The sequence below is a fragment of the Cherax quadricarinatus genome, chromosome 53, assembly GCF_038502225.1.
Source record: "Cherax quadricarinatus isolate ZL_2023a chromosome 53, ASM3850222v1, whole genome shotgun sequence".
NCBI lineage: Eukaryota > Metazoa > Arthropoda > Malacostraca > Decapoda > Parastacidae > Cherax > Cherax quadricarinatus.
In genome coordinates this window covers 3,345,084-3,462,583 of record NC_091344.1, presented here as the reverse complement: position 1 = coordinate 3,462,583, position 117,500 = coordinate 3,345,084, and the positions used below count along the sequence as shown (strand labels likewise).

The window sequence follows — 117,500 nt, the reverse complement described above, 5'->3', positions numbered from 1 at the left end:
TCCTGATCACAAAACCCAGTGATGACACCTTGTCATCACTGGGGATAATTTTTTTAATTTGAGGAATTCGGAACAGATACCATAAATCAGAACTTTTTCTTTTAAAGATATGAATTATTCATGTATTGAAAACTTTCCATAAATTAGAAACATTTCAAAGAATTACAAATACAAACCCATAATAGCAACTTCAAGATACAATATTCATAATGAACTGGTACTAGTAATATTTGATGAAATCCCTTTGTTACATGTCACTATGTGACTATTTTAGAAAATCCTTAGTAATTTTGATAGTACAAAATTTCCAGGAGCATGATAACAAATGCATTGTTATAAACAAATATTTGGTAGTAAAACAAAAGTCTGATAACATTATGACGATGATCTCTGCAGTGACATGTTTCAAATTCAAAACAAATATATATATGATTGCTCATTTACTAGAGCCTAGTAAATGAGCAATATATCAACACTTGATATAATATGCCAAATAAGTTGTAAAAATAAAATTTAAATGAAACAGCCAGTTGTTATGTAACTCAGATTATTATTTGACAATTAATATTTTATGAATAGCGAGTCATCAGTCAAAAAATAGCTTTAATGTATAGAATGAAAGCGTAGTGGAGCACTGTTGTTCATTCATTGCAGTTAGTAACATCCGAGAATCATAAGCTATCGCAGATCTCGTCTGAGAATTATTCAGTCTACGCCCCAGGACAACCACAAACCACGTAGCAAAAGAGTCTGGCAGAGGAGTAGATTCACCATTTTGATTCTTGGACGACTGTATGCCCCAGCTTACGAGCCTGTATGGTGTTGCATTCAAATTTAGAGAGAAAAAATCCTACTAGAGAGGAAAAAGAGTTATTCTTGAAAATATCAGCAGGTTTTATGGTCTCGAACAACGTTGATGAAGAATATATGGAAATACTTAATCGTTTCGTTCCACTTTCTTGAGACGCCTAATGATTTTTATCTTGGTCAGAATTTGCACTATTCTGAGTGAAGTTCACTTAGTGAGGAGGATGGTCAACTCATAAGCTGACTGAGACAATTCTGGCAAGACACATTGGCATCGAGTTGTCTACCACAGCGTGTACTAGTCTATCCCCACTGAAAAGTCTCATCAGTTATTGACCTTGGAAGTACTCCTTGTGCTGCAGATGCTCTGAGCCTCAGAAAATCATACGATGATGAACTGTAAAGCTGTAAAATTTCTCAATAGTTGATTTGTCTCTACCTTCAAAGGAATACCTATCTGCAGCGTTGTTTGTCTGTAGTTGACTGATGAGATAATTATGTTTTGAAGTTTGACGATATCGTACTGAGTTGTTGAAGCAAAGTTGAACTGACACTAGGGGCTGCACTTCCAAATAAATCTTAGTTCTGTACACTGACTCTTAGGTTTAATTTCTTCTGATTCTCTTGCAATAAACTTCGTTACCTTTGCAACTGAGCATTCAATGACTCCATCATCAACAAAAAACAATTTCAGCTGTGATGACACTTTACCTCTGAAGATATCAAGGCTAACTATCCCATTTCCTGATAAAATCAGCAAGTCTCAGCCATAGTGCTTTGATAAATTTGTCATGCGTTGTTTCTGGCCAAGAGTTGCTTCACCTTCCTAATGATATACTTTATGGAACTCAACAGATTTCCACAGACGAAACCTGTCTTTGACAGTTTCATTGTTCAGCCTTGCCAATCCCTCGTCGACTGGTGCCACCTTGAATGTATATGTCTTGTTTCTCTTAATCCCGGCATGCAATCTTTGTTGTCCAGTCCATCGGCCAAAAGAAGATGGCTGATGGCTCCTTTCACTCTCACTGCAAGCTTACTTGTTTGACTCCATTCTTCATTCCATATTTTGCAGGTATTGAGAATATCGTCCTTAAATTTGTCTTGGTGTGTCCTCTGTCAGCAGAGCTCTCAGAACACTCATACTAGTGACACCTTGGTTGACTTAGCTCTTTAACAAGTGTCAACACTTTATGTGCTCCTCCACACATTTCATTTCAGGCCAGACTAAGTGTTTAGCGATTTTATTATAAATATACTTACATCAAGATAATCACTCATGGGACTGTCATGAGCACAATGTCATACCTGCTATCTGAGAATTTGTGGGAGTACAGTTCTATGACACAATGTTAGTAAAGCCGAGTTTACCTGGTGATTGGTACTTTTGTTCATTGGAATACCATCAGGCATATAAAAGTTATTCTGACTGGTAGAATCTGATTTACCCAGAGCTACCACTCTAGTATCAACACCGTGACATCTCCAGCTTGCTTGGTTATCAAATCCTGGTTGTTGTACAGTGTATAATCTCCCTCTGTGTAGAAGTCTCATGAGCTTGGTCTGACCTAGTCACTAAATAGTAACCCCAAACCTAAGTGATCAAAATCATGAATGAGTGATGGAGTTACCGCAGACTGAGACATTTTATTCATATCTCTTTTAATGGAGCGACAGAAACAAACCAGGAGATAAAAGGGTAAATTTCATAACTGTTCCCCAAGCCTGTTTGAAATGACAAAAAAGTTCGCCATAGATTTTCCCTTAAAATTTCTAACTTTTACAAAGAGTAATTTAGCCCCCTTCAAAAACTCCTGATGTAAGCAACAATCAGATCTCATGCAAAATTTTGCCTCTAAATAGTCTATGTAGAGATGCAAATCAGGATTTGGAAAGGGATCCCCCAAATTTCCATGTTAAAGGAACTTTATCGAGAAGGAAGGATTCCAACACTAGAAAATATAGACAGGAAGGTTTTCCCAAATCTGGGGGGTTATGGTTTTCCCCAAAGGTTAGTTTTAAATTTTTAGTATACTTTTCCCTTGGTCATTTAACCAAATTATCAAGAAGACAGAGAACCCAAAATATCTACAGCCCCCATTCCGGGGGAATTTGGGAAAATATTTATCAATTCCTTTTGTCCCATTTTTTATGGGCCCCAACTGGCATGCATTACCTGGCTTCCAATAGCCTCGAATATATCTGAAGTCATCTCAGGCCACAAGTAAAAGTCTATTACTTTTAATAGGGTCTTTCTATTAGAAAAATGTTGAGAGAGGAAAATCATGAGATATTTCAAGATCCGTCGTCCTACAATCTCTGATAAATTTGAAGGTATATTTAACCCGGCTTTAAGGAAGAAATTGATACCCTTTTTATTCACATCATTCAAAAATAAACCCTTACAGGAGAATTTTTCCCTTTTCACTTCCCCCCAGTTTTCCCCTCTTAAGAAAAAAATCGCCACGGAGAGGGTTAAATGGATATCGGCCCTTTTGGATCATTTATTTCAACCTCCTTACCATTCTTTTTATGAAATGAAATTTGGGAAAGTAGGTTAGAGTACAATACCATGGGAGAATTATAGTTTCTTTTCAAATTTACTTTTCTATTTTCTTTTAAATTTTACTTACCCAAGAAGAACTTTTTTTTCTAAAAGGTTTCAACATAAAAAACAAAGAAGAACATAAGAAAGGGGGTAACACTGCAACCCAAAAGGGCCAAACCGGGCAGGCCCTTTAAATTACCCCACTAACAAACATTTGACCTCCCCAAACCAATGCTACCCAAGAAATAAGCTCTGATGTGCAAGCCCCAAACCAAAATTAACCCATCCCACTCATGTATTTACCCAAAATTAAATTTCTGAAACTACCCAAAGCCCCACCCTCAATAACTCCAACTAGGTAGACTTTTCCCCCTCCCCCTTTTCCCTATTTCCAAACCAATACTTTCCTATGTCCTTCAAAAATTTTAAACTTATCAAATTTTAAAACCTTACTCGGGTTTCTTCTGGAGAGATATCCCGACCTTGTTAATATCCCCTTTATTAATTTTTCATCTTCCATTTTTATACATTTCTGTTTCAGGCCCCCCATTCTTCTTAAAAAGGGAATTTTAACTTAAGATTTTTTTAAATTTTTTTCTTTTGGAAGATTTCAAGATGTAAAAATTTATCATCCTAGGGGAATTTTTTAAAACAAATTTTAGGGTCCATTCTGTAAATGACGCCCGAATTGAGCTGCCCCCAGGGGGGGGCCTTTAATGAGGGGATAAAGTTGCAGAGGCCCTTTCACTTCTGTTTTTTTAAAATTTTATATAAACCTGGAATTTTTCCTTTGTTTTTATTATTTACGCTTGGGATTGCTGTTTTGGGTTTTAAATTCTCCATAAACCCTTTGTCCTTTTCTTAAACTGTATGGTTAAGTTTTTGGTTTTTTAATTTTAAAAGGGGTGGGTTTTGGGACCCCCTTGGGCTTCAAAACCCTTTGTATTTATCTACATTGAACTGCATCCCCACTTTTTTTGACCAAGAGAGATTTTCCCCCAAACCTTGAATTTCCCCAACATCTACGTTTGAACCCCAATTATCCTACCCATTCGGTTCCAGGGGAATTTTTCCAATCACTGGGAACCCTTCATCAAGACCCGTTTATATTTTAAAACAACAAGGGGCCCAAAACCCCATCCCCGTTGAACGCCACTTGAATGACCCTCCTGATTTAACCCAAGGACACTTTGCTTCCTGTCTGGACCCTTTGATTCGATCCAGAGAGCCCCCTTTTTCCCCAATCCCAAGACCCGCTTTTCTTTTCAACGGGCCTTTGGGGAACTAAAAAATGTTTTAATAAAATCTAAGTAAATAAAAAAATTCTTTCGTGGTCAACACCCCCAAAAAACCCTTTCCCAAAAAAGAAAATTGAGAAAGCCCGGCCTTTTTGTGAACCCATGAATCATTAATCGTTATGCACGAGATGGCTTCATAATCTCAGCAAATAATTGATTTTAGAAATTTTGGGCCCCCCAAGAGGTCAAAAAGGGAAATTTTGAAAAAAAGACTTGCCCCCTGTTTTAAAATAGGAATTACATTAAGATTTTCCCAAATATCGACATTAATTTGTTTGGGAAGAGAAAAATTAAAAAATTTTAGTTACTTAAAGATTTCCCATTTTGCATTCCAGAACCCTTTGGAAAAACCTCATTGGCCCCAAAGACTTTTTTGGTTCAGTCTGTCTATCTGTTTCAAACCATTTCACGGTGACTGTCATGTTACAAAATTTTTATCTTTTTCTGATCCACTAAAAAAATTTAAATTTAAAGGAAATTATTAGGGGCCTTCCTTTTAAAACCCGGGGAAAAAAATTTTTAAAATCGAGCACATTTCATTCTTTTTGTGGAAAGAAGATGCCCATTTTTTTTTAAGGGGACCATCTTATCCTGACTTTTCTTTTAGACCAAAAATCTTTGGGTTTTTTTAAAACCCCTTTGCAATTTTAATTTCATAGCCCCTTTTTTAGTTTTTTTCTTATCCCCCTTTTAATGCCCCTTTTTAATGTAAATTATACTGATTCATAAGATGACCTCGCCTTTTGGATACGCCTAAAAATTTCCCTTTCTTTTTTCCCCTAATATTTCAGCCTATTATTCATCCATTTTTTCATTTGATCTAATTTCCCCGGGGGAGAAACCCCCCGAGCAGCATGTGGTTTTTTGAAAACCGTCATATTGATAGCCCCTTTGTTACCCCCAGTCAACAGAATAAGTGTTTCTAAGCCCATCCTAATCTTTCTAAGGAAAATCAGGGGCTGTTACTGAGTTTTTCCCTACCATCATACCTATTCCCCCCTACAAATTGATTTGTTGCTAGCACCCCGTTCCTCTGAAACTTTTTAAATTTTTAACAAGGGTTTATTGTTTGCCAGAACCAAGTCGAAAGGTTTTACCCCTTGAGGTTCCCGGGCACAAACTGTTTAAAACAATCCTGAAAATACTTCTAAGAAATCGTAAGGGTTCTAAATTCCCAGTCAAGAAATTCCCAAACAATATGATCAAAGAAAATCTCCGAATTACTTTTCATTATCGTGCCTTGTGGCCCCCAACCCAAATTTTTTTCCCAATGTCTCCCTGGTCCCTATCTAAATTTGGGGACGGTTTTTCACACCTAAAAATTTTTCAATGTCCCCCTGAAAAATTTTATCCAAACAGACTCGTAAGGGATTTTAGACTTAATTTCCTGTTTTTATGCAAAAAGTTCGGATTCGACAAAAATAATGCCACCCCCCCCCCCTTCCCCAACTTCATCTATTTTGGAAAAAATTTAAAAAACCCCGTGTACCCCGCAGGCATGTCCTGACTTTTTGAATTAAACCACGTCTCAGTAAAGGAAAAACACTATGTTATTTTTACTAGCAACTAGTCTCAACCCTTTCCCTCTTATTCCCAGCACCGCCATTTTGGTAAAAAATTTAATGGCCCTCCTTCTTTTCCCCCTTTTTGGGCCCTTTTCTTTTTATTCCACTAAACTAATGTCACCAAAAGTGCCACTGGCTTCCCAAATCCCCCTCCCCCATTTTCCTAATAGTTCTCCTTTGTACCAATGTTACTACCCTGCGACTTAAATTTTCCTGCCCAAACCCATACCAATTTAATTTTTCCCAGTTTAAAAACCAATAGCCCCCACTGCGTTCCCGTGGTTTCCCCCCCCACTCAGACAAGTGGGAAACCCCATCCCCGGACATGTCATTTCTGGGCCCTAGAAGAGGTCCCAGTTGTCAATGAATGTTACCGCATTTTCCTTACAGTATTTTTTTCCAGCCCGCACTACCCCAATTTCTCTGGAAAAACCCTTCATTTCCCCAAATCCCCTCCCGGCAAAAAAGCCACATATGACAGGGTTTCCAAATTCCCTTTTTCCCAATTATCTTATTATTTACCTTTTACCCGTAATCAGGTCCTACCCTACGTTTTGCCCAAAATCGTTGCCTCCAATTTTTACAGATAATAGGATTGCCCCCCATTACTTCTATGATGTCATCCCCGAGGTTTAAAAATTCCTTTTCCCGCCCAGGAAAAAATACTCTCTGGGGCCCCCTACTCCTATCCTTCAAACAGAATGCCCTATCCAGTACCTAATTCCATCCCCCAAAAACAACAATGTTTTTTCCTTTTCCCTTTTTGGGCGTCCGTAGTGATGCCCGAGTAGTCGAATTTACATCTGGGTGTAGGGCCCACCATCCCGTAGAATTGGGGCATGACCCTTTCCCATGGTCTTTGTTAGTTTTTAGGATGCCCCACCACGTTGGGAAAAAGCTTCCTTTGGGCTCGTTGTGGCATTTTAGTATTAACATTCGTCAGGTAGCACCGGGAAAGATTTAAATTTCCATTTGGGAGCCTTTTTGGTTTCGTTGTTTTGGCCCCCCAAACCCCTTTCAACCCTTTAGGGTTTTCCATGCTGCCCGGGCCACTGACCGTCCTCCTAACCTGGGGATCACAACAGGGGATTACCCCGAATCCCCTTGTTCTCCTCCCCTTAATCGCCCCCGGGGGCCAGTTTAGCAACTTGAGTTCTTCTCTCAGCCGCTGGTAAAACTGTTTAAAGAGGGATCCGGTTCAGATTCACAGAGAGCCCCAAAAAAGGTCTTCAGAGCGGACACGTCAACCCCGGACTAATAACGTCACCCCCGGGCTACACACGTCAACCCCTGACCAAGCACAGAAAATGAAAAGGGAAACCCAAAGGGGATTTTAAAATACAAAAGAAAATCAGGGCCCCCTTTAAACTAATTTTCCGCTTTTTTACCGGGGAAAGGGGGCCATAGGATCAAGAGATTACCCACTATTTAACCGAGAAGGCAAAAGGACAACAGGAAAAACCCTCCCATTTTTAAAGGAATCAGTTAAATTTAGACAAAATTTTGAGGTATCTAGGTTTTTGGAAAAAAATTTTTCTGGGAAAAAACTACACATAAAAAAACCTTACCCTTTGGGGATACAGATACCTGGCCCCATTTTTTTTTTACAAAATTAGTATTTCAATATTAAAAAATCTGCCAACAGTTTCAGTTTTCCCCCCAGGGGACCTTTTTTTTTTTGACCCTCCCACGTTTAAAAAATTTTTTTATGAAAAAAAAGAATTTTTCAGATGTTTAAAAATTTAAGGGGGTTTCTTTATAAAAAATTTAGGTTTTTCCCTATCAAACTGCAGGGAGAATTTTTTTTTTTCGATAAAAAAATTAAAGGGGAAATAAAAAATTTTCACTCATAATGAAGGGCACAAATAAAACAAAGTCTGCACTCTGAATCCAAAATCTGATATAATAAAGATTAGGTAGAAATTTTTCAATAAAGAAACCCTATACCTGTAATAGTGTTCTTAAAAGCTTTTGCATTGTTCCCTTTCAACCGGAAATAATCTGAAATAACATTACTACGTAAAGCAGAATACAAATTAAGAGCAGTACTTAAGATCAAAGTTAAACTTTCATTCTAGGCAACAGGATTCCATTCACAAACTGTGCTGCATTCTTTCTGTCATCCTCCTGTATATGGGATATTATAGGTCCCTTAGGCCCACCCACAGGTTGACTCTCAAAATATCATCATCAACTTCCTTATTAACCAAACAATTTAATGCCTTTCTAAAGACAATTCTTATGTCTTGTGTTTAAAAAATTCTAATGTCTTGTGCTACAAGACATTAGAATTGTCGCTGCTCCAGCTCTTTTTCCTGCTTCTTCAGTTCAGTAAATCTTCTATGTGTTCCAGCTTTTAAACTCTAACATCATAAGAACATAAAAAAAGGAAACTGCAGCAGCCTACTGACCCATGCGGGCAGATCCATGTCGCCCTCCCCAGGATAGCCCAGTGACCCACCCAGTCTGGTCACTCCACTCAAGGAAGGCACGGCACCAGACCCAGCAGCAAAAAGCAGTCAGGGCCAACTCCACCTACCACACCCACTCATGTATTTATCAACAATTTTAAAACTACACAACGTTTTAGACTCAAAAACTGTACTCGGGGGTTTGTTCCACTCCCTCCACAACTCATTACCAAACCAGTGCTTTCCTATAACCCTGAATCTGAATTTTCCAACTTGAAACCATAGCTGAGTCCTGTCCTGGCGGGAAATTTTCAGCACACTATTACATCCCCTTTTTTTATTCCTGTTTTCCATTTATAACCTCGATCATATCCCCCAATTCTACGCCTTTCGAGAGGTGAAGATTCAGGCCCTCAGTCTATCCTCATAGGGGGAAAATTCGATAATGGGATCATCTTTTGTCATTCTCCCCCTTTTACGTTTTCCAGAGATTTATATCCATTCTGTAATACGGAAGAACTGAGCAGCATAGTCTAAATGAGGCTTAACCAAGGATATATAGAGTTGAAGAACAACCTGAGGACTTCTATTATGTATACTTCTAGAATGAAGCCAAGAATTCTGTTAGCTTTATTGAACACTAATGCACTGTTGTCTTGGTTTTAGATTACTGCTAACCAGAACACCAAATCCTTTTTGCAATCAGTAGTATTAAGATCTACTTTATTTAGTTTACATGTGGCATGGCTTTTTTTTCCTGTCCCAAAATTTAGAACCTGGTTTGTCTATATTAAACGCATCTGCCACTTCTCCGGCATCGGAAATGACCAGGCACCCCAAGGCCAACTCCAGTGTGCCTCACAGTGTGGCCTCACAGTGTGGCCTCACAGTGTGGCCTCACAGTGTAGCCTCACAGTGTGGCCTCACAGTGCGGCTCACAGTGCGGCTAACAGTGCGGCTCACAGTGTGTCTCACAGTGTGCCTCACAGTGTGGCCTCACCGTGTGCACCACAGTGTGGCCTCACAGTGTGCATCACAGTGTGACATCACAGTATGACATCATAGTGTGCCTCACATTGTGCTTCACAGTGTGGCCTCCCAGTGTGCCTCACAGTGTGGCCTCACAGTCTCACAGTATGCCTCACAGTGTGGCCTCACAGTGTGGCCTCACAGTGTGGCCTCACAGTGTGGCCTCAGTGTAGCCTCACAGTGTATCCTCAAGGTGTGGCCTCACAGTTTAGCCTCACTGTGTAGCCTCACTGTGTGCCAGCTCTGTCACTAGGTCGTAAACTAGTTAAGGCTTCACTAAACTCGTGAAAATTACAAAAAAAAAAAAAACTCCAGAAGTTTTACCACCCTCTAAATGCACATCAAAGGTACCACCCTGTATCTCAGCGCTGCTTCTCGATCCTATTTCTTGACGTCTGCAGTTTTCTAGAAGCTATTCGTAATGGATTTTGTACTTATATTTCCCTCTTTGTATCTGCTCGACCAGCTGAAAGAGACCATGAATAAAATGGGACGGAGGTTAGTATGGGCAGTATGAGTTTGAAGGATGGAGTGGTAGTCAAGGAGTTCAGAGAGAACAGTGAAAGAAAGTCACATGCAATGATGATCTCTGTAGATAGGGAGATAAACAGTCCAAAATCTTTACCAGGTGAGGACAGCGTGTGTGAGCAGATGAATTACATACGTTTCGTAGACCAGCTTCCACCGATGATTCCGACGCAGAACTGGAGCCACTACGCACCTTACATTCCCTCCAAGGTGTGTTCACCATGTTGAATTACAACTATGTAGAACAGTAGTTAATTTTATGAGGGTTTATATTAAGCTATATATTCGTAGGAGAATGTGGAATTTATTATGTGCATAATGTTATATGATGAGTATGTCACCCAGCTGAGTGTAAATAAATATGTAGTTGAAAGAGACACTTGGTGCTAAAGAGCATATGGAAAATTTCTTAAAATGTGGCAGTCGCCAACCAAAGCGAGACATGGAGTACGTATATTGTTTTATTGTGGTTGTAGAAGACTAGGGTCTCCTGATCACAAAACCCAGTGATGACACCTTGTCATCACTGGGGGATAATTTTTTTTAATTTGAGGAATTCGGAACAGATACCATAAATCAGAACTTTTTTTCTTTTAAAGATATGAATTATTCATGTATTGAAAACTTTCCATAAATTAGAAACATTTCAAAGAATTACAAATACAAACCCATAATAGCAACTTCAAGATACAATATTCATAATGAACTGGTACTAGTAATATTTGATGAAATCCCTTTGTTACATGTCACTATGTGACTATTTTAGAAAAATCCTTAGTAATTTTGATAGTACAAAATTTCCAGGAGCATGATAACAAATGCATTGTTATAAACAAATATTTGGTAGTAAAACAAAAGTCTGATAACATTATGACGATGATCTCTGCAGTGACATGTTTCCAAATTCAAAACAAATATATATATGATTGCTCATTTACTAGAGCCTAGTAAATGAGCAATATATCAGCACTTGATATAATATGCCAAATAAGTTGTAAAAATAAAATTTAAATGAAACAGCCAGTTGTTATGTAACTCAGATTATTATTTGACAATTAATATTTTATGAATAGCGAGTCATCAGTCAAAAAATAGCTTTAATGTGTATAGAATGAAAGCGTAGTGGAGCACTGTTGTTCATTCATTGCAGTTAGTAACATCCGGAGAATCATAAGCTATCGCAGATCTCGTCTGAGAATTATTCAGTCTACGCCCCAGGACAACCACAAACCACGTAGCAAAAGAGTCTGGCAGAGGAGTAGATTCACCATTTTGATTCTTGGACGGACTGTATGCCCCAGCTTACGAGCCTGTATGGTGTTGCATTCAAATTTAGAGAGAAAAAAAAATCCTACTAGAGAGGAAAAAGAGTTATTCTTGAAAATATCAGCAGGTTTTATGGTCTCGAACAACGTTGATGAAGAATATATGGAAATACTTAATCGTTTCGTTCCACTTTCTTGAGACGCCTAATGATTTTTATCTTGGTCAGAATTTGCACTATTCTGAGTGAAGTTCACTTAGTGAGGAGGATGGTCAACTCATAAGCTGACTGGAGACAATTCTGGCAAGACACATTGGCATCGAAGTTGTCTACCACAGCGTGTACTAGTCTATCCCCACTGAAAAAGTCTCATCAGTTATTGACCTTGGAAGTACTCCTTGTGCTGCAGATGCTCTGAGCCTCAGAAAATCATACGATGATGAACTGTAAAGCTGTAAAATTTCTCAATAGTTGATTTGTCTCTTACCTTCAAAGGAATACCTATCTGCAGCGTTGTTTGTCTGTAGTTGACTGATGAGATAATTATGTTTTGAAGTTTGACGATATCGTACTGAGTTGTTGAAGCAAAGTTGAACTGACACTAGGGGCTGCACTTCCAAATAAATCTTAGTTCTGTACACTGACTCCTTAGGTTTAATTTCTTCTGATTCTCTTGCAATAAACTTCGTTACCTTTGCAACTGAGCATTCAATGACTCCATCATCAACAAAAAACAATTTCAGCTGTGATGACACTTTACCTCTGAAGATATCAAGGCTAACTATCCCATTTCCTGATAAAATCAGCAAGTCTCAGCCATAGTGCTTTGATAAATTTGTCATGCGTTGTTTCTGGCCAAGAGTTGCTTCACCTTCCTAATGATATACTTTATGGAACTCAACAGATTTCCACAGACGAAACCTGTCTTTGACAGTTTCATTGTTCAGCCTTGCCAATGCCTCGTCGACTGGTGTGCCACCTTGAATGTATATGTCTTGTTTCTCTTAATCCCGGCATGCAATCTTTGTTGTCCAGTCCATCGGCCAAAAGAAGATGGCTGATGGCTCCTTTCACTCTCACTCGCAAGCTTACTTGTTTGACTCATTCTTCATTCCATATTTTGCAGGTATTGAGAATATCGTCCTTAAATTTGTCTTGGTGTGTCCTCTGTCAGCAGAGCTCTCAGAACACTCATACTAGGTACACCTTGGTTGACTCTAGCTCTTTAACAAGTGTCAACACTTTATGTGCTCCTCCACACATTTCATTTCAGGCCAGACTAAGTGTTTAGCGATTTTATTATAAATATACTTACATCAAGATAATCACTCATGGGACTGTCATGAGCACACTGTCATACCTGCTATCTGAGAATTTGTGGGAGTACAGTTCTATGACACAATGTTAGTAAAGCCGAGTTTACCCTGGTGATTGGTACTTTTGTTCATTGGAATACCATCAGGGGCATATAAAAGTTATTCTGACTGGTAGAATCTGATTTACCCAGAGCTACCACTCTAGTATCAACACCGTGACATCTCCAGCTTGCTTGGTTATCAAATCCTGGTTGTTGTACAGTGTTACAATCTCCCTCTGTGTAGAAGTCTCAAGTGAGCTTGGTCTGACCTAGTCACTAAATAGTAACCCCAAACCTAAGTGATCAAAATCATGAATGAGTGATGGAGTTACCGCAGACTGAGACATTTTATTCATATCTCTTTTAATGGAGCGACAGAAACAAACCAGGAGATAAAAGGGTAAATTTCATAACTGTTCCCCAAGCCTGTTTGAAATGACTAAAAGTTCGCCATAGATCTTCTCGAAATTCATATCATTACTAATGAGTAATTTAGCTCCCTTCACAGGAAACTCCTGATGTAAGCTAACAATCAGATCTCATGCATAATATTTGCTCTCTAAATAGTCTATGTAGAGATGCTAAGGTCATGTGATTCAGTAAGATCCTCTCAGTGTGTCCATGTTAAGACGAACTTTTATCGAGAAGTGAAGGATTCCAACACTAGAAAATATAGACAGGAAGGCTTCTACAACATCGGTGGAGGTTATGGATTTCAAAGGTTCAGCTTCAGGAAAGCTAGTGGCATACTCTTCTTGGTCATCTGTGGCCACAATATTATCAAGAAGACAGAGAACCCGCTATATCTACAGTCACCCATTCCAAGGGAATTGGAAAAATATCTTGATCATGGTATCTCCTCTTGTCCCACTTTTATATGGCGCTAACTGGCATGCATTACCTGGCTTCCAATAGCCTCGAATATATCTGAAGTCATCTCAGGCCACAAGTAAAAGTCTATTACTTTTAATAGGGTCTTTCTATTAGAAAAATGTTGAGAGAGGAAAATCATGAGATATTTCAAGATCCGTCGTCCTACAATCTCTTGATATAACTGAAGTATATATATTAACGCAAGTATGTTTAGAAGAAATTGATATCCCTTTGTATTCAATATCATTCTTAACAATGAACTTACAGGAGCAATGTTTCCTCTGCTTCACTTCACCAGTTTCACCTACTTCACGACAAAATCGTCACGCGAGATGTTAAATAGCTTTATATCAGGCACCTGTGATCACCTACCTTCTAACCTACCTTCACCATTCATTTTATGAACATGTAATTGTGAAAGTAGGTTAGAGTACAATACCATAGGAGTTAATATAGATTCATCATTGGTGTTACCATCTATCTTCGATGAAATTACCTCAGCCAAGAAGAACTTTCTTTTCTATAGGTTCATAACATAAGAACATAAGAAGAACATAAGAAAGGAGGAACACTGCAGCAGGCCTGTTGGCCCATACTAGGCAGGTCCTTTACAATTCATCCCACTAACAAACATTTGACCTACCCAATTTTCAATGCTACCCAAGAAATAAGCTCTGATGTGCAAGTCCCACTCAAATTCAACCCATCCCACTCATGTATTTATCCAACCTAAATTTGAAACTACCCAAAGTCCTAGCCTCAATAACCCAACTAGGTAGACTGTTCCACTCATCTACTACCCTATTTCCAAACCAATACTTTCCTATGTCCTTTCTAAATCTAAACTTATCTAATTTAAATCCATTACTGCGGGTTCTCTCTTGGAGAGATATCCTCAAGACCTTGTTAATATCCCCTTTATTAATACCTATCTTCCACTTATACACTTCGATCAGGTCTCCCCTCATTCTTCGTCTAACAAGTGAATGTAACTTAAGAGTCTTCAATCTTTCTTCATAAGGAAGATTTCTAATGCTATGTATTAATTTAGTCATCCTACGCTGAATGTTTTCTAACGAATTTATGTCCATTCTGTAATATGACGACCAGAATTGAGCTGCATAATCTAGGTGAGGCCTTACTAATGATGTATAAAGCTGCAGTATGACCTCTGGACTTCTGTTGCTTACACTTCTTGATATAAATCCCAGTAATCTATTTGCCTTATTACGTACGCTTAGGCATTGCTGTCTTGGTTTAAGGTTGCTGCTTACCATAACCCCCAAGTCCTTTTCGCAATCTGTATGGTTAAGTTCTACATTATTTAATTTATAAGTGCTAGGGTTATGGACACTCCCGAGCTTCAGAACCTTGCATTTATCTACATTGAACTGCATCTGCCACTTTTCTGACCAAGAGTAGAGTTTGTCTAAATCCTCCTGAAGTTCCCTAACATCTACGTTTGAATCAATTATCCTACCTATCTTCGTGTCATCGGCGAATTTGCTCATATCACTAGTAATTCCTTCATCAAGATCATTGATATATATTATAAACAACAACGGGCCCAAGACTGATCCCTGTTGAACGCCACTTGTTACTGATCCCCACTCGGATTTAACCCCATTTATGGACACTCTTTGCTTCCTGTCTGTGAGCCATGATTCGATCCACGAGAGCACCCTTCCCCCAATGCCATGAGCTGCTACTTTCTTCAACAGTCTTTGGTGCGGAACTCTATCAAATGCCTTACTAAAATCTAAGTAAATAATATCAAATTCTTTATCGTGGTCAACAGCCTCAAAAGCTTTACTGAAGAAAGTTAATAAATTAGTTAGACAAGACCGGCCTCTTGTGAATCCATGCTGAGTATCATTAATCAAGCTATGCTTATCGAGATGGCTTCTTATAATCTCAGCTATAATTGACTCTAGTAATTTGCCTGCAATTGAGGTCAGGCTTATTGGGCGGTAATTTGACGGTAACGACTTGTCCCCTGTTTTAAAAATAGGAATTACATTAGCCATCTTCCACATATCAGACACTGCACCTGTTTGAAGAGATAAATTAAAAATATTAGTTAATGGTTCACAGACTTCCATTTTGCATTCCTTTAGAACCCTTGAAAAAACCTCATCAGGACCCGGTGACTTATTTTGCTTCAGTCTGTCTATCTGCTTCACAACCATTTCACTAGTGACTGTCATGTTACATAATTTATCTTCTTCTGATCCACTATAAAAATTAATTACCGGAATATTATTAGTGTCTTCCTGTGTAAAAACCGAGAGAAAATAATTATTTAAAATCGAGCACATTTCATTCTCTTTGTCAGTAAGATGCCCATAGTTATTTTTAAGGGGACCTATCTTATCTCTGACTTTTGTTCTATAGACCTGGAAAAAACTTTTTGGGTTAGTTTTAGAATCCCTAGCAACTTTAATTTCATAGTCCCTTTTAGCTTTTCTTATCCCCTTTTTAATGTCCCTCTTAATGTCAATATACTGATTCATAAGATGACCCTCGCCTCTTTTGATACGCCTATAAATTCCTTTCTTATGCCCTAGTAGATATTTCAGCCTATTATTCATCCATTTTGGGTCATTTCTATTTGATCTAATTTCCTTATAAGGGATAAACGTTCTTTGAGCAGCATGTATTGTGTTCAGAAAACTGTCATATTGATAGCTCTCTTCGTTACCCCAGTCAACAGATGATAAGTGTTCTCTAAGCCCATCCTAATCTGCTAAGCGAAAATCAGGGACTGTTACTGAGTTATCCCTACTATCATACTTCCATTCAATTCTACATGTAATTGATTTGTGGTCGCTAGCACCCAGTTCCTCTGAAACTTCTAAATTATTAACAAGGGATTCATTGTTTGCCAGAACTAAGTCAAGCAGGTTATTACCCCTTGTAGGTTCTGTCACAAACTGCTTCAAAAAACAATCCTGAACTACTTCTAAGAAATCGTATGATTCTAAATTCCCAGTCAAGAAATTCCAATCAATATGACTAAAGTTAAAGTCTCCTAGAATTACTACATTATCGTGCCTTGTGGCCCTAACAATTTCCTCCCATAGTAGTCTCCCCTGGTCCCTATCTAAATTTGGGGGACGGTATATCACACCTAAAATTAATTTTTCATGTCCCTCTGAAAATTCTATCCAAACAGACTCTGTATGTGTTACTTCAGACTTAATACCCGTTTTTATGCAACAGTTCAAGCGATCTCGGACATACAATGCCACCCCACCCCCCTTCCCGATACTTCTATCTACTTGGAACAATTTAAAACCCTGAATGTGACATTCTGCAGGCATGTCCCGACTTTTTGAATTAAACCACGTCTCAGTAATGGCAAATACATCTATGTTACCTGCACTAGCAACTAGTCTCAACTCGTCCATCTTATTCCTAGCACTGCGACTATTTGTGTAATAAATATTTAATGGCCCTCCTATCTCTTTACCCTTTCTGCTCCTTTCTGTTATTCCACTAAACCTATTACTGTCATTGTCAATTAGTGCCACTGGCTTTCCAATATCCTCCTCATTTTGCCTATTACTAGTTCTCCTAGTACTCATGTTACTACCCTGCGACTTCACAGTTTTCCCGCCAAAACCCATACCACTAACTATTCCTAGTTTAAAGACCTAACAGCTCCCTCCACTGCGTTGGCCAGTGCTCCCACCCCACTCCTAGACAAGTGAACCCCATCCCTGGCATACATGTCATTTCTGCCATAGAAGAGGTCCCAGTTGTCAATGAATGTTACCGCATTTTCCTTACAGTATTTGTCCAGCCAGCAATTGACACCAATTGCTCTGGACAACCATTCATTTCCAACTCCTCTCCTTGGCAAAATGCCACATATGACAGGTTTCCCACCCTTCTTCCTAATTATCTCTATTGCTGACCTATACCTGCTAATCAGGTCCTCACTCCTACGTCTGCCAACATCGTTGCCTCCAGCACTGAGACAGATAATAGGATTGCTCCCATTACCTCTCATGATGTCATCCAGACGGCTAACAATATCCTTCATCCCAGCCCCAGGAAAACATACTCTCTGCCTCCTACTCCTATCCTTCAAACAGAATGCCCTATCCATGTACCTAATCTGGCTATCCCCAACAACAACAATGTTTTTACCTTCCTTTGCGTCGTCCGTAGTGATGCTCCGAGTAGTCGACTCACATTCGCCAGGTAGCATTACACCACTTGTAGAATTCGTCATGACGTTCTCGATGGTCTTCGTTGGGGTTTCTAGGGATGTCTCACTCACGTCTGCCAATGCTTCCTTGGTGCTCGTTGTGGCATTCCCAGTAGAACACTCACATTCGTCAGGTAGCACCGAGAATGAGTTGGAAGTTTCCACGGCAGTCTTCTGGTTTCTCGTTGTTTCTGCCTCTCCAACCGCTTTCTTAATCTTCAGCTTGGTTCCATGCTGCCCGACCACTGACCAAGCTCCCCTCCTAACCTGGGGACTCACAACAGGTGGACTACTACGAATCCTCTTGTTCTCCTCCGTTAATCGCCGTATGTCCAGTTTAGCAACTCTGAGTTCTTCTCTCAGCTGCTGGTAAAGCTGCTCAAGAGAGGGCATCCTGGTTCAGATTCACAGAGAGCACACAAACAGGTCTTCACAGAGCTAAGTACACGTCACCACTGACTAAGTACACGTCACCACTGACTAAGTACACGTCACCACTGACTAAGTACACGTCACCACTCAGAATTAGGAAATTCTCGAAAGAGATTTATAAAGTACAATAAGAAAATCAGACCCCTTAATCTATCCTGCTTTGACCGAGCATGGAGCTATAGGATCAAGACTGCATTAGCCCATTCATCGTTGAGATAGCAACGGACAACAGTGAAACTATCCTATCTGTCAAGGTAATCAGTTAAATTTGCAGACTTAAATTTAGAGGTATCTAGGTTAGGAAATAACTTATCTGAAACAACTACACATAAACAACCTGTATTCTTAAGAGTTACAGATACCTGCATGCTATTTATTGTTCTTTACTAAAAGGCGTAGTATTTCAATATTAGCAAAATATCTGCCAACAGTTTCAGTTTTCCCTCTAGGGCAATCTTTTTTTTTGTGACCTCTCTCACCACAAGTAAAACATTTTATTATGAAAACAGAATTCTTCCAGATGTTTAGGAAGTTTAAGGAGGTTCTGTTGTATAGTACAAATTTGCGCCTTTCGTCATATCAACCGCAGGGAGTAACTTTTTTCTTTCGATAAAAAAAACTTAGGGAATGATAACAGAAATTTCTCACTCATAATGAAGTCACAGAGTAAATCAAAGTCTGCACTCTGAATCCAATAATCTGATATAATAAAGATTAGGTAGAAATTCTTACATACCGAAACCCTATACCTGTAAGTAGTGTTCTTAAAAGCTTCAAGTATTGCTCCTTCTTTAACCGGAAATAATCTGAAATAACATTACTACGTAAAGCAGAATACAAATTAAGAGCAGTACTTAAGATCAATAAAGTTAAACTTTCATTCTAGGCAACAGGATTCCATTCACAAACTGTAGCTGCATTCTCTTCTGTCATCCTCCTCAGTATAATGGGATATTATAGGTACCTTAAGGCCCCCACCCACAGGTTGACTCTCAAGAATATCATCATCAACTTCCTTATTAACCAAGACAATTCTAATGCCTTTTGCTACAAGACAATTCTTATGTCTTGTGCTACAAAACAATTCTAATGTCTTGTGCTACAAGACATTAGAATTGTCGCTGCTCCAGCTCTTGTTCCTGCTTCTTCAGTTCAGTAAAGTCTTGCTATGTGTTCCAGCTTTGAAGCTCTAACATCATAAGAACATAAGAAAGAAGGAACACTGCAGCAGGCCTACTGACCCATGCGGAGCAGATCCATGTCGCCCTCCCCCAGGATAAGCCCAGTGACCCACCCAGTCTGGTCACCTCCACTCAAGGAAGGAGCACGGCACCAGACCCAGCAGCAAAAGCTAGTCAGGTCCAACTCACACCTACCCACACCCACTCATGTATTTATCTAACCAATTTTTAAAACTACACAACGTTTTAGACTCAAAAACTGTACTCGGGAGTTTGTTCCACTCATCCACAACTCTATTACCAAACCAGTGCTTTCCTATAACCTTCCTGAATCTGAATTTTTCCAACTTGAAACCATAGCTGCGAGTCCTGTCCTGGCGGGAAATTTTCAGCACACTATTTACATCCCCTTTATTTATTCCTGTTTTCCATTTATACACCTCGATCATATCCCCCCTAATTCTACGCCTTTCGAGAGAGTGAAGATTCAGGGCCCTCAGTCTATCCTCATAGGGGAAATTTCTGATACATGGGATCATCTTTGTCATTCTCCTCTGTACGTTTTCCAGAGCATTTATATCCATTCTGTAATACGGTGACCAGAACTGAGCAGCATAGTCTAAATGAGGCCTAACCAAGGATATATAGAGTTGAAGAACAACCTGAGGACTTCTATTATGTATACTTCTAGACATGAAGCCAAGAATTCTGTTAGCTTTATTGCGAACACTAATGCACTGTTGTCTTGGTTTTAGATTACTGCTAACCAGAACACCTAAATCCTTTTTGCAATCAGTAGTATTAAGATCTACTTTATTTAGTTTACATGTGGCATGGCTATTTTCCTGTCCAACATTTAGAACCTTGCGTTTGTCTATATTAAACTGCATCTGCCACTTCTCCGACCATTACACCAGTCTATTCAAATCATCCTGGAGTGCTCTAGTGTCCCCATTAGAACGAATTGGACGGCCTATTTTGGTACCATCAGCAAATTTGCTTATGTCGCTATTTATTCCCTCATCTATATCGTTTATGTAAATTGTGAATAACAAGGGGCCCAACACTGACCCCTGTGGAACACCGCTTGTGATGTGCCCCCATTCTGATTTCTCCCCATTTATGCAAACTCTCTGCTGCCTATTTGTCAGCCATGCCTCTACCCAGGAAAAAATTTCTCCTCCTATTCCGTGTGCCTTAAGTTTCCTCAATAGCCTCTGATGTGGAACTCTATCGAAAGCCTTACTGAAGTCCATATACACAATATCATATTCATTACCATGATCTACCTGCTCAAACACCTTAGTGAAAAAAGTTAGTAAATTCGTAAGACAGGAAAGCCCCTTTGTAAAACCGTGCTGAGATTCATTAATCAATCTGTGCCTATCAAGATGGCTACGAATTGCTTCGGCAATTATTGATTCCATAAATTTTCCCACTCTAGAGGTAAGGCTTATTGGTCTATAGTTCGAAGCCAAGGACCTGTCACCTGCCTTGTAAATAGGTATTACAATTGCCATTTTCCACTTAGGCACTATGCCAGTTTGTAGTGATATGTTAAAGAGATTAGCCAAAGGTATGCTAAGTTCCTTTTTACACTCCTTTAACACCCTCGCAAACAGTTCACCAGGGCCTGAGGATTTGTTAGGTTTTAGTTTCTCTATCTGTCTGTGGACCATGTCACTAGTTACCGCAATCGTGCATAGTTTATTATCGTCCTGTTCTACATAATCTATTATTTCAGGAATATTGCTAGTATTTTCCTAGGTGAAAACTAAGAGGAAGTAGGTATTGAGAATTTCACACATATCCTTATCACTGTCAGTGATCTGACCAGAGTTACTCTTAAGTGGGCCTGTCTTGTCCCCAATCTTACTTCTGTATACCTGAAAGAACCCTTTTGGCTTAGTCTTTGAATCCCTTGCGACCTTAGCCTCATAATCCCTTTTTGCTTTTCTTATTCCTTTCTTTATTTCTCTCTTTAATTGAATATATTGATTTCTTAACTGCCCATCCCCTCTTTTGATACGCCTATATATGCCTCTCTTTTGACCAATGAGATGTTTTAATCTATTGTTCATCCATTTGGGATCATTTTTGTTAGATCTAATTTCCCTACTCGGAGCAAAAGTTGTCTGGGCAGCTAAAATTATGCTCTGAAAAACGTCATATTGGCAACCAAGATCACCTACCTGACCCATAGTCAGGACATCCCAATTTAGCCAACCCAGGTAATTTTTGAGTCCCATGAAGTCAGCCAAGCGAAAATCTGGGACAGAGTTTTGAGTGCAGTTATCTGGGTAATTCCATGATATATTGAAACTAAGTGATTTGTGATCACTTTCCCTAAGCTCATCATTAACCTCAAGATTATTAATTAGGGACTCTTCGTTGGCAAGAACCAAGTCAAGCAGATTGTTTCCTATAGTTGGTTGTGTCACAACCTGTTCTAAAAAGCAATCCTGAACCGTATCAAGAAAGTCACTAGACTCAAGATTTCCTGTCATATTGTTCCAATCAATTTGTCTAAAGTTAAAATCTCTCATTATCACAACATTTTCATATCTAGATGCCTTATGAATTTCGTTCCATAACAGCTTACTGCACTCCCTATCAAGGTTTGGGGGCCTATAAACCACACCTAAAATTAATTTGTCACGACCCTCGAGAAACTGTAGCCAAACAGATTCTGTGTTCGACGTTTCTAATCTTATATCATGTCTAAGACAACAATTTAAATTTTCTCTGACATACATCGCCACTCCACCACCCTTCCTGTTGACCCTATCAGTGTGGAATAGTTTATAACCCTGTATGTTGCATTCAGAAGGCATTTCTCTATCCTTCATGTTGAACCAGGTCTCTGTTATACCAATAATATCTTTTTTTTCCTACACTTGCAAGTAATCTTAGCTCATCTATCTTATTTCTTAGACTCCTACTATTTGTATAGTAAACCTTAAGGGAGCTAGTCACTCGTTGCCCTCTACTTTCTCTCTTTGTTTGTTGATCAATTGATTTGCCATTACTAGCAACTTTATTTTGAATATTATCTTTTAAACATATCCCTGAGGTATTCCGGTAATAACTGCTGTTTTTAACCCAAATACTGCAGCCTGATTGTTTCCCACAAACACCCATACCTCTATAATCTATCAGTTTAAATTCCTAGACAAGTCATCAATTACTCTCTCAATCGAATTGGCTAATGCAACCACTCCATCCTCAGAGAGATGAACCCCATCCCTTGCATACATATCACGTTTGCCAAAGAATAGGTCCCAGTTATCAATGAATGGGATTGCAAGTTCCTTCCAGTACCTGTCTAGCCAGCAGGTACTGCAACAATTGCCCTAGACATCCATTCATTGCCCACTCCCTTTCTAGGCAAGATGCTACATATGACTGGGATCCCTCCCTTAGATCTAACTTCTATGGCTGACCTGTACTTATTCAGCAGCTCCTGTCTTCTGCCCTTCCCAATGTCATTACCCCCAGCACTAAGACAGATAATGGGCTTGTTCCCATAACCTGACATAATATTATCCAACCTGCTGACTATGTCACCAACACCAGCTCCAGGAAGGCACACCCTCTTTCTGACCTTTCTGTCTCTGTTACAAAAAGCACGGTCAATATATCTTACCTGAGAATCGCCTACTATTAAAATATTCTTACCTTGATTAGCAGGGGAATCAGTGGTACCTTCAACCTCACTAACCACTGAAGTACACTAGTCCTGGAGAACAGAGAATCAATTTCCTACCTTCGCATCTTCTCTGTTAACCCTCCTTATCTTCCTTCTTCCTGAACTGTGAACCACTTGCCACTTAAAGCGGCTGCCACTATCAGTGCTACTGATCATTTCCTCCTTACCATCTAAATCCTTCTCACACTCACTCCCAAACTCCCCAAGGACCCCAAAGGACCCCAATGGAAATAAGTCACTCTGTCTGACTTTTTTGGGTTATCCTAGGTTCTCTACACATATGCTGCTATGTATGATAATTCTATGTAACTGTATTTGTGTATACCTGAATAAACTTACTTAATCTAGGCGAAGCTTCAGCCTCCTATTTTCCTCCTGAAGAAGTAGTACCTCCTTCAACACTTGAACCTGAGATTCTAAAACACAACATCAAGCCATGGTGCTTGGTAACACCCCACGATAACTCCCAGAGAGCTCAGGACAGGTATGACCGCAGGTGACCACTGACCTCAGCGTACCTCTGTACCTCTAAATAATGCTCAGTAGGTCTAGCATCACGCTCTGCAGCTCTAGCATCACGCTCTGTAGCCCAAACATGAAGCTCTGTAGCTCTAACAACACGTTCTGCATCTCAGACGTTACAATCAAGTTGCTCCCCCCCCCCTCTCTCTCTCTCTCTCTCTTTATCAAAGTTTTCTTTTTTTTCCTTCTGTTGTTGATCTAACTTACAGATATAAAATTACTTCTATTACTACCTGAATTACCTAGTTCTTCACCCACATTCATCCAAATTACGCAGACGTTGAATATGGTTCCAGATAACTTAAGAGAACACATAAATTACTAAAATAAAGGGAATATAATATAAAGAGAGAAGAAAGAGAAAAGCAGCTGGGAACCATGAAACGTAACAAGTCAATGGGAATAACGTCTTCTAATTATTTCGACCCTATTGGACATTACGTATTCTTTTCATTTATTTATTTCCGTTTATATTTAGTATGTCTTTGTTTAATTAACATGTCTTCTTATTTTTTTTCCCATTTCGTTGTGCGAGATAAAACAATGACTTCTATTCATATAGGTACCGGAACCCGGCCTCTGTCCCTCTGGAAGTGTCTTCCTTCCCTACGACCATCCTGCATTCCTCAGGTACGACCCCACAGAGAGCCTCTTCACATGTTCCAACCACTCATGGATCCTTCAACAGTACGCACAGGGCAAGACAGGTAAGTATGAGCACTCATGCTCAACTAAAATGCAGACAGGAGTAAATATTAAGAAAATATTGACTACATTTGCGTTTTCATCGCGAAGTCACATTTGCCAAGCGACTAACATATATTAACATTAGAAAACTGAGATCACTTCTGTCCACTCAGTTCAAAATGTTCCATAATTATTACCACATTTGTTCTGCTAACCAATATCAGTAGCTACTACCATACCTGCCCTGACCAATCAACACCCACAGTTAATACTGCTACACCTCAACAATTAATAGCCTCAACCATAACCACACTTGGCCTAGCTATCAACACATATAGCTATTACTGCATCTGCCCTAAATATTAACACTCATATTCAATACAGCACCTAACCGTCAGTACCCATAGTTAATATAGCGTCTTGCCTCGAAAACACTTAATTCAACAAATGCTGAAACTTTTAGCAACACCCACAATTGCCATCAGCTATTATGCTTTTATAAATTTTCAAAGATTACAATTACCCTTACATCTGACTTACATGACCACTTATAGTTATCATGATCGTTCTTCCTACCACAGACACGTCATTTTAATCATATCTTCATATAAAGATTTAAAATGTAATATGTTTCCAGCTTTACAGACTCAGAAGTTATCCTAAATTATTATCATACCAGAGCATAAACAGAATTTCTCGATGAGTCTATCTCTTTATTCACAAAAGTTCCAGTTGATGGTTTATTAAGTTTCCTATCTGAAGAACTTTTGATTACGATTTACCATTGCCAGTGCCTACTATCAATGAGCTTATTAATCGTTGTATTGTTGATTCAAAGTTTGTGTTTAATGGGGAGTTTTACACTCAGAGTTTGGTATGGCAATGGGAAAGCCTCAGTCACCTGTCCTTAGTAATTGTACATATTTTGAAACAAAATTGCTTAAAATCCTCCCCAATAGAGCTAAGTGTTACAGATATGTTGATGATATTTAATGTCTAATGCCTAATAATATAGATGTAAACTATTTCCTTATTAAAGTAAACATTCTATCTCATTCCATAAATTTTGCTGTTGAGTTTGAACAAAATAACTCATTGCCTTTTCTAGAAGTTTTAATTATTAATAGGAACTATGATTTTAAATTCAGATATACAGAAAACCAACAAATAACTGTTCTTATGTATACTATTATTCTTCACATCATGACAGAGTTAAATTTTCTGTATTCTCATCAATGTTTTTGATAACTTTGCAAATTTGTAGCCCAGAGTTCATAGATGAAGAAATTTTTAAGATTTATAATCTAAAATACCCAAAACACTTAACTGATAAATCTTTTAAAATTGCTAGAAATGCTTTTTACAATTCAAAAAATGACAAAAAAAAACTTATTCAACTAAAAATATGTTGATTCTCATTTACCATGAAAACTTTCTTGATATCTTCTCTACTTAAGAATTTTAATATCAAAGTTGTATTTTAAAATCTTGATACAGTAAAAAAAAACTTTTGACGGGTATATCTACAAGATTCTTTGTAAAAAAATGTGATAAAGTTTATGGTCAAACCGGGAAAAGTCTTGAACTAAGATTACAACAACATAAATTTAGAATTAGAGCTGGACAAGATTCTAATGGTCTGTTCATTCATGTGAGAGATTTTAACCATCCAATTGATTTTCAAACGCCCGAGAAAGTTATATCGAGTAGGTCCAAGGTCGAGAGAAACATAATATAATCAAGTTTCACAAAAAAATAGTTTTGAAATTAATATGAATATTGCTTTAGGATAATACAAATCGGACTCATTTATAATTAATAAAATTTGGGAAGAATTTTAGATATATTGGACAAATATAAAATCTTAAAGCTTGGGTAGAATGTAAGCTGTGTTTGACAGGTCCTTGATTACCTACCTACATCATCATGAAAAGATCAGGTGTTTTAAGATGGCCGCGAGGTTCAATCTCGTCCTTATATGCCTTTCTTGTGATCTTTTATTTTTACAGTTCCTTGATAATGTGAGAATTCACTATTGTGCTTGGAAGTTCACTATTCTTTCACAGTGGTTGTTCTGCATATATAAATTATAATTTAGTTAATGTAATGCAAAAAGGCGTCCTACCAGCCATCAGTCCGAACTAAAATAAATCTATTTGATGAAACAAATATGTTAACATAATATATTAACATAATATATAGAATCCGCAATGATTCTGTACACCAAAAAGGGAATTTTTGCATGATTTTCCATTACCATGATTGACCTCTGTCTAGCATTTCTCGAATTACATTTACTCTTTCTTCTCCCACCTTCTTCAGGTTTCCTCTGAATCTCACCTTATACCTTCTCACAGACTGTCGCATGGTGTTGATGTACAGTAAAGAGTTCCTAGGTTATGACATTCCTGGCTATCCCGGCGGCCAACTAAATTTCACCACTTCCTTCATGATGTGTCCGCAGTACTCCTGCATCGGCATGGTCTGCACTAGCCTTGGTGAGTTGTTTTTGCACACTAATGTCTCTGCACAACTTCTGCAGCACTTAGGGTTAATAGAGGAAATAATTTATACAAGATGAAATTTTCCACATGCACTCCTGGCGGCAGTAGAAATAAAAATGGTTCGCTACCGCTCGACTGTAACAACCAATTTTTTATCACCCGTTTCCCCAGAGTGGGAGAAGGGTGATAAAAAAAACTTCCTCCAGAGTGGAGGGAGGGGTGATAAAAACCTGCAATATGTACCCTCCCCCCAGAGTGGAGGGAGGGGTGATAACCTACAGTATGTACCCTTCCCCCAGAATGGACGGAGGGGTGATAAAAACCTGCAGTATGTACCCTCCCCGCATAGTGGAGGGACGGGTGATAAAAACCTGCAGTATGTACCCTCCCCGCATAGTGGAGGGAGGGGTGATAAAAGCCTGCAGTATGTACCCTCCCCGCATAGTGGAGGGAGGGATGATAAAAACCTGCAGTATGTACCCTCCCCGCAGAGTGGAGGGAGGGGTGATAAAAACCTGCAGTATGTACCCTCCCCGCAGAGTGGAGGGACGGGTGATAAAAACCTGCAGTATGTACCCTCCCCGCATAGTGGAGGGAGGGGTGATAAAAACCTGCAGTATGTACCCTCCCCGCAGAGTGGAGGGAGGGGTGATAAAAACCTGCAGTATGTACCCTCCCCGCAGAGTGGAGGGACGGGTGATAAAAACCTGCAGTATGTACCCTCCCCGCAGAGTGGAGGGAGGGGTGATAAAAACCTGCAGTATGTACCCTCCCCGCAGAGTGGAGGGAGGGGTGATAAAAACCTGCAGTATGTACCCTCCCCGCAGAGTGGAGGGAGGGGTGATAAAAACCTGCAGTATGTACCCTCCCCACAGAGTGGAGGGAGGGGTGATAAAAACCTGCAGTATGTACCCTCCCCGCAGAGTGGAGGTAGGGGTGATAAAAACCTGCAGTATGTACCCTCCCCGCAGAGTGGAGGGACGGGTGATAAAAACCTGCAGTATGTACCCTCCCCGCAGAGTGGAGGGAGGGGTGATAAAAACCTGCAGTATGTACCCTCCCCGCAGAGTGGAGGGAGGGGTGATAAAAACCTGCAGTATGTACCCTCCCCGCAGAGTGGAGGGACGGGTGATAAAAACCTGCAGTATGTACCCTCCCCGCAGAGTGGAGGGAGGGGTGATAAAAACCTGCAGTATGTACCCTCCCCGCAGAGTGGAGGGAGGGGTGATAAAAACCTGCAGTATGTACCCTCCCCGCAGAGTGGAGGGACGCGTGATAAAAACCTGCAGTATGTACCCTCCCCGCTTAGTGGAGGGAGGGGTGATAAAAGCCTGCAGTATGTACCCTCCCCGCTTAGTGGAGGGAGGGGTGATAAAAACCTGCAGTATGTACCCTCCCCGCAGAGTGGAGGGAGGGGTGATAAAAACCTGCAGTATGTACCCTCCCCGCAGAGTGGAGGGACGGGTGATAAAAACCTGCAGTATGTACCCTCCCCGCTTAGTGGAGGGACGGGTGATAAAAACCTGCAGTATGTACCCTCCCCGCAGAGTGGAGGGAGGGGTGATAAAAACCTGCAGTATGTACTCTTCCCCCAGAATGGAGGGAGGGGTGATAAAAACCTGCAGTATGTACCCTCCCCGCAGAGTGGAGGGACGGGTGATAAAAACCTGCAGTATGTACCCTCCCCGCTTAGTGGAGGGACGGGTGATAAAAACCTGCAGTATGTACCCTCCCCGCAGAGTGGAGGGAGGGGTGATAAAAACCTGCAGTATGTACCCTCCCCGCAGAGTGGAGGGAGGGGTGATAAAAACCTGCAGTATGTACCCTCCCCGCAGAGTGGAGGGAGGGGTGATAAAAACCTGCAGTATGTACTCTTCCCCCAGAATGGAGGGAGGGGTGATAAAAACCTGCAGTATGTACTCTTCCCCCAGAATGGAGGGAGGGGTGATAAAAACCTGCAGTATGTACTCTTCCCCCAGAATGGAGGGAGGGGTGATAAAAACCTGCAGTATGTACTCTTCCCCCAGAATGGAGGGAGGGGTGATAAAAACCTGCAGTATGTACTCTTCCCCCAGAATGGAGGGAGGGGTGATAAAAACCTGCAGTATGTACTCTTCCCCCAGAATGGAGGGAGGGGTGATAAAAACCTGCAGTATGTACTCTTCCCCCAGAATGGAGGGAGGGGTGATAAAAACCTGCAGTATCTACTCTTCCCCCAGAATGGAGGGAGGGGTGATAAAAACCTGCAGTATGTACTCTTCCCCCAGAATGGAGGGAGGGGTGATAAAAACCTGCAGTATGTACTCTTCCCCCAGAATGGAGGGAGGGGTGATAAAAACCTGCAGTATGTACTCTTCCCCCAGAATGGAGGGAGGGGTGATAAAAACCTGCAGTATGTACTCTTCCCCCAGAATGGAGGGAGGGGTGATAAAAACCTGCAGTATGTACTCTTCCCCCAGAATGGAGGGAGGGGTGATAAAAACCTGCAGTATGTACTCTTCCCCCAGAATGGAGGGAGGGGTGATAAAAACCTGCAGTATGTACTCTTCCCCCAGAATGGAGGGAGGGGTGATAAAAACCTGCAGTATGTACTCTTCCCCCAGAATGGAGGGAGGGGTGATAAAAACCTGCAGTATGTACTCTTCCCCCAGAATGGAGGGAGGGGTGATAAAAACCTGCAGTATGTACTCTTCCCCCAGAATGGAGGGAGGGGTGATAAAAACCTGCAGTATGTACTCTTCCCCCAGAATGGAGGGAGGGGTGATAAAAACCTGCAGTATGTACTCTTCCCCCAGAATGGAGGGAGGGTACATGCTGCAGTTTTTTTCTTTCTTTCTTTTTTCATAAGTCTGATCGGATGTGGAGAGCCAGTTTGAGATTTTTGCTGCTCGCGGTCAGTTTTCTATTCAAACTTTACAAAATGGTAAGTTTTTAGTAAAAGTGCATAGAGATTAAATTATAGTCAAATTTTCTGTTGAGGAAAGTGAGATTCTCGTTTTTAAGATGTACTATTTTTTGATTCATTCATATATATATATATATATATATATATATATATATATATATATATATATATATATATATATATATATATATATGTTAGCTGAGTTCCACTCCACCCGTGAGGTACCGGTATTAGCATGTTTTATTTAATACAATGGGCCTTATCCATTCAGGAATTAGGTAAATTTGAATGTAGCATTTTTGTAAATTAAAGAACAGTCAAACTAGCATTTACATAACCACAGTTTTATTTTCAGCCGCATGAGATAACTTTCAAGATGTCTGACGGAGCTGTTGCCTCCGTTTTATTAACAGGTGACAGAGAATTTTAATTTTTGCCATCTTCTCAACTCAGGCTATCGTTTCCCTCGCCACGATTCAACTTAGTGATAAACACGATTAAGAAGTTGTCGAGCTGTTAAAGAAGTGAGAGGAAAAACCTGACAGGAACACAGCATGGTTTCAGCGGCTGAATAATCTGTTAAAAAGATACAGGTCTATAGTGACTGAGAACTTGTAGATTTTTTGCTTAATTTTGACCGAAGAAAAACCGTTCTTCAGCTGTTGTAACTATTTCATGACAGTTTATTACAAAACAATATCTTTGTTGAGGAGAATAACCATCTTGACTTTTCCAAGTACACTGAAAAGAGGTTGCGATATTATAGCCACTGAATTCATGAGCAAATAGAATTAACTTTTTGATGTTATTAAACATTGTGTGACACTGTTGGTCTCCAAAACTAAATACACTATGTTCTGGAGTAAGAACAATAAACTGGTTAAGAAGAACCACATCCTGTCCAACTACGACAACTGATTCGTGTTAGTTAAATTTTGTTTGCACTCTGAATAATTAGTGCATCAGAATCATCCGTGGCAACTTGAATCAATACCTTTATTGTTAAAAAAAATTCATTTGCATAAGTAGACGCTTCTTGCCTTTTAAATGTGCTCGGATTGCTCATTCCTAGGCATGATTTGAAAGCAAATGAGCTACAGACAAGGAAGCAAATACTGTAGGCCATAGTTCTGAAGTTCCACTGCTTCCCATGATATAACAAATTGATCCCTGATATCACATTAAACGATGAAATCCTTCCAATCTCGTAGCACTTGAAAGTTCACCTTCTTGACTGTTCGGGAATTAAGATCTTATATCCTCCGTTTTCATGTACAATGGTTGTTCAAATGTGACAAAACATGGTTAGATTTTTTTCTTTTTTTAGCAGCAAATTTTATTGCCGTTAAATTAATGTTTTGTTATATTCTGTTAATTGCAGATTTATGAAAGATAATGCTTGGACATTCGGTTCCTATTTTGACTTCCATTATCCCTTGACATGACGGGAAAAGATGGGGTTTGGAGAAAACTTTCTACATATCCACAAAAGTGCCTGTATTGAGGGTATTGTAACATATCTACGAACTTCATCTTTGTATTCAATTTGCAGTTTTAGAGAATTTAAAGTTTAAACCATCCTTTATCTTTCCTCGGAGAGTTTGTACTTCTGCATTATCAAAAGCGAATTGAAAGAAAGAATGACTGCCCACAGTTTCTTATTTTTTTTATTTTTCGGACTTATGGTCCTTTAGAACTGTACCCAATGAAACACACAGTATCTTAAGAGCAATATCCGCGACATCTTTCATAAAGTTTATATAATCTGGGACATCTGTAGTGTTATAAGCAGTTGTTCTAATATCTTTTCTTCCCATCTCCATGTGAGTTGAGTAATTTTGTTGTTCAGCTTTTTCTCAGTTATTTACGAGCCATATGGTAAAATTCTGTAAGATTACACCAAGCCACATAAAGAGAACTGGTATTCCTGAGTATCATCTATGAACTAGCACACCCTTTCAAATGAAGAAGTAATGTTATAATTCTGTGTTCGTTCTCGTATTAAAGTTAATGATTAGTTGCATACAAATTGTGAACAAAATATGCCATGATAAGGCGATACAACAACAAAACATATTACGCTCTACACTCATTCTCTCACCTTTTCATTTCTTTCCTTGGCTTCATCCAGTATTTTGTCTCAAATGATCAGAGTATGAACTTTTCTGCTGCAATATCAAATTTTTAACCACAAAACTAACACTTCTTGAAATCAAATCGGTTTTCTTGCCTAAAATTACATTCTTCCCGTTTTAAATCTTTTATCTTAAATCTTTGGAAATGTTCATCTCTGCAGACTGCATGTACTTTTTTCTTTAAAAACTCAGAATTACCGTCTTTTCAAAATTCACTCACACATCTCAAGTCGCGGATAACATCTTTAGCATTCGGCGTTTCACTCTCAATTAAGATCTTTTGTAACTGTAACAATTACTTTTTAATCTCATCTTCAAAAAAAAGAAAGTTTCTTCATCTCAAAATTTTCAGTGACATTTCTATGTATTTTCACTTAAAAACTTCTTATTTGTAAGATATAAATGGAAAACTAAGGGTGAGTACCAAGAATCTCATACTCAGCTTCAACTCGCCCTCCACATCTGGTCTGGCTTACGATAAAATTGTAGCATATACGATATGTATAGAAGCGATTTTCATGAGAATTTAATTTCCAGTTTTTCTCACGACATGAACTTTAATCATCATGCACACCGCTTTACAACTAACCGCTGAAAACAAATAAAATGTCCCTCACTGTGGCGAAAGACTGGGGAGAAAAAAGTGGGAGGCAGCAGTAGGATAAAGTGGAACTCTTTTGGTCTTTATTTCTCAAGCTTTCAAGAATGTGTGTGGAACATATAATCTTTCATAAATTATTTCCGCTATTTCGTGTTTTAAAGGCTAATTTGACTTGACTATATTATTAACCTCATGACAGAAACCATTGAGATTTACGAATGTCCACCAAATGGTTTTCCACAATGCATTCAAATAACTGAATTCATCTAATTATGTTTGGTTGAGTTGAGGTTCGGTACCTGCACCATGCGTGCAAGTACTAAACTCTGTTAAAAGCTAATATAACAATGAAGCATGGACACCGGGAACGTTATTATAAGGTGTGACCAAATGAACAGCTCCCAAGTAAGGAATCAGTTTGAACATTAAAAATTTTCTCGTTTTCACTGAACCGTTTAACACCACATACGAAATAGCGGAAGTGCTAAAAATTATAAATCAGAATTTTTTGTTGTTGTTGTTGTTGTATACAAAATGCCAAATGAAAATTCGCTTAGGTGTCAAGACCAATGAAAATTTAACACTTCATTGAAAATCTCACAAACCAGGTCCTAAACATCATCCTGTTTAGTGGTTTCAGTATGAGACAACTGAAATGGAGAATTGTAGACCAAGCTTTGAAAGCAGAGACTGTCTCAGAAAGCACTCCAGATGAAGAGCCACATACAATCAAATTTTCATGGTGAAATACATTTGCCTTAAGCCAGCAAATTATTGAACCACACTATCTGGACAAACTTTTTTTCTTATATACACGGTTTGGCACATAGGATATTGACATCGAACACATCAGTCGCTACCCACAACCTATGAATTTCAGCCCTGAATCTGCACGAGTCCAGAGCAGCAAATTACAAATCATCATAAGATTCTTTTCAATAAATATAATTTCCGAACAAAGCATATTTGTTAGAAAGAGATAACTCATGATCTAACTCACTATTAATCTACAAATTGTATATGAAACTTGGAGTTTCTGCTTTTCCTGGACCAGTTACAAGTCGATAGTAAGTGTAAAATGAGAGGAAAGCCAGAAGTCAGATTTGGTGAATATATGTTAAAACAGCCAATATGGGGTTAGAGGAGGTTAGGAAAAATCGGATCATCTTTCTTCTGACTATAGAGGAATCTGACAGAAATAATATTGAGAATAAGATTAGCGTTGGTGAAGTGTATACTTGTCTGTTAAGGTTAAAAGATGGATAGATATTTTTTGCAGTGCATAAATATGATCTCTCTTATGATAAAATTTAAAAGAGGTTTTAAGATGCTCTTAGCAACGTCGTAAGGCCCAGCTACATTTTCTTCGAGACGACTATGCTGAACAAATTTGCCCTCTTTCATTTTTCACTTCCTTTTATTAAATGCCTCGGTCTCTTGCTTTCCGGAACATGCAAGCCTCTTGTTCCAAAAACTCATACTTTTCACTAAATTCCCGTGTAAGCTTTTTTCTTATATTTCATGAAGTGTTCACTCTTCCGCTCTTTCCGGTGATCCTCATAACCTTACAACTTCCACGACCCTAGATACTGCTCAGTTAACATCAAACCTACATTATACTTACAGAGCGAACTACACATTCCTGTTGCGAATAGTAATTGGTTCAGCTTCTCATTCACAGCGTCAGTAATTTTTCTTCTGTACTTCTTAATATCAATTTGAATTTCTTGGTTTTGGTCTTTTCTACCTCACACGGTCTCTGTACTGGCACTGAGCTGATCACTTCCTTTGTGTGGAAGTTGTGTGGAAGACATATACATAGAACTTCACTGTGTATAAGTATCTTCTCTCTCTGGCCACTAAAAGAAACTACACTGTAGTTTATTTTTTTTCTTGTTACTCATCACAATCTTGGTCTATCAAGTTTAATGGTGAATGAAAATCTTGCTAACAAAGAAATCAATTAATTTAATGAAATCTTTGCAACTTTTATTTATATTCATGTATCATTTAATTCAGCTTATTCAGTGATTGTGAACTATCACTGAATAAATTGTTACTATAAGGAAAACAGCAGAGCACAGTTATAATAACTTTAATTAATATTTTGAAGAATTATGTGATAGTCGTGAATGAGTTTTTTTTTTTTCAGAAAGCTGCTGGCTGAAGTATGAAACGCACATCACAGTAAATACTTCACCTACTGACAAGGACTTCCTTTACTGGTACGCAGATTGTCAGTGATGCCAAGTCAACTCACTCCTTATGTCTACCTGTACTGGTTACAAGTTATCAGCGATACAAGAGACACGTCACTCCTACTGTATTCCTGTACTGGCTAAAATTTTCAGTATTGCCAAGCGCCTCATTCAAAACTGTCAAAACACACAGGGAATAATGGAATATTGATAGAAATTAAACCCAACTGTTGATATAGAATAATGAAAATGGAGTTAGACTGAATATATTGGTAATAAAATAAATAACATTCATATATTAATAAATACTGGTAACTGCTGCCATCTCACGGGTAAGTGATGAGGACCTTGACCTGGGTCCATGCCTCTAGAAGTGAAATGTAGAGTTAAAAGGGAACGTGCATAGTAAAATACTTGGAAGAAATACAGAGAAAGTCAAAGAAAGTTTTGAGACAGTACCTCTTTGTTTAGTAATCGCCTGGAATACGAGACACAGATGATCTCAAAAACAAAATCTCTCAAGAAAATACTTTTCACCCATGGGGGTTGTAAATTGATTCTCCATGCAAAGACCAGAAAATTTGGCACATTCAATAACAAAAGCAATTATCATAGATACAAATTAGTTACAAATTAAAATTGGAACATGTAACGGGGGTTCGAAATTGGGAAGTGAGGGTAGAAGAATTCAACTGTAGTGCTGTTATCAGAGGAGTTGTATTAAATACGCATGTCTGCCTGCCCCCTTTGTAAGAGGGGGTCACGTGATTCAAGGCTCGGCAAGAGCGCCTGCTTATAAATGGACTAGCACAATATATATATACTACACAAGTATTTCACTATTGACAGCTGTACGATATTAACGGATGGCATGCTCGAAGGAGCAAGATCATTAAGAGCGTCGTGAAATGGTTGGAGAAGACTAGAGCGATGAGGCCATAAAGCAAAGATGTCATATACATTGCGAAGCCAGAGAGAAGGGAGTAGACCAACAGTAGGAAGAACAGTTTCGAAGTATTCCGTATAAAGCTTAGCAAGAACAGGGGATAGAGGAGACCCCATAGCGACACAGTAAGTTTGAGAATGATATTTACCTTGTGCTCCCTTCCCACTGGCTCCGCTACGTAGATGACAAGTTTGCTCTTTGGCCTCATGACTCTAGCCTCTTCCAACCATTTCTCGATGCCCTTAATAATCTTGCTCCTTCCATCCAGTTTAAAGGTGATTGGTAATCAATGACATACATGTCCACCTCTCGGAAATGTACAGTAGCCGTATTACAGATCTTGGATCCAAGCTGGTAGCTGGCAGCTTGGTACAATCATGTTGTCAATTTGGGCATTCTATTGGAATGGAAATTAATCCGGTCTGCAACAAGAAAGGAAGCAGAATACTCTTTACCTTGGATGGAGAAGGTGAGTGAAGTCTGACCTCGGACAAGCAGGCTAGAACCAGCCACTCCAATAATGGTGGTTATATGAGATGGTCCTACAAGAAAGAAACGACGTAACTGCTTTCCCTTAAACATGCTAGAGCTGATAATGTTAACTCTTGCACACGAGAGTTCATGAACACACGAACTGGCTCATTGAGCAGGGATGCTTTGATTAATGAACCTATTGTTGCATTGGAGTGGTCCTGAAAACAAGATGGTGAGTCATCATTGGAAGTGTTTTCGATCGCATCCCCATAAAATTTCTTTGACGAAAACGTGTGAAGGAACGTGATCAACGAGCCACTCTTTGTCGAGACCGCATAGTGCGTCAAATGATGGAATACTCAGTATCACCTACTGTCACCACGAAATGATTTGATTCAAGCACTCAGATTTCCCTGAACCAGACGCATGAGGGTTTTGGTTGCTCTGGCCATTACGTCCTCTGACTTCTGTGGCTATGGTTGGAACGATCACGGAAAGATCTGTAATATGTACTCGCTTGACTGAAGGTGTATTCAGATGGGTGATGGTCATGTATCCTATAGAAAGTACAGTACTGTAGATCAGTTTGAGGGCTACCTGCAGTATGACGCTTTTTATTTTTAACCCTCGTACAGTTTATTCCACAATGTCACCTGTTTCCAAAACTGGAACACGTTCTAGTACTCTAGTTGCTTAAAGCACTTCTTGCACTACGAATAGAGCGACTACTCGCTACACTAGCCCTAGACAATGGTCGCGACTGAACATTTACAAAATCTTGTGTGGCCACGCAGACAACACGTTGTGCGGAAGGAGTTGCAGAACTGTTAAATATAGGGTTGACATATGGAAAAAATCCCCGAAGAGGAAACGGCTCGTACTTGCAACTGGATTGTTAGAGATTCCAACTCTACACTCAGAGGAGTAGTAGTGAAATAGGCATACACTAAAGAAAGCTGCATCTTGGTCTTAATGGCACCAAAGGCCACTAGTTTGCCAAATGAAGGGTACAGTCTTTACTGACGTCTTGAATGTAGTCAACAGCTTAGAGAGACAAGTTGAGAAATAACTTAATGCTTCTCATGTAATAGGCGTTGCATTCACTAATTAATGAAGTATAAAATATGGATCGAAAGTTGTTGCTGGGAAAAAAATAAGTACGGAGCATAACTTCATATTTTGACCAACTAATTATGAAAATCACTGTTTGTAATGAGCTTGCTGGCTTCTCTGGGCGACGGAGATCTGTAGAGACTGCTTTTCGCAAGTCTAATTATCCATTGCACTGCGAATTACAGTGACACAAGCTTCAAGACTGCTTGTGTTGCCATCAAAGGAAAGAACGTTGTCTAGAGGTTCACAAGAGTAAATGTATTGTCTATGGCCTGGTGGATGTCTCTCAGCTGGCACAAAACTGCTAAGATTTTGAGTCTTACGTTATTTACATGCGCATTAAGCACCGCTAAGCACAGGTGATTCAGAATTAAAATGAAATTGTTTAAAAATACAAAAAATGTGATTACTGGAACATGAATAAATGTCAGTACTGACAAAATTCAGTAAGAAACTTCTAGCAAATGAAATCAAGAATAAATGCGTGAGAGTTAATCAAGCTCATTCTTGACTAACTTCTCCACGATGCTGGTGTCCTGTCACATACTCACAGGAACTGTCATCGCTAAAACACACACAAGAATGTCATAAATTATAATATTGAGATCACAGCTGTGAGAAACAATAAATAAGTTATATGACAATAGATAAAAATAGTAAATTGTGCTACAGTAATACATACCTAAGAATAATTGTAATACAATATAAACACGTTATTTGTATAACTTGGTATGAAGATTTTCAGTAAAACCGTATAAGTACACAAATATAACAATTACGTATTTATCAGAGATTGCGTTCACATCATTTCATTTCTTCAGTAGAATGTGTTCATTTTTGAAAACAAGGCTTACTCATAAAAATGCTGTATCACAGTTTAGATGGAATATCAAAGATTTTGTAAAATTCCTTATTTAGGTACCCAGGACTAGATATTTTCAATGCCATTGGACGCGATGTCAAAATAAATGTTTATCCTTTCTTATGGTTTAAGTGAAGATGAATATAGGAGCATAAGTTTGAATTCTTGATATAGAAACTAAGCATAAATTTTTCATATATATAAATACATCCAGAAATGGTAATTTTGCGTCGGTTTCAAATTTAACCGGAAGTTTATTCGACGTAGCCAAATTATTTAATTTAGGAAAGACATCATCAGCGCCATGATCTTGGATTAATTGGGCGACATACTAATTGTTCTAATATACTATGTCTCAAATCGTCAAGCCAGAGCAATTTTGAGTATCAAATAGAAGGACTAAACGTCACAGTAATTTTTACTTATTTAATTTTTTTTCAGATTCATGGGATCATGTGATGGACATTTTATATTCCCAGCTAAATGCCTTGTAGGACGCCATTTTTGAAAAACATTCCTCCGTTTTTGGCAGATTCGAAGTATATGAGTTTTGGCCTTTAACTCATTAAGAGTTGATCCAGTAAGAATTTACCTATTATTAAATTTTTTTAAAATATAATTTTACATAGGATGAAGTATAGTTAATTACTTTTGAAGGTTGAGATATTGAAATATTTCAAGTATACAGAAAAAAAAACTTTTTTTTTCAGAATAATATAATTCATTATAATTTTACTAAGTGCACACAGTGACCGAAATGTCCCTCTTAATTAACTTATTATCAGATTTGTTGACAGTTTAAAACAATAAAATCTTTCAAAATAACCTACTGCAGTTTATTTTGGAACTATGTATAATGAATGTGCATTTGTTTCCCAAATTTTTCATGTTTTGATTTAGTGGTACTATTAAAATTACAAATAATGAACTGTAATATCGTTTTTATTTTCTTACATAATAACAGCATTACTTAAGTGGGTTACGGAACCCGTTTTCTTTTTATCTTCAGGGAGCTCCCAACTAGAATTAATACAAGATGTCAGAAGAAATTGAAGTGAGATCAAACGCCAGAAGACAGGATGTGGAATATGTATATGTTACAAACAGTTACCATTACGTAAGCTAACTAATCTTCATGATCTTATTTCTCGATAAATATTAAATGATACTGCAACTGTTCGAATTTTTCAAGCTTTCTCAAGTGTCCCAATACAATCCAACAACAAAACACCATTAGCATTGCTCAAGAAACAAGCTTCTCAGTCAAGTGATATCGACCCCAGACAGTCTTTAAGAAAATTAACTTCTGCTCATTCACGGGTCTATGGAAAATCTTTCTTTTTTTTTTCTAAGCGCAAGTCAAAATATATAAAAGGAACCAATGAGCGTAAATCCCTCACTCCAGCAAGAGTGATAACAAAAGAGTTCGCGAAATTACAATGCAACGTTCTGATATAGACATTTTAAAAACATTGTTGCAACAGAGGCACATTATCATGAGATTTGTTAAGGGGATTACACGAAAAAAAAAATAATATTGCAAACGATACTGATGTTAATTACCAAAAAATGCACAAGTCATCTTTCATTAGAATATGTGACTGTTATATGATGGATGCATTTTCATATTTACGAATTATTAATTTTGCTACCTAACTGCCCAAACTATATCCTTCATAAATGAAAATCGCATAGATAATAAATCTAACTCAACAAAGAAACATATATTTGATCTTAGTGCTGGAACTTTGGCTCGCTATTACCTCACAGTAGAGCATCGAGCAACAACATCGAAACAGCTATGTGAACAGATCTCCTTGCAGTAACATGGATTCAATTATCCAAACCCTGAAAAACTTTGTATCTAAAGATGACACCAATACTGTCTTTCTGGTTGATCTGCTAAAGAACAGGTAGACTAACCTATTTCAGCAAGACTCTACAGAGCTTACATTATAACTGGATTAGTTGCCCCATCTGATATTAATGATGATATACCGACAACTGAACAGAAGGGGACGAAGCTTACCAGAATTTCCAGGAACAAGAAATACAAACAGATGAAGATTTTCATAACAACATGAGAAAATTCAAATGACAAACGTTCAGTACAATGAAGAAAAAAACATTCAAAGATAGAAAGCAAGAAGGTTATTTTAAAGGCTGACAGAAAAGAGTCAAGAAATATATTACTCACTGCTCTGAACAGTGACTTAGACATGAGCGAGGTTTCTGTCATACACTTGAACTATTTCAACGGACGCTGATTACAGCAACTGATTTATTACACAAACTTTAGCACACCTCACATCCCTTCCTAACTTTGCCTTTGTTGTCCTGTCCACCCTTACTTATCCTTTGATCCTGCGTCAATTCCTGTCCTGCAGCGCTGTATGACCCTAGTAGGTTTAGCGCTTCTATTTTTATTATAATAATAATAATAGTTAACGTTGATAGAACAATAAAGAAAAATTACAGAGCTTATCTTGTAAAGCAACTGGACTATAACGAGTCACTACCTGAAGAGGCCCTTCATAACAATGTCAAGCTTCTAGATGCCATGACACTAATTCGAAAAGTTAAGGTCGAAAATCACACATTTAAAGAACTTACTGATTATGATTGTTCACAGATAAGTCATGCAGGCTGAGATAGCAACAGTACTGTTGTTTGTTAGCCATAACTCTACGGAAGGAATGATGTTCAGTCACAGAAAACGTGGAGAGAACATAAAGAACTGAAGATGATTCTTGGCATGTACAAAAAGTAAGAATAAACTGAAAAATTGTCTGGTTGATAGATGGAGAGGAAAAAAAGGAAGAGAACGCCTTGGGCCTAAGAATATGTTAGTTACATATAGTGAGAAATGCGTTGAACTTCCCCAAAAAAGTCATGAAATGGTCAGTGTTCTGAAAACTAGCCAAGAAAAGAAAATACTCGCAACCATTTTAACGTACCTCTTTATGCTAAATTCCATAAAGGTTATATAGCACCTGTAGAATGTGTGGTATACAGATTCGATCCAAGGAATAAGAGGATTTCCAGTTTTTTTTATCAAGAGCCCCTCATGATGAAGAATATTCAAATTATTTTTGGCAAAACATTTGTATAACATATCGAGATTAAAAGTGGCAAAATAGTACCTACAAACTTCATTAACAATACAATCCTTCGTCGAATATAAACGAGTGCATAAATTTTGGAGCCAGTCAGAAGGGGCTTTCTATAGTTATCGCATGCAAACCAATTTCTGGAATGATGTACATAAACTTCAGCATAGGATATCTGTTCTTGCCAATTATTCCACGACTGATCCTCAGGGTTGAAAATTTGAAAGCTATCTGGAGGAATGATAGGGATGTGTCAGTTCGGAGAATCATTGAACTGTGATATCTGTACACTTTTGACAAAATGACTATGATGATGAATGTTTTTTGGGGGGGACACCCTGCCATGGTGTGAGATGTCTGTTTTTTTTTTTAATGTAGCTAAGCTGGAAAAAATAAACTGACGACACAAAGAAGTTATTAAATTATTACTTTAGCTCACATGAACGTCGAGAAATAGCAAAGTTGCATTTGTCTCCATTTTGCTCAGATGTAAAATAAAGAGTATATGATGAGGTGATTAAGCAAATTAAAAGGCATTTGAGATAAACATCTAAATTCATTAAGACACGTATTAAACTTTTCTACTTAATAATGAGCGTAGAACATGGTAACAGTGAAAGCAACTTACTAAGCTGCAGTACATTTTTTTAAATATGATCAACATCATTTATACATGATCAATATATTTACTGAATGTTAGTAAACAGAGACATAATATTAAAACTAGTTAAAGTTCATTAATCAAACTTTATTTCACATTTTTTCAGCAAAAGTAATTGAATTTGCATATTTATTAGTAGTTACACTTGTTAACATAGGATAGTAAATGCATTGTTCCATAGTATGAAACAATATTGTTTCATACTATGGAACAATGCTCTTCTCCAGACTGAGGGACTGACCACCTCAAAACTTTAAGGGTGATGGACTGATTACATCGTCTTCAAGTATCTTCTGCTTCTATCAACTTTTCTGTACTTGACTGAAGAAGCCTACTGTGTAGGCGAAACGTTTCATAATAAAGATACCTAACTGTTGCATATGTGTCTTACCTAACAACCTGTCGGTATTTTATACCATTTTAATGTTCAATCTGTGAATCTTGCTGTGTAATGAAGTAAAGAAAAGACAGTTACACAAGCTTTACTTGTGACTGTCTAGCTGTATAGAACTTTAAGATAGTTCAGCACCGTAGTCTTTTCTTCATTTTTCTCGGTAATAAGCCTCTGTATGCAAAGTAGTTATACAGTATAATGGATATCAGATTATGAAAATATAATTGATGGAAACGGACAAGAAGGCTACATTTCCGAAAAAAAAGATATGGAAGAGTAAGAGCTGGGCCAATTAATTTAATGATAAACAAATCAGAACATGATCCACTTCCTTTATTAGCAATGCAAGGATGTCACTGAAAGATTCTTCCTGAAACAATGAGAAGCGGGAAGGAGGAAGGGGGCAAAGTACATAGACAACCCATAGAGGAAAAAAACAAATTTTCAATAAACATTTTTTGGAAGCTAAGACAAAGAAAAGGAGGGCATTAAAAATGCAGAATAAGAGAGATGAAAGCGAAAAAGGATAGGAGAGTGGTCCAATGCAAGAATCTAAAAAGCAGGAATAATTCACAAAAAATATGAAAATCACATAGTGACATACGCTGCAATCCTTCCCAACCTGCTTGCACAATATCACATGAAGAGAAAATGATCACTTAAGCAGACTGAAAATAATGGGGAAGAGCTCATGGAGGATTATAATAACAGTGTAACATATTCAATAAGGAATTCCAAGAAGTATTCATAAGAGAAACAGAAAAAGTACCAGAAACAAGAGAGGCAGGAACTTGTCACAGAATCCTAAACCACGTAGCTGTGACCGAAATATATATATATATATATATATATATTTTTTTTTTTTTTTATTATCACACCGGCCGATTCCCACCAAGGCAGGGTGGCCCGAAAAAGAAAAACTTTCACCATCATTCACTCCATCACTGTCTTGCCAGAAGGGTGCTTTACACTACAGTTTTTAAACTGCAACATTAACACCCCTCCTTCAGAGTGCAGGCACTGTACTTCCCATCTCCAGGACTCAAGTCCGGCCTGCCGGTTTCCCTGAATCCCTTCATAAATGTTACTTTGCTCACACTCCAACAGCACGTCAAGTATTAAAAACCATTTGTCTCCATTCACTCCTATCAAACACGCTCACGCATGCCTGCTGGAAGTCCAAGCCCCTCGCACACAAAACCTCCTTTACCCCCTCCCTCCAACCCTTCCTAGGCCGACCCCTACCCCGCCTTCCTTCCACTACAGACTGATACACTCTTGAAGTCATTCTGTTTCGCTATATATATATATATATATATATATATATATATATATATATATATATATATATATATATATATATATATGCAAAACAACCACTGTGAAAGAATAGAGAAATTCCAAGCGCTTTCGTGACTACTCACATTATCAAGGAACAATAAAAGTAATGCATCAAAGGAAGGCATATAAAAGGTCTAAACCACACCTCACTATCACATCCCACAACAAAGCAACACCTGATGCGCGACTCATAAGAAAGGGAACACTGCAGCAGGCCCGCTGGTCCAACCAGACAGGTCCTTCACACAACCCACGAACAAACTATTCTACCCAAGAATTAAGAATTTTAAAATTTATTATTTGTCCAATGTAAATTCTTCCAAATTCTATTAATTATAAATGGATCTAATTTATATAAACCAAAGGAAATATTCATATTATTGTCAAAACTGCTTTTTATGAAACAAGATTCAATTATATTCCTGTCGACCATGAACTTGCTTGATACAACTTTCTCAACTTTTTGAAAATCAATTGGATGTTTAAAATCTCTCACATGAATAAGTAGAGCATTGGAATCTTGTCCAGTTCTAATGCTATATTTATGTTATTTTAATCTTAGTTCGAGACTTTACCAGTTTGACCGTAATAAACTTTATCGCAAATTTTACAAGGAATCTTATAGACACACCCGTCAGCATTGTGAGGTGAATTCTTTATCAAAAGTTTTTTTACTGTATCAAGATTTTTAAATACAACTTTGATATTAAAAGTCTTAAGAAGAGAAGGCATATCAACCAAGTTTTCATGGTAAGGGAGAACCAACATATTTTTAGTTTAATAAGGCTGGTTGTCCCTTTTTGAACTGTAAAAAGTATTTCTAGCAATTTTAAAGGATTTATCAATTACCTTTCTTGGGTATTTCAAATCATCAGCTATTTCATAAATTTTGGATATTTTCTCATCTATGAACTCTGGACTACAAATATGTAAAGATCTCAAAAACATTGATGAGAAAACAGACAGTTTAACTCTATCTTGATGTGAACAACAATAGTGGACATAGGAACAGTTATTTGTAGGTTTTCTGTAAATTTTAAATTTAAATTCATTATTACCCTTAATAATTAAAACATCTAGAAAAGGCAATTAGTTATTTTCTTCAAACTCAACAGTAAAGTTTATAGAATGGGCTAAGCTATTTAATTTACCAAGGAAATGGTGTATATCTACATTCTTGGGCATAAGACACAAAATATCATTAACACAACTGAACCATTTAGCTCTATTAGGGAGGATTGTGTTAAGCAGCCTTGTTTCAAAAAATTCCATGTATAGGTTACTAAGAACAGGTGAAAGAGGATTTCCCATTGCCATACCAAACTTCTGAGTGTAAAACTTATCATTAAATGCAAATTTTGCTTCAACAATGCAAAGTTTAACAAGTTTAATTATAGTAGGAACTGGCAATAGTAAATCATAATTAACGAGTTCTTCAGATAAGAAACTTAACAAATCATCAACAGAAATTTTCGTAAACAAGGAAGTAACATCAAAACTAACCATGGAAAATCATTTAAGTCAGTCAAGGAGTTAATTTATCAACTAAATCTATGTTGTTTTTAACATTAAAGTTAGAAATTTTGCCAACAATAGGGCTCAAAATGTCAGCAAGCCATTTGGATAATTTATATAAAACTGATCCTATGGAGCTAATAATTGGTCTGACTGGATTCCCTGGCTTGTGTGTTTTTATTAGTCCATACATGTAAGGTAGATATGGATTAGTGGAAGTAAATTGTTTGATTAATTCATCTTTGCCTTTCAATTGAAGTTTTATTGTTATATTGAAATTGCTGTTAACGGCTTCTAGGGGATTTTTTCTAATTTTATAATTAATAGAATTTGGAAGAATTTACATTGGACAAATAATAAATTTTAAAATTCTTAATTCTTGGGTAGAATAGTTTGTTCGTGGGTTGTGTGAAGGACCTGTCTAGTTGGTCCAGCGGGCCTGCTGCAGTGTTCCCTTTCTTATGAGTCGCTCGTCAGGTGTTGCTTTGTTGTGGGATGTGATAGTGAGGTGTGGTCTAGACCCTTTATATGCCTTCCTGTGATGCATTACTTTTATTGTTCCTTCATAATGTGAGTAGTCACGAAAACACTTGGAATTTCTCTATTCTTTCACAGTGGTTGTTTTGCATATTCTGAAATCACCTGTTTACTGTGATCTTATTACACACACACACACACACACACACACATTATATATATATATATATATATATATATATATATATATATATATATATATATATATATAATGTCGTGCCGAATAGGCAGAACTTGCGATCTTGGCTTAAATAGCAACGCTCATATTGCCATATAGGACAAGTGAAAATTTGTGTATGCAATAATTTCGCCAAAATCATTCTGAACCTAACGAAAAAAAAATATTTGATTGTGTTTGTTTAGTATTAAATTATTGTAAACGTATTTAAAATATACTTAGTTGGGTTAGGCTAAAATAAATTGTTCTTGTTATAATAAGGTTAGGTAAGTTTTCTAAGATTCTTTTAGTGCAAAATTAAAAATTATTACATTAACAATAATGAAAAAAATATATCTTTAAATGTATAAGAGAAAATTTCAGAAAGGGCTTAATTTTAAATGAGTTCTTGCTAATTGACCAGTTTTACATATTCGGCACGACATATATATATATATATATATATATATATATATATATATATATATATATATATATATATATATTAGGGAGGTACCACCTCTAGAACTGTCATAGGGACCCTCATCCTCAGAGAAAAGAATAAACTTGCTTCAGGGAAAACTCAAGGTTCTCCCTGAAGCTGTTTGAGAATTTTCTCCTACCACCCCCTATATTTTATATATATTTTATTTAAAGACAAAATACATTGACAAAACATTCACAAAAATACGATAGAAAGTAAAACAACATAGGTAACTCAGAGCTACATCTCGAATACTTCGTCCAGCTCCCCGGCGGTGGGCCGTGTGCCCAGAATGCTGCAGGCATTTCCTCTCTGGATCGCAACACTGAGTCTCTGAAAGAGGAAGCTGGTCGCCCTGTTGTCCTTGGTTTCTATGATGAGCTTTTCACCCAGCTCTATTAGGAACTTTAGAGCACACTTGCCCCATGCTCCAAGAGTCTCCGACCCTATTGGGATGAAGTTATAGCAAGGGGGAAGGTCTTCATATTTGCGGATCTTCTGGGTCTCCCTGTGGCTGGCAGCTCCACCCCCTTCCACTACGGAGTATGGCAAGTAGGTGTCTGCCAATGTGGCGGCACATGTGTAGTCCCATGCAATCTGCTTTCCATCCTTCCAAGGTAGCATAGTGGCTTCATCAGGACGCTTTTGACTTCCGTCAGACCTCTGCACTTGGGGTTCCCGTTGAGCTGGGCAACGGGCTGTGGCGAGGCTTCTCTTTATGATGTCATTGACCTCCTCATGCCTGGCATACTTCCCTTCTGCTGTGTGACACACGAGACCATGAAGTCCGAATTGATATATATATATATATATATATATATATATATATATATATATATATATATATATATTATATATATATATATATAACACATGAAGAAACTGGACTCAATAGGATCATACAGAATCTCGCTTTGTATATGGAAAGAGAAGTTTGAGATACTCAGAAGTCCTAGTCTAGGATATGCAACATATCATTCGAGACAAGAGATTTGGAAAGCTATAAATAAAGTACCAATCCAAGTTTCGCTGACATGCGTACCATTCAAAGATTGTAAACTTTTCTAGAATTTAAATTAATAAACCATGAAAAACAGACCTTATTGTTAAAAGTGAGAAAAGGCTCAGAAAGGGAAAATCCAATCTAACCTAATGGAATTATATGAAGAGATAAGGATGGGATGGAAAGAGAACGATAGGACTGACATTTTTAGGATGTCTTATGGTATTTGACACGTTTCTCATGGAAGATAATAACGGAGGCTACTCAGGTGAATTACAGAATTCAAACAATAAGGAATCCAAAAAGCCACACACTGCAGTGTCAGAATGAGAATGAACTACAAACCGAGACCCGAAAGGTTCAGTTCATCGACTTATGTTGTTCCTGACAGCTGAAGTGACGAACGAGATGAAAGACTCCTATATGTCAATGTTTTTTGACGACAGAAAGCTAATGAGAAGAAAAAAAAAAGAGGAAGGTACACTGCTTATTATAAGGCTGTCCAACCAATAGCTAATAGAATTCAACCCTAGAATATACAAGGTTATGAGGTAAAAGCAAGAGGAGACGTACTATGTGAAAGGAAATAAACACACCGAAACGGATAAAGAAAATTTCACATGAACAAAATAAAATCTACAACATATGCAACGTTAGAAAATATAAGATATGTATTTAGGAATCAGTCAGTGAGATATTCAGATCATTGCACATCATATAATTAAGATCAGTACCGCAGAATACTGAGCCAGTTTCGAGCCATCAGCTCATCAAGTACGAAAAGTAACTAAAAATTTCAAGAGCATGCTGCAAGGTTGGTTCGAAAATTATGAATGATAGTACTGAAATGAGATTCAAAGAGTTAGTTCTCACATTACTGGAAGACTGAAGAATCAAATACAGGAACACATTTTCCAGATGCCCATAGACAAAGGTGATTGGGACATTTATTGGATATATATATATATATATACCATGGCAGGAAGCTCATTTTGACGTGAGCAAGGAGAAAAAAGTACAAGAAAGATTCCCCTGAGTGTGATAGTAGTAAACGACCTTTAAGAATTAGGAAGCTACCCACTCTCCAGATTTGTTTTAAGATTCACGAAAAAATGCATGATCTATATATCGATGAATTGCTCGCGCTACCAGACAAAAGCTCCCTTTTTTTTTTTTTTTTTTTTTTTTTTTACAATTTCTTTACTCTCGGGTAATTATAAGGAGACATAGGTTAAAATATTTTTGCCTAACCAAACTTAACCTAACTTTCCAAAGATTAATTAATATTAATATTTTCATTGAATTTCAAGCATGTTGATATACACAAAGGTAATTTAGTGTGAAACTGGCTGCCCTAATTGGAGAACAGATTGTAATAAGAAATGTAGTGGACACCAACAAGAATTTAAAGATAGGTATGACAATTAAAATAGGCACAGAAAGAGGCCACACTTGTATATCGATACACAATAGTGGATACCTTAGAGTTATAGTTGCCTCTATAGATACAAGTAGATGAACACATCCTACCATATATCTACACTTTGTAGACATGTAGTAGGTCCTAATAGTGTTATTCATGAAATCGATATCACAGATGCATGTGACCATGATGATGGAGTGTTGTAACACTGGTGTTCCGAGCAACTCACTTGGGGCATTACAAACCAAGCCGATGCAGGAGAAATTCAAACACTGGCTGAAGGATGCGATATAGTTCATCTTGCCATTGGCGAAGGCAGCAATATCATAACCCAAAAACTCTTTGTCGTACATCAGTGCCAAACGACAATCTGTGGATTGGGTCAATAAGAGACAGAAGAACTCGTAAGTTACCACAGTAGGTACTGGGATACGTGAATAGAGAACGGGTTTGTAGTGAAAAATTTGGTGCAGGATATATTAGATATCCTTTTGGTAGACAGAATCGTGGCGTATGATTATACAGATTTATAATATTGAATACACATGAAAAGTGACAGAAATTCATCACAACGATAAGTATTTCTTGGAGAGAAACTTTTTTTTTTTTTTGCAAGAGGATAGTTGCTGGATATTTTTTTTTTGTATACTTTCCCTGTCTACTATTTGCTTTTGTGTATACATCTAAAGGCTCCACTAGAAAACTTTATCTGTAATGACAACAATTAAGGGTATTTATCTTGTGTGTGACATCAAAGCAATGTTATCGTACAGTTATGTGAGATATCGTAGGGGTTGTAATAGTTGTAATTTTGATGGTGGTAGTAAGGTCAGGTGGTGGTGAAATTTTGCTTAGTAGTAGTAATAAGGTCAGTTGGTGGTGAAATTTTGTTTAATAGTAGTAATAAGGTCAGGTGGTGGTGAAATTTTGTTTAGTAGTAGTAATAAGGTCAGGTGGTGGTGAAATTTTGTTTAGTAGTAGTAATAAGGTCAGGTGGTGGTGAAATTTTGTTTAGTAGTAGTAATAAGGTCAGGTGGTGGTGAATTTTTGATTGGTAGCTGTTAGGTAAGGTTACCTGCAATATTCTGTAGTCGGTTTTGAGGATCATCAACACTTGTCTCAAACCAGACTTCTCGGTAGTAACCTAAGAGACAAGGCTGTTCGTGCCTACGGCACGTATGCGCCACAACTAGGCTGATCAGGAAGTGTTGAATTTTTCAAGTTCCCTCTTGAGATCAGCTAAGGAATTGTTGGTAATTCCCTTTATGCATGAACGGAGGGTGTTGAAAGGTCTTGATCTCCTTGCATATGAGTTGTCTTTCAATGTACTCATCGCGCCCATCCTTCTTGTTTAGCTAATTTGCACTGTGTGACAAATTTTATTCTTTCATTTGGAGAGATTCTGGTGTGCAAGTTTAGGATCTATATTTCCAGAATTTTTGTATTATGATGAATCATTCTCGCCAACTTGCCAAGGAGTATAGTTCGAGGGACAGCAAATATTTCCAATAATTCAGGTGATTGAATTTATACGAGCAGTAAAGATAGATATCTAGACTTATTTTCTTACCTACTTATCTAGACTTATCTAGACTTAATTTTCTTTACGACTGCTGCATTGACAATAATATTGTTCTAGTCTTTAAACCTGATATATTCTGATTTCGGCTTTCCCAAGTCTCTCACATATACATTCTGCTCTATTGAGCAATTAGAGTTTCGTTAAATTTTCCATTGCAAAGTAACAGAAATTAATCTTCATTGAGTACCATATTGTTGTCAGTGAATCATTATAAGACTTGGTTCATATTACCTTGTAGGCTTGCTGTGTCTCTAATCGTTGCCACTCTCACACAAATTCTAATATTGTCTTCAAAGGATGGTACAGGGCTATGGTTTATGCTCCATTCTGTGACAGATATGAGAATGAGGAAGGAAACTGGGGCTACTACTGTACAATAGGGAAGAAAACCTTTCACTGTGTCCTACCCTCCCCAATTTATTTCTGTGAGTTCATTTGTTGGGAGGTTAAACATCCACCATAATGCTTTTCCAGATATTTCTTCTGTATGCATTATATGCAATATTACACAATGGTCTCACCTGACAACTGCTTTTGCAAAGTCAGAGTATATTACAAATGCTTGTTTTCCAGTGTATATCGTAGCCCAGCAATTGCGATTGGCAAAAGCGATCCACTCTGAAGTCATCTTTCTCTGAATTGTGTAATTTTTGCGATTCCATGATTGGCAATCTGGCTTCTTAAAGCCCTTTCAAAGTTCGTGAAAATGTACAAAGTTGTTATCAGTCAATAGTATTTTGCAAGTGTTTTCCTTCTACTTTTGTGGCGTTTGGTTTTTATCAGTGTTTTCTAATGACAGCGTACTCCTGTCTCCAGGCTCCTCATTAACAGAATATTTAAGACACGAATTAGTAGTGTCTTGCAATTCTTAAGGAATATGGAGTTCCACGAGTCTTGGCCTGGAGCCGAGTACATGGGCGTGCTATCATTTACCATTTCAAAGTCAAGTGGAGTTAAGTTCAAGTCAGAAACTGAGGAATATTCTCAGCGTCTTAGGTCGACGATCACTTGGCTGATTACCGGCTCAGTAAACACAAAATAATGTAGTCAGTGTGTGCCATATTCTTTAAGGGCCCGAAACTTTATGTGCGTTTTACCTGGATTTTTGGCATTAAAGAAATAAGTATCATGGATTCTTTTCCATATCACTTATGGTATTTTGCGCTTTCCTTACTGGACTCTGCATGATGCACCCAGTTTGAGCTAAATGTTCTTTGTTTCTCTAATCAATGTTTGTTTAAGGAAAACATTGAGAAGTTATGAGATCCGTCGGGTTTGCCTCTAGAGTGAGAGCCTTTTTATTGTAAATGTATGTGTCTGGAGCATATTTCTACGACCACTTAGCTGATCCTCTCTAGAGTCTGGTTCAGATCCATGGTAATCATTTTGTCTTCCCAGTAAGGTAACAATGTATTTGATCCCAGTCGTTCTAATTCTGAAATTAAATTTGTTAAATCCCCCTTCACGACTGTATGCGTTTTGCAATACCAAACAAGTGTGTTTGCAGGTCTGAACTTGGATTAAAATACGGAATGAATTTGCTGTTTCTGACAGTTATTTCATTATTAGCGAATATTAAGCAGAGGATGTGTTTAGTCCACTATTGGCTAGTTTAGACGAATATATTGAAGTCTTAGTCTTCTGACTGTATGAGACTGCTCATTTGAACTAACTCCTGAGATTCTGTCTTTGTTACATTCTTCCACTTCAAATGTATTAAACTGACGTCAGACAATCGGACTTGTGATTCGGAAATTATGAGAAGTGATAGTAAGGTCAGTAATGGTGAATTATCGGAAGACTATAGGTTAAATGATAGAGTAATTATGAGTACTATCAGTAGTCGGAAGTAGAAGTAACTGAGTGACGGTTGTTGGAATCAGATGAGTTGTGATTATGAGTAGTAGCTAGATAAGGTATAAAAATAATTATCAGAGGCAGTAAGTACAATTTGAAAATAACTAGAAATATTTCGGTCTCTGCGTGATTCAAGAATGGCATCTCCGTGCTGCATAACTCCCTGAAAAGAACAGTGCAGAGTGCGGCATGAGATATGCCAGTGCTTAATGTATAAAGCTGAACAGAAGAGACATTCCCTAGTTATTACATGGAAACCAATGTATTTTATATAATAAGCAAATATAAATTTATACTGCTCAAAATAAGGAAAAAGCCACGCTTTCTTTTAATAAAGCTCACCGTCACTGATATAGTTTGTAGCCTTTCAAAACAGCAGTTTCCATTAACTGATCTGAATCCAACAAATCCAATTTTTCTGGCATTTTATAAAAATTTCAAATTTACATCTCAACAGTGTCTTATGGACTGCATTGGTATTAATATTTTGAAACCATTACGACGAGGAATAACACTTTACTTAATAAAACTGGCAAATTAAGACTTATGCTTAGAAGAACAGCGTGAACCTCCTTTCAGGAAAACACATCAAGGCTAAAAATTTGGAGACGATTCGAGGAGGTAATCTCCAATTATCCTATGGATTACATCAACTCCAAGATTTATATAATAATTTAGTGTACTAATTGGCCAGCACACAAATTAAACCTGATGGGTATTATCCTGGCTGAAAGATGCATCAGCCATTGAAACTAAAGTTATTCTAAAGAGGCAGATTAAAACAGATTTTACGTGATTTAACAGGGAAGAAAATTTCACTCTATACACAAAATTAGTAGGTATGCCCCTATACACATTAATTTACTTTCCGCCTTCGTCAAATTAGGAGGCTCTGTTTTGAATGATTAAGGTCAAGCAGCAGAATGTTTTGAAAGTCACTGACGCCATTCCAAGGTGCTGAGAACATGTCCTACAACTTTAGTCACGGGGCACCTGTACATGCCAAGTGTTGCGAGAACCTTGACCAGAATGGAGAATTTGAAGACTAGCTGATAAAGCCTTGTCGTGTTAGGAACAAAGAGCGAAAAGTTTGAGGAAGAAAATAAAAAATGAAGACCAAGTAAAGGTTCGCCTTCGGAATACTGTACTTAAATATTCATATATGTACTGTGCATGTATGTTTAAATGTACCCATATTCACTTTTGCGTATGTATATAGTGGTTTATATATGTGTGTTTGCAAATGTATGCACGAATGCACAATTTTTTGTGTGTATACACGTATGTAAATATGTGCATACTTATGACACAATCAATGGTATCAGTGTCATGACGGACAGTGGCAAAATGATGAGACTAAACCATAAATACTCTTAATTAAGGCAGAGCTGCCAATGGTCCTCTAACGGGGCCACGGCAGCAGAACAATGCAGAACATAGTGTGCAGGATCGGATCTACTATGAAACTAATAAAACTCTGGCTTCAGGACCCCTAATCCCGGAGGGGCTACAGAAACGCTTTTACTCTACATTGCTTAAAAATTTTGGGTCTACTGTATGAGAGTTTTTTTTTTAAATATTAATAATAATATAGTGTAATTCAATACATAATAACAGCTAAAGTAAAAATTAAAAGGTTATTAAGGTATCATGTAGGCTAGCTGTTGCCTACATGGTGCGAGTCATCTTTAGGAAGAGTTATGAAACTAAGCTGTTGGATCAAGTGAAATGTTCGTACCAAGTTTTCTTGATGACAGTTGGATGGACTACTGATAGTTTCAACTGTGGTAGTAATAATTTATATATTTGGTTGCACTGTATTAAATACGGGTGTTGGTGGTTATGACAACTGTAATAGTAACTGAGTTGTTTAGGGTGATTGATGTGGTAACTATGAATGTTTATTATCAGGGCAGGAGAGGTGATAACTATGGGTTTGGATTATTCGGGCAAGTGTGATGATAATTATGGAGAAATTTTAATAGAGTGGGCAGAAGTGGTCGAAATCCTCTGGTGATGTGTTCAGTTGATGTCCTATATGAGTGTGTTGATACTGGGTAAATATGTCAATTAACGCTAGACTTGCATATGTGCTTTATGTTTTCTTATGCAAAACATAATCCTGTTTATATATATACATTGTTTCCCAAAACGAGTGACCTTACTCACTTTTCTTTTGTGAATGCTGTTTGAGGATCCATGGATGTTTAGAGCAGGTGATCAGGGTGACAGTGGGATCATATCGGTAGATTACTGGATGGTCATATGGAAGAACGACACTCCCAGGAGGACAGAAGTTGGGATCTGGCTTCTGTATGATTATATATATATATATATATATATATATATATATATATATATATATATACATGCAATAAAATCACAGTAAACAGGTGATATCACAATATGCAGAATTACCACTGTGAAAAAATAGTGAAATTCTAAGCGATTTCCTAATTTCTCACTTTATCGAGGAACTATGAAAAAAAAGATTAAACAGGAAGCCATATAAGGCCAAGACACGACAATTTTTATGTAAATTTTTTTTTACCTTATCAAGATTTTAAAATTCTTAAGTAGAGAAGGCATATTAATCAAGTTTTCATGGTAAGAGAGAACCAACATATTTTTAGTTGAATAAAGCTGGTTGTCCCTTTTTGAATTGTAAAAAGTATTTCTAGCAATTTTAAAATATTTATGAAGTTTCTTGGGTATTTTAGATCAACTATTTCATAATTTTTTTAGATTTCTTAATCTATGAAATCTTTGCTGCAGATACGCAAAGTTCTCAAAAACATTGACGAGAATACAGACAGTTTCACTTTATCTTGATGTGAAGAATAATAGGGTATATAGGAGCAATTATTTATAGGCTTTCTGTAAATTTTAAATATTAAAATAATGGATCCCCTTAATAACTAAAACATCTAGAAAGTGCAAAGAGTTATTTTGTTCTAACTCAAAAGTATAATTTATAGAATGTGCTAAATTATTTAATTTAACAAGGAAACTGTTTGTATCTGCATTCTTAGATACTACGAATGTTGAGGCAGATACTGACGCAATGCATATAACGGCCATGAGAACTGCATACAACTCAGCTGTGAAAATGCTAGCTGAGTCTAATATATTACCATTTGCCAGAGGCAAGACAGTGATGGAGTGAATGCACTGTACTTCCCATTTCCAGGAGTCAAGTTCGGCCTGCCTGTTTCCCTGAATCCCTACATAAATATAACTAAACGGTTAAAGGGGTGGACCGGTAAGCCAGCAGAAGGCCTCAGTCAGATGACCAAAAGCTCCAACGGCGGGTCATCATCTGGCTAAGACCCGCGTCAGGAAACACTTGTCCTGTTTCCTGACGAACCTTACCTAACCCTAACCTTCATAAGTGTTACCTTGCTCTCACTCCAACAGCACGTCAAGTCCTTAAAAGCCATTTGTTTCCATTCGCTCTTATCTAGCACACACACACATGCTTGTTGGAAGTCCAAGCCCCTTGCACACAAAACCTACTTTACCCCCTCCCTTCAACCTTTCCTAGACCGACCCCTACCCCACCTTCCCTCTACTACAGATTTATACACTCTCGAAGACATTTAATTTTGTTCAATCCTCTCTACATGTCCGAACCCCCTAAACAACCCTTTCTAAGCCCCATGGATAATAATTTTGGTAATCCCGCACCTTCCCCTAATTTTCAAACTAGGAATTCTCTGCATTATATTCACACGACACATTTCCCTCTGACACAACATCTCCACTGCCTCCAGCCTTCTCATTGTTGCAACATTCAATATATATATATATATATATATATATATATATATATATATATATATATATATATATATATATATATATATATACACTCACCAAGTTGTGGCTGCAGGGGTCGAATCACAGCTTCTGACCCCGAGTCACACACACAGCATGTGATCTGTGTGTGTGTGTGTGTGTGTGTGTGCAATCCCAGAAGGAAGATCAATACAGAGTTTAAATTAAACAAACATTCTTTAACATGATTGCCATTCCGCAACTGACATTGTATGCTCAGAAATTGTCAATTAGAAATAACAATTTCGAAATAGAGACAAAATATAACAACATTGACTGGCATAGTCCATACACAAATAAAAAAGATTAAAAAAATGACTATCTCATAAAAAAACACTAAATCTATGACGCAAAATAATCAAGTCAAAACAAATGGTTCAAATTAAAGATTATACCATGAATGTGTTAACATTTTATTGGGGAAAACAGTGAAGGGACGAGCATGATCTTAAGCATACCAGAAAAAAAAAACTTAATAACTCTAAAATCATTTCAAATAGAAATACTGAGCATCAACGTAAATAGCCAAGTAACTTCAGACACACCTAAAAAACACAGTAACCCTTATGGAACTATCGTCGTCTCTAATACCAGGTTTATGGAGGTATGTCAGCAACGTCTGCATTATGAGATGATCTCGTCTGACTGACCAGCAGCTAAAACAGAGAACCCGAGGTCAACTATGAGGTGATGGAAGGTGTGGCAGTGTTCCCTAGTGGCAGTTTATGGTGATGTAGTCAAAGTAAGATTTCTTTGGTTTGATCTGCCTTTGTATGCATGATTACTAGTGACTAGTAATTTCTTTGTTTTACTTATATATGTGACTTCATAGTATTCAGACATGTATTTATAAATAATATAGCATTCCCGGCTAATAAGAATATCTTTAATTTTAAGAAAATTCATGATCGTGTTATGGGATTTAAAAATAAATATGTGTGTGATAAATGGTTTTGAAAACCGACAATGTTATTCTGGGGATAAAATTCACAATAATTTAATCTGCTACGTAACTCAAAAGTAACTAAAAATTAAATAATTTTCTTAGTTATGTCATCAACAACTCTAGTTGAAGTGTAAATTAAATAGCTAATAATTTTCCCAATATTCGTAAACCATTGCTGGACAAAATAGATCCAAGACGATCCGATTTCAAATGTAGTCGGAAATAATGCGAAGAGAAATGTAAAGTACTATAGGTAAGTGTAGAAAGTAATTCCGATGAAGATAAGCCAACCTGTACAAGAATGTAAGCGGAGTAGTGACTCCAGTCTTGCATCACCACCATCGCTGGGTCGTTGTTCTTGTAAGAGTTGGAGTTCATCAGTTCACACAGACCGTCCACACCTGGGCAAGACAAGTAGATAAACAGAAGAGCACAAAGATGAAAGTCACAAATACACAGACACACACACAAAGACACACACACACACACACACGCACATTCAAAGAAGATAAACTGAACTAGATGTGTATCGGTGGCTAACTGAGCGATCAGAGAAAGATATTTGAGTATCTCATAAACCAAATCTCATCAACCACAATACGCAGATATATTTGTATTGTACTTTATTATCAACATTGAAAATCTGAATGCAAGCAGATGCATAAATAATTTATCCAAAGAAATCTAGTACTCCATTTTTTAAACACAAATAGTTAATTGGCACCTACCCAGGGGAAAGGAATTCATATCTTCCACTCAGATACATCAATTTTGAAAGTTTAAAAAGTCAGAAGAAACGTTTTCTAGATATCATTAAATACTCAAGTTCAGACGATGCATTCTCAGGTAATTTGGGTTGCAGGTTACCACTTAGAAAACAAGTACATTATCAATTTCCGCATTTCAATAAAATTGGCAAATTTGGCACCTACAGTGACTAAAATAAATCAAAACCTTTCTCTGATATACATTGGGTTTTAAAGTTTGATGCCTATCAGAAGAACCATTCTTCATTTTTTCATATAGAAAAGAATTTATTTACAACACAGCATCAACGCAGAGCGTCCCTTAAGAAAAATGGACCCACGCTAAAAAACAAACTGACCAGACGACGCACTCTCCAGTAATTGCATAGAATCCAACAATTCAGTCTTCATTAGCTATGTAAATAAACTGACAAATTCTCACTTACACAGCCTAAACTCAACCGAGAATTCTCTGTTTTATAAGACGCATTAGCCATTAAATATTAAAACTTTTCAGAAGAGTCACACTCAAGTTATTGATCAGAATGTGGACCTGCATATCCCTGTTACAGTCCCAATCATCTAAGTTGAATACCATCAGTGTTCTCAGAGTTCTCAAATTATCCCACTGAAGACAGATCACACCAGAGTACCTTCATGAGCCTTTCCCTAGTTATTGTTAACAAGCGTTAAAAAATTAAAGCCAATTGGATGAGGCATTCTCAAATATTAAGGAAAATATTTGTAGGAAAACAATAACACTATCCTCGTAAATAAGTCTCTCTGAAATAATCCATACGAAAACGTAATATTTAAGTGTTCACAAAACGCGCCCCGTGCCGTCATCCATGAACTACTTAGCATAATCAATGCATTATGTAACACAGATTTTGTTTTATATTTATTCGATACTGTATGTGCATTACGCCACAGACCACTATTAACCCACAAGTGTGTATGTTTCAAGTATTCACCCTTGTACCTACCGGTGAACATACAGGTTATTAAATCATTTTTAGTGTCTCCCACTAAAATGTAATAATTTTTTTCCTCTCCTTGAAGTCACATCTTTTGCCAAGTGTAAAGTTTCTGTCAGCTACGGCACTGGGAGGTATCAACGCATTATGAACATCAGATACATTACTGAAACTTTAGGTAGAAATCTGTGTAGTGCCTTTCCTCTCTTTCCTGTAGTCACAGGCTGCAATTCAACTTCTGGCCTGAGAAGCCGTTCCAAACGGCTTTGTTTCAAAGCCTTTCAGAAGTTGTCTGATAATATCATTGAGACAATGGGTCCTTCATGCTCTCTAAGGAACTAAAGATAGAAAGCCAGCTCTCCAATTACCTTGAACATTTCGTCTTTGGAGGAGGTAGGAGTTCCACAGGAAGCAGCTGTTCGACAAGTAAAATCGGTATGTAGGGATGAATCCACAGACTCGGAATGCTGTGTACCTCCATTGTCAAAGGGCTATCTGCCAGGCGAACATTTGATTATCTGCCCAAGATCCACTAGTTCCAGAACTTGTTTCACAGTGGATTACCATCCTAAAGGTTGCAGCGGTGTGATAGGAGCTGGTAAAGTTAAGCTGTCCAAATCCATGAAGTCAATCTTGCAGTTACAGCAACCTTCTGCAACCCTCTTGAAATGTCTGTACAAAACTTTAATTTTCTGGGTCGTACCATGGTAAGTGCGTCTGCTTCAACTATGACTACTTCAGCTGCCACTGAAATTATTGCTTGTTTTTTTCAGTTGGACGACATAACAACGAGACTATCATAATTCACCCTTACTGTACTGTACGTCATTTTAGTATTGTATTTTGGTCTCATTTGAAAGCATTATTTAATATATACGCCTATATGCCTGTGACTGAGATAGAAATATTGATTATCATTACATTTTTTGAGATTTTACTCTTATATTCGTGAAAATAGTCATGAAATATGATTCTTCATGCCTTAAAACATATAAAATGATGAAGCATTAATGTCATTATTTAGTTGCTAAGTATGACAATGGGAGAATGTAATTTTCGTAGGCCTACGGGATTTCAGGGAAGTCCGCTGAAGACCCTCTGATATTTATTTTACATTCTATCGGGACTGATTTTTCATGACCCAAAAAATCTGGAAAACTTTATTTCCTAAACTTAAATAAACACGGCCTCTGAATCATGACATGGGTGAGCCACGCCCACTGTCAGAGAAACAATTACAAGAATGCTTAAAGAAAAATATGATGTTTATTATATCATACGTATGTTCGACTGACGTGTACTTACTGTAGTAGTTGAAAGAGACGCAGTTTGTGTTCATGCTGCAGGCGGCGGCACACTGGGCTCTTGATATCCCGCTGAAGCTTGCAATGACTTGATTTTTGCTGACATAGCGCATATTTGAGCCTGTTTCAATGGAAATTTTGAAAATATAAACAAAGTGTTTATTTTTTTATTTAATGCCTTCAGAGAATGGATTAGGGTAAGACTCTTGGCGAAGTTTATTGAACGAGCTGCGTTGCATGTAATATGGTTGTCAGCTCCATTGTAGTTATGACGCTTAGCATCGGGTTTAACCCTCGTTCATTCATTCTCCGAAGCATTGGCGCCTATGCTAACCTTCCTATGGTGCAGAAATATACCTAGTTGGACGAATTTTATTGTGGCTAGCTGGTCCAGTGGCTAACGCGACGGTCTGGAGTTTTGAGACTCTCTGACCGCGGGTTCAAATCCCGCCCCTGGTATGGTTTGTTTGCAATCGTGTAATTACGATTTCGTGAACCAATAAACTAACTAATCACACATGATTAAGTTAAAATTTCAAATTAAGTAAGTTACAGAAAGTGTCGGTACTCAGTGTTGCAGAAAATGTCGGTACTCAGTGTTGCAGCATATGCTAGTACTCTATGTTGCATAACGTATTATTTCTACATTATCTGAGAGTTTAGTCAAAAATCCAAGAAGACATTATTCCCACATAAACAGTGCAGAATAAAATACCTCAAGTTCTTCGAAAAGTTTCCATTACACTTACATTGTTTTAATAATTAAGGTATGTAAATAAAGTTTATTTACCCAATATGTAAAAAGATATTCAGAAATGTACCACCTCAGCTACTTGAAACTATCGGCTCAGAAAATAAGGGAATCAGATGATAATACATTATCAGGATATTGGACCCACCTGTCATGTTCCAGTAATACTCGATCCCAGATATAGCTTGGGCCACCAGGATCATAAGGGTGATGGCTAGGACTGCCATGGAGGTTCACGTTTACTTGAAAACTTAGGAGAAGCGTGAGCTAGGGAGAGATGTGGGGAAGTGAGGAGATCTGACAGTGAAGTGGCCTGATCAACGCGCCTCAAACTACATCTGAATGCAGGACCAAACCGTCGGTACTGGGAGTTGACAACGATATATATTAATAAAACTGTTTACTGGATACGCGAGGGAACGTCATTTCAGATTAATATCCGTAAATAAAAACTCTGATGATAATATTGCTAATATCAATAAATTTTCTTCGTAAATGAGTGTCTAGTATAAAAGAAATTAAATATTTATCTAGATTAATTTCTACAGCATTTTCTATATATATTTGCGCTATTTCAGTCTTCATTCTGAGTTTGACTTTTCACCTCATAACCATTATCCTAATGGTTATTTCTTAACATTTTTTTTCATTGATTCCAACATAGTTTCACAGTTACAGAAGTTACGTCAAGTAGTAAAGAAAAGGCATTGTATTTAAGCCACCAAATCTTTCACAGGCAAAAATAGTTTCTCATTGAAAACCAAGTAAACAAAATAGTAAAAAGGAATTATTTTCCCCAGCTGAAATGAGAAATTAACAAATGGTATAAGGAGTTCAGAGATCCAAACCGACTTCCTTATAATGTCATGTCGACCACTATACACACTTAGCTACAGAATTCAAAAGATACATGCGATCACTAATACTATTTGACTTTTAGTAAATAGGAAACGAAACCACTACTAAATACTGTACCAATAATATCAATAGAATCAAAGTAATAAAAGTGTCAAAAGTATCAAGAGCACCAGTGGTACTAAGAATGTCAGAGGCAGCAGTACCAATAGTATCATTATAATGATAAGTGTATTAAAATTACCAGCAATTTCTGCAGTACCAATATTAGCAAAAGAATCAATATTATCAATAACATCAATACAACCAATTATAACAATACAACCAACAGTATCAATAGAGCAAATAATGTAATAATACCAACCTAAGTAGCGCCATAGCACCAGAAGTGCAGATGAAAAAAGTTGTCACAAGATTAATATGCACAAGATTAATGGGAATGATGAAACTGTTATTTAATTTCAAAATATTATTGAACTGAGGTTTCAAACTTGAGGCCCAATTATTAGAATGGACTTCAAATGCTCCTTAAATAAATTTGTGTGATATTTGGATTTGAAATATTTCATTTTTAAAAATGTTTGTTCACAAAGGTAATTTGTACCAAAAACTGATACAAATCCACAAGCAAATCGCTTCAAATTTGGAAATTGTTCTGGCTGTATAAAATTGGATCAGATTTCCTTCATTACACGTTCGTTTCAGCATATCATCTGATTGAAGATCAATAATTTGTATTTGAAACTGACTTGGGAGAGTTTCAACAGTGTAGTCAAATTGATTTTGAAACAGCTTTATTTCATCTGTTTTTTCATCAACATCAGAAGATTGTTTTTGAAATTGGTTTTGTAAGTCATTAATTATTGCTGTTGTAAATGAAGAAGGAAATTTTGCTTCACTTTCTTTAGGAAATTTTTCACAATATGGAAAACTAACCAAATTAAAAACTTTCACCTGTCCTTCAAATAGCATCAATTTTGCCCTGAATGCCTTGACATGCGTGGATAGAACCCAAATCAAATTTGTTTCTCCTTGCAATTTCGGATTCAATTGAGTCACATAGCTTGTCACGTCTTCCAGAAAAAAATGCCTGTTTCAAAAGCCAGTCAGCATTTGATAAAAGTGCGCCGGTCGATTCTTCTCTGTGAGAAATGATTTTTGATTATAATAATAATCTGTGAGAAATGAGTCAATTTTCTTCCATTGCTGAAAGAACCGTGGCAACTTTTCCACAACTAAGCCAATGAACTGCTGTATAATAAGGCAAGTCAAAGAACTCAGAATAAGTTTCTTTCAGAAAATCTCGAAACTGGTGATGATTAAGCCCGTGAGATCGAATGAAATTCACTGTTGAAACATCAGGTCTCAGAAAGCAAGACATCCACATATTTTCCGAAGAATTCATGGTGATGGATAACGCAATGCACAAACATGGGATTTGAGAATCCACCATCCTCACAAGCTTTCGTAATTTGTCCAACTAAACCTTTCTTCACTCCAATATTATTATTATAAACATGGGGGAACGTTAAATCCGCAGGGATTATACAACGTCTGTGGAGAGGGGGGTGTTGATGAAATTTACTCAGGCTCAGTTCAGGAAACTGGAGCACCGATCCAATTCCCTAGATCAAGAGCCCCTCACCAGCGTCAAGGCGAGAGGCTCTTGAGGGGTTCTTCACCCCAGACATATTCTTTCTTCCATCAGTTGTAGCGCGTTACAGTTTATGTCACTCCAGGTTATGCTTTTTTTTTTTTTTTTTTTTATTTCTTTTAAGAAGTCTTTTTCAGTTCCTGTGCTGTGCATTGATGTTAATTCTTGTGTGACATTAAATTCATTGTGGACGCCACGGATGAATACCTGGAATTGTGATGTGTCACATCATTAGATTCATCAATTGCAAGAGAATAAAACTGAATATTTCATGCTTTGTCTTCAATCTGACGAAATATATTGCTTCCTATATCCTCAATTCTACGAGCTACAGTATATGGCGCGTCCACCATGCACTCGTTGATCAGATCTCCATCGGTGAATGGCTTTCCTCATTTAGTTAACGCATAAGCTACTTTGTAACTGGCACTGATTTAAAGCTTCATTTTCAGTTCTCTTCTGCGTAAAAAAATAATCCTTGTTGGGAAAGCAACCTGCGTTGCATTAATTTATTTTTTTCCGAACGAATTAGGAGTAACTTGGTTTGTGTTTCGTCTCACAGTGCTGACGTGCACTGTGCTCCTTCAAAACTACCACAGTTTCGTGGCATACAATACACAAGGCTTTATTACCAGCTTGTACTTGTAAGTCCCAGTTTTCATTAAATAGGCAACAATCACTCTGCTCTGTTCTTTTTCTTTAAACAGTTTTTGACATATAAATTGTTACAGGCAACAAAATCCTCAACTTTAAATGACTGAAAATGAGAGTTTATTAGTTTTACTCTTTATAAATATATCAAGTTGCTTCTGGCCGCATAAAATCTTGTGACCTGGGGGCCGCAGTTTGGAGACCCTTGGCCTAGACTGATGGCATGCAGACTCATATCTTAAAGCAGAGACATGGCTATGGAGACTTGTTTTCTGAGGCAAGAAGAAAAAGTGCAGCAGTTAGAAACGGCATCACTTAAGACAGAGTTTACCAGTGGAAGCAGGTCATGCCAATAAGTCTTAACGAAAAATATATTTCACTGTGTTTATTATTATATTATTGTAAATTTATCTAAAATATGTTTAGTTTGCTTAGGCTAAATTAAATTGTGCTTGTTTTAATAAGGATAGGTAAGTTTCCTAAGGGTCTTTTGGTTAGCAGTTTACTCTCTTCGGTATTAAAGTTACCTGCTTATTCGATTGAAAAACCCTGCTGGGTGGGTGAAACGTTTTGGCAATAAAGATACCCAAGTGTTGTAACAGTATCATATTCGTCTACTAGTCGGTATTGCATACAATTAATAATAAGATATTTGTCTAGAGCAGCAACTCCGTGATATCTTGGTACAGACGTTATCTTTTACAACTCTATTGCTTAACGTCATATTGGCATAACCTGCTTTTGCTAGTGGGACATATTCACCTATGATAGTCTCCAGTTCCTGCACCTCACTTTTGGCTCCAGCTTATGTTTTCTTCCTCGTTGCTCTATTTAATCGCTTTCTACCAAGGCTTAGGAACTGAACATTAAAATTACTTTTCCACTTCTTGCACTCTCCCCAGTATTAGAATTACCTCCGCATTTGTCTAAAGGAGCCTGCTGCCTAGGCGAAACGTTTCGACAGTAACGATACCTAAGTTTTGCACAAGTGTCCTATTTATTAGGTGCCACACGGACCACTAGATGTGAAGATAAGATCCAGGGTGCTACACGTAGGACTACAGGTAAAGATAAGATCCAGGGTGCTAAACGTAGGACTACAGGTAAAGATAATATCCAGGGTGCTAAACGTAGGACTACAGGTAAAGATAAGATCAAGGCTGCTAAACGTAGGACTACAGATAAAGATAAGATCCAGGGTGCTACACGTAGGACTACAGGTAAAGATAAGATCCAGGGTGCTACACGTATCAATACAAGCGAAAGTAAGATCCAAGGTGTTACCTGAAGAAATTACAACTCCAACCTGTGACATAAAAAAATTACTAAAACAATGTAAAGTAAAATATCTGTTTACATGATCACCCTTCCGCCCAGTGTACAAAGATAATACTGCTTCTGCTGACGAACCAAGAGAACCCCTGAGCAATAGAGCTTTCACTCACCTGAACCATTGTGACAACTATTTCTCCAAAAGTCATCAGTAGTTCTTTTGATAAATGTATACACGGACTCCGATCACTTTATTTTTTAATACCCAGTATTATTAACGAAACTTTTATTTATATATTGCCTTCTAGTGACTGAGCACCTAATTTTTAAAATGCTTTCATAAACCACAATACAATATATACACGTCTTCTCTGTGTGTAAGGAAATAAATGCTTCTCACACACAACAGTCCTGTGGTGTGTGTGAACTACATTGTAGATCTCAGCCACAAATGTTTAATTAAAATGAGATCTGTTAACATCTGAGGGTTGAAATATCTGCACACTTTAAAGGAAAGAATAATTCGTCACAAGAGTCTGACAGTCTCCGTTGTATATATTACTTAAACTAATGGATATTCTGGTGAAATATGTTTCGTGCATAGTCCTCGTTTTGCCATAAAACGGAAGGTAAATATTACAAAGAGTTTGGTATTTGTACGAGAGGTGTGTTCATTGTTCATGGTAATACAGAGTATCAATCCAGCTAGCATGAGTGATCTGACTATAATATTTATTACGCTGAACAATATCCAAAGTTTACGATTTGCTCCGCTTCAATATAGAGCAGAGTTTATTCGAAATGTAGCCCATTGGAGACCTGGGCTGCAGTTGCTACAGTTTTTATCGACGTTGTTTCGCGGTAATATATATATGTATATGTATATATATATATATGTATATGTATATATATATATATGTATATGTATATATATATATATATGTATATATATATATGTATATGTATATATATATATATATGTATATATATATATATATATGTATATATATATATATATATGTATATATATATATGTATATATATATATATATATCTTTATATATATATATATATATATGTATATATATGCAATAAGATCACAGTAAACAGGTGATTTTAAAATATGCAAAACAACCACTGTGAAAGAGTAGTGAAATTCCAAGCGCTTTCGTGACTACTCACATTGTCAATGTGGAATTTCACTACTCTTTCACAGTGGTTGTTTTGCATATATATATATATATATATATATATATATATATATATATATATATATATATATATATATATATATATATATATATATATGCAAGGAATTCGAAAAGAGAAGGCGAAATATACACAAACACTGATCTCTGGCTGAAGGAGACTCGAACCTACGAACCTTGGAACAAGGTACGCAGTGCCTTACCATTCTCACCACACTGGACAATACCATGAAGTCCAGCTTGCGCTAGACTTTGATAAAATGCAGCCAGCTTTCAGGGAGAAGGCTTACAGCTTATCATCTCATCCCTTAGCGCAAGCTGGACTCCAAGGTATTGTCCAGTGTGGTGAGAATGGTAAAGTACTGCGTACCTTGTTCCAAGGTTCGTAGGTTCGAGTCTCCTTCAGCCAGAGATCAGTGTTTGTGTTTATTTCGCCTGCTCTTGCGAATTCCTTGCATTGTTAAAATCTCTAGTAAGGCTGATGCATGCAGGGGATGAGAAGAAAAGCTGTAAGCCTTCTCCCTGAAAGCTGGCTGCCTTGGATCAAAGTCTAGTGCAAGCTGGACTGCAAAGTATTGTCCAGTGTGGCGAGAATGGTAAAGTACTGTGCACCTTGTTCCAATGTTCGTAGGTTCGAGTCTCCTTCAGCCAGAGATCAGTGTTTGTGTGTATGTATATATATAATATATATATATATATATATATATATATATATATATATATATATATATAGATGGCATATACAGTACATGAGGTGTAAGAGATATATGTCTAGTATATAATGTTACGTGTCTGTCACTGATTATAATACGAAAATCTCATCCAGCTCCTCAGAGCTGGGACGCGTTCCCAAAATATAGCAGGTATTACCCCTCTGAACACCAGCACTGAGTAGCTGGAACAGAAAACTAACTGCCCTGGGATCCCTGGTTACCCTGCTGCGTCTTTTGCCTAGCTCCTTAAGGAACTTAGATGCACTCTTTCTCCATGAGCCAAGGGTCTCCGAGCCTATGGGAACAAACATATAATGATGGGTAAGTTCTCTATATTTTCTAAAATTCTGGGACTTCCTGAAGCTGGCGGCTGCCCCTCCTTCCTCCCTGGTGTATTGGAGATAGGTATCAGCCAGGGTAGATGCACATGTGTAGTCTCCCACCACCTGCTTTCCGTTTGTCCAGGCTTGAAGAGTAATACCATTTGGATGATTCTGGCTGCCATCAGATCGACATAGTTGTGGTGGCTTCCTTACTCATATTTTTCTATAAATTATTTGTAAAGCTACCGAAGATGTTAACTTTAATGACTCTTGGCTCTATCATGTACAACTCTGTTGCTACAGCAATGATTTTATGTATCCTTTCCTAGAGTCATATCCTTTCCTAGACATCCTCGGCATCGTATTTGTGTCTCATTTATTTAAATCGGTCTTCCACATGTATGCCTCAACATCTCCACTCGTTTTAGACCTTTCAAGAGAGAGCAGATTCAGTAATGTGTGCCTAACTTCACTGGAAAAAATTCTTATATCCGGTGCATAAACTTCGTCATCCTTATTTTATTCTACAGTGCATTAATATCCATTCTGTAGCAAAGAGGCAAGTAGTATACTGTATAATATAAATAAGCGTTATTAATGATGCAAATAGCTGTAAAATATCCTTGGGATTTCTGTTACTTATAATTCTTGATGTAAGTTCTGTTTACATCAGGTATAATCAAAGTGAACATTATTCATTTAATAATTTCCTTAGTCATTTTATTCTGAGGATTAGGGCTATACTTCCATCACTGAAATATATTGAAAATTTCATCCATTTATAACATTAATTTGTCTAAATCATTTTGAAGTTGTGTGGTATCCTACGAATTCATCACACTGCCTGTTTTCATATTGTTAGCGAATTTACTCAGGTGGTTTTTAGTTCCTTCGTAAAGGTTTTTATGTATTATGGACAACATATGGCACAAAACCTACATTTGAGCTGACCTGTATCATGTGAGGACGTGCCAGGCGAGGTCTCTGTGAACGAAACCTTCGATTTTTTTTTCGAGCAACTGTACCAGATAGTAATAGAGGAGTTGGAGGAAGCTAGGAGTCAGAGATACAAAAAGTGAGAAAAACAATATGATTCTTAGTAATCCTCTTGTGGTGAATCCTCAAGACAATAAAGAAGCTGGACAGTAGTGGAGATGAAATGAGCAAAGCTCAAGATCAAAAGAAATAATTCTTGTTGGTGACTCACAAATCAAGTTTACGGACAGGGACTTTTGTGGTAGAGAAAGGAAGAGGAGGCAGAGGTTTGTTTTCCTATGGTTGGAGTAGAGGAAACAGCCGCATTGACCGCATCATAAATGGTAATTGGGTCAGTTATAGTGGTCAATACCCATTTTCTGGCCAATGATATTACACCGATTTTAGGGTAAGTTTGTGATGCTGATTCCCAATATGTGATCTGTTTTGCTTGATTGGCTCTAGCTTTTGATAAATTTTATATCCCATTAAAAAATCAAATTGAAATTAGTTTTAAATCATGCAAAAGTCAAATCATGTAATACATACTAACACTTCATTCTATATAATAACAAATTAACATAGTAAGATAATTCAGATATCACTAATTATTACACATGAAAATGTTATACGATTTTCTTCTATAGAGAACAAAAAGTCACAATACTGGAATAATATAGAAATAATCCGCACGACGACGTTTCGGTCCGACTTGTGCCATTTACAAAGTCACACTTACAGAAAGGAGAGAAGGAGCCTTCTCTCCTTTCTATTAGTGTGACCTTGTAAATGGCCCAAGTCGGACCGAAATGTCGTTGTAAGCTCCTCTCTCCTATGTGCGAATTATTTGTGTATTTTATGTTGGTCATCAGTACACTTTTGTTGAGTGAGCAATTGGAAGAGATGCATTGTGTACCATTGTGCAATAAGACACATTTCATTGGACGCCTCACTCATTATCTGTGACAGATTATTATAACCTGTCTCCGAGATCTGAGAACACTGGCATCAGACACTATGTTCTGTTTATATCAGAAAATTCTGTTTATGGCCAACATGAAGCGTCTGTCACATTATGTGAAGCAGTGCTGCTAGATTATTATTATTATAATCAAAAAGAAGCGCTAAGCCACAAGGGCTATACAGCGCTGCAGGGTAGGGAAGGAAGCAAGGGAATTGGATGGCAGGAGGGAGGGGGGATGATCAGCAGGTTACAGAAAACAGCGGGGCAGGGGATAGTACGGGGGTAGAGGGTAGCAAGAGATACAAGTAGAAAGGGCTGAAAGTATCAGAATTTGTGAAGTAAGTCAGTCGTTGTCAAAAAGTCAATAAGAGAGTCCGGATGAAAGGTGGGTCCATCAGCGAGAAGGGAAGGTAAAGAGAGAGCAGCGGGGCGAAGACGACGACAGAGGTAAATTCTGCGTGCTCGTTGATAAAGTGGGCAGTCCAACAGAATGTGGCTGACTGATAATGGAGCTTGGCAATTCTCACAGAGAGGAGCAAGACGCCTCTCCATGAGATATCCATGAGTAAGACGAGTATGGCCAATGCGAAGACGGGAGAGAGTAGTCTCCCAACCTCGACACTGGTGATAAGAAGACGGCCAGTAACCTATACTCGGTTTAATAGACTGAAGTTTGTTGCCGAGCATAGTAGACCAACGTTGTTGCCAACGGGTGTGAAGGTGGGAAGATATTACAGCAAAATAGTCCGTACATGGAATACCTCTGTAAGAAACTGGTAGGTCATGTACTGCTGACCGCGCAGCAGTGTCTGCCTGTTCATTGCCCTGTACGTCAACATGACCAGGGACCCAACAAAAAACAATATCTTTATGCTTAGTAAAGATGCGGCGTAGCCAAAGTTGGATACGGAGGACTAAGGGGTGAGGTGTATCAAATTTTTGTATAGCCTGTAAAGCACTAAGGGAGTCTGAGACAACCACAAATGATGACACAGGCATAGATGCAATACGGATAAGTGCTGTAAGGATGGCATATAATTCAGCAGTAAAAATACTAGCTGAAGATAGTAAATGCCCTTGTACGACGCTGTCCGGAAACACTGCTGCGAATCCTACGCCGTCAGAAGACTTAGAGCCATCTGTGTACACAGCAATGGCATGAGAATGAGAGTGAAAGTGGTCAAGAAAAAGAGAGCGGGAAGCGACCGTAGACAGTTGGGCTTTCGAGCAAGGGAGGGAGAAAGAACAGACTCGAACAGCTGGGACCTCCCAGGGGGGTAGGGAAAAGTGAGATGCTACATGTACATAGAAAGGTGGTAGTTGAAGAGAAGACAAGAGCGAATGAAGGCGAAGAGAGAAGGGACGGAGTAAGCAGGGGCGGCGAACAAATAAAGAATGTCTACTAATATCAGTGACCATTCTATAAATGGAAGGATTGCGGAGATCATGAGAGCGTACATAGTAGCGCAGGCAATGGGCATCACGGCGATCGGATAAGGATGGAACGTTCGCTTCTGCATAGAGGCTTTCGACAGGGGAAGAGCGAAAAGCACCAAGGCATAAACGTAATCCTTGGTGATGAATGGGGTTAAGGCTAGAGAGAGTAGCAGGAGATGCCGCTGAATAGATCTGGTCACCATAATCAAGTTTCGATAAAATAAGGGTGGAATGTAGGTGAAGGAGGGTTCGACGATCAGCTCCCCACGAAAGATGAGCAAGGGTTTTAAGAAGGTTCAGCCGGCTGTGACAAGTTGCCTTCAGAGAGGTAATGTGAGGTTTCCAGGATAACCTACGATCAAAGAGGAGGCCCAGAAACTTGACTGTATCACGTTCAGGGATACGTGAGCCATAGAGGTACAAAGGATGATCAGAGATGACAGAGCGTCTAGTGAAAGTGATTTGGTGGGTTTTAGTGCTGGAAAATTTAAACCCATGTGTGGTGGCCCAATTGGAAACACGGTCGACTGCATGCTGGAGAGAAACTGTAAGGAGGTGACAGTCAGCGCCTGCACAGGCAATAGCAAAGTCATCAACATAGAGTGATGACCAAATATTTGATGGAAGACTAGAGGCCAAATCATTAATAGCAAGGAGAAAAAGTGTTGTGCTCAGAACACATCCCTGGGGGACACCTTCAGCTTGGACAAAGTCCGGGGAGAGCACATTATTAACCCGAACACGGAAATGCCTGTCAGTTAAAAAGTTCTTAAGGAAGGATGGTAGATTGCCTCGAAGGCCTAAGGAGTGGGCTTGGGCTAAAATATTATACCTCCAAGTTGTGTCATATGCCTTCTCAAGGTCAAAAAATATGGCAATAACTGAGTGGTTATTCGCAAAGGCATTACGAACATACGTATCCAAGCGCAGTAAGGGGTCTATGGTAGAACGTCCCTTACGAAAGCCATATTGACGAGTGGAGAGACTGTTGTGTGTCTCTAAATACCACACTAAACGTCTATTTACTAGACGTTCCATTACTTTGCAAACTGCACTGGTAAGAGCAATGGGACGATAGTGGGAGGTTTCATGTCCCGTAGTGCCTGGTTTGCGGAAAGGGAGAACAATGGCGGATTTCCACAGCTGTGGAAGAACTCCTTGTGACCAAATAAGATTGTAAAGGTGTAATAGGACTGCAAGGGCTGACTGATGTAAATGTTGTAGCATACGAATATGAATGTCGTCGGGCCCAGCTGCCGATGATCGACAAGCTGAGAGTGTTGCCTCCAGTTCTTGAAGTGTAAAAGGCACATTATACTGTTCTTCTCTGAGAGAAGAAAAGTCCAAGGGTGCTAACTCTCTGGCAGACTTTGAGGAAAGAAATGAGGGGCATAGATGGAGTCCCTGAGAAATACGGACCAGATGATTGCCAATTTCATTGGCAACATCTAGTGGGTTTGCTATATCAACACCGGCAACCCGCAGAACAGGAGCCGGGTCAGGAGAATATTTACCACTCAGTTTTCGTACTTTTTTCCAGACTGCACTCATAGAGGAAGCAGAGGTGATGGTGGAGACATAATCTCGCCAGCAAGTGCGTTTAGCGTCACGGATGACACGGCGAGCGATCGCACGCTTCTGTTTAAAATCAAGGAGTCGCTCTGTGGTTCTATTGTACCGGTACCTGCCCCATGCAGCGCGTTTCAAACGTACTGCACGAGCACAAGCAGGAGACCACCAAGGCACGCATTTCTGAGAATGCCTGCCCGAAGTTTGGGGTATAGAATGAGAAGCTGCGGTGAAAACGGAGGACGAGAAGAGGTGTAAAAGCTCATCGATGGAGGACGAAGAAGGAACCTCTTTAAAAACAGTCAGGTGTGAGTAAAGGTTCCAATTTGCCCGATTAAATTGCCAGCGTGGGGTGCGAAGAGGTGGCGAATATGAAGGGGAAGTAAGAATGATTGGGAAATGATCACTGTCATGTAAGTCCGGGAGAACAGACCAAGTAAAGTCTAATGCGGCGGAGGAAGAGCAAACTGAGAGATCGATGCAAGAGAGAGTATGAGTCCGAGGATCAAAATGGGTGTGAGTACCTGTATTTAAAACATGGAGGGGGTGGGTGGCAAGAAAAGCCTCTAACTGAATTCCACGGGAATCACAGTGAGACCCTCCCCAGAGGAAATGGTGGGCATTAAAATCACCAAGTAACAGAATCGGTGGCGGTAATGACGAAACAAGGAAGGCAAAATCCGGAATAGATAATGCCCGAGAAGGAGAGAGATATAAAGAACAGAGCGTATACCACCTATGTAAGTGGATACGGGCTGCTGTGTAATGCAGCGAAGTATGAACAAATAGCTGATGGTACGGAATATCAGTGCGGAGAAGAAGGGCACTTTCATTAAAGGTCCCATCAGGAAAAGGATCTGAAGAATACAATAAATTATAGCCTGAGATGTGAGAAATAACAGCAGAGTGTAATTTTGGTTCCTGTAAGCAAACACCAACAGGGGCAAACTGGGAGAGTAACATCTGAAGCTCACCCCGATTACCCCTGAGGCCGCGTATATTCCACTGTAAAAAGGCCATGATTGGCAATGATAAAGATACTTGAAATCCGCAGGTAAGGGTTCCTACGGACTAGAAGGGTTAGAAAAGTCCACATGCGGAGGCAGTGGAAAATGTTCAAGCAGCGAAGGAACGGTGCGCTGTGAAGAAAGGAGTTGCGCAGATGGAGCAGAGGAGAGAGGAAGAGCGGAAGGTGGATCAGTGTCCATTGATGGTTTGGTCTCTGCAATATATTCAGAGATTGCTTCAAGTGTTTCGGAATTCAGAGATGTCGTATGGGAGACAATATTGGGAATGGTAGGGGGAGGATGAGTAAAGATTGGAACTGTATTGGACTGTACCAAGGTAGGGGGGGGCGAAAGGGTGGAGGGAACTGGAGAAGCGTGGCAGGGGACAGAAGAGACAGGAACCTGGGAGGTGGCAGAAGAGGAAGAAACTTGGGAGGGAACAGGGGAGGAAGGTACATTACGAGGAGGAGGGTGAACCTCTGCACTTGTAACTGAGCCAGTGAGAGGGGAAGAACTAGGGACAGAGACAGGGAGGGTAAAATGAGGAGGTGGAAGATGGGTAGGAGGTGTTACCGGACCTTTTTTTGACTTTTGAGAAGTAGAGGGACGATTGGGAAGAGGTGTCGTACGAGGTCTCGTCGATACTGAGGCTTGTAAGAGAGAACTCGAAGAAGCGAGATTAGACTGAGGCGTTGAAGTAGGGACGTCTGAGCCGAGGACAGCAAAAGGATTAGATACAGGAGTGATTATGGGAGAGGTAACCACAGAGGTGGGTGTAGAAGATGGGATACCAGAAGTGGGGGGACGTTTTGAAACACGGGAATAAGAAACACGTGGGAGTCTCCCTTGGAGGCGGAGATGAGAAACTGCCATGGCATAAGGGAGACCTTCTGTCTCTTTGAGGTAACGGATTTCCCGCTCGTTTAAATAGACCTGACAACGGCGAGAGTACGAAGGGTGAGCCTCATGACAGTTAAGGCAAGAGGGAGATCGATTGCAAGACGTATTAGAATGGTCATCGGCACCACAGACTGGGCATTCGGCGATAGATCTGCAATATTTCGCTGGATGGCCAAATCGCCAGCAATTTCTACACTGTTGTGGTGTAGGGATCACCTTTCGAACTTGTAACCGATGTCCTGCTATATAAACGGAGGATGGGAGTTCTCGGCTGTCAAAAGTTAAACGAGCCACATTGCTAGGGTATCGTCTCCGCCCACGGGCAGGAAGAACGTAAGTGTCTACCTTGAGGATTGGGAGATCTTGGAGTTCCAGCTGTTCTAGAATGTCGGTGCCACATGTCTGGAAATTTTGTTGAACTATGGTATGGGGCAGAATAACGGTACCACTACAAGAATTGAGGGAATGATGTTTTTCAAGGGTGACAGGAACAGTATCTATATGGGTAAGACGAGAGAGCTCACGAGCCTGGGTAGCATTCTGTACGGTAATGATGCGCGTACCGCTCTTAAGAGCATGAAAAGAAATATCTTTACCAACATGGCGTAGGAGTGCCTTGCCAATACTATGGTCAGAAAGATAGGCAGTAGAGGAAGTTGGTCGTAAAGTGAAGAATTTAGTCCACTGTTCAGTCTGAAACTGAGCGTGGAAAGGTAGTGAAGGACGTGTCGATCGTTTCTGAGAAGAACGAGAAGGTGAAGGTGGAGAAGTATCATCAGCAGGTAATTGTCGTTGACGTTTAGGCGTGGGACCAGAGTTGGTCCGACGTGGAACGGGTCGGCGATTTGAAAATTGCCGCACCGTAGAGGGAGAGGCCGGAAGCATAGTCAGAGGAGAGCGAAGGTCTGATAAATCGAAGGAGTCAGTCGAGGCCTCAGTACCTGAAGCGGGTGAGGAAACAGCACCGGCAATAGGTACAGAGGCATGAGGAATGTCTGAAGAGTGGTCCAAAGACGAGGCGGGGTCAGAACGGGGTGCGGTATCAAGAAGGGGCCCGGGGGTACCAGGTTCATGGACTAGGGCTGCCATGGTTAGGTTACTTCTTTCTTTTTGTTTTTAAGAAAAAAAAAGAAAGAAGAAAAGAAAATAAAAATAAAAAAAAGAAAAAAAAAGGGGGGACCGGGGAGGGATAGTTCCTAGGAGGGATGAAAGGGCCAGAAATCTCCCTCCGCGCCCAAGAGGACTCGACACCGCTAGTAGCGCAGATGCAGCATGGAACCCGTGCCATACCCTACCCTTCATGCCAGTAAACCAGCAATCTGGGATAGCAACCTCACATCTGCCGAGCTACCTCGGTGGACAAAAGAGAGGGCGGCCGGATATCCGCCACAAAGCATACCTCCTTCAGCCACCACCCCCGGAATCCGAAAGGTGGCTTCCAGAGCTACACCCGTCACCCAAAAGACACCCAAAGCTACTCCGGGATACCGGAGAGGGATCGGGACATCCCTAGGCAATCCAGATTCCACGGCAAACTACGCCACTGCCAAGAAACCTCAACGGAATGGGATGGACCCCGGTGTCCTTTCTCCTACCTAGGAACTAGCGCGCCTGTGGGAGAAATCCCAAAGGACAAAAAGAGGAAGGGCAAAAGGGAGGAGTGGGGAGGAGGAGGAGGAAAGGAAAAAGGGGAGGATGGGGAGGATGGGATAGGGGAGGGGAGATTGGGGGGTAATTAGGTTCGGTCTGAGGAAGAAGACCGATAGGTCTAATTCCTCAGACCAAGAGCCTCTTCACCACGCCAAGGAGCCCCCCTTGAAGAGGAGTGCTGCTAGAATCAGGCTGCGATATTGTCGCCTGACTTAATGTTTTTGTCACTTGTTAACATCCTAAACCTAAGTGTTCTCCATGTATAGTGTATGTTATTGTGCTTTTCTTGTGTATTACTCTACGGAAGGTCAAGCAGTATTGTAGACACTGGTTTGGGAACATCTTTACTGTGTGGCTGACCTCAAATCAGGATATTCTCACTTGACCTTCTAGTATCGACTGAGACCTGACACATTCACCATACAGAAATAATAATCGTCGTGGTGGTTTTTCGGCTTTCTCCACAACATAGACACTCCTTTGCATTCTTCCACTGTAGTAAGCATTCTACACAGGCTTTGCAAACCATTTGGAGAGTCAGACCTCTCTTGCTCTCCAAGCGCCACTCCAATAATAAGCAAGATAAGCTTGTTTTACAAAAAAAAGCTATGATTTTTTCTTTGTCTTTGCAAAGAGAATTCGTCACAATGAAGAAAAATGCATTGGGATTGTTTAAGCAGACTCTTAGTGAAGAATTCATGTTCCTCTGGAAAAAATAACAAAATAAAGTTTACAGTATCGTCACATGATCGTTGTTAATATAACTCTTTTCGTTAAATATTAAATTTTAAAATAAAATTTTAATCTTTATTAAAACTATCTATATATACAAATTGCCACTACATTTACATACACTAGCGTTATGGTTAAGTTCCCTATTGAAGGTAGGTATGCAGTTCTTACAATGTAGAGCCAATTTTAAAAACTTAATATCATTCATTAATTCAGCAACCACAATATAACCTGAATACCATCAAATATCTCTCGCACGATTTTTTGTTATTGACCAGTTTGTCTCATTGCTGGTGGCAATGATGATGGCAAGCGTATGTATGAGTTAGCATATGATTACCAGGTACAGAGTAGCGATAGACGAAATTAGGAAAAGGGATGGGGGCCCTGTAATATGTGGCATTTTGTCCAGTGCAACTGGTATTAATTGTTGGCTAGACAAACACTGTTACTATGGTGCGGAACCGTTCATCAACAACTTCTACGGCAGAAATGACATACGCCAGAGATGAAGCTCACTTATGTAGGCCTGGACCATACCCCCGGCCGGGATTGAACCCGCGGATTGAACCTGGAGTAGGAACTGGGTATATCTGATCGCTGGTGAGTGTAGCTAAGTATAGATTTACTCTACTGAGTGTAGTAGCACTCAGACGCTCACACTGCTAAGTGCGTTTGCATTTCTTATTGAACGTTTGAATTTATTTAATTACACAACGGTTCTTTCAAGTGAATATTACAAAGACGAGGGAAAAAAATAGGTTCCCTGAGAACTAGATCTAGACAGGTTATTGATAACGAAGGGGAAATGTGCACTCTTTTTAATAATAATAATAATAATAATAATAAAATAATTATGATAATGATAATATCTTTATTTCTACAAGTACAACAAGTACATGTACAAGGTTTTCAGACCTAGCTGACATCAATGACATACTACTATACAGAAAACCGCTTGTTATGCGGAGCGTTTCGGGCAAATTCGGTCAATTTTGTCCTAAGATGCGACCTAAGAGTCGACTGACTCATATACCCATTTTACTGATGGGTATACATGGACAGCAGGTGTCTTATGGAAACATGTCTTAATGTTTCCTAGCCGTACCGGGGATCGACCCCCCCCCCCCCTGGACCTCAGCGTGTAAGCTGAGTGCGCTAGAAATCGCGCAGAATTCGCGCAAGACATTACTGATATTCCAGCAATTAATAATTATATGGATCCCGATGGAAAAAATCTAGTAATTTGACAGTTACGAGGGACAGTGTTATCAAACAAGTAGGCGAACTAAAACAGAATAAGTCCCTGGGTCCTTACAAGCTGATGTCAAGAAGTACTTAGTGTATTTATGTTTTGTCGTGGAAAGGCTGACAAGAAAAAAACTAGTAAAAAAATTGAAAATTTTCTGCTCATTATGAGTAATTGTATATATGTTTATAGGTAAATTATTTGTAAAAAAACATAATGACCACGACATCCTACTCCACAAACTTGATCACTACGGTATAAGAGGCCATGCGCTTGCTTATTTCAAATCTTACATTACTAATAGGTATCAGTACGTCACCATTAAAGACACAGCATCAGCAACACGGCCACTTGATACTGGAGTTCCGCAGGGAAGTGTCCTTGGTCCCCTGCTCTTCCTCATATACATCAATGACCTTCCAAACGTATCCCAACACCTGAAACCCATTCTCTTTGCTGATGACACGACTTATGTCATCTCTCACCCTAATCTTGCCACCCTCAACACCATTGTGAATGAGGAGCTGATTAAAATATCGACTTGGATGACAGCCAATAAACTTACGCTTAACACTGACAAAACCTACTATATTATGTTTGGTAGCAGAGCAGGAGATGCACAAATTAACATTAAGATTGACAACACTCTAATTACCAGAAATAATGGGGGAAAATTCCTAGGCTTATACCTTGACAACAACCTGAATTTCAGCACCCATATCCAGCATATAGCCAAAAAAGTATCCAAAACGGTTGGGATCCTCTCCAAGATACGATACTACGTGCCGCAAAATGCCCTTCTCACACTATACCACTCACTTATTTATCCATACCTCACCTATGCTATTTGTGCTTGGGGATCAACTGCAGCAACACACCTAAAGCCAATAATAACCCAACAAAAAGCTGCAGTAAGAATAATCACTAAATCCCATCCCTGGCAACACCCCCCCCCCACTCTTCATAGATCTAAACTTACTCCCAGTTCAGTACATCCACACTTACTACTGTGCAATCTATATCTACAGGGCCTTAAACTCTAATATCAACCTTGACCTAAAACGCTTTCTTGATAGTTGTGACAGAACCCACAGGCATAACACCAGACACAAACATCTCTACGACATTCCCCGTGTCCGACTAAACCTTTACAAAAATTCAATGTATGTCAAAGGCCCTAAAATCTGGAATACCCTACCTGAGAACTCTAGAACTGCAGACACATTCATCACCTTCAAAACTACCATTAGAAAACATCTTATCTCCCTGATACACCCCGTCAACTAACTACACGAATACCACCTGGTGGTTCACACTTACACTCACTCACTCATTTGACCATAAACAGAAATATTAATCTCAGTCTTAAAATAATGAATCCTGTGATACTCCAATACTGAAACTATGTACTGTGCGAAAACAAAAGCATTCACATTGCTAAACTCACAAACTAGTATTTAGTCACTTAGCCATAATACCAACTTACCTCATAATTTGTAATATTTTACAATTAAGAATAAAACTAAGTATGCCCGAAATGCCTAGCCATGCTAAGCGTTCTAGTGGTACACTCTGTAATCACAGTTTTACTACATGTAAACCACACAATAACCAAATTTCTGTAAACTCAGCATTGTAATCCTTATAGAGAATAAACTTTGATGAAGCAATGCGAATTTACATGAATGTAATTTATGATAGTTATTGTAACTACCGTTTTCTCAGTCACTGAGTTAAGAGAGCCAGATGAGCATCGCTAACTTAAGAAAAACGAAGCCTTTATTTGGTGTATTATCTCCGGAGGGTAATGACATACGATAAAATAGCCCAAGATAACCTTAGAAAACCAGTGTGATCTATTTCTAATGTGGCTCTATTATCTTCCCAAGGATACAAGGTAATTTAGACATGTTATTATGTATGGTAATTTGTGTAACTGTATTTATATGTCCCTGTACATATAAATCCCCTCAAGAAAGGTTCCTTGATGTTGATGAGGGGCTCTTGATTTAGGGAATTAGATCTGTGCTCCAGTTCCCTGAATTAAGACTGAATGCCTTCCAGATCCCCTCCCCAGGCGCTGTATAATCCTCCGGGTTTAGCGCTTTCCCCTTAATTATAATAATAATAATGTACATATAAATACTTACTGACTTACTTGCTTATCCACACACTTGGCATCAGAGAAGGTAATAAGCTGCAATGTTTAACGTTACTGTGTTATCCTTGGTTAACTTCTACATAATGTACTTTTAAGGATTAAACATTTTAAACATGTCTGTAACCTAAATGAAAATTTTCTGTCTGACAAGTTTAAATTTAAGACATTCGTAATTTCAGAAAACTTTAATGCGAATACATTTCCATCACAAATGGCTTAATATGTCTTAGTTACACGACTAGGTACCTGTTTTTGACAGGTGAACAGGGACAGTAAGTGTAGTAGATTCGGTATTTTCAATCCTTCAGAATTACGGTGAACACCTGCTACTAGGCTGAGGGATTGATTACCTCGTCTTTCACTGTTTTCTGTGTATATTTCAACAATCTTCAGGTTATGTCTATGTACTGTATTAATAAAGTCACTGGATGGCAGAACGTCTACTAAGTAAAGATTCCCAGATGTTCCACATACCTAATTCTTTATCACATGGGCATTACAATCCCAATTTTTTCAATAAAAATGGCAAACTAATACATACACAAGCCTAAACTAATTCAAACCTTCAGCTTAGAAACACCTGATCTGAAGTCAAACTGAAGAGGAATTATTTTATTATTTCTGAGAAACCATTATTAAATACTAAAATACGCCAGCATATTAATAATAATGATATATCTTTATTTCTACAAGTACATGTACAAGGTATACAGTCCTAGCTGACATCAATGACATACTACTATATAGAAGGTCGTTTGCTATGCAAAGCATTTCGGGCAAATTAGGTCAATTTTGTCCCATGATGTGACCCACACCATTCGACTAACACCCAGGTACCCATTTTTACTGAGTGAATATAGACAACCGGTGTAAGGAAACACGCTCAATGTTTCAACCCTCACCGGGAATCGAACCCGGACACTCACTGTGTGAAGCCAGAGCTTATGCCCTCAGACCATGGGAAACCGAAAGTTTAAAGTCGCTTAGATTTTTGCATTATTAAGCTATTAGCACTGAAGGCTGAAGGCAGATGGTGATACACTCAGATATTATAGCACGAAAATTAGCATTTTACTTTTCCCCAAGTTCCCTCTATAGAAAAAAGGCAAATTGGGACCAACACTGGCCAAAATAAATCCAGACTTATCTCTAAGTAAGATTTACTTGCATTTAAAGTTTATGCAAGTATGCATATAAGTTTCATTAAATTTTTGGGTAATTAACAGTCAAATTTTATACAATGGTTTTTAAGGACACACATGTTATTTGTAAATAAATGAACATAACGTTAATTTAAATCAGGATAACCTGTTTAAGTCAAACTCTGATTTATTTCTGATCAGGAGAAACATTCGACAGTTATTTCACAGAAACAGTTTGGTTAATTAAATTGGCTTAGTAAAACTTGCGCAACCTAAAATTAGGGCGAAACTTCCTTTGAGGAAAACACATCAGCATTAAAAGTTTAAAGCCGACCAGGAGAGGCATTCTCCAGTTATTGAACAGAATAAACAAAAAGGTGCACCTACACAGCCTGAAGCCTAGTAATTATGCATCCATTTCTTAAGATGAATCAACAATAAACGATTGATGTTGTTCACAATTGTTGTATTTTGATCAAAGAAAAACGCTAAACCAGTGGGGGTAATATAGCAGCTGTAGAGTGAGAGGCAGCCAGATTCGATCCGAAAAAAGGGGATGATAAGTTCAGTTCTTTGTATCAGGAGATCCTCACCAGCATCAATACAACGTATTGTAATAACAACAATTAAGACGATACGATTTCGAGATTAAAAATGACAACATGGCATCAACACACGAGTACTGAAATTTGGAAAACTGATCAAAGGTTTTCTCCGTTTATTACACGCAAAAAAAAAAAATCTGGGAATGTCCCGTGAATCACTGTATTTGCGGCACCCACGCAAACAAATAGTTGTTGTTGCACTAAATACTGTACATCAGAGTTAAAAATTTCGGCCGATCGAATGAGGCATTCTCGAGTTATAAGCAAAATTTTTGAGAAAGAAAAGAACCCGCTCTAAAAAGGTATTTTTTTTAGTTTCAAAACTTTTGGCAAACTGGTACACAGTCCAAAATCAGTTCCAAAATACTTCCAATTAAGATACACCAATGTTTAGGGTTTGAAGCCGATCAGAAAAGGCATTCTCTAGTTAGCACATGAAAAACGATTTATTTAATAAAACTGGCAATTTAAAATACACACAGGTAAAAGTTGAAGCAAAGTTTTCTTTTGATAAAGCTCAACAACGATGAAAGTTAAAAGGTTATCAGAAAAGGAATTCTACAGGAGTTGATCTGATTCCAGTAATTTCAAGTTTGTTAACATGTTAAGTAGAATTTTAAATGTTCACTTACTCAGACTAAAATTGTGGAGCATCATCCGTCTTTCAGAATGTATCATCATTAATATTTTGAAGCCGATCTGATGAAGCATACTTTTATTAGTGAATATATATGATTATCACTATTTATTCAATGAAATTGGCAAATAGGGACTTAGGACACTCAATAACATAGTGAACCTTGTGTTCAGAGAACCTCACCAGTGATGAAAATTTGAAGTTGATCAGAAAGAATATTTAATGGATACTATACTGGCAGTAAGATGAATCGACCATTAAATATTGAATCCGCTCATAAGAGGCAGACTGGAATTTATCTGACATAATTCAATGGGACTAATAATTTCACACAATTTTACTCATAAAATTGACCAACCTGCACATCTTGTGTTCTGGTGGTTCTATACGCAACAAATATACAAGTTTTTCACTGACGCATAGCAGGATCATCCATTCGTTTTCACATTTAATTATTTTTTTTTCCACTTTATTGTTAATCATCAACATATTCAAGAGTTGTATAACTGACTGTTAAAGTTACAAGAATATAAAAGTAAAGCAACGTGAAGATTTCTATAGCCTTTTTACTACTATTCTCAAGTTACTATAGCCTGAGGTGAGATTTTGCTGTGTTTTTCTGTTACTGCGGTCCCACATGTTCTGTCAGATGTGTGCTCCTCGTTGCTGCCTTCCTGCACTTCAGCACTTGCTCCTGATTTCTCTCTCTCTCTCTCACACACACACACACACACACACACACACACACACAACACAGACACACACAACACACCACACACACACACACACACACACACACACACACACACACACACACACACACACACACACAGCAGACAGGGAAGACAGCAGCGAGTCATGGTACGTGGCGAGGTGTCAGAGTGGGCACCTGTGACCAGCGGGGTCCCACAGGGGTCAGTCCTAGGACCAGTGCTGTTTCTGGTATTTGTGAACGACATGACGGAAGGAATAGACTCTGAGGTGTCCCAGTTTGCAGATGACGTGAAGTTGATGAGAAGAATTCACTCGATCGAAGACCATGCAGAACTACAAAGGGATCTGGACAGGCTGCAGATCTGGTCCAGCAATTGGCTCCTGGAGTTCAATCCCACCAAGTGCAAAGTCATGAAGATTGGGGAAGGGCAAAGAAGACCGCAGACGGAGTACAGTCTAGGGGGCCAGAGACTACAAACCTCACTCAAGGAAAAAGATCTTGGGGTGAGTATAACACCAGGCACATCTCCTGAAGCGCACATCAATCAAATAACTGCTGCAGCATATGGGCGCCTAGCAAACCTCAGAACAGCATTCCGACATCTTAATAAGGAATCGTTCAGGACCCTGTACACCGTGTACGTTAGGCCCATATTGGAGTATGCGGCACCAGTTTGGAACCCACACCTAGCCAAGCACGTAAAGAAACTAGAGAAAGTGCAAAGGTTTGCAACAAGACTAGTCCCAGAACTAAGAGGTATGTCCTACGAGGAGAGGTTAAGGGAAATCAACCTGACGACACTGGAGGACAGGAGAGATAGGGGGAACATGATAACGGCATACAAAATACTGAGAGGAACTGACAAGGTGGCCAAAGACAGGATGTTCCAGAGATTGGACACAGTAACAAGGGGACACAGTTGGAAGTTGAAGACACAGATGAATCACAGGGATGTTAGGAAGTATTTCTTCAGCCACAGAGTAGTCAGTAAGTGGAATAGTTTGGGAAGCGATGTAGTGGAGGCAGGATCCATACATAGCTTTAAGCAGAGGTATGATAAAGCTCATGGTTCAGGGAGAGTGACCTAGTAGCGATCAGTGAAGAGGCGGGGCCAGGAGCTCGGACTCGACCCCCGCAACCTCAACTAGGTGAGTACAACTAGGTGAGTACACACACACACACACACACACCACAAACTATAAACAACAGGTCATGCGTCTATCGACAAGTGCCTTTGACAACTGGTAACACACACATATACACAGAAACATAGACACAGACACACACACACACAGTGAGGAATAGGATCCTGCAGGAGAAACCACGGCTGAAAACATCAACATACAGGAGGGTGTTCCTAGATCGCAACAGAAAGAGAATAGAACGACACCAGCAGAGGAAAACAGAAACAAAAAAGGCTAGAAAGAGAAACAAGGATAGAGTCAGCAGGGGACACCCACAGCTGGGCAGAGCAACATGCTCAAACCCACTGAACCACCCTCAGAACCCCACAGCCAAACATACTATCCCAATACAAACCACACTCCACACTAACAGCCCCCACCTTATAGTGTACAACAGAATCCTATAGCTCCCTGCCACGTCTCCCCCCCCTCCACCAAACTCCACAAACCCCCCAGAATACAGTGTTGGAGAGGAAACTGAAGGAAGGTACACCAACGCTGATAGAATAATAAGTGAGAGGAATGGCAGATAGAATCAAAGAGGCATCACCAGACATTATAGCTCTCACAGAAGCCAAGCTCGCAGGATTAATAACAGATGCCATTCTTCCAACTGGATACCAGATCCTGAGGATAGACAGAGGGAACAGAGGGGGAGGAGGATTGGCACTGCTCATCAAAAACCAATGGGATTTTGAGGAGCTGGAGAGAGGAGACAGAGGAGAATCAAGAGTCTACATAATACGAACACTTCAGTCTGGAGTTCCCAAGGTGGTAATTACAGTGATGTATAACCCACCAAAGAATAGCAGGAGGTCAAAGCAAGAATATGATGAGAGTAACAGAGCGATGGTTGACACACTGGCTGAAGTGGCCAGAAAGGCCCATATGGGCAGGGCAAAGCTATTGATTGTGGGTGACTTCAATCACAAAGAAATTGACTGGGAAAACCTGAAGCCACATGGGCGCCCAGAAACGTGGAGAGCTAAGATGATGGAGGTGGTACTGGAAAACTTCATCTACCAACACGTAAGGGACACTACCAGAGAGAGACGAGAGAGCAAACCAGAAAGACTGGACCTAGTATTCACTTTGAGTAGTGCAGATATTGAGGACATCACAAATGAAAGACCCTTCGGTGCTTGTGATCATGTGGTTCTCAGTTTCGAATACATAGTAAAGTTACAAGTGGAGGGGAAAGCAGGAAGGGAATAGAGATCAGTAAATGAGATGATGAAATATGTAGCAACAATACGCAAGGAAGCAGAGAAGAGGTTTGTTCCCAAGAGCAACAGAAATAACAAGAAGGCCAGGACGAGCCCTTGGTTCACGCAAAGGTATAAAGAGGCCAAAACCAAGTGTGCTAGAGAATGGAAGAAATATATAAGGCAATGAACCCAGGAAAATAAGGAGATCAGTCGAAGAGCCAGAAATGAATATGTTCAGGAAAAGAGAGAGGCCCAACGACATTACGAAAATGACACAGCAGCAAAAGCCAAGTCCGATCCGAAGCTGTTGTACAATCATCAGAAGGAAAACAACAGTCAAGGACAAGGTAATCAGGCTGAGGAAGGAAGGAGGGGAGATCACAGAAAACGACCGAGAAGTATGTGAGGAGCTCAACGTGAGATTCAAAGAAGCATTCACAGAGGAGACAAATGGAAATATTCATAGAGGAGCAGAGGTGCTCTGTGTACCACAAACAATCTTCAACACATCTGTCGAAACAGGGAGATTACCTGAGGTATGGAAGACAGCAAATGTAGTCCCAATTTTTAAAAAAAGGAGACAGACACATAGCATTAAACTACAGACCATTGTTACTAACGTGTATAGTATGCAAAGTCATGGAGAAGATTATCAGGAGACGAGTGGTGGAGCACCTAGAGAGGAATGAGCTTATCAGCGACAACCAGCACGGTTTCAGAGACGGGATATCCTGTGTCACAAACCTACTGGACTTCTATGACAAGGTGACAGCAGAAAGACAGGAGACGAGTGGGTAGACTGCATTTTCTTGGACTGTAAGAAGGATTTTGACACAGTTCCGCACGAGAGAGTAGTGTAAAAGCTGAAGGACCTGGCAGGTATAAAACGGAAGGCACTGCAATGGATCAGAGAATAACTGACGGGAAGACATCAGCGAGTCATGGTACATGCCGAGGTGTCAAAGTGGGCGCCTGTGACGAGTGGGATTCCACAGGGAACAGTCCTAGGACGATGATGTTTCTGGTATACGTGAATGACATGACTGAAAACTATACTCAGAAGTGTCCCTGTTTGCAGATGATGTGAAGTTAACCCTTTACCAGGCTATGCCTCAATCGGATGAGGACCAAGCAGGATTACAAAGGGATCTGGGAAAGGCTGCAGGCCTAGTCCAGAAACTGGCTCCTGGAGTTCAGTCCCACTAAGTGCAAATTCATGAAGATTGGTGAAGGGCAAAGAAGACCGCAGACAGAGCACAGTCTAGGGGGCCAAAGACTACAAACCTTGCTCAAGGAAAAGGATCTTGGAGTGAGTATAATAACGACCACATATCCTGAGGCGCACATCAACCAGATAACTGCTGCAGCATATGGGCGCCTAGCAAACCCAAGAATAGCATTCCGGCCTCTCAGAAAGGAATCGTTCAGGACCCTGTACGCCAGGACCATATTGGAGTATGCAGAGCCAATTTGGAACCCACACCTGGCCAAGCACATCAGGAAATTAGAGAAAGTGCAAAGGTTTACAACAAGGCTAGTTCCGGAGCTAAAGGGCATGTCGTACGAGGAGAGGTTAAGAAAAATCGATCTGACGATACTGGAGAACAGGAGAGATAGGGAGGATATGATAACGACTTATAAAATACTGAGAGGAATCGACAAGGTGGACAGGGACAGGATGTTCCAGAAATGGGACACAGCAACATGGGGTCACAATTGAAAGTTTAAGACTCAGCTGAGCCACAGGGATGTTAGGAACTATTCCTTCAGTCACAGAGTTGTCAGAAAGCAGAATAGTCTGGGAAGTGTAGTGGAGGCAGGATCCATACATAGCTTTAAGGAAGAGGTATGATAACGTTCATGGATCAGGAAGTGTGACCTAGTAGCGACCAGTGAAGAGGCGGGGCTATGAGCTGTGGATCGACCCCTGCAATCACAATTAGGTGAGTAAACACGCATACACACGCACGTACAAATACACACATCACAAACTACAGACAACAGGTCAAGTGCCTATCGACAAATACCTTTGACAACTGGTAACTAACATAGCAGGGCCTGGAGCTATGACTCGACTCCCTGCAACCACAATTATATGAGTGCACACACAGAACACACACCACAAGCAACAAACGACAGGCCAAGTTTCTATCGACAAGTGTCGTTGACAAACTGGTAACTAACACAATCAGCATTCTAATTTCCTTACGCTGTGTCTAGCTAATTCCAGTGTCAATTTGCTATTGCATGTCACCTCACAGTGTCATGCTACATCACTCCATGTCACGTCAAACGGCACTCTCTGTTGTCACGCTACGATGTCACACCATGACGTCACACCACGACGTCACCATAACATCACACCATGATGCTACACCGTAGCAGCTCCCACACTCAAGTTCTCTGCTGACCTCATGATCCATCGTTCACAGTCGTCCGTGTTATGTGTATCAGTGTTACCTTGTTATATAATTGTTAGCGATTTATAATATTTTACCGTAATCTCTGGAAAAAATCAACATAAAATGTTGAAGTGTTACTGTTGCTCGGTCCTGTGAGTACTATGGGTCACATGTTATGGCCTCTCAGTTAGTGCTCCATTCCGCTTTTCTTGTACCCACATATGCTGTTAATAAAGTGCCTTAGTGTCCATTTTTGCACAGAGGTGCAGCATTTTGGTCGTGCAAACCACCTTGAAACCACAATACTCCATGTTTAGTCGTGGATGAGCTAGACGTTTTGCTGTATGGTCTGTTCCTAGACTAATGTAACACGTTCCTCAGGGTTACAGTCACACCCTGAGGTAACCACTTGTCTACTGACATTCTATAGTCACTCCTGGCATCAGATGTATGAGTCAACCAAGCATCCTGTACAGAAACAAATTTTGCTTGCCGGCTCCGATTTCGACTCACTACCTGAGTCGTCTCGCCTATGACTCTTCCATGCAGTGACATTCTTTGGCAGTAACCACCTCGACCAGCATCGCTGAAGGCAATTTCGCTTGAGTCGTCCTTACGGCTCACTAGTCAAAGTCATCTTCACAATGCATCACTCTCCGGCACCACTAGGTCATGCCGCCGTATGAACAATACTACCACGACTACCCTGTCACAGATACAGTCAAGGACCTTGCATGGCTACCCCACTCAGCCACAGAGATGTCTCCTGGCGTGTCACACAGTCTGCAGGCTCTCATTTCCGCAATGTCCCACTCGCTGGCACCATCAGGTTGTGCCGCTGCTAGAGCAATCCTGCAGATATTACCCTGGTGACTGCCTTGCTTCACTTTTCTAGTCGAGGACCCTGCATGGCTACTCCACTCAGCCGCACCGATATCTCCTGAAGTGTCACACAGTCTGCAGGTGCAGTTCAAGTTTAGCATCTTCCTCCAGCCAAAGTTCCTGCTTGGTATGGCGCCCTGCCGTGGCTCAATACTCAGCCCACACCATTTTTGGGACACCCCCTTTTCTTTCTTACTATCCACGCCAGTGCTCTGCTACTTACGAGAGTTTTATCCATCATCTCTCACGGTTGGAACAACTGTATGTAGCATACCCGAGCAATATAACCTCTGTATGGCATTGCATTTCGCGCCATGACACCCTAGGCTTTGTGCTGCCATCTGTTGGGCCGGGTTCAATCTAGAGCCCAGCCCACCAGACCCTGTATCTCCCTCACTAACTCGACAGACCCAGAGAAGGCAAGACCTCCCCCACCCCAACTCTCTTTCACAAGTCTTTGACCGAGCTTGGGGCTTGCACCAACACACTGCCTATGTCATACAACCAAATAAACCCAAGGCTCACCTTCGAAGACTATTATTCCACCAGAAACCCAGCTTTTCTGGATATGCATTTCCTTTGCTTTAAATTAGATTTGGCTTTGTGAGGTTACAAAACTTGTTAACACATATTTAACTAGAGTTGTGATAATTACAAAAGAAGGCCACTGTAAATATGATCAAGAAAAAATATTCTATATTACCTTATATCTAACCTTATTATGTATCCACAGTTCAAATATACGTATTGCATAATATACTGTTACTTCAAAGTGGAAAAAACTTTTACATAAATGAGTACTACTTTTAAGTGATTGTAGTGGTAGCTGTAGTATCCCTTGTAGTTAGTACTGGTGGCTAATGGTTACTAGTCAAAACTCTGATGGTGTAATTAAATCAATGGTATACAGTACTAGCAAGTTGATGAATAAGATACATACACAACACCTACATAGGTATCTTTAGTTGAGAGACGCTTAGTCCATCGTAGGCTTTATCACTCGGTCACAGAATATCAAAGAAAATACATAATAGAGTGGACAAATAATAATAGTAATAGTAGTAGTAGTAGTGACATTAGCTTACCTGTTCACTACTACTGTGGCTGCTTCTCATACTGTCTCCTTTTTAATGTCTCTGAAGTAGATTTATAAAGCCCTGGTGAGTGAAATAAGCATGTCCAGGTGTTCACATGTCTTATTCATCAACTATGTTGGTGAATTTTGGCAATTATGGAAGCATTGATGGTGTAGTGTTGGCCCTAGTAGTGAGTGGTGATGGCTCTGCAGGGAAAACTGTTGGTGACTTTGTTGATCATTGGTGGTGATCACTGCAAGAGACTGAGCTGAAAACTCAAATAGTGACTTAGCTGGTGACTAGCTGTGAATGTAGTGGTAGTGATGGCACTGAAGTTGTTTGTAGTGGTAATTAGTGGAAGCTGGGAGAGGAATTGTGACAGTGAGGAGGGTACTGGTGGAGACTTTCTAACAGTTTACTCAGTAAACTTTGATGAATTGTTCATTCCAATTGCTGGAGATGCTAATTTTGCTTTTACAAATTTCTACATTTTATAATCATTCCGGACCTTTACCTCAGGTAGCAAATGCTTATTTTGTGTCGTGTTTGACATGTTATATATAATCCACCGTCGACCAGCTTTAATTATGTAAAATTATTATATTCATGAGATGTGCCATAGAGGCTGCCATAGTGAAGAGCTCTGTTCCACAAGGCACAGTACTCGCCCCCATCTTATTCCTCATCCTCATATCAGACATAGACAGAGATATACATCACAGCACCGTATCATCCTTTGCGGATGACACTAGGATCTGCATAAGGCTGTCATCTGCTGAGAACGCGGTTAACCTCCAAGAAGATATAAACAAAGTTTTCCAGTGGTCAACGGAAAACAATATGATGTTGAATGAGGACAAATTCCAACTACTCCATTATTGAAAACTGGAGGAGATAATAACTAGAACAGAGTATACTACAAACTCTGGTCATACAACAGAGCGGAAAAAATAATGTAAGGAACCTAGGAGTAGTAATGTCTGAGGATCTCTCTTTCAAGGATCACAACAGTGCCACTATCACAAGTGCAAAGAAAATGATAGGATGGATAATGAGAACATTCAGAACGAGAGATGCCAAGCCAATGATGATCCTTTTCAAATCACTTGTTCTCTCTAGGCTGGAATACTGCTGTACATTAACATCTCCATTCAAAGCAGATGAAATTGCAGATCTAGAGAGTGTACAGAGATCCTTTACTGCACGTATAAGTTCTGTCAAGCACCTTAACTACTGGGAACGCTTGGAAGCACTTGACTTGTACTCGCTGGAACGCAGGAGAGATATATCATAATCTACACTTGGAAAATCCTGGAAGGAATGGTCCCGAATCTGCATACACAGATCACTCCCTACGAAAGTAAAAGACTGGGCAGGCGATGCAAAATACCCCCAATTAAAAGTAGGGGCGCCATTGGTACACTAAGACAAAACACCATGAGTGTCCGGGGCCCAAGACTGTTCAACAGCCTCCCATCAAGAATTAGGGGAATTACCAATAAACCCCTGGCTGCCTTCAAGAGAGAGCTGGACAAATACCTAAAGTCAGTGCCGGATCAGCCGGGCTGTGGCTCGTACGTTGGACTACGTGCGGCCAGCAGTAACAGCCTGGTTGATCAGGCCCTGATCCACCGGGAGGACTGGTCATGGACCGGGCCGCGGGGGCGTTGATCCCCGGAATAATCTCCAGGTAACCTCCAGGTGCTAATCCATAGGGGCCATACAACATTTTGGGAACGAGAGGAGAGCAGTTCAGTTCCTCGTGTCAAGAGCCGCTCACCAGTATCAAAGCACCTCCCGTGATGGAAGCTTGCTTATTAATATGTCGGAGACGAGAGACAAAGTTATTCCCATAAATAACATCCCCAGCGGCAGGTTCCAGATTTATAACTCTGCTATTCTCTTAAGACGATGAATCGACAGAATCTTACAACACTACACAATGGTGGAGGCATCAGTGGTCCGCCCTGCGGTCCAGGAGTCCCCAGTCACACACCAGAGACTGCGGAGTTGGGTAGTGCGACGCGCTCCTTCCCTCTGTCCAACAGTCTGGTGTTTTGTTTAACTCTGCTCTCTCACAGACTCTTCCAGATCTTTCCTCACTGGAGGGAATCATGAGTGTGTCATCGCTCTCTGCTGCTCTCGGGCTCTTAGTTACTGCAGTAGTTGCCCAACTACCTTTTACCACTATCCCAACAATTTCCGACGAAATAAAAGGAAATGCATTGACTGGAGAAGCAGCATCGTTCATCCGCCTGTGGGAGTACGCCCTGGAGAAAGACGGTCAGGGACCCGCACCAGTCAACAGAATTAATTTTGGTAAGTTAGTGACAAACGTTTTGTTTCGTAGTTAGCAGAATATTAAAGAAATACATGCTTTAAAAGAGTGCCTTGACGGCGGCAAAGAGCTCCCCTTACCTTGGATCAAACCTGATTGCCTCCCAATCCTCAAGTGCTATAGATACCTATAAGTTCTGCCATGACAATAGTGAAAGCGTAGAGTAGAATTTTCATGTTTTCGGTTTCCTGAATGGCTGAGTCATTTCCCAAGTCATTCATCCGGCAAACTACATGAAATATCCGGTACGTGGGACTCAGGATATTTGCACTTTCATTGTATAATAATTCATACGTCATAAAACAAACAAAAGAGGTAATGAAGGTGAAAGTATACAGTATCTTTGATGGGCTAGTCATTCTGGTCTGGTGGTAAGTAATGACACAACCCCACCACTGTTTTCTTACAATGTTTTCCCCAAATAACCTCAAGGAGGCACCTTTTTTTACAAGATCGTCCCCCGAGCATGCAAGTAACTGTGAGAAATCGCGTGTATATTTATATGACTGGCTATTTACTTGATTGAAAGTCTATCGACTACACGAGGGCCATTATGGTTGCTTACACCAATACAATAAATGTATAGACACTGATTCAAACCACCTGGAGTGTACGCCATTGTATATATGTACGGGCATTTATTTTTGTTGAGAGGGTATTATATGTTGCATATATACACAAAAGTACATTTCTTAGTCATCATTTATTGAATGCAGTAGCAAGCGCGGAATGTACGTACATCTATATTTTTGTGTTTCAGGGAATAACGCTTATGCTCGTTATTGTGAATCTTTAATAATTTTCTAGAATGCAACACTAACGCACGCTTGTACACACAAATGCTGATCACTGCCTAGTACCACCGGCTCTGGAGCATAGACCTAATTCATGCGAGTCTTGGCTTGGTGTGTATAGTACTGCGTACTTTGTTCTCAAGGTCGTAGGTCTCAGCTTTCTGATGTTATTAACGAGCACACACACACACACACACACACACACACACACACACACACACACACACACACACACACACACACACACAGAATAGGTAAAACTGGTCAGTTAGCAAAAGCTCATTTAAAATTAAGTCTTGTAAAATGTTCTCTTATATATTTAAAAATATTTTTTTTTATTTATATTAATGTAAAAATTAATATTTTTTTTACGAAAAAAAATAGAAAACTTAACTAACCTTATTATAACAAGCGCAATTTAATTTAACCTAATTCAACTAAATATATTTTAGACAAGTTTACAATAGTTTAATAATAAACAAACATAATGAACATTTGTATCGTTAGGTTCAGAATGATTTTTGCGAAATTATTGCATACACAAAATTTCGCTTGCCTTGTTCGGCAAGAAGAACGTTGCTATTTAAACCAAAATTGCAAGTTTTTACCTATTCGGCACGACATATAATCCACATGGTGACTAACAAAAAATAATTGGTTTGTATATTCCGATCCCCTACTAGGGTCCTCTTCAGCAGATACTTGAATGAAAGTAACATCAATTTAAAAGAAAGTTGCGCTTCTTAACCGTGCAGGTGAACATGGAGCATCAGATAAATGCTTGGGAAGACAGGTCACGGAGTATAATGACGGGTCTTGAAGTAGATGACTGGCACGAAGCTTAAAATTTAGGCAAGAAGTTCCTCTGTGCTGTGTAATTCCTGGTCTTGTGCTGCCGTTCAGTGGGATGTTGCAATTAGGGGTGGTAGCTATATTTTGCGTTTGTAGCTGTAGGTGACAGTGTCATGTGGGTTTTCGATACGTGGATGGGGTAAGAATACTCACGTAAGCTGGTAGTACGTATAATATAACGGAAGGTATGGGGAAGCACCAACAGCCGACCTGTCTCTCTCTGCTGGCTAACTACGACTGACCCATAGTGCCTACGGGTGAGGGTGTTTGAAATCCTGCTATGGTCAGCAGCAATATGAATACAGTCAGTGATTCACGCAGAGACGGTTGGTAGTGAGTCATCTACTGGTACACTGGTTACTGGTAACTGGTTACTAGGAACTGGTACTACTACTGAGAGCTCGGCGACGCTAACGTATGTCGTCCCGACATACAACTAATACAAACTAGAGACGGCAGGTGTACGGCTTGGGCTGATTCTATACAATGGTGGATTTAGAGATCTTGTACAAGGTACACAAATTTTCAAGAATCTCATTACAGAATTCACCTCCATTATCTGTTACTAGGGACTTAGGGGTGGTATGCCTGCAGATAATGCGTTCTTTAAACGCTTTAGCTACTGTCTCGGCAGTCTTATCTGCAACAGGAAATAACTCACAATATCTGGTGAAATGGTCTACCATAACACATTGATGTTTGTTGCCTTGGAGGGAACATTGGAAATTAGTTAACAAATCTAGCGCAACTCTTTCCCACGGTTCGCTAGTGGTTGGATACACTTGGATGGGATTAGGGCCATTAGCATTACCTTTATGTTGCATGCAGACACTACATTTCTTAACATACTCAGAAATATCATTTGCCATACGAGGCCAAAAGTATTTCAATCTGGCTTGTTTTACTGAACGATCCATACCAGGGTGTGCAACACCTGGTACATCGTGAACTAGCTGTAAGGCTACATTCAATAGTGACTGTGGAATTACTAACTGGTAAACTCTTCTGCTAGGAGTACCCAACTCGGCTGCTCGATACAGTAATTCTTGGTTCATGACAAAGTCACTGATGGGTGCTGGTGGCTTCACAGTCAGAATAAGATCTTCCTGGAGCAGGAATCGAATCACACCAGACAACATGGGATCTGTTCGTTGAGCATTCTTTACATCTTCAGCACTAAATGGAGGGTCTGCAGTTACTATACTAACATGTCGTGACAAGGCATCTGCGACTACAGGTAAGTGTTCAAAGGTGGGATTGAACTCTTGGATAGTCAAGGTCCATCTGGCTAACCTTCCAGTAGGTTGTTTGTTCTGGAATAAAGGTATCAGTGGAGCGTGGTCTGTCAAGACATGAACAGAGTACTGATAAATAATGTCTCGGAAGTGCTTTAAAGACCATACTATTGGTAAAGCTTCTTGCTCAGTTGCTGTATAATTACGTTCAGCCTTCGTAAGGACTCGGCTAGCAAATGCAACTGCGTTGTACTTGCCATCGGTCTTCTGAGCTAGTACGGCACCTATGCCAATAGAACTAGCATCAGTAGTCAGATAGAAGGGCTTAGAAAAATCTGGAAATTTCAAAATTGGAGCAAATGTTAGCTTCTCTTTTAAAGTTTGGAATGCTCTTTCTTGACGGAAGGTCCAAACAAAAGGAACATCTTTCTTAAGCAACTCAGAGGAGCAGCTATGGAAGAAAAATTGGCAATGAAAGATCTATAAAAACCTGCTAAGCCCACAAAGGATCTTACGGCATCAGCAGTTTTGGGAGTTGGAAAATTTAGTACTGCAGTTACTTTACTTTGGTCAGTCGTAACCCCTCTAGGAGTGACTACGTGACCAAGAAACTTAATTTCTGATCTGAAAAATTGACATTTAGACAGTTTGATCTTTAAATTGGCTTCTTCAAGCTTACCAAGTACTACATCAAGTCTTTTCAAGTGTGTATCCACGTCTTTAGACATGACGATTACGTCATCTAAGTGCACCATAAGTGCATTACCTATGAGACCTCTAAAGATATTAGTCATGAGCCTTGAGAATGTGATAGGGGAGGATCGTAATCCAAACGCCATATGGAGGAAGTGATAATGACCTGTAGGAGTGGAGAATGCAGTTAGCTCTTGGCTGTCCTCGTGAAGAGGGACTTGCCAAAACCCTTGTAACAAATCCAGGGTTGAAAAGACTTTGTTATCTCCGATGTTACGATGTTACGTAAGAGATCACCCAGTACAGGGAGTGGAAAGCGATCTGGAATAGTTTTCGCATTTAACTTCCTAAAGTCAATCACTGGGCGCCAAGTACCATCCTTCTTAGGTACTAGGATCAAGGGCGCATTCCAAGGTGAATTGCTAAGTGCAATAACTCCATCATCAAGCATTTGATTGATCAATTCTTCTGCAACAGCAACTTGTGAATGAGGCATTCTGTACGCAGGTATATAGATAGGTCTAGTACCAGGTTCAAGTGGAATACGATGGGACAATAAGTTCGTTATACCCATCTTCTCACCTGTTAAGGCAATGGCTTTACGACGTTTGTTCAACAGTCAACAAACGCTTGACTTCATCTGGGAAGTCAGTGGGAGCTAAGTCTTTCTCCTCAACTGGTGGAACAGATTGAGCCAGTGAAGTGGATGAGGTCTCCCCAGTGGTAGCTATATTTTGCGTTTGTAGCTGTAGGTGACAGTTTCCCAACTGTAAAGCAGTTGGGAGTCGATAAAATTACTGTTATGATCACTATTATGTATGAAGAAGATTGAGACACTTATGCAACATATGGGAATCTTTACTGAAGAAACGTTTCGCCACACAGTGGCTTCATCAGTCCATCAGTATTGGACTGATGAAGCTACTGTGCAGCGATACGTTTCTTCAGTAAAGATTCCCATATGTTGCACAAGTGTCTCAATCTTCAACTTGTTGGTTTTAAACCATTTGTCATATCATGTATGTGACGAATGCAGTATTGTGTGTGTTACTGCCCGTTAATGTCTTTTGTGTACATACATGCAATTCTCTAGGTTTCCCGTTTCTCTCACGCGAATTGTTTTCACGGGGTTCGATCCCCTATAAGGGTGAAAACATTAGGCATGTTTCCTTAAGACACCTGCTGTCGCTGTTCACCCATCAATAAGTAGGTACCTGGCTGTTAGCTGACTGGTGTGGGTCGCATTCTCGGGACAACCACTGTGAAAAAAGTAGCGAAATTTGGAAGAATTTAAGGTACATTAGACAAATTTTTGAGTAGAATATAAGCTGTGTTTCACGGATCACTGACTACCTACCTATATCATTATGAAGGCCCTGCCTAGTATGGGCCAACAGGCCTGCTGCATTGCTCCTCCTTTCCGATGTTCATATGTTCTTAAGTCAGGTGTTGTTGTGGAGTGGCAGCGAGGTGTAGTCTCGTCCTTATATGCCTTCCTGTTAACTTTATATTTTATAGTTCTTTGATAATGTGAAAAGTCACGAAATCGCTAGAAATTTCGCTATTTTTTTCACAGTGGTTGTTCTGCATATTGTGATATCACCTGTTTACAGTCGTTATTCACAGTTCGTTATAATATAATGTATGTAATAAAATATCATAGCACAATGCAGTGAATGAAGGAGGAAAGAAGGGAAGGTCGAGGGTCTGAGGCTTAGTGGCACGAAGACACACCTGATGCCGGAAGGTTCACCCGAGAAGTCCACGACAGGAACCAGGACAGGAAACGACGAACATACTTTCAAAACCCAACGGTAGCGGAGGGAGGCAAGGCATTCCCTGTGCGCAGGAGGATGTAAATGGCGGAAATGGAAGCGAAATGATACAACAGAAGAATGAAATTAAAGACTAAAGAGTGCAAGGAGTAAAGCAGCTCGTATAGAAGTATCATATAACAAAGATGAGAGACAGATGAGCGTAGAATGTAAGTAATGTAGAAGATCATATAAGAAACACTGGACAAACCCAGTGACAACACAATGCATGACCTTTACAACACTCAAGGGTACATTGCTACACCTTACTACTGAATACTTATTATTGAATGATTAATCTTAACTGAAGTATCAGATAATATTTTTGCTTTTGTATAAACATATCTGACTTACGAGCAACTAATTAGAATTGTTTGTATAATTTTTTAGAAAATCGACATGGATTCAACGAAGTGATGGAAGCATTCCTTAGTGTGGTCCATGTTGATAAGAGCATCACGCAGTTGTTGCAGATTTGTCGGGTGCACATTCTTGCTATTAATCTCCCGTTCTACCACATTCCGAAGATTTACACCAAATTTTGACTCTACCATCTGCATGTCGCAGAAGAAATCAAGATTTGTCAGACAAGGCAACATTTTTCTCAGTCTTCATCTGTGCAGTTTTGGTGATGCTGTGCCCAATGTAGCCTCAGTTTCTTATTCTTAGGTGACAGGAGTGGAACTAATTGTAGTCATCTGCTGTAGCGAGAGGTGATCTGGCCATACGGGCATCTGGGCAATGCCCGGTAGGCCGCTAAGCTGGGTAAAAAAGGCTGAAAAAATGTCACGAAAAACTGAAGTCACAGCCGCTGCACAAACATTAAAACGAAAATGGAATGCGCCGCAGCTGAGCAGTTAAAACACGCCTCTGCCCTCAGCTGTCTGTTATTGTCGCAGTGGCAGTGGTCGAGCCGGCCGACCTGATCGGTGAAGGGTGTCCGGGCCGGTTGTGCGACCCAGCCCGCTTCTGGCTGTATCCCATCCAAATCTAAGGTCGACGTGTTGTGCATTCAGAGAATCTTTTTTACATACCACTGCTGTAATGCATAGTTATTTGTCAGTTTGAACCAGTCTGGCCATTCTTCTCTGACCGCTCTCCATAAAAAAGGTGTTTTCACCCACCAAATTGCCGCTCACGGATGTTTTTATGTTTTTCACATTCTTTCCTCTCAAGGGAGGTTCCTTGACGCTGGTGAGGGGCTCTTGATCTAGGGAACTGGATCTGTGCTCCGGTTCCCTGAATTAAGCCTGAATGCCTTACAACCCCCTCCCCCCCCCCACGCGCTGTATGATCCTACGGGTTTAGCGCTCCCCATGATTATAATAATAATAATTCACATTCTCTGTAAACTCTTGACTTTTACATGAAAATCCCGGTGGTCAACAATTTCTGACATACTCAAACCACGCCATCTGGCACCAATAATCACTTCATGGTCCAAGTCATATAGATCACATTTCTTCTCCATTCTGAGGTTTGATGTGAACACCACAACTGAACCGCCTGACCACGTCATCATGCCTATAGGCAGTGAGGTGCTGCAACGTGATTGGTTGATTAGATATTTCCATTAAGGACCAGGTGTACAGGTGTGCCTAATAAAGTGAACACTGAGTGTATATACTCAATTTTAAACATACATTGATTACCAAAGAATCAAATAGAGTCTCTGGAATTTTTAGAATTATGATTATGCTAAAGAAATCATTGTTTTGCCTGAGAGATAATTTGTTTATAAATAAATCTGTGAAAATCATTCTGAACATATTAAAAAATGCATATCATTGATTTTAAGTAACATTCAGTACATTTAAACTGATGTCTGATATATTTACGAGAATCTGTTTAAAAAAAATTCGTTACGTTAGCTGAGATTTCTAAGTTAGGTTTGTTGCAAAAATATAATGATTCGACAAAATAAATTTTGGGAAAAGTTCATTTTTTTCTGCAGTTCTGCCTAAATGATCAATTTAGCTTATTAGGCACGACATACTCTCTCTCTCTCTCTCTCTCTCTCTCTCTCTCTCTCTCTCTCTCTCTCTCTCTCTCTCTCTCTCTCTCTCTCTCTCTCTCTCTCTCTCTCTCTCTCTCCCCTCTCTCTCCTCGAATTTAACCCCGCCAAATGCAAAGTCCCGAAGATTCGGGAAGGGCAGAGAAGACCGCAGACAAAGTACAGGCTAGGCGGCCAAAGACTCCAAACCTCGCTCAAGGAAAAGGATCTTGGGGTGAGTATAATACCGAGCATATCTCCTGAGGCGCACATCAGCCAGATAACTGCTGCAGCATATGGGCGCCTGGCAAATCTGAGAATAGCGTTTTAATGCCTCGGTAAGAAATAGTCTGCACCGTGTACGTGAGGCCCATACTGGAGTATGCATCACCAGTTTGGAACCCACATCTGGTCAAGTACGTCAAGAAATTAGAGAAAGTGCAAAGGTTTGCAACAAAACTAGTTCCAGAGCTAAGGGAAATGTCCTACGAAGAAAGGTTAAGGTAAATTGGCCTGACGACACTGGAGGACAGGAGGGTTAGGGGAGACATAATAACGACATCAAAATACTGCGAGGAATTGACAAAGTAGACAGAGACAGGATGTTCCAGAGATGGGACACAGAAACAAGGAGTTACAGTTGGAAGTTCAAGACTCAGATGAACCGAAGGGATGTCAGAGAGTATATCGTTAGTCATAGAGTCGTCAGGAAGTGGAATAATCTGGCAAGTGACGTAGTGGATGCAGGAACCATACGTAGTTTTAAGACGAGGTATGATAAAGCTCATGGAGCAGAGAGAGAGAGGACCTAGTAGCGATCAATGAAGAGGCGAGGCCAAGAGCTTTGAATCTACCGCTGCAACCACAAATTGGTGAGTACAAATAGGTGAGTACACACACACGCACACACACACACACACATATATATATATATATATATATATATATATATATATATATATATATATATATATATATATATATATATATATATTAAAAATGATACATTTGGAAGGAGAACAACTTAAATGACTTTTCGGGGCCTATATCTCAAATACCTCATTCAGCTTCCCGGCGATGGGCCGTGTGCCTCTGGATCGCAACACTGAGTCACTGAAAGAGGAAGCTAGCCGCTCTGGGGTTCTTTGGTTCTCGTGAAGTTTTTCATCTAACTCTGAGGAATCTTATAGCACACCTGCCTCATGCTCCGAGGGTTTTCGACTTTACTGGGAAGTAATTCTTGGCATTAGTCCAGTCTACGCAATAACATGTATTCCTTACATGAATGAAGGAAGCAATGGATTCTTGTCCATTAGATATTGCATATTTATGTTATGTACCTCTGCTGTCAAGAGATTTTCCAATTTATCCTAAATAAAAGGTTTCAGATCTTTTACAAAGAATGGCATACACACAATACAAATATCTTGAGAGCAGAGTTAAACAACATAAATATGCAATATCTAATGGACAAGAATCCATTGCTTTCTTCATTCATGTTAGGGATACATGCTATTGTGTAGATTGGACTAATGCCAAAGAATTACTTCCCTATAATTCTGGAGTTGAACGAAATATTATGGAATTCTCTCTACTCAGGCATGATGAACAAAATGTTTCTATAAACTTGAGAGGTTTATAGTCCTAAATATTGTTCATAATTTTAACGGTAAAAATATTTTTCATTAAAATACAGTGTGTGTTCTTTGTAAGACGAACAATTTAACTTTATATTAGATAAATATATGCGTGGGACAGGTTTTTGTGAGGTGTTGTCACCTCTGAGTGAGGTGTCAACTCAGTGTTTAACATTTAAAATGTGCTGCTCCTGCCTCTTCTTCCTGTTCCTCTGAAGATGTTTGTGTAAGCACATGAAAGCGCTCAGGTTTCATTTTCTATTTTCGGTTTGTTATTTTTACACACACACACACACACACACACACACACACACACACACACACACACAATGTCCTACGAGGTGAGGTTAAGGAAACTCGACCTGACGACACTTGAGGACAGGAGGGGGTACAGGGGTACTATGAGAAAGACATAAAATCTTGAGAGGAATCGACAAGATGAACAGCGACAAGATGAACAGCGACAAGATGTTCCAGAGATGGGACACAGCAACGAGCGGTCACAATTGGAAGTTAAAGACTCAGATGAGTTACAAGGATGTTAGGAAGTGAAGGGTGTCGAGAGTCACTAACCTATTTGTGTGAGGGTGTGTGCTGGTGTGTTCTGAGAGTTCGGATGTCTCTATAAAGATAAAAGTGGCTCAGAGAGCGGGTGTTAGTAACAAAAATGGAAGGTGTTAGAGAGGCCTGATATTTCTAACAAGGATGGAGGTGGTTGGGACGGCTGATGTTTCTAACAAGGAGGGAGGTGGCTGGGACGGTTGATGTTTCTAACAAGGAGAGAGGTGGTTGGGATGGCTAATGTTTCTAACAAGGAGGAAGGTGGTTGGGATGGCTAATGTTTCTAACAAGGAGGAAGGTGGTTGGGATGGCTAATGTTTCTAACAAGGAGGAAGGTGGTTGGGATGGCTAATGTTTCTAACAAGGAGGGAGGTGGTTGGGATGGCTAATGTTTCTAACAAGGAGGAAGGTGGTTGGGATGGCTAATGTTTCTAACAAGGAGGGAGGTGGTTAGGATGGCTAATGTTTCTAACAAGGAGGAAGGTGGTTGGGATGGCTAATGTTTCTAACAAGGAGGGAGGTGGTTGGGGAGGCTGATGTTTCTAACAAGGAGGGAGGTGGTTGGGGAGGCTGATGTTTCTAACAAGGAGGGAGGTAGTTAGGGAGGCTGACTATTCTAACATGGAGAGGAGAAATACATTGAGAGAAATTTGTTTATCTATATTATCCAGAGGGCTTATGTTGTTGAGGTGGTTCGGAATTTAGAGAGGGTGGAGCGAAACAGAATGACTTGGAGAGCGTATAAATCTGTGGTGGGTGAAAGGCGGGGTCTGGATCAGCCTAGATAAGGTTGGAGGGAGGAGGCAAGGGCGGTTTTGTGTGCGAGGGGCTTGGACTTCCAGCAAGCGTGCGTGAGCGCGTTCGATAGGAGCGAGTGGAGACAAATGGTTTTTATGACTTTACGTGCTGTTGGAGTGTGAGCAAAGTAACATTTATGAAGGGATACAGGGAAACTGGCAGGCCGGACTTGAGTCCTGGAGGTGGGAAGTACAGTGCCAACACTCTGAAGGAGGTATGTTGATATGTTTCAGTTTTTTTTACTGTAGTGTAAGCTCGCCTCTGGCAAGACAGTGATGGAGTGAATGATGATGAAAGTGTTTCTTCTTTTTCGAGTCACCCTGCCTTGGTGGGAAACGGCCGATGTGTTAATAAAAAAAATATATGAAGAGCTCTTGAGGATATTACCCTCCAGATAATGGTGTGGGGCTGGGATGTCCTGGCTTTCTACACATTTAAAAAAGATGGTGTTATCTCAACATTTATCTCTTCATCTAATATGATGCCAATTTGTGAATGACTATGATACCGTGTCACCAGGGAGGAAGACGGGAGGATACCGTGGTTATATTTATCAAACAATAATGTTGTTGTTATTACTGTCGTTGTTGATGTTAGTGTTCTTGTTGTTGTTGCTGATATTGTTGTTGTATTAAAAATTATGATGTCAGGGTTATTCAGAGAAATTCTCAAATGAAGAATGGTATATGATGTGGGATTCTAATATGAAGACGGAAGGTGTTGCCGATGATACAGGACTCTAACAGAGAAGGAACAAGTGCACAGGTGTTGGGGTACCAGAAATGTCTTGGGTGTAAGCCTGGTTGCGAGTGTCTGCTTCCATTGACTGCGGAGAGGGAGGTCATAGTTCAAGATCACTCCTCCTACCATCCAGTCTGTGAGACCTAAGTTTCCTACGCTGGCAAAATAAATTATTTCTGAGGGAGAGAGCAACCTCCCAAACCACCTTGGTGTTGTGGTTATACAGGAAGTGCTTCTCTCTGGCTCTTAGATGATGACACGCTCTTACCTCATAAGATTCAACAGCTGCTGTTATTCAGATTGACATTGTTTTGTTTTCTATTGGCTTTGTGTGTGTGTGTGTGTGTTCATGCTTACCTAATTGTGGTTACAGGGGTCAAGTCTCAGCTCCCGTTGCCCCGCCTTATAGCTGGCCCATACTTTGTTCCCTCCATCCTAGCTTCATGAGCCCTATTATACTTATTCTAAAAGCTGTGTATTAATTCTGCCTCTACCTCTTCGCTGTCTCGGTCGTTTCACTTCCCGATCACTCAAAAGGCTATGACTCATCCGTGTTTTTAACTTCCAGCTGAGCCTTCGTGTACCCGAGACCCGCCTCTCAAACACTCTCTCTGTCCACCCTGTCAGTTCCTCTTAATATTGTATACGCCGTAATCATATTACCTATGGTTCTTTTGACCTTTAATGTCGTTAGCTTAAGCTCTCTAGCCTCTCCTCTCGGGTCATATTCCTTAACTCTGGGACTAATTTCGTTGAGAATCTTTTTACAAATTTTGTACATGCTTTATCACATGCAGGTTCCATATCATCGCTGCATACTCCAACATGGGCCTGACATATTTTTGTGTATAGGGTCATGAAGGGCTTGAGCCTCTGGTACACACCACTTAACCGTTAATCGTTCTATGTGATGCATGGCTTATCCTGTGGGATATTTTGTATGTACATCGTGGATTGTGTCCTCGTTTTTTCTCCTTTAGTATGTTCCATTTGCTTACAACTCGCTGGCTGAAAAAGTTCTTATTTCTCATTTGCTTCTTCTGGTATTTAACTTCCAACTTTGCCCACTTGTCTTGTTTCCATCAGTCTAGAAGCATGTGCCTTGATCCATCTTGTCGATAACCCGAGAATCTATTATGTTGTGATTGTGGAGGTCGAATATCTACCCTCTAGTTCCCAAATTTACACAGATAACCCGCACATAGGAGAGAGGAGCTTGCACGACGTTTCGGTCCGGCTTGGACCATTTGCCGTCACACTAACCTCTCCTCCCGCTACAGATGCCCCTGGTGTCTACTCTATTCCATGTTCCTCTTGTCCTCTTCAGTACTTTGGAAAAACTGTCCGTTTTCTTTCTGACAGACTCAATGAGCACAAGAAGTGTTAGGCTTGCCGCCACCAACAGTGCTCATTCATGTCATGTCAGAGATAAAAGTCTTCCTATTGACTGGTCTTCTGCTAAAACTGTCTTCCCTACTTGTAACTTTCAAAGTCGCAGTTTTATTGAATCCTCTCTTATACACAACTTTCCTTGTATGAACCTTAGTCCTGGCTTTGTCTCTGTAGATACCTTCCTTTCCCATTACATTGTCAAATGCTCCAAGCTTCAGGACATATGTGATTTAACCTGATTCTTATCTTTCCTCTTTCTATTTCTTCTCCATTCCTTTTTCCTTTTTCTTGTTTTGGGTTTCCTTTCTTCTGTCTTCGGTGTTTTATCCTCTACTTACCTTCCCCCTTTCCTGTGTTTTTGGTCTTACCCCTTGTGGGCTCTTAGCTCTCTTGCAGTGCTCTCTTTCATGGCTTTTGACTTCATTACTACTACTACCACTTCCTCCCCTGCTACCTTTGGCTCCTCCCTACTCTTTTGCCTCCTTTTTTCTATATTTTGTCCCTACTTCACACTACCACTACTACTTCCACTACCTGTCTTACCTCTACCACTACTACCTCTCTTTTCCCGTCCCTGCCAGCTTGACTGTATATACTGGCTCCCTCTCTCCTTCCTGTTAGTGAGACTTTACGAGTTATTTGTGTATTGTCCCAGTCACAGTATTGTGCCTTTTTGTTCTTCCCAAAATCTGCCTTGCACAAGCATGGGTTGAAATTCAGTAGCCACCTGTCCGATCAGTCAGTATTTTTCTGTCTTTACAAGTACACGTTTTCATCAATAACTTCATATTATCCGCAGAATCTCAGTGGTAGAGTGTTTTGTCTCATAGCCGAATGAACACGGGTTCGAATCCCGCGATGCGCGTTTCTCGACTGTTGTAGGTCAAATCCTAGTGGTGGAAGTATTCTTTATGTAAGGTGGGCTTTAATTAAAATGAACTGCGGTGGAATCATAGTTCTTGCGTAGATTAAACTGTGCAAAAAAAAATTTCAGGCACATATGATTAAATATCATCATCAATGTCATTACGTTGTGGGTATCCTAGCGGTTTAAAATGCGTAAAATGCGTAAAAAATCCAGGGGTGAATATAATTCTGTATCATCAGGAATGTCATTAAGTATTTAAGGGAGAGTAAAGGGAGATATCACTTATCAGATTCGTCCATTTCATTCCCTTCTCCTGACCCATCATTTTTCCTCTCCCTTCCCTTAGGTAATAATAGTAATAATAATAATAATAATAATAATAGTAATAATAATCTTTTTTTCTACAAGTACATTTACAAGGTGTACAGGCCTGACATCAATGTCATACTACTATATAGATAGCCTCTTGTTATGCAGATCATTTCGGGCAAATTAGGCCAATTTTCTCCCAAGATGCGACCCACACCAGTCGACTAGCACCCAGGTACCCATTTTACTGATGAGTGAACAGGAACAGCAGGTGTCTTATGGAAACACGTCCTGTTTTCCAGCCGTACCGGGAATTCGATCCTCGGACCTCAGTGTGTAGCTGAGTGCGCTGGCCATCCAGCTGCATGACACGCCGTGTGGACGCCATGTTACTTCAAGTAACATCTAATCATTTTGTTCTATTTTCCATTTTAATAAATAATATACAGTTATACTCATTAAGAATACTGGCTTGTAGGGCAGACTTGTGTGTTTGTCTCTTTGTACGACATTTGCCGTTTTCCAGGTTTCCAGATGCCCTGTATCCAGCGTATAAGAGAAATTTGCTTACAAAGACTTTTTCCAGCAAGACTTTTTCTGATTTCTTTTCTTTTCCCGTATCCAATCTTTAGCGTAGTATCATCACATAATTCGCTGTTGTGGTGAAACTGTACAGCTACATTTGGTTTATCCATTCTTTCCTTGAACCTCTTTGATCTGCTCGTTAAGTTCTTTACACCACCTTCATATTTTATGTTTGCTCTTTTTTTTTACTGTCACCTTCTGTCTGATGCAACTTTGCATTAGTTTTGGTTCTAGCTTTTGGCTGTTCAATATTATTATAATCAAAAGAAGCGCTAAGCCACAAGGGCTATAGGCTGTTCAATAGCTATAACTCAGTCAGATAAGACTATGCAATATATTTTTTCTCGGCTTTTGCTTTTTGTCACTGTCTTCCATTTATTGTTCTCCACTCCTATTCCCATATTCATATATTCTAGGAGTAGGCAAGTTCTTAGATAAGAAGAGCCATATATAATACTTTTCATACATTTTTGAATGTTCAAGAGGCACAGAAAATATTTTTAAAATTATATCTGTAAATAATAAAAATACATATATATATTAGTCGTCAGCAAAGCAGAATATGTTTCATCTCTGCTCGTTGATGACTGAGTCTTCATTTTCACAGTTAACAGTTTAAAATCTGGCTGGTAGGCTGTCAGAACTGTTCTAAGAAGACTGTTAGTGAAGATAGCACGATGTTTTGACTTGATAAATTTCATTACAGAGAAGAGAGATTCACAGCAGCAAGTTGTTCCAAAAACAGAGAGTAGTGGGAAGCCAGTTTTCTGGAGATTGGGATAATTTACTTCTGGGATTTGTTTCCAGAAGTTAAAGTAAGCACACATCTTCCTGCAGCTCAGTAAGCTGTATTTTTATTGTATAGATAATGTGAACTGCCCGTATACATGTACAGATAAAATATTCTAATAATGGTGCATACTATAGAATAATATAATTTTTTGGAAAAAAAATGGCAGTGAAACCCAATATTGTCTCAGGAGCCGCAGTTTGACCACGTCTGATATATTCAGTACGTGCGCTTCTACATTTTTCTCTATTACAGTCATATTTGTGTGCATTTCCCATGCCCTGGTGCTTCATTTGTTTGCCTCTCTTTAAGTACCATCTAGGGTACAAGTTTTTCTCCAACTTCAAGACTTCATTTCTGGATATTTTTTTTTTTTGTATTCGGGGAAAACCTACCAGCTCTGGGAAACTGGTTGAAGAATTTCATATGTAAATTAATGGAAATTCAAACTAATCTTTTTATGAATAATTCAGCCCTCAAATTAAGTCCATATTATATATATATATATATATATATATATATATATATATATATATATATATATATATATATATATATATATATATATATATATATGTCGTGCCGAATAGGCAGAACTTGCGATCTTGGCTTAAATAGCAACGCTCATCTTGCCATATAGGACAAGCGAAAATTTGTGTATGCAATAATTTCGCCAAAATCATTCTAAACCCAACGAAAAAAATATATTTCATTGTGTTTGTTTAGTATTAAATTACTGTAAACGTTTTTAAAATATATTTAGTAGGATTAGGCTAAAATAAATTGCGATTGTTAGAATAAGGGTAGGTAAGTTTTCTAAGTTTCTTTTGGTGCAAAATTAAAAATTTTTACATTAACATTAATGAAAAAGATATATCTTTAAATGTATAAGAGAAATTTTTAGAAAGACTTAATTTTAAATGAGATCTTGCTAACTGACCAGTTTTACATATTTGGCGTGACATATATATATATATATATATATATATATATATATATATATATATATATATATATATATATATATATATATATATATATATATATCGAAGGGGTTCTTAAATGGAGATATCGAGGGTTGAAGGTAGACACACTTGTTGGATGGTAACATATATTGTCAGACTGTGATGGTGGGAATTGGAGCCCAGCCTCTGCCTGTCTTAGCCTGGATGTCTACGCCGACTGAGAGGGTGGCAGAGGTACGACCGCACACGTGCGCATCCCGTGACATCACACAAAGTCACAGGCCTAAAAGGGATCTCCTATCTAAAGCACATGGATGATACTATATGCTATGCTATATAACACAGGGATCAGCAACTATGCTGACAGCTCGGTCATGTTACGTATGTTGTCTCGACATACACTACTATCTATAGGCTGAACAGGCAGGCGGTTCTGGGCTGATTCTATACAATAACAAATTCATATATAACTTAGAACTAATGGATGGTATCATAATGGTTAACAAAACGAGTTTTATGTAATGGGTGTTAACGTAATGAGTTTTAACGTAATGCATTACAAACTACAAGAACAAATCATTGTACAATATGGATGGAATTGATCGATCAATCTGTATTCATGCACTCTACGGATTCTGAGGAAGAATAAATATATATATATATACAAGGTGAAATTAACAGCAAAGGTATCTGGTGCACTCAGATCATTACTGTCAGATTCTCAGAATACGGAGGGAACGTGAATATGAAAAAAAAAAATCTGAAAAACTAATCGGTTAATAACAAACAGTTGACAATTTACTTCATCTCGGACATCTAGTTATACAGACTGTACATTTAAACCCAATTCTGTGAGGGTGAGGTTTACATATGCAGAATGGTTATCATCTCTGGGAGGATCGAATTCCTCTGCGATGGCTAACACATGCTTTGACTGAGGGAGACTTGAACGAGTATCTACAAAAGATACTTGTGGGTTTCTTATTACTTGTCGAGTATGCCAGGAGTAACGACATTCAGGTCGGTTATCTGACTGAGTATTTGAGGTAGAGGGTACAGAGTCAAGAGGATTTTCAGCATCTGTCACATTAGTCTGGGTAGCAATATCATCAACATCGCATACTAATTTCATATGATCTAAATGCGATTCATTGTACTTACCAGTACTAATTTCTCTAACCTTATACTTATTACCAGAGATATGTTCTACAACTCGATAAGGTCCGACAAACTTTTGATCGAGCTTGGGCATTGCAGAAGTTTTGTTGAAATTTGTCAGCATTACTCGTGAACCTACTTTTACTTTTGATGGCTTAGCACGGCTATTAGTTACTCTAGTAAATTCTGCTGTTGATTTGTGAAGTGTTTCACGGATTCTTCTAAAAACACTTTGAGCCATGCTGGTACGAGTTGCTACGAAATCATCAGGGTTGTAATTAGGTTTTGGAGTGGAATATAACAACTCATAGGGTAAACGCCTGTCTACACCATACAATGCATAATGTGGAGTATTACCTATTGAAGCATTGTAAGCAGAATTTATGGCACATTGAACATCTCGTATGACTTCATCCCAAGTTTCACTATTGGGGTTGATAGTGGCTCTCAGGACATCAAGTACTTTCTTATTGGTTCTTTCGGCTAACCCATTGCTGGCAGGATGATGAGGAACAATGGTGGATTTAGAGATCTTGTATAAAGTACACAAATTTTCTAGAATCTCATTACAGAATTCACCTCCATTATCTGTTACTAAGGACTTTGGGGTGGTATGCCTGCAGATAATGCGTTCTTTAAATGCTTTAGCTACTGTCTCTGCAGTCTTATCTGCAATAGGAACTAACTCACAATATCTGGTGAAATGGTTTTAAAATTGGAACAAGCCAAGGGGAAACTTTTTATGGTTCTAGGGGTTTGGGGTCATTGGTTTGGGATTGGGACCATTGACATTTCCTTTGTTGCATTCAGACCTGCATTTCTTAACATATAAATGTCAGTTGAAAAGGCCAAAAGTATTTCATTCTGGCTTTTTACAAAATCCATACCGGTGTAAAACACCTTGCATCATGAAACAGCGGGGAACACTTTCCCTGTTTGGAATTACAAACAAAACTTTTCTTTGGTTTTAAAACTCGGCTTTGATACAGTAATTTTTGGCTCATTACAAAGTCACTAAGGGTGCTGGGGGGTTTTACATTAGAATAAGATCTTCCGGGGGAACGAACCCCCGACCACGGGACTTCTTTCTTTGGGGGAATGCAAAACTCAAAAAGGGGATGACCCCCGTTAAATTAACGCATAACCCCAAAAAGGGCGGGAAAACGATCTATTCTCTAAAACCAAAGCACGGGAAAAATAAACTAAAATTGATATTCAATCTGGTCCCACGTGACACTGGTATCGCTATAAAAAAACTACATTTAAAACGTTAACAAAAAGATAAAAATAACTTACAATGCACGATTACTGCCAAAGGGATGGGATAAACTAAACAAAGGGACAAAACCTCAAGTGAGCCCCTCCCAAAAAACGTCTTTCTGAAAGGTTGGGGATCAGAAAGATGCAAAACCCTTTGGAAAGTTCCTCGGTTCCCCTGGGGAAACATATAACAAGCCCCATCGAAAGGATGGTGTCTCGCTACCCCCGTCCCGATATTGGCGGGCAGACAGGGTGAGATAATTCTGCCCGCCCTACGTTAATAAGATTAGGGATTTTGGAACAATCTGAACCCATTTCGTTTTTTTAAAAAACTGGGATAAAAGCATGAGAACAAACATATTGTTAAGGGCTGGTTTTCTTTATCGTGAAATTGGTACTGTGGATATTCATATTTACTTTGCTGGGAGTACACTAAGTAACGTTCAAAGTATGGGTGTTTCAGGAAATTACTCAAAGGGCATGGCAAAAAAAAAAAGAGAAAAAGTAAGAACGGAAGAAAAATCTTCTTTCATATAAAAAAAAATTGACGGGGCACCCGTAAAAAAGAAAATCAAAAAAAATCAACTGGGGAATAACTTTTAAAATCAAAGAACTTTTACTTTATAAATCATTTTCTCCTTTTTCTTTAAATTGAATAAAACAGTGGTTTTCCTTTTTAATTTTAACAGGGAAATACAAAAAATGATAAAAAGGACTCAAAAATTGTAAAAATAAAAAAATGGGGCACAACCTAAATAAAATAAAAAGGCAAAAAAGAATAAAAATTTTAAAAAGGTAATAAATTTTCCCGAAATAAATTTGAATTTTCAAAAAAAATTCTAATCAACAGGGCGCATAAAAATTTTTTGAAAAGAATTTTTTTAACCAATATTTGACAAAATTATTGCAAAAAAATAAAAATGAATAATAAAAATAAAAACAAAAAGAAAAAGAAATTATCAAAAACACTTCTTAATGAAAAAAAAATTTAAAAACAAAAAAACAATTTACTCAAAAAAAGAACTTTAAAAAAAGACAAAAAGTGAATTTGTTCAATGAAACTAAAAAAATAGGTCAAACACAGAAAAACGTTTGAAAACTTACAGTGGAGAACACAAACATCAAAAAAACACAATCTAAATTTTTTGCAAGAAACGATTTTAAAATTTTTTAAAAAAGATTTCTTTCCAAAAAAATAATGGGACTATTGTCTGTGGAAATAAGACAAATTAGACACTGGGTAAAAAAGGGGAATATGAACACAGAATTTCCGGGGAAAAACAAGAATACCAAAAAGCTGGGAAAAAATTATAACAGACAACACTAGGGATGCGAATAAATGATAAATTACGAAATACTTCATGGGAATCAGAACACAAAAGGGGGGGTTCTGAAGGGAAACAAATTTATCGCTCATATGTTGCCCCAAACAAAGGAAAAAAACTAATACTTTCTTCAAATGTAAAAAGAACCAAAAAAACAGACATAAGATAATGCCCAAAATTAACACGAATTAAGGGATAAAAATTAAACAAACACTGGTCTGATCGAGAGTCACTGTTCACTAAAAAAGGGAAAAACACTGAAACAAAAGAAATGTCTCAACACTCCAAAAGTCTCTAGAAAAAAAAAAAAATTTTCCCGCGACTTGGGGAAGAATGGGTAGATGGTAGTGGAGAGTGAGGGTTGATGTCGTCTTGCTGTCCTCTGCACCGGAATAAATTCCCCATCGGCGATGAACTCACCAAAAGGGTTTTAACGGTGGGAACATCGCTCTTGACCCCTAGGGGCCTTGAAATTGCCCCAGTAGTGTCCCCACTGGTAGGGGTTGGGTGGTCCCACAGTGAGTGTGGTTTTTTTTAGGGTAAAAAGGGCTAGGGGCTGGACCCGATGGGACTGGTGGGGGGGTTGGGGCCATGGGTTGAACGGGGAATGGGACACCACACTGCCGCGAAGATTTCTGCGGCTAGCTTAAAATCACCGCGAAAAACCACAACCCCCAAAAGGGTGAAAAAACCCCCGGGTGGCTTGGGCTTGATTCAAACGGGAACTCCCTGGTTTTCTAGTACTGGGGAAGACACCGGGAGTTTTCTGGTTACAACCCCTTCCCCAGAATAGCTGTAATTAAGAGCACAGCAGGGTGGAAGCTGGCTTGGGAGGCAAATGGATGAAGGCTAGGCTGGACTTTTTTTTGCTCCCCACAGACTGGGAAACTGGCCCCAAACTGGGGCAACCTGGGGGTGATGAAATAAGCAGATAAACACTAAAAAAGACTGCCGTGAATAATGTAGAAACTGGAGGAGCCCGGGGGGGGACTGGCTGAGATAGCTGACTTGAGGTAGAGGGTGGCAGGCCCCCTAAGGGAAAAGAAATGGCCGTCTTTCTGGTCGAAAAAAATCTCCAACATGGGGTAATTTTCAATTTCGCCCACCCTGACCATTTTCGAAGGGGGTTTTAAATGGGGAAAATTTGAGGGTTGAAGGGGACACCTTGTTTGGGTGGTAAAAATATTTGCAGACTGTGAAGGTTGAGCCCAGCCCGCCTTTTTAGCCCGGATGTCTACGCCGCTGAGAGGAGGCGGGGATGACCGTACATCGCATCCTGATGTCCCCCAGTCACGGCCTAAAGGGACTCTTCAAAGCACATGGATGATACTTAAAGCTTTTTATATAACACAGGATCAAAAATATGCTGACATAATATGGGGAAAAGGTAAAACTTGGGTTTTTGGCAAATATAACCTTTTGCCGAAACGGGAAAGAAAATTTGTTGAAAAATATAAAATTAGAAAACCCAGCCCTGATCTTTGGATAAAACTTTCTGATCATGAAAAAATAACGGGGGTGATTTTGGGCCCTAAACCCTGGAGTCGGGACCTTCGGGATTATGTGGGAAAGTTTTGGTTCTTTTGGTAGATGAAAAAAAACCCCCCGGGGTTTACGTTTAGGAACGAAAATTCAAAAATGTGGGAGATAGGAAGCGGAAGCGTTCCTCACGGGTCTGTCATGGTGACCCCCCATGTTGGAATCACTTGAGAACTGGTCCCGGTATCATTATGCAACCCCGACTTAAGGTGCTATATCCGGGTTAAGCATCCACTGGTTTCTGGACAAACTGTCTCTCAGCTCAGATCTTATTTAGATCCCGAAAAGAAAACATAAGACAATGTAAAAAATTCCCCCATATTACTCAAGATTTTTTAAAAGAGTTAAACAAAAACCTGATCAGTAAAATGTTGCCTTTCCCATATCTAAAGTACAAGACCCCATACATAACTATGAAGGGTATGAAAAAGCCTATGGAGAAAGAAGAAGGGACCTGTAAGAATATATATATATAATATAAATATAAAAAATATATATATATATATATATATATATATTTTAATTATATATATATATATAATTTAATGACGGGAACAATAAAAAAAACCCCCTTTTGAAGGGGGGAGCAGACACGTTTCAGCCCCTTTGGGACCAAAAACTCCCCTAACAGAGAGAAGGGGCAGTATCAAAGGCTTTTGAATGGGCGTTGCCCCGGTAGTGGCTCTGGACAAAAAAACTGTCGGGGAGGCTTAGTCCCCCCCCGGCGTTAAAATGAACCCTAATTGTTTTACATAATTGGATTTTTGTCTTTTGTTTCATAAAAATAGGATTTCAGGTAGTCGTCTTCCATTTATTTCACAAACACATGCAAAACCATACATATTTAAAACCTCTAGGTTTTTTTTCTTTTTACTAGTTTTGTTTTTTTTTTTGTCTATTTATGAAAAGGAATAAAAATTTTCTTTTAAAAATTGCTAAGAGGACTAAAAAGCCGGAAAGGGGTTTAAAAACCCCCCCTAATTTTACTAAACTTAAAAGAAACTTTTTTACCCCCCCTGCCTCGGGGGGAACAGCCGTTTGTTTAAAAGGGAAAAGTGTTTGTCTTTTGTTTTCACCCTTTTTAAAATTTTGGGTTGCAAAATCAAGCAAGCCCCCAAAATTTTGTTATTCTCTCTGGGGGTGGATTCATATCATTTAAATCCCTGAGGGTTCGCCTCTAAAATCGCTATCAGTGTTAGATCTACCCATTCTAAAGGGTAAAATGTTTTCCTAACATTCCCCTTGGCCCTCTGTGTTATCTTCCAGCTGTCCCCTTTTGTCCCTTTTGGTCTGCCTCCCGGACTCTCCTTGCCCCAGCCTGAAACCTTTTCCCAGCTTTTTAAAAGGGTTGTAATCTTGTCCCCCCCGGTTTAAACCTTTTACCCTCTCTTTATGGTTTTCCCTTCCCCAACTTGGACTAGTCCCCAAAACCTGGGCATTTTTTTCCATCTTCGATGTTTTTTATAAAGGGAAGATGGCCTGATTTTCTGTGGTTTGGGTCGTAAAGGGTTTCCCTGTGTATTTTCTGAAATAATTTAAATTATATGTCCGCTTTTGCTGCAGTGGTTATTCTGTTTGTGGGGTTAAGCGGGGGAAGCCCCTTTGGGACTATGCCCTTAAAAGGTCTTTTTTTTCCCGGGAGGTTTTAACAGTTTTTCCCCGAGCCTTTTACTCTGCTTCTAGTCTCCCCTTTTGATTGCCATTTAACTTTGAAAAATTCCCGGGTTAAATTCTAATAAGTCATTTCCCAAGCAATTATGCAGTTTGCCCAGGCGTTTAGTTTTAATTTTTTTCTGCTCCTGCTCGCATTCTCAAATTTCCCCTTTCATCTACAAAACAGACCCCACATCTGTGTTTTGTGGGTTTTTATCAAGGGGTTTTACACTAAAAAGGGGGGATCTCTACCGTATAATCGCTCAAAGGCTTGTATCTGCCTTTTTATATTTCACTGTTTTTTGGTAAATTTCCCCCAGTAACTGGCTTGCATTCGTAAGACTTAATTATTTTTGGGTGAACACTTGTAATTCTCCAATTTCTCACGTCATACTTTTTACATCAAAAATAAATATGTATTTTTTTTTCCCTTTCCCCTTTAAATTAAGAGACAGGAATTTCTATGTTATTTTTTCCATAACAATTTCAAAAATCAAGTTTATGGTAAAAAAAAGTAAATTTTATTATTTTTTAAAAAATTTTTCAACATTTTTGGGGTATAGCAGTGAGTTGGTTTTTAAAATACTGCAGCGGGGAAAAAACCTCGTTTTGATATCCTTTTCCCTGACGGTCGTCGCCGGGGTTTAGATAAACTCTACGGGAAAACTCCATATCTACTGTAATATATTTAAAAATTTAACAAAAAATTTCCCATTCCTAGTTCAGAGAGTAATTGACCCGGATTTTTATACTTGACTAGGTTGAATTTCAGCTCCTTGATTTTTGGGGATGACGATATTTAAGGTGCAGGGTATTTTTGAGCGTTTTGATCTAATGTAGCTTAATTAAGCTGTTATTTTGCCTGCCCTTGAAGGTTTATTTTAGTTGCAGCGTTTGGGGCCTTAGGGTTTTTTTCACCCGCCATTTCATGCGTTTTTTGATGTCAGGGAAAAAGGGGGAAGGAGGTGGGCCCCCCCGGGGATAAGGGAACGCCCGAAACATCTCAACTTTTCACAGAGCGAGAGTTGTAGTACTTATTATTTCTTCACTATAGCTAAAAACCAATAAACGGAATTTCTTGAGCGGGGTCACCAGATTTTTTTAAAAACAAAGAGATTCTATACTGCGGGCCACCAACTTTTTACTACAAAAGGGGCCAATTTGAAAGAGATTTAAAGGAGGGTCGCTTTTTTATTTATTTTATATTTTTTGTATATTTTATGAATAATAAAATAATTTTTTGAAAATTGTTGACACTGCAGTGGGGAAAAAAGTGAATTAAATTTTATGCGAGGGCCGCACTGTTTCCCTAGTGGGGCCCAATGGGTTCGGGGCGTAGGTTGGGAACTCCTGTTCTGGGAGTATAGGGAACAAATTATAGTTAAATGTTTAAAAAAAAGTAATCTTTCTGAAATATGAGAAAAAAGGGTACGCCCTAAATTATTACATTTAGAAGTTTGAAAAAAAAAATAATTTTGGGAAAGTAATTACAAGGAGCCTTTGTGGTTCAGGGAGGGTTCATATGACACCCCTTTTGGGCTTTTAAAAAATGGCACAAAAAAACCCAATTCAAGGTGGAGTTTTCAGTTAGTAAAACACACCAGCAATGAAAGCCCCAAGTTAAAATAGAAAGGATTTCTAGTTATCGCACACAAACAGTATCCCATTTGTTTATTAAAATTTGCAGATTTGGAAAAATACAACCCAAAACAATGTGGGGCCCTTTTTTGAGCAGTGCACACGTGCTGAGAAAAGCTAAACCGGGGAGCATTTTCATTTCTCATGCAACCCAACAATTTCCCCTTTTACAGTGAATTTATAAAAAAGGGAAGTTTGTACCCACACAGTTGTTAACATATATTTAATCTTTTTTTGGTATAAAAAAGGCGCTGTATGTTTAAATCGTTACAAATACATTCTCAAGATAGTGTATGGGAAAAATTTCCACATATTTTTTTTAAAATTTAAAAATGTAAAATTAAGACCTAATAGCTGGGTAATAATACAAGTCTTCCCCGGTCAGAAAAAATTGTTCTCAAGTTATCTAAAGATAAAACTGGGGGGAAAGAAAACAAAGCTTTAATAAACAGTGTTAGGTAGGGATTGCCCCCAGAGAAAAGATAAAAACTTTGGGCCCCTTTAGACAATTTGTAAAAAATCAGATAAAATACGTTATCTTTTTTTTTTTAATCATACTTTTACAAATTTTTTTGAATTTTCCATTTTTAGTCTGGGGTTT

The 117,500-nt window shown here is 39.1% G+C and overlaps 2 protein-coding genes and 1 long non-coding RNA gene across 3 annotated transcripts in view; 2 read left to right on the top strand and 1 right to left on the bottom strand.

The window, feature by feature from the left end:
* Window positions 1-10,162: 10,162 nt before the first annotated feature.
* LOC138854221 (uncharacterized) lies at window positions 10,163-35,380 on the top strand. The gene is made up of 4 exons (XM_070096227.1): window positions 10,163-10,396; window positions 24,303-24,447; window positions 26,785-26,925; window positions 34,725-35,380. Exons 1-4 carry the CDS (start codon window positions 10,163-10,165, stop codon window positions 34,814-34,816), a joined length of 612 nt encoding a protein of 203 aa, XP_069952328.1. The 3' UTR covers window positions 34,817-35,380.
* A 13,629-nt stretch (window positions 35,381-49,009) lies between these two features.
* On the bottom strand, window positions 49,010-60,165 carry LOC138854228 (uncharacterized). The gene is made up of 4 exons (XR_011393445.1): window positions 60,041-60,165; window positions 57,304-57,413; window positions 54,399-54,540; window positions 49,010-49,160 (listed from the first exon to the last, which is right to left on the bottom strand). It is a non-coding gene; the product is annotated as an uncharacterized lncRNA (long non-coding RNA).
* A 31,653-nt stretch (window positions 60,166-91,818) lies between these two features.
* The window catches only part of LOC128692280 (uncharacterized), a 196,333-nt gene continuing 170,651 nt past the window's right edge, over window positions 91,819-117,500 (top strand). The window contains exon 1 of the mRNA XM_070096280.1: window positions 91,819-92,280. Coding sequence (XP_069952381.1) covers window positions 92,076-92,280 — 205 coding nt within the window. The 5' untranslated portion in view covers window positions 91,819-92,075. The remainder of the gene's footprint in view (window positions 92,281-117,500) is intronic.

Bases quoted from the DNA above. Each gene is read 5' to 3' on its own strand.
- LOC138854221 (XM_070096227.1), top strand. From the start codon at position 10,163: ATGGGCAGTATGAGTTTGAAGGATGGAGTGGTAGTCAAGGAGTTCAGA. The intron at 10,397-24,302 runs GTGTGTTCACCA...CTATTCATATAG, and splicing joins CACCTTACATTCCCTCCAAG to GTACCGGAACCCGGCCTCTG. The intron at 24,448-26,784 runs GTAAGTATGAGC...ACCTTCTCACAG, and splicing joins GTACGCACAGGGCAAGACAG to ACTGTCGCATGGTGTTGATG.